The sequence below is a fragment of the Petromyzon marinus genome, chromosome 80 (genome assembly GCF_048934315.1).
Source record: "Petromyzon marinus isolate PM22_M1 ecotype Great Lakes invasive population chromosome 80, UKy_Petmar_22M1.pri1.0, whole genome shotgun sequence".
NCBI classification, from domain to species: Eukaryota; Metazoa; Chordata; class Hyperoartia; order Petromyzontiformes; family Petromyzontidae; genus Petromyzon; species Petromyzon marinus.
In genome coordinates this window covers 10,544,685-10,656,054 of record NC_133746.1, presented here as the reverse complement: position 1 = coordinate 10,656,054, position 111,370 = coordinate 10,544,685, and the positions used below count along the sequence as shown (strand labels likewise).

At 54.7% G+C, this 111,370-nt stretch overlaps 5 protein-coding genes across 12 annotated transcripts; 2 read left to right on the top strand and 3 right to left on the bottom strand.

Annotated features, from left to right (window-relative positions):
- The first annotated feature begins 3,322 nt into the window (after nt 1-3,322).
- On the top strand, nt 3,323-10,939 carry LOC142907680 (uncharacterized). 4 transcript variants are annotated; one of them, XM_076057335.1, is made up of 2 exons: nt 3,323-3,573; nt 5,987-10,939. In XM_076057335.1, the coding sequence occupies exons 1-2, from the start codon at nt 3,338-3,340 to the stop codon at nt 6,948-6,950; spliced, it is 1,200 nt and encodes a 399-aa protein (XP_075913450.1). In that variant the 5' UTR covers nt 3,323-3,337; the 3' UTR covers nt 6,951-10,939. The 4 variants fall into 4 exon arrangements, with proteins under 4 accessions (XP_075913450.1, XP_075913449.1, XP_075913451.1 ...); XM_076057334.1 differs by having other exon boundaries at nt 3,323-3,603; XM_076057336.1 differs by having other exon boundaries at nt 3,467-3,573; nt 5,881-10,939.
- A 542-nt stretch (nt 10,940-11,481) lies between these two features.
- LOC116958666 (uncharacterized) lies at nt 11,482-16,919 on the bottom strand. 2 transcript variants are annotated; one of them, XM_032981397.2, is made up of 2 exons: nt 16,842-16,919; nt 11,482-13,903 (listed from the first exon to the last, which is right to left on the bottom strand). In XM_032981397.2, exon 2 carries the CDS (start codon nt 13,829-13,831, stop codon nt 12,407-12,409), a length of 1,425 nt encoding a protein of 474 aa, XP_032837288.2. In that variant the 5' UTR covers nt 13,832-13,903; nt 16,842-16,919; the 3' UTR covers nt 11,482-12,406. The 2 variants fall into 2 exon arrangements, with proteins under 2 accessions (XP_032837288.2, XP_075913426.1); XM_076057311.1 differs by lacking the exon at nt 16,842-16,919 and adding an exon at nt 15,721-16,835.
- An 83-nt stretch (nt 16,920-17,002) lies between these two features.
- LOC116958670 (uncharacterized) lies at nt 17,003-29,449 on the top strand. Of its 2 annotated transcripts, none has more exons than XM_032981405.2 (2): nt 17,003-17,234; nt 26,956-29,449. In XM_032981405.2, exon 2 carries the CDS (start codon nt 26,992-26,994, stop codon nt 27,946-27,948), a length of 957 nt encoding a protein of 318 aa, XP_032837296.1. In that variant the 5' UTR covers nt 17,003-17,234; nt 26,956-26,991; the 3' UTR covers nt 27,949-29,449. The 2 variants fall into 2 exon arrangements, with proteins under 2 accessions (XP_032837296.1, XP_032837295.1); XM_032981404.2 differs by having other exon boundaries at nt 26,953-29,449.
- Nucleotides 29,450-35,053: 5,604 nt separating this feature from the next.
- On the bottom strand, nt 35,054-57,012 carry YEATS4 (YEATS domain containing 4). 2 transcript variants are annotated; one of them, XM_076057350.1, is made up of 7 exons: nt 56,577-57,012; nt 54,581-54,700; nt 53,466-53,532; nt 52,342-52,436; nt 50,866-50,964; nt 37,209-37,296; nt 35,055-35,281 (listed from the first exon to the last, which is right to left on the bottom strand). In XM_076057350.1, exons 1-7 carry the CDS (start codon nt 56,628-56,630, stop codon nt 35,103-35,105), a joined length of 702 nt encoding a protein of 233 aa, XP_075913465.1. In that variant the 5' UTR covers nt 56,631-57,012; the 3' UTR covers nt 35,055-35,102. The 2 variants fall into 2 exon arrangements, with proteins under 2 accessions (XP_075913466.1, XP_075913465.1); XM_076057351.1 differs by lacking the exons at nt 54,581-54,700; nt 56,577-57,012 and adding an exon at nt 54,441-54,539 and having other exon boundaries at nt 35,054-35,281.
- Nucleotides 57,013-67,168: 10,156 nt separating this feature from the next.
- LOC116938320 (uncharacterized) lies at nt 67,169-100,606 on the bottom strand. Of its 2 annotated transcripts, none has more exons than XM_076057299.1 (10): nt 100,485-100,606; nt 89,874-89,934; nt 87,894-87,976; nt 83,917-84,041; nt 79,258-79,471; nt 74,884-74,970; nt 73,398-73,496; nt 71,989-72,898; nt 70,368-71,561; nt 67,169-68,126 (listed from the first exon to the last, which is right to left on the bottom strand). In XM_076057299.1, the coding sequence occupies exons 1-10, from the start codon at nt 100,498-100,500 to the stop codon at nt 67,472-67,474; spliced, it is 3,444 nt and encodes a 1,147-aa protein (XP_075913414.1). In that variant the 5' UTR covers nt 100,501-100,606; the 3' UTR covers nt 67,169-67,471. The 2 variants fall into 2 exon arrangements, with proteins under 2 accessions (XP_075913414.1, XP_075913415.1); XM_076057300.1 differs by lacking the exon at nt 100,485-100,606 and adding an exon at nt 90,463-91,241.
- Between the last annotated feature and the right edge of the window lie 10,764 nt (nt 100,607-111,370).

The following is a 111,370-nucleotide window of genomic DNA, read 5'->3' as shown; positions in this document are numbered from 1 at the left end:
CTAACATCACCAATACCAGCTAACATCGTCAATACCAGCTAACATCACCAATACCAGCTAACATCAATACCAGCTAACATCAGCAATACCAGCTAACATCACCAATACCAGCTAACATCATCAATACCAGCTAACATCAATACCAGCTAACATCACCAATACCAGCTAAGATCACCAATACCAGCTAACATCACCAATACCAGCTCAGATCACCAATACCAGCTAACATCATCAATACCAGCTAACATCATCAATACCAGCTAGCATCACCAATACCAGCTAACATCATCAATACCAGCTGACATCAATACCAGCTAACATCACAAATACCAGCTAACATCACCAATACCAGCTAACATCACCAATACCTGCTAACATCATCAATACCAGCTAACATTAATACCAGCTAACATCACCAATACCAGCTAACATCGCCAATACCAGCTAAGATCACCAATACCAGCTAACATCATCAATACCAGCTAACATCATCAACACCAGCTAACATCATTAACACCAGCTAACATCAATGCTCCTCCCACCGAGCTTAAAAAGACGCTGCGAATCTTAGCAGCGTTCATTGAAGTGCTGTCGTCCCGACAGTTCTGTTCCTTCACCTGAAGAAGGCCACTTGTGTTGTGGCCGAAACGTCGTAATTTTTGTTTTATTTTTTATCAACGTGACTTTACCGAATAGAACCAAAGAGTAAAGTCCCGACTGCCTTTTGTGTCTCTCCTCGAGAGAAACATGTTGACTACCTCACCCGGTACGCAGGAGGTCGTGGGTTCGAACCCGGACCCTGACGATGCCTGCTGCTACTGCATATTTAGAGTCTGCGTCTCTCTCTCGCATTATCATCACGGTAGCTAGGAGATGTTAACCACCTCGCCTGGTGTGCAGGAGGTCGTGGGTTCTATCCCAGACCCTGACGCCTGCTGTACATTTGGAGTCTGCGTCCCTTTCTCATCATCATCATCACGGTGGCTAGGAGATGTTGACTACCTCGCCTGGTGTGCAGGAGGTCTTGGGTTCGAACCCGACCCTGATATCTTCTGCTGCTGCTGTAGATTTGGAGTCTGCGTCTCTCTCCGTGGTGGTCACTGCGTCAATTTGTCTCCGGATTTTCTCCTCCACATTCAGAATCAAAATCACCACGCGTTTAGAGTCTTTGGCTGCTGCTATAAATGTCCACGTGATGGTGATGATGATGGTGATGATGGTGGTGGTAGTGGTGATGATGATGATGGTGGTGGTGATGATGGTGATGATGATGGTGGTGATGATGGTGGTGGTGATGATGATGATGGTGGTGGTGCTGATGATGATGGTGATGATGACGGTGATGATGATGGTGGTTATGATGGTGATGATGGTGATGATGGTGGTGATGATGATGGTGATGATGGTGGTGATGATGATGGTGGTGATGGTGATGATGGTGGTGATGATGGTGGTGGTGATGATGATGGTGATGATGATGGTGGTGGTGATGGTGATGATGGTGGTGGTGATGATGGTGATGATGATGGTGGTGGTGGTGATGATGGTGGTGGTGATGGTGGTGATGATGATGATGGTGGTGATGATGGTGGTGGTGATGATGATGGTGATGATGATGGTGATGGTGGTGGTGATGATGATGATGGTGGTGATGATGGTGATGATGGTGGTGATGATGGTGATGATGGTGGTGATGGTGGTGATGATGGTGGTGGTGGTGGTGATGATGGTGGTGATGGTGGTGGTGATGATGATGGTGGTGGTGATGATGATGGTGATGATGGTGGTGGTGGTGATGATGATGGTGATGATGGTGGTGATGATGGCGATGATGGTGGTGATGATGGTGATGATGGTGGTGGTGGTGATGATGGTGGTGATGATGAAGATGATGGTGATGATGATGGTGATGATGATGGTGGTGATGATGATGGTGATGATGATGATGATGGTGGTGATGATGATGGTGGTGATGATGATGGTGGTGATGGTGGTGATGGTGATGATGGTGGTGATGATGATGGTGGTGGTGATGATGGTGATGATGGTGGTGATGATGGTGGTGATGATGGTGATGATGGTGGTGATGATGATGGTGATGCTGGTGATGATGGTGGTGATGATGATGATGGTGATGATGGTGGCGATGGTGATGATGATGGTGATGATGGTGGTGGTGATGATGATGGTGGTGGTGATGATGGTGATGATGGTGGTGATGATGGTGGTGATGATGGTGGTGATGGTGATGATGGTGGTGATGATGATGGTGGTGATGGTGATGATGGTGATGATGGTGGTGATGATGATGATGATGGTGGTGATGATGATGGTGGTGATGGTGGTGATGGTGGTGATGATGGTGGTGGTGATGATAGTGATGATGATGGTGGTGATGATGGTGATGATGGTGGTGATGATGATGGTGATGATGGTGGTGATGATGGTGATGATGGTGGTGATGGTGATGATGGTGGTGATGATGGTGGTGATGGTGATGATGATGGTGATGATGGTGGTGATGATGATGGTGATGATGGTGATGATGATGATATCAGCCACTCGGTTTGCGCTGCTAATATTTGTAATGGCCCAGGGTCGCTTCTGAACAAGGCCGTAATAATAATAAATATTGGGGGGACACCCCCCCCCACCCACCCAATATTAAAATATGCTCAAAATGTCCCCCCAAATATATTGCTATTAAAACGAATTGCTATGCTATGTAAATAAAAACAACAATATGCTAAACCTTGCCCACACTATATGGGACTTGTCTTCATATAAATCAATGCGTAGATTTCTGTTTGTCCGATTGTGGTCATGGTTGTACTTTATTAATCCCTAATCTCTGCCATTACATATACAATGAAACAAGTGAAGGTAAAAAAAATATTTTTTTTTAAACAGAGCAATTTTGTAATACAATACCACTATTAGACATTATTGTAAAAAATAAATATAAAGTCCATCCCACGTGTTAGTGAATTTGGTTTCCCCCAATGTTAACTCCATGGCTACGGTCTTACTTCTGAACAAGAGCTCCTATACGACAGCTCAGTGGGGGCCTTACACCTGGTAACAATACAAAATAATAGTTTAATTTAAAAAATGTATTACAGCCATCGGTGGACATTCCACGTTCCTATGGCGGGTTGTAACACTTTTCCAACAATGGATTTAAAATGGATTATTGTCATGATGACGTAGCGGTTGTTGTGGACGTGACGTCACGTAACCATTTTGTCAGTTAAAGGGCATCGGTGCGACTCGTCGCAACGTCACTCGCTCGCGGACGCGAGGCGCGGCGTCATAACGCTGTCTGCGTACGCGAGACATGACGTCAAACGCCTCCTTGCCGTCGGTCGGCATGCGTGACGTCACATTGCCGTCGGCGTACACGAGCCGTGACGTCAGAACGCTCGCCGTAGCGAGCCGTGACGTCAGAACGCTCGTCGTAGCGAGCAGTGACGTCACCGGCGTGCGCCGTTTCGCTGTGGCGCGAGGCGGGAGAGCGGTGGCGCAGCTGTTGCGGCACCGACCGAAGTCGCCTCGAGAGCTCCCCGGGACCCGGTTCGACTCCCCCCGCCCGCCTGCGTGCCCGTACGGGGCCTGCGGCTCACGGCCACCGTCACCGCCACGAGCCACCTCCTCCACCACCACCTCCTCCACTACCACTACCACCACCTCCTCCACAACCACCACCACCACCTCCTCCACCACCTCCTCCACTACCACCACCACCTCCTCCACTACCACTACCACCTCCTCCACTACCACCACCACCTCCTCCACCACCTCCTCCACTACCACCTCCACCACTACCACCTCCTCCACCACCACTACCTCCACTACCACCTCCTCCACCACCACTACCACCACCTCTCCACTACCACCACCTCCTCCACTACCACCTCCACCACCTCCTCCACTACCACCTCCTCCACTACCACCACTAACCACCACCTCCTCCACTACCTCCTCCACCACCACCTCCTCCACGACAACCACCACCTCCTCCACTACCACCACCACCACCTCCTCCACGACCACCACCACCTCCTCCACTACCACCACTAACCACCACCTCCTCCACTACCTCCTCCACCACCACCTCCACTACTACCACCACCTCCACGACCACCACCACCTCCTCCACTACCTCCTCCACCACCACCTCCTGTGTGTGGTCTGTGGTCTGTGTGTGTGTGCTGTGTGGTGTGTGTGTGCTGTGTGTGTGTGGTCTGTGTGTGCTGTGTGTGTGTGTGGTCTGTGTGTGTGCTGTGTGTGTGTGGTCTGTGTGTGTGTGGTCTGTGTGTGTGTGCTGTGTGTGTGGTCTGTGTGCTGTGTGTGTGTGCTGTGTATGTGTGGTCTGTGTGTGTGTGCTGTGTGTGTGTGGTCTGTGTGTGTGTGCTGTGTGTGTGTGCTGTGTGTGTGCTGTGTGTGTGTGGTCTGTGTGTGTGTGCTGTGTGTGTGTGGTGTGTGTGTGCTGTGTGTGTGGTCTGTGTGTGTGTGCTGTGTGTGTGTGTCTGTGTGTGTGTGGTCTGTGTGTGCATGTCTCTGTGTGTCTGTGCGTGTCTCTGTGTCTGTGCGCGTGTGGTCTGTGTGTCTGTGTGTGTGCCTCTGTGTGTGTGTCTCTGTGCCTGTCTGTCTGCGCATGTCTCTGTGGTGTCTGTGTGTGTGGGGAGCGGTAGTGTAGCGGTTAGTGTGCTACGAGCGAGTTTGTCAATATACAGTGGTACCTCGGTATACGTCGTTAATTCGTTCCAGAAGGGGAAGGACTTATACCGGAAATGACGAATACAAAACGAATTTTTCCCATAAGAAGTAAAGGGAAAGTAAATCATCAGTTCCAGAGTATAAGAAATTATATTTTACATGGCATATTATACATTAATGGAATTGTATAACATAATGTAGACACTACGTATTACTCAAATGCATACGTAAATTAAAATGACGTGGAAATTCACAGAGAGTTACAGCAAGAGGGTTTCATATTCTTGGTTCTTTCGGTAAAGTCACCACGTAGAAGGGAAACAATAAAATAATAAAGATATAAAACAATAAAATTATCACGACGTTTCGACTGCAACACAAGCAATCATCATCAGGCGTGAAAACCACAGCAAGAACATTTTCTTGTTTCCCTTCTACGTGGTAGTGACTTTACCGAAAGAACCAAGAATATGAATCCCTGCAGTCACGAAAGCTTTAAATCAGCAAGGGGGTTGTTCACTGAACGAGATCTACAGGTAGACTGAGGAACGGCGCTTTGTTTGAGTTGTGAACGGGGGTCTAGGCGGGCACGCGGTGACTCATCCCGACCCATACAAGTTCTAGCAAGCGCGGCGTATCCCAAGCAAGACGTCGTATCCCAAGACATTTTTTTTCTCGGCAAAACACGACGCGTACCCCAAATTCAACGTATTCCAAAGCGGTCGTATACCCGAGGTACGACTGTGGTTGATGATGTAAAAGTGCAACGTAGCTCCCAGTGGCTTCCTAATATCGGAAGGTAGAGCGTTCCAGACGGCCGCAGAAGCAGCAGCGCAGTGTGAAAGCGCCGCGCGATGATGCGGCGACCGCCGTCATTGTTCGTCGGCCGGCCAAAAGTCGCCGCCGCCGCCGACGCTGCTGCTGTGACGGTGGCCGGAGCTCGCGTGATGATGGTTCACGCTCCCTGACGAGATCAGCAGTGAGGTGTTGTGATACAATTTCCGGCGAGCACTCTGTGCGTGTAATGAGCGCGGCCTTATTAACGCATTCGTCATTAAGGCTGCTTTGGGGAATTGGCGACCGGAAGCTATTGGTGAGCCAAAAGCCGCCGCCGCCGCTGCGAGGATGAATGGATGCCCTTCTCGTGTCTGTGTTTTCTAGGTTCGTGCTGAACTGCGGTACTTTACACGACGGATTGAAGGGGAGGGAGGAGGATTCACTTTCGTCTCGTGCTCCACCCCCCTCCCCCCCGGCTCCATGTCCCCAGGCGCCAAGGGGCAGCCAAAATGAACGAAGACGAAGAGGAGGAAGACACGAAGATCTTCTGCCCGGTCTGCAACTGGGTGGTGGTCAGCCTGCCCGCGCTGGAGGACCACATGAAGCGCCACAAGGGCTGGACGGAGCCCGCGCTGTTCCGGTGCCCCCACTGCACGTACAGCACGGACAAGGCGGTCGCCCTCATCAACCACCAGAGGACGCACACGGGCGAGAAACCCTACGAGTGCAAGGTGTGCGGCGAGGCGTTCTCCGTGTTGGAGGACTTCCGCGTCCACCAGAGGGCGCACGCGGACGAGAAGCGCCACGTGTGCGCCGTGTGCGGCGACGCCTTCTCCTACGCGGAGGCGCTCGGCACGCACCAGCGGGTGCACGTCAGCGAGAAGCCCTACCAGTGCAGCGTGTGCGGCGCGGAGTTCACGCGCACCAACCACCTCCGCAGCCACAACCGGGTGCACACGAAGGAGAGGCCGTACCGGTGCTCGGCGTGCGGCAAGTCGTTCGCCCGCTCCGACAACCTCGTCACCCACCAGCGGGTGCACACGGGCGAGAGGCCCTACCGGTGCGGCGTTTGCGGCAAGGCGTTCACGCAGTCCGGCACGCTCGTCGTGCACGCCCGGATCCACGCGGGCGACGGCAGGCCGCGGAGGGGGGGCCTCGAGGGGGGCGGAGGCGCGAAGGTGAAGGCGGCGAAGGCGGAGGCAACCGCGTCCGTGGCGGATGGAGGAGGCCCCGACTCGGGGCCGAATGCGGAGCGCGACGGCCGGCCCACCGTGAAGGGGGAAGCTGAGGAGGAAGAGGATGAGGAGGAGGAGGAGGAAGAGGAGGAGGAGGAAGAGGAGGATGAGGAAGTCGTCAAAGCAGACGTTCCTGCACCAGTCCCGGCGCCAGTTCCGGCGCCTTCCGTCGCTCCGTCCGTCGTGAAGCAGGAAACCGAAGAGAGCCCTCGGCTGTGAGACACGGCCAGTAGTCAAGGCAGAATCGGAAGGCGCAAGGCCTTCCCATAGCCCCAATCCATCGTGAAGTGGGAACCTCAAAGAGAGCCCTCAGCTGAGACGAGGGCCGCTTCGAAGGTACAGCCATTCAACTACAAAACTCTGTTCATTGTTACCGGGCGTGAGACCTACGTAGCTCCTCTTCGGAAGGGACCCTGGCTATTGCGAATGACAGCAGCTCAACGAAGTGGACGATGTCATCGTCGTCGCGTGGAAATGTACAGTGGGGGCCGAAGACGTCGATTCTCAATGTGAAAAGGCAAAAAGTCTGGCGGACCTGGAGAAAAATCCACGGCCACCACGGGGAGAGAGAGACGCAGACTCCAAATATACAACAGGCGGCAGGGTTTGGGATCGAACCCACGGCCTCCTGTACATCCCGCCACTCTGAGATGTATCATCAGCCGCCTACCACCCCCCCGCCCCCATCACCATGCGTGGATTTTTCTCAGGTTTTTTTCCCCTCCACATTTAGAATCAACATCACTACGCGTGTACAGTATTTGGCTGCTGCTATACATTTTCACGTGCTGATATCAGCCACTTCGTTGAGCTGCTATCATTTGTAATGGCCAGGTCGCTGTGACAAAAACAGCTACATATCTCAGTGGTTGGCCTTACCTGATAAAATGTAAACAGTTTAGTCTTAGATATTTCCTGACCTATTGCTACCATTGCTTATATTTCGGAAAAGACTTAAGAACGGGCAATTAAGTAGAAATAAATAACGGCTATGCTTTTCTTTAAAAAAAAAGTACAAACAACAAACCCTCAACACCGCATCAATGGCTCTCATTCCGCCCATGACACGTTCATGGGAGGCCCGTGAGGTCGTCATCAATGTCAGATGATGTGCCCTGTAGCAGCATTGGGGGGGGGGGGGGCGGGGGGGGGACCTTCGTTGATGTGGAAGGCGTCTTAGCCAATCAAAGAAAGGGGAATAAGGGGGCGTGCCTCTCGACCACGACCTGACTGTCTCGATCCGCGCCCCGCTCTTGCCATTAAACAGAAAGTGGGTCCAATTAGCGATCCCCAACCACCGAAAGCATGCCCGCTTTGCCACCATGACACCACGTGTGGGCAACGACACGCCCACTTCTAAGTGTCCGCTTTTATTTCATGTCGGCTTTTTGTCGTATTACAGCGCCGGGAAGAACGGCGCCTTAGCCAATCAAAGGAGGGGAAATGAGGGGGCGTGCCACTCGACCACGACAAGACCATCTCGATCCACGCCCCGCTCTTGCTGTTGAACAGAAATAGGGTATTTATTTAGTGTAAATACTTACTTGATTTTAAACAGGTGTTAAAGTACTTGCTTTTTCACTTTCTCTGATGTCCGTTTATAGACTCAAAAGTGTGTCCAATTAGCAATCCCCATGTACCTAAAGGAGCACGGCCCCCTTTGCCGCCATGACACCACGTGTGGGAAAAGACGTGCCCACTTCCCAGTGTCCGCTTTTCATGTCGGCTTTTCATGTCGTATTACAGCGCCGTGGGTGTGGAGAATGCGGTCAACGCGCACGAAGAGGGGGGTGGAAGGACCCGATCGCGTGGGGGGGGGGGGTTCAAACGTTATGCTTCTCGGAGACGAGACGGCATGTTGATGAAGTTCAATGTAAGGAATTCTGCGAGGGCAGAGACGGCTGTCGCTGCTTCGTCGTCGCGCGGCGCTTTCGGATGCGCTGCTCCTGCGGCCATCTCGAATGCTTCTTCCGATATTAGGAAGCCACTGGGAGCTTCGCACTTTTAAACCATCATCTAGGTTGTGACAAAAACGCATTTCTCTAGGACTGCTTTTTGTGTGGTGTTAGTTTGTCATCCTTCCCACGCATCTCCAATTAGCGCGGTTGGCTAAGGTCCGGTAGTTGCGAAATACGTTCAACGTATATTCATACGTACAAAACAGGTCACTGCATGGAACCAGGATGAGACCGTGAAAGAGCTATGATTGTGAATCGAAATTATCGTGCAATTTCAATATACATCAAGTAATCTTGTGCTTAAAGAGCAAGATTTACGCTTGTATCGGGCGTTACTTTTTTCAGAATCTTGGGGACAAAACGTTGTTGATTGGGAGAGGCGGAAATTTTCCATGCATGTCGTCGGCAAGAGAAGCATTTTTGGTTGTACGCACGTTTTCCTCTGACCTACCGTGTGGGAGATACAGAGCGTGACGGACAGAGACTTGCACGTTGCACGGTGTTTCTCTCGTTATTCGCGAGGGGATGCGCCCCGGCGATGCTCGTGAATGGAAAATTTAGCGGATAATGATATTGGCTCTACGCAAAACTTCATTGTAATGGATTACCTTAAATAGGTAGGTAAGCTTTATCTCTCATCACTTCTCTATCTAATCACTTAATCACTTTCATAACTTTATCTCATCATCTTTCTTGGTTCTTTCGGTAAAGTCACGTAGAAGGGAAATAATAAAATAATAAAAATTAAACGTAATAAGATAAAATTCTCGCGACGTTTCGGCCACAACACAAGTAGCCTTCCTCAGGTGAAGGAACAGAACTGTCGGAAAGACAGCGCTCCAATGTTGTCTTTCCGACAGTTCTGTTTCTTCACCTGAGGAAGGCTACTTGTGTTGTGGCCGAAACGTCGTGACAATTTTATTTTATTATGTTTTATTTTATTATTTCCCTTCTACGTGGCTTTACCGAAAGAACCAAGAAGATGAATCCCTGCAGTCACGAAAGCTTTAAATCTAAATTTATCTCATCACTTTCTCGATGCAGCAGTCGTGTAGCGTTACAGATGCCATTCACGGGTCGCCAAAGTCGTGGATAGCAAGTTGTCGAACGACGAGGGAATCCTGTAATCGGCGGAAGTGATAAACCGGTGAGTCGGTAGCTTGCGGTTAAAGAGAGACATTTCTGTAAAATAATCCTGATTAATATTACATTTTCTACATCGAGTTTTGTATATGCATGCTAACATTTCAATGAGAATCCACTGATATACAGTGGAACACCCTCTTAACGACCACCCCTGTTAATGACAACGCTTTACAACGGGGCTCCATAGAAACCCAATTGTGTTCGCTTACCACCCATTCTCCTGTTAAAGTCAGGCTGTTGTAGGTACAGTAAATATTAATGCATTGCTTAATCGTGTTTCTTTTAATATTATGTGTTTATATTGTTAGTATCTTTACGTATGATTCTCCATTATTTAAATACCATGTACATTTTTGGGGTGAAAAGGGGCAACTTTCCATGCTGTCGGAATGAGTTAAGACTTTAACATGTATTTCCTACACTCGCTTAACGTCCAAATCACTTAACGGCCGGTTTTGTGGAACCAATTACCGTCGTTAAAGAGGGGTCCTACGGTAGAGCGGTAACGTGACATCACAAAATAGGTACTACTATTATGGAGCCGCTGTAGAGTGGCTGACATTTGCGAAGACGAAGAGAGGGAGGGGATTGGGCTGGCCACCCCACCCAAGTGGGTACCGCGAGCGGTGCTATCTGTTGTACTTTTATGTGTGGAGGGGAAGACGGGAGGAAGAACTTAAGTGAGAGGATTGAGGGAGCGGGAGGGGGACGGGCTGGTAAGGGCGGGGGGAGCAAGGTGGGGGAATGTTGTATATAATAGCCTGGTATGTGATCTTAACTGACAGGATAGAGGAAGCGGGTAGAATGAGGTGGGGGGGGGGATGTTGTATATAATAGCCTGGTATGTGACATTGCCAAATTTCAAAATTATAAAACTGATGGGCACGTATCATTAGCGAGGGGGTATGTCCAGTGTTTGATGGGGCTCGTGAAGGGGTGGGATGGGGGTGACGTGGTGAAACCCAACCCACAAACGCGCGTGCGTGTCGTTCCATAGTCATTTTATTGTTAACCACTCTAGAACGTGCCAGAATGTGTTTCCCTGCCTATGAAACTGTTGTCATTGTTAATTACCAATAAAGTTAGCCAAAAACTAAAAAAACAGCGATGCCTTGACATCATTTATTCTCACTGGATCTCAACTGGCTGCCCACTCGTATTTGAAAGCACAATTACTTTTCGTAAACGTGCGATGTCAAAACTCCTAGAAAACCAGCAAAGCCCATGACCAAGTTATTCGTCTTAACAGATATAGGTTACTGTGACTGACTAATCAACTGATTTAAATTCTAATATTCTAGAGGGGTGGGGGAACCTTTTTTCTGCCAAGGGCCATTTGGATATTTATAACATCATTTGCGGGCCATACAAAATTATCAACTTAAAAATTAGCCTGTTATATTTGGTCAAACATTTAATTAACTCACCCCTAATGTGATGGCTGGAACAGATCAAATGATTTTGCGGGCCTCATACGGCCTGCAGGTCGGACGTTCCCCTCCCCTGTTCTAGACAAAGCCTTTGCTTGTAACTATAATTTTTTTAAATTAACGTTTTAAAATATGCCCCCAGAACCCCCAAAACAAATCTGGAGATATTTCATAATGTTGATCATCGTGAGAAGAAGGACTCAGCTCACCACCGTGTTCAGCAATGGCCTCTTTATTTGATGACCCACAGGTAACATCTCCGGTCATACGGCAGGTAACACACCACGCTCCGTACGAAGAACTACCAGGCCCCCCTCCTCTTCCTCTCTTTTATCCCCTGGCGCTCGTTCCTTGCCAGTCATTGCCCACGAGCTTTTGTTCCAAACGATGACTCACTGACCAATCATCTCCGAGTCTCCTCCCTAATCTCTGCCCCCCAGGTTGATGATTAACTGGCCAGGCACCCGAGTGTCTGCGTTCCTTGCCCAATCACTCATAGCCCAGGGGCTTCTGTCCCAGAATAGGACTCACTGGCTAGCCGTCGCGAAGTCTCCAACAATAGTGTCGGTCGTTATACTTCTTAAGAAGGCAAATCCGTATCGAGTAGCCTTATCAATAACAACTCATTGGTGTAGCTTCAGTAGAAACCACACTATTTGAGAGGTACAATAACCGCCAAGAGCCAAGTCTACTTAACAGCTGCCACGCATCACGTCGCAATTCTTTACAGAGTTCCATGAGGTGTCACCTTTTATTTGTGTCATTACTTATGACTCCAGCGGTCCCACAGGTAGGCACAGGACTTATTTCTAATATCTTCCAACACTTCGTGATAGTTTCTCCATCCATTCTGTTCACTCGTGCAGACACGCTCGTGCTTTTGAATGGCCGATGTATCGCGCGGCATTTTCACAACATTTTTCTCTCTCGGTCGGCTTCTCAAGTGTTTAAATTTCCGCTCCACGAGACCTGCCCCCTCTGTGTAGTACACATCCTCTACCCGCGCCACCAAATTAACAAAGGTCCCAGTCGAGGACTCGCTCTCACTCGACATGCTTCCTTGTAGTCCCCTCCTACACCTTCCCACAGAGACCTCAACATCCGTTCCCAAAGCAGAGACTCGGCCTCCCGTGTGCCACCTTCACACCAGCCGTGTCTCGCAGCCGGGGCTTCCTTCCCGTTCTCGCTTCACGATCGAGCGGGGAAAATAAGCACTGTCACCTCCGCGTTCTACTTTCACCCCTGGCCACGTCTCGGAGCCGGGTCGTTCTTCACGCTCCTGCTTCACGATCGACGGCGAGATGGGAGGATCATCGCTACCTTCGCGTTCCACCTTCACCCTCGACCGTGCCTCAAAGCAGGCGCCTTCGTCACATTCCCGCTTTACAATTGACAGGGAGGTCGAAGGACCCTCGTGTCCACATTCCACCTTAACCCCCGGCCACGTCTCAAAATTGGGGTTTTCTTCGCGCCCCCGCTCCAATGCAGAGGGCTCCAACGCGGGACTCTCAACCTCAACGGTCACCTCCACCTCCCCGGAGGGAGGCGCGGTTTCATCCCCGGGGTCTTTTGACTCGGCGGACGCCCCCCTGCACGCAGCGCACTCGTGGCGCCTCCTGCTCCGGCACGTTCCCCTGGTAGCGCGGAGGCGAGCCGAAAATGTCAACGTGTCCCCGCACTTTGTGCACTTGCAGGGCTTCCCACCCGCGTGGATCTTCTGGTGGATGCGGAGGGCTCCCGAGTGCGTGAACGACTTCCCGCACGTGAGGCACCCGTAGGGCTTCTCCCCCGTGTGGATCCTCTTGTGGATGCCGAGGGTTCCCGACTCGGAGAACGCCTTCCCGCATGTGGGGCACGCGTAAGGCTTCTCCCCCGTGTGGATCCTCGTGTGTATGCACAGGGCTCCCGATTGGGCGAAGGCCTTTTTGCACACAGTGCACTTGTAGGGTTTCTCGCCCGTGTGAATCCTCTCATGTATGACGAGCCCTCCCGACTGTGTGAATTCCTTCCCGCACGTGGCGCACCTGTAGGGCTTCTTGCCCGTGTGGACCCTCTTGTGGGTGACGAGCGTGTCCGAGCGCGCGAACGCCTTGCCGCACACGGTGCACCTGTAGGGTTTCTCGCCCGTGTGGATCCTCTGGTGGCTGAGAAGGTGGTGCGACTGAGTGAAGTCCATTCCGCAGACGGTGCAGTGGTACGGCTTTTCGCCCGTGTGGATCCTCTCGTGTTCACGGAGGTCCTCCGACTGCGCGAACGCCTTTCCGCAGAAGGAGCACTTGTGCCGCTTTCGTTTGGCGTGAATCCTCTGGTGGGAGCAGAAGTCTCCCGAGTTGGCGAAAACTTCCCCGCACACCCTACACTTGTAGGGCTTCTCGTCGGCGTGGGTCCTCTGGTGGCCGATCAGCGTGGCCGCTTTGTCCGTGCTGTACGGGCAGTGGGGGCACTGGTACAGCACGGACTCGGTCCGGCCCCTGTGCCGCTTCATATGGTCCTCCAGGGCGGGCAGGCTGATCACCACCCAGTTGCAGATCGGGCAGTAGATCTTCATCTCTCCTCCCTCGTTCATTTTAATGTCTCGGGCGCTGGGATGCAGTGAGGCACGAGAAGGAAATTCATCCCCCTCCACCGAGCTGTGAACCTAGAAAAGGTGAAGATATTGTCCGTTGCTTACATTGAACTTCTTTCGCACCGTACGTAGACAACGGTGCTGACCGGCGGTACCTATTGCCGGATGGCATTCTCGCCTTATTTTAATGTATATGTAGCGCCTTGAGCAAGGTGCTCGACCAAGAATCGGATATTTTTACAGGCGAACAGGACAAAGACAACGCAAGTATCCAAGTATCCATAGCTCGGGTTGAGTAATTATATCTATCGCACAACAACCGCCATTCGCCACTAACTGATGGTGACATCACCACGACGCTTGTGCCAGGCTATGTGTACGTTAAGGCCACGTGAAGTGTCGAACGCCCGCTGGCAGGAGGCCACGGGACAGACCCAGATGCCATGGGTCGACTGACTGAGATGACTGGCTGATGCAGTCAACAACAACCGCCATTTGCCACTAAGTGGCGGTGACGTCACCACACATGGATAGACAGTCACAACAAGGGCACACAGACAGACACACACAGACAGACACACACAGACAGACAACAACCGCCATTCGCCACTAAGTGGCAGTGACGTCACCACGACGCTTGTGCCAGGCCATGTGCACCTTGAGGCCTCGTGAGGTGTTGAACGCCCGCTGGCAGGAGGTCACGGGGCAGACCCAAGTGCCACGGGTCGACTGACTAAGATGACTGAATGATGCATCACCTGTGCCCCCTACTGTGCCAACCTGCTGTGCTTTAGCCACCCGGCGCTCCGCTCGTTGTGAGCGTCGCTCCTCCGCCCTCCGTTGTTGTTGGAGGGCGACTGCCTCCAACTGCCCAGTAGCATCCTTCACGAGCCTCCTCCACAGAGGCTGATCTTGACACCACTGGTACCAGTCATCGGCAAGTCCACTCAGCTCCACGTCCTCCTGTACCACATCACTCCATCTCTTCTCTAGCCCGTGCCGCGCCCGCTTAGCCCCCTCAATCCGGCCGAACAAAAGCTGTTTCGGCATGCGGTGGCTGGGCATGCGGGCTACATGACCCAGCCATCGCAGCCTTGCCCGCCGGAGGAGCTCACCGATGGGACCTTGCCCAGATCTTTCAAGGATTTGTGAGCTCCTCACACAATCCAGTCTGGTTAAACCCAGGATGGATCGTAGGCAGGCCAGCCTAAATGTTTCTAACCGGCGAAGATGTTCCATTAGGGGGGTCCACGTTTCGCAAGTGTAGAGAAGGGAGGGAATGACCGTGGCCGAGAAGACCTAAAGCTTCGTGCGGAGCGACAGACCAGGTAGCTTCCACACAGCGTTACGCAACCGATGAAAAGATATTGCCGCTCGACTGATTCGGAGTGAGACCTCTGCTGTTAAACCGGAGCCAGTCATAAGCACACTGCCCAGGTATGGGAAACTCTCCACTCTCTCCACAACTGCCCCATCACCGATTGGGAGATGTGGGGGTGGAGTGTCCGATGGTACAAAATACCCAGGCAGGTGCTTAGTTTTGGTGGGGCTGATGGTAAGGCCCCACCTCTTAGTGGCACGCTCCAGTCTCAGCAGCAGCGTCTCCAACTTCTCCTTTGACTGAGCAGCTATTACCAAATCATCAGCATACATAACGTGGTTGAGCAATAGGGAGCCATCCCTTGACCGCAACCGGGCATCGATCAGCCTCCCATTATATCTGTACCATATGGAGATTCCCCTGGTACAGCTATTGAAGGCTTCACGAACAACGTGGTCAAAATAGATGTTAAATAATGTGGGAGCCAGACGACATCCCTGTCGCACCCCAAGGTGTACAGGGAGTGGCTCTGACTCCCGGCCACGTAGTTTTACCGGGGCCCGCTTACCATCATGAAGGTCCTTAATGATCGTGAGCAGAGGGTCAGGGACTCCAAAAGCACGAAGAACAACCCAGAGCCAAGGTCTACTGATGGTATCATAGGCCTTGACCAGGTCAATAAAGCAGAGATGTAGGTCTTGTTGGAATTCCCTACACCTCTGCTGTAGCAGACGGACAGAAAATATGGCATCTGTGCAGGACCGCCCTTTCCTGAAACCGCATTGGGGCTCCGCAAGCCTCTCCTCAGCGTGCCTGGCAAGGCAATGTTGAATAATACTTGCCAGGACCTTTCCCGGCACACTGAGGAGTGAGATGCCCCTGTAGTTGTTACAGTCTGTGCGGTCCCCCTTCTTAAAGAGGGGGACCACCAGGGCATCCTTCCAATCCTGCGGAACCCGTCCAGTGGTCCAGACTATTGTGATGATGTCATATAGGGCAGTCTGTGCACAAACGCCACCCTCCCTCAGCGGACACACAGACACACACAGACACACAGACAGACACACACAGACAAACACACAGACACACAGACAGACACACACACAGACACACACACAGACAGACACACAGAGACAGACACACACAGAAACACAGACAGACACACAGAAACACACAGACAGACACACAGACAGACAGACACACACACAGACACACACACAGACACACACAGACAGACACACAGAGACAGACACACACAGCCAGACACACACAGACACAGACAGACACACAGACAGATACACACAGACAGACACACACAGACAGACACACACAGACAGACACACACACAGAAACACACAGGCAGACACAGACAGACACACAGAGACAGACACACAGACAGACACACAGAGACAGACACACAGAAAGACAGACACACACGGACACACACAGACACACACAGACACACACACAGACACACAGACAGACACACACAGACACACACAGACACACAGACACACAAAGACAGACACACACAGGCAGACACACACAGACAGACACACAGAGACAGACACACAGACAGATACACAGACAGAAACACACAGAAACACACACACAGACACAGACAGATACACAGAAACACACAGACACACACACAGATATACACACACAGACACACACAGACAGACTCACCTCTCTCGCGCTCTGCGTTTATCCGTGACGTCACACCCCTAGCGTCACCAGCAGCCGCCACGGCGGCCGACGTGACGTCACGTACCCCCCCTCCCCCCGCGTGTGGATCCTCTCGTGGATGACGTCACTCGCGCGCCCTCCGTTTTGCGGAGATGACGTCACGTGATGGGGGCGTGCGTGTGGGGGGGACGGAAGTGACGTCACATACGAGAGCTGACCAGAGGAGGGAGCGGGCAAGCGGTCCGTGAGTTCGGCCGCCCCCTAGGTAGACTCGGCCTCAAACGAGTTACCTCGTGCGGCGTTGCGTGTAGCGAGTGGGGTAAATCGTCGTCACTGGCAGAGAGACAAAGGCGGCCGGGGCCCTTCGTAAAAGCGCTTGCCCCCGACATTCTGGTGAGGCTATACCCGGTTGTGGGGTGGGCACCTTCGTCTTTGTGTGAGTCCGGGGGGAGCGGTGGTGGTGGTGGTTGCGGTGGCGGTGTGTGGTGGTGTGGTGGTGGGGGTGGTGGTGGTGGTGTGGTGGTGGTGGGTGCTGTGGTGGTGGTGTGTGTGGTGGTGGTGGGTGGTGTGGTGGTGGTGGTGTGTGTGGTGGTGGTGTGTGTTGGTGGTGGCGGTGGTGGTGGTGTGTGGTGGGTGGTGTGGTGGTGGTGTGGTGGTGTGTGGTGGTGTGGTGGTGGTGTGTGGTGTGTGTGGTGGTGGTGGTGGGTGGTGTGGTGGTGGTGGTGTGGTGGGTGGTGTGGTGGTGGTGTGTGTGGTGGTGGTGTGGTGTGGTAGAGGTCGCCACTGGGGGAGAGACAAAGGCGGCCGGGCGTTGGTGGTGCTGGCCACCCACCCCTCTGTCACAGTGGCGGGCTTCATAGGCGCTGCTGCAGCAGCACCTGTGTATAGGTGCTGCTGCTACTCACTAATACTAACAGCACTTGCCCCTGCAGCCTGCTAGAGGCTACACGGGTGACCTTTGTCTGTGTATAGGTGCTGCTGCTACTCACTAATACTAACAGCACTTGCCCCTACAGCTTGCTAGAGGCTACACGGGTGACTTTTGTCTGTGTAAAGGTGCTGCTGCTACTCGCTACTAATAACAGCACTTGCCCCTACAGCCTGCTAGAGGCTACACGGGTGACCTTTGTCTGTGTATAGGTGCTGCTGCTACTCGCTACTACTAACAGCACTTGCCCCAACAGCCTGCTAGAGGCTATACGGGGGAGCTTTGTCTTTGTACTAAACAGGCCTCCAGAGATGAAGTGAAATTTTATTTCATTTGTGGACGCTGAATTTGATTTGTTGTTAGCCCTGTAAAAAAAAGTACAGGGTGTTTTTAAAAGGATGGACACAATTTCAAAGCAGTTTATTTCACGACGGCAACGTGTTGCAAGTGCACAAAAAAAGTTACAAACGGTTTTAATGAGTTATCAAGTTTTACTTATCTACATGTATATAAAAGGCAAAGTTGTGATTAAGTGCGTCTGTTCAAAATATTTAGCGTACTTCCCGACATGCAACAAACTTGGAATTTGCCATGCAGGTACTTTCCAGACTGTACACCATGCAAAAATTATACAAATACACCTTTTTTTTGGGGGGGGGGGGGGCTCAATAATGCTTTTTTTGCATGGCAAGTGAGCTGTGACGTCAAATCTGTCACGTGACCCGCGCATGTGGAAGCGTAACGCATTGTAGTGTAGTGGTTAGCACGCTGTGTATGTGTCTGTATGTGTGTGGAAGCGTAACGCATTGTAGTGTAGTGGTTCGCGCGATGTCTGTGTGTGTCTATGTGTGTGTGTGTCTATGTGCAAAACAACCCCCTACCTCCTCGCGGTGCCGGACAGGCAACTCTGTCGTGGACAGTGCTGTGGGGGGAGGTCCAATTTTGATTGGCTCCTCCCCTCATGGCAAATGTGTCCACCACAGGGGCTAAACGGGGGCTCTGGACGGGTGCGAGGGGCTGGTAACCCCTCCACCTTCAATTAATTACCACTAAACCACGAGTTAAACTGAAATATGTAACTAATAAGCTTGTGCCGGAGGCCCCGGGGGGCGAGGCGTCTATGACGTCTCCTGGCCAAACCCCAATTGGCGGAGCCAGGAGATTGAATATCTACCCTCGGGGCTCTTCCAGAAACAACGAAAAGCCACTACGGGTGGCCACGTGGAATGTTCGAACGCTCACTGCGGAGGAGAGGCTGCCACTCCTCTGTCGGGAGCTGGACCGGTACCGCCTGGATCTGTGTGGCATTCAGGAGGTCCGGTGGACCGGCTCTGGCTCCTGCCACCATGAGGGGTGGACAGTCCTCTACTCGGGGTAGCAGATTGCCAAACAACAGGGTGTGGCTCTTCTTTTGAACAAAAAAATGAAGGGGGCGTGGGAGCGTGGCGGTGAGGTGTGGGAAGCTCTAAGTCCCAGGCTACTTTGGGCTCGCCTTCCCATGAACCGGAGGCGAGGAATGGTGGTCGTGGTTACTTATGCCCCCACCGAAGATGAACATCCGTGGAGGGATGCAGGCAAAGCCGATGAGTCAGATGCCTTCTATGACCTCCTGTCACAGGTGCTGGCTAAAGTGGCCCCTCGGGATAGAGTCATCATGTTGGGTGACTTCAATGCCCGAGTTGGTCATGATACTGGCACCTGGTCTGGAGTGATTGGAGGGCATGGGCCAGATCAGCTCAATAACAACGGTAGGAGGCTGCTAGATTTTTGTGCAGCCCATGAGCTTGTAATTACCAACACGCTGTTTCGGCATCGGCGCATCCACACAACATCAAGGATGCATGCCGGGTCCAAGCAAGAACATCTGCTGGACTACATAGTGACGGACCAGCGGATGTGAGCCCATGTCCTTGACACCAGGACCTACCGTGGAGCTGATCTGCGCTCTGACCATCGACTAGTCATCTGTAAGATGCGCCTGCCATTCTTCCACTCCGGTGGTGGGTGTACACCCAGGACCCCATTCCAACCTAAAGTGGCCTGGTCTCAGTTATCTGATGAAAGTTGCAAGCGAGAATTTCATCATCGCTTGCGGCTGGGATTGCCATCGTCCCCAACTCCTGCTGATGTCGAGGGTAAATTGGCGAGGTTTAGGACTGTGACTCATGCAGCTGCAATGGCTGCTTTGGGTACGCGGTCCAGACCTCCCCAGAGACCCTGGCTGACAGAGGAGGTGTTCAGGATGGTTGAGAAAAAGCGACAGGCCCACTGTCATCGGCTACAGAATCCCACGTCAGAGAATGAGGAGGCTTACCGCAGCCTTCGCTCGGAGGTTCGGAGAGCCGTGAGGCGCTGCAAGGATGGGTGGTGGTCGGGGGTTGCTGAGGAGATGGAGTCTGCCTCAGTGGCCCGTGATCACAAATCTCTAGTTAACTCCATCAAAAAAGTAATCTGCAGTGCCACACCTATTACCATCATTAGGGGAAAAAACGGTGACCCAATCTCCGACCCCCAGGAACAGGTTTGCAGATTTGCTGAGCATTTCTGTGAGGTCGTGGGGGAGGGAAAATCCCTCAGCCAGGAAAACATCGTGGCACAAAGTGAGGATGACCCTGCTGAGGCTGCGGTGCCTCAAATATTGGAAGAAGTCACCCCCTGTGAGTCGCTTGCTGAGGTGCCATCTGTTGAGGAAGTACTAAAGGCGATCCGGAGTCTGAGACCAGGAAAGGCAGCGGGCAGAGGTGATCTCCCAAGCGAAATGCTGAGGGAGGGTGGCGTTTGTGCACAGACTGCCCTATATGACATCATAACAACAGTCTGGACCACTGGACGGGTTCCACAGGATTGGAAGGATGCCCTGGTGGTCCCCCTTTTTAAGAAGGGGGACCGCACAGACTGTAACAACTACAGGGGCATCTCACTCCTCAGTGTGCCGGGAAAGGTCCTGGCAAGGATTATTCAACATCGCCTTGCCAGGCACGCTGAGGAGAGGCTTGCGGAGCCCCAATGCGGTTTCAGGAAAGGGCGGTCCTGCACAGATGCCATATTTTCTGTCCGTCTGCTACAGCAGGGGTGTAGGGAATTCCAACAAGACCTACATCTCTGCTTTATTGACCCGGTCAAGGCCTATGATACCATCAGTAGGCCTGGGCTCTGGGTTGTTCTTCGTGCTTTTGGAGTACCTGACCCTCTGCTCACGATCATTAAGGACCTTCATGATGGTGAGCGGGCCCGGGTAAAACTAGGTGGCCGGGAGTCAGAGCCATTCCCTGTTAACCTTGGGGTGCGACAGGGATGTCCTCTGGCTCCCACATTATTTAACATCTATTTTGACCACGTAGTTCGTGAAGCCTTCAATAGCTGTACCGGGGGAATCTCCATATGGTACAGATATAATGGGAGGCTGATTGACTCCCGGGTGCGGTCAAGGGATGGCTCCCTATTGCTCAACCACGTTATGTATGCTGATGATTTGGAATAGCTGCTCATTCAGAGGAGGAGTTGGAGACGCTGCTGCTGAGACTGGAGCGTGCCACTAAGAGGTGGGGCCTTACCATCAGCCTCACCAAAACTAAGCACCTGCCTGGGTATTTTGTACCATCGGACACTCCACCCCCACAACTCCCAATCGGTGATGGGGCAGTTGTGGAGAGAGTGGAGAGTTTCCCATACCTGGGCAGTGTGCTTATGACTGGCTCCAGTTTAACAGCAGAGGTCTCACTCCGAATCAGTCGAGCGGCAATATCTTTTCATCGGTTGCGTAACGCTGTGTGGAAGCTACCTGGTCTGTCGCTCCGCACTAAGCTTCAGGTCTTCTCGGCCACGGTCATTCCCTCCCTTCTCTACGCTTGCGAAACGTGGACCCCCCTAATGGAACATCTTCGCCGGTTAGAAACATTTAGGCTGGCCTGCCTATGATCCCTCCTGGGTTTAACCAGACTGGATTGTGTGAGGAGCTCACAAATCCTTGAAAAATCTGGGCAAGGTCCCATCGGTGAGCTCCTCCGGCGGGGAAGGCTGCGATGGCTGGGTCATGTAACCCGCATGCCCAGCCACCGCATGCCAAAACAGCTTTTGTTCGGCCGGATTGAGGGGGCTAAGCGGGCGCGGCACGGGCTAGAGAAGAGCTGGAGTGATGTGGTACAGGAGGACGTGGAGCTGAGTGGACTTGCCGATGACTGGTACTAGCGGTGTCAAGATCGGCCTCTGTGGAGGAGGCTCGTGAAGGATGCTATTGGGCAGTTGGAGGTAGTCGCCCTCCAACAACAACGGAGGGTGGAGGAGCGACGCTCAGAACAACGAGCGGAGCGCCGGGTGGCTAAAGCACAGCAGGTTGGCACAGTAGGGGGCACAGGTGGTGCATCAGCCAGTCATCTCAGTCAGTCGACCCGTGGCACCTGGGTCTGCCCCGTGACCTGCCAGCGGGCGTTCGACACTTCACGTGGCCTCAGGGTGCACATAGCCTGGCACAAGCGTCGTGGTGACGTTACCGCCACTTAGTGGCGAATGGCGGTTGTTGTTGTCTAGGTGTGTCTGTGTGTGTGTGGAAGCGTAACGCATTGTAGTGTAGTGGTTAGCGCGATGTCTGTGTGTGTCTATGTGTGTGTGTGTGTCTATGTGTGTGTGTCTAGGTGTGTGTGTCTAGGTGTGTCTGTGTGTGTGTGTGGAAGCGTAACGCATTGTAGTGTAGCGGTGTAGCGCTACTCTGCGCTACGAACCCGGCAACCCGAGTTCGATTCCCGCTCACGGCCACCACCGGTGACGATTATTTGAACTGGTCCTGGGCCTCCCCTAGGTAGACTCGGCCTCAAACGAGTAACTGTTGTGGTGTGAACATCGCCACTGGGGAGACAAAGGCGGCCGGGCGTGGCGAAGCCGGATAGTAAAGCTAGTCATTTTGTAAATTCTCTGTGTGCCCTCCACCTGCTGTACGGACAACATCGAGACAATCTTTCAATTTAAAGCTTTCGTGACTGCAAGGATTCATCTTCTTTGGTTCTTTCGGTAAAGTCACCACCACGTACAATGAGAATAAAATAAATGTGTTATTTTATTTTATCGATTTATTATTTTATTCTCATTCTACGTGACTGTACCGAAAGAACCAAAGAAGATCGAGACGATCGTTGAATTCGTCCCAAACGCCTCTCAAAGCGTCTTCCCTTCCGCTGAAGTCGCCGCTGCCGTGATTCAAATTTTATTTCACGCGCTTTTATTTAACTCGCTGTCTGTTGGTGTTGTTGTTGTATCCTCAAATCTTGTAACTCAATTTTAACCCACTTGCCGATGTGGTATCAACTGCAAACCTGGTATACTTATGTTATAATGATGACAATACTATATTCTATCATTAAAAATATAAAAAAAATGTAACATTTTTAATTTTTTATGTTTCGGCTTGGGTATAATTGTCCACGGTCAACTGACATTGTGGCGAGCTTCGGGGCCACTTCCTGGAGTCGTGGAGTTCTGCCATTACTAGTAGGGTACATTTCATTAAAGCGTGTTTAAAAAAAAGTATTTTTTAAATATTACTTATTTGAGGTCATCCAGATTAGTCGCTAATGGTGGCACAAAAACACCACCGTCTTTGACGTATCCCCACAAGAAAAAGTCGCAGGGTGTGGCGATGTCTGGGGGGTGATCTTGGGGGCCAAGAGTGTAGCACCAAGTCTTGGGGTCCCGTGCGACCTGTCCAACGTTGAGGCGGTGTTGTCTGGCGAATGGCTGAGGCTAGGGGCTGTTTGTGCACTGGGGTCACCATCTAGAGAATGACTGAGGCTAGGGGCTGTTTGTGTGCTGGGGTCACCATATAGAGAATGACTGAGGCTAGGGGCTGTATGTGTTCACTGGGGTCACCATCTACAGAATGACTGAGGCTAGGGGCTGTTTGTTCACTGGGGTCACCATCTAGAGAATGACTGAGGCTAGGGGCTGTTTGTGTTCACTGGGGTCACCATCTAGAGAATGACTGAGACTAGGGGCTGTTTGTTCACTGGGGTCACCATCTAGAGAATGACTGAGGCTAGGGGCTGTTTGTGTTCCCTGGGGTCACCATCTAGAGAATGACTGAGGCTAGGGGCTGTTTGTGTTAACTGGGGTCACCATCTAGAGAATGACTGAGGCTAGGGGCTGTTTGTGCGCTGGGGTTACCATCTAGAGAATGACTGAGGCTAGGGGCTGTTTGTTAACTGGGGTCACCATCTAGAGAATGACTGAGGCTAGGGGCTGTTTGTTCACTAGGGTCACCATCTAGAGAATGGCTGAGACTAGGGGCTGTTTGTTCACTGGGGTCACCATCTAGAGCAGGGGTCGGGAACCTTTTTGACTAAGAGAGCCATGAAAGCAAAAAAATTGGAAATTTATTTCAGTGAGAGCCATATAATATATTTTAAAAGTGAATTCAACTAAATGTCAGTATAATAAGCCTCTGAATTTATTCTTTTAAATAATGTTGTTATAACACTCACCATTAATGCGACTTCTGGTGCTGCATGGATTTGCTGATGTCTTTGTAGTCGGGTTGGTACTTGGTGAGGTTAAGCTTCATGCAAGCGTTGAGGCTTTCATCCGATAAACGTGATCGTAGGTTGGACTTGATGTTTTTAAGATGTGAGAATGACTGCTCACATGCATACGTAGATCCAAACATGGTCAATACAGCAATACTCACACGCTGCAGTGTGTGGTATGTGACAGGAAGCGCGTTCCAAGTTTTGAGAATCAGCTGGTCTTCGGGTTGGAGTTTTTTCATTTCTGTCCACATGTGCTTGCTCGCCAACTCCGCTTTCTGTCGTGTGATTCTTTCCAAATCTTCATTCAGTGACTTGAACTTATTCACCCACATGTCTGAGGCCTTCAGGTCAGCCACTTCTGCTTCAAAATCTCTGACGGAGACACCAGGGATGTAATTCAGGTCGGCTGTGTTCAGTGAACACTCGTTTGGATGGGTGATGAACTTAAAAAGACGAGTGTGCTCACGAAATTCTCCAAAGCGTGCTTTGAAGGATTGTAGGAGACTGGATGTGCAGCCAGCTAGCTGGTGGAGATCAAGGTTTTGAATGGGCTCACTTGCTGTGCATGCATCGTTAAATTGGCTCAGTTTTTCAAAATGTAGTAAACGACCTGTTTCAAGATCCGTGATGAAAAGCTCCAGCTTGTTTTCAAAAGCAAATACAGCTTGTTGAAGGGATAACACTGTATTTCCAATGCCTTGCATTTTCACATTGAGCTGGTTCAGATGTTCAGTCAGATCTACGAGATAGTAAAACTTGAGGAGCCACTCGGTGTCGGCTAGCTCAGGATGCCCGACGCCTTTCATTTCAAGGAAAGTCCGGATTTCGTTCAGGCAAGCCGCAAAACGGCTAAGCACCTTCCCTCTTGACAACCAACGCACATTGCTGTGCAAAAGCAGACCAGGATAGTTATTTACAACTTCATCCAGCAGTGTTTTAAACTGGCGATCATTTAAGGCTCGGGCAACAATAAAGTTGATCACACGAATGACCAGCGACATCACTTCGCCAAACTGCCTGTCACACATCTGAGCACAAAGTGCCTCCTGGTGTATAATGCAATGGAAACTTAGGATGGGTCTATTTTCATGTTCACGGAGAAGCGCCACAAATCCTTTGTTTTTCCCCACCATACACGGAGCACCATCAGTACACACTGAGAGAAGTTTATCCATAGGTAGACTTTTTTCTTGAGCAAACTCCATGAAAGACTTGAATAAATCCTCACCTCTTGTGGACCCTTTTAATGGCAGAACAGCAAGACTTTCTTCGCGCAGTGTGTCACCAACAGCATATCTTGCAATCACGCTGAACTGCGACAAATGGCTCACGTCTGTTGACTCATCCAAAGCCAGAGAAAAGAACGGCGCTGCATTTATGTCCTTCACTTGCGTTTCCTCCACTTTGTTTGCCATCACGATGGTACGATCATGAACAGTTCTTGCCGACAGAGGCATGTCTTGTATCCGTTTGATTATCTTGTTTTTGTTCGGAAGATCATCAAAAAGTTCATTGGCTACATCCAGCATGAACGTTTTAGCATACTCGCCATCTGTGAATGGTTTTCCGTTCCTCACTATTGCTAAAGAACCAGCAAAGCTAGCCGAATTATAGTCACCTTGCCGGGTCCATACGCGGAGTTGCTGCTGGCTAGCTTGCACCCTGCTCAGAAGCTCTTAGCACGCTTTCTTTCTGCTGTCTCCCGCAGGGTATTTTGATGCAAAGGTAGCGTGGCGCGTGTCGAAGTGCCGCTTTACATTCGACCGTTTCAACGATGTAATTTTGTCATTGCAAATTAGACACACCGCAGAACCCGCTCTCTCCACAAAGGCGAATTCTTCGGTCCATTCGTCCTGAAATGTACGATACTCGTCGTCTTTTTTTCTTTTCGCCATCTTCTTCGTCGAAGGGTTAGCTTTGAGCTAATGACCGAGCAGACGCAGTCTCAGACTGATTCAAAAGGGGGCGTTTACCTGTTTTACCCAGCAACGGCAAACGTAGGCCAGTATCATCCAATTAAAATAATGGACAATTGCTCCTGCAGCCCTGAACAGGACATGCGCAGTGAAAAATCGATGGATGGATTAAAACAAGTGAGAATATTTTGTTTTATCTGCGAGCCATATGCAATCATCAAAAGAGCCACATCTGGCTCGCGAGCCATAGGTTCCCGACCCCTGATCTAGAGAATGACTGAGGCTAGGGGCTGTTTGTGTGTTGGGAGAGGCATGGAGCGGTCATCATTTGAAACTCTACGCCCCGCCCTCTCTGCGCCCTGCCCTCTGTATGCCCCGCCCTCTCTGCGCCCCGCCCTCTCTACGCCCCGCCCTCTCTACGCCCCGCCCTCTCTGCGCGCCGCCCTCTCTGCGCCCCGCCCTCTCTATGCCCCGCCCTTTCAAGTGGTAAGAGTTTTATTCATGGGCGGTTCGTGGTTGCAAAGATATAGCGATTTCAAATCGGGTCCATTTTTTCGAAACACCCTGTATAACAATTGTTGTTGTTTTCGTTTTTGTTGATGTTTTTTTTTAGTTTTTTTGTAGTTTCTCCCCCTGTGTATTCGCGGCCATTTGGCGGGCACTTTTTCGTTTTCCTAATCCTCCTCCTCTCGCGTGCCTCGCTCCGTGTGTGCCCCCCCCCACCCGCTCCACCGCTGCCCCCCCCCCCCCAGCAGCGTCCGCCAAAGCCGAGGCCCCGGACCCAAAAAAAAATGAACAAAGAGGTGAAGAGGATCTGCTGCCCGGTCTGCAACTGGGTGGTGGTCAGCCTGCCCGCCCTGGAGGACCACATGAAGCGCCACGCGGGCCGCACCGAGCCCGTCGTGTACCGGTGTCCCCACTGCCCGTACGGCGCGGACACGGTGAGCGTCCTCATCGGCCACCAGGCGACGCACGACGCGGCCGAGTCGCGCAAGTGCGCCGAGTGCGGCAAGGTGCTGGTCGACGCCGAGGCGCTGCGCCGCCACGAGGCGTCGCACGCCCGCGAGAGGCCCCACAAGTGCACCATGTGCGACATGGCGTTCGCGCAGGCCGAGGGCCTCGTCGCCCACCGGAGGATCCACGCGCGCGAGGTGCTCTTCCAGTGCGTCGACTGCGGCGCGGAGTTCGCCCGCGCCGACTACCTCCGAGGCCACCAGCGGACGCACACGGGCGAGCGCCCGCACGGCTGCGCCGAGTGCGGCAAGACGTTCGCCCGCTCGGGGAGCCTCCGCGCCCACGGCCGGACGCACACGGGCGAGCGGCCGTACGCGTGCGGCGAGTGCGGCAGGGCGTTCGCGCGCTCGGGGGCGCTGCTGACGCACCGGCGGACGCACACGGGGGAGCGGCCGTACGCGTGCGCCGAGTGCGGCAGGGCGTTCGCCCGCTCGGACAACCTCGTCGCGCACGGCCGGCTGCACTCGGGCGAGCGGCCGCACGCGTGCGCCGAGTGCGGCGAGGCGTTCGCCGACCGCGTTGGCCTGCGCGTTCACGAGAGGGCGCACACGGGCGAGAGGCCGTACGCGTGCGGCGTGTGCGGCGAGGCGTTCGCCCGCTCGGGGGCGCTGCACACGCACAAGATGGTGCACACTGGCGAGAGGCCGTACGCGTGCGGCGAGTGCGGCAAGGCGTTCGCACGCTCGGGGGCGCTGCACGCGCACAAGCGGAGCCACGCGGCGGAAACTCCGTGAGGCGGAATTGGTCCGGGCGTGCGTGTGCGCGTGTGTGCGCGGGTTTCGTGTTTTGGTGCGTGCGTGTGTGCGTGTGGGTTCGTGTTTGGGTGCGTGTGTGTGTGCGCGGGTTCGTGTTTGGGTGCGTGTGTGCGCGTGTGTGCGCGTGTGTGCGCGTGTGTGTGCGGGTTCGTATTTGGGTGCGTGCGTGCGTGCGTGTGTGTGCGGGTTCGTGTTTGGGTGCGTGTGTGTGTGCGTCACCCGCAGTCGGTCTCGTGTTTTGTGAGCGCCAGGTCTCTGTGTGTGGGTGTGTGCGTGTCTTTGTGTGTGGTTGCGTGCGTGCGTGCGTGGTGAGCGGTGGTGATGCGGTTAGAGATCTTCTCTATGAACCCGGCAGAGACCAGAGGTCTATTCCGGATCATGGCCAACACCAGGTGACAATTACCTAAACCGGTCCTGGGCCTCCTCTCCTAAGTCGACTCAGCCTCAAATGAGTACCTGGTGCGATGTGTAAGCATCGCCACTGGGGAGACAAAGGCGGCCGTGCGTGGTTTTGGCCACCCTACCCCTCGTGTGCCGTACCGGCCTTCACAGCTTGCTCGCCAACAGCACTTGCCCCTACAGTCTCGTTACTACAGCCTGTACGGGGGGGAGGGGGGGGCCTTCCGGGATCGAACCCACGACCTCCTGCATACCAGGCGAGGCAGTTCACATCTCGTCGCCACCGTGATGATGAGAGGAGGGAGAGACACGCAGACTCTACATTTACGGCAGGCGTCAGTCAGGGTCGGGATCGAACCTGTGACCTCCTGCGGAATCTCGCGTCACGGCTCGTGGTCCCATCTCGTGGTCCCATCTCGTGGTCCCATCTCGTGGTCCCATCTCGTGGTCCCATCTCGTGGTCCCATCTCGTGGTCCCATCTCGTGGTCACGGTTTACCCAGTGAGGTCTGTTTTCCGGGAACACAGCGGCGACGTTTCCAGGCTGTTTGTTTGTATACACGTGTCTGTCTGTGTGTGTACACCTGCTGGGTCTGCCCCGTGAACTCCGGGCCGGCGGGCGTTCGACACTTCACGTGGCCTGAACGTGCACCTAGCCTGGCACAAGCGCCGCGGTGGTTGTTGTTGTTGTGTATGTGTGTGTGTAGCAGTAGTGTAGAGGTTAGCGCTACGCCGCGCGACGAACCCAGCGACCCGGGTTCGATTCCCGCTCACGGCCAACACCACCGGTGACGATTATCTGAACCGGGCCTGGGCCTCCCCTAGGTCGGCTCAGCCTCAACTGAGCACCCGGTGCGGTGTGTAGTGAACATCGCCGCCGGGGAGACAAAGGCGGCCGGGCGTGGTGCTGGCCACCCACCCCCTCGTGTGCCGTGCCGGCCTTCGTAGGCGCTCGCTAACAGTCCGTTCCAAGCTATACGGGGGGGGGTCTTTTTTTTTCTCTGTATGTACTGTACGTCGAACTTTTTTCGCGCCGTACGTGAGCCGAGCGTCGCTAATCGGTGGTGCGGCGGGGGGGGGGGGGGAACAAACTTAACAAGCAGTTGTAGGTGTTTCAGTGTAGATGTAAAAGTGCATCGCAGCATCCCGGCGGCGACGATGCGGCGACCCATCCCCCGCCGCCGCCGCCTTCGGTCGGCGACTCGGCCGCAAGCCGCCACTGAACGCCGCGGCCGCCGTTGCAAGGACGCCGGCGCTTGCCGACGATCCGCAGTTCCTTGACGAGACTCGGCTCAACTCGACGCGTCAATTACGGCGCGCGGCGATTGTCCCGCGCGATCCCTGGAGCGAGGAGCGACTGAGACGGCGGAAGAGCGAACGCTCCACGCACCCGATTTGGTCGTGGCACGGCGGGGCCGAGCGGATTGGCCGGGGAGCGCTCAAGAGGGGAAAAAGAGCCCCGGGAGGGTTTGGCGAGCGTCAGGTGGGACGGTTAGGCCAGGTGAGGGCAAGAGGTGATGAGGTGCGCAGCCAGGAAGAGGGTAAAAGAGTGGGTGACGTGGGGTGAGTGGGTGGGTGAGATGGGTGGGTGAGATGGGTGGGTGAGATGGGTGGGTGAGATGGGTGGGTGAGGTGGGTGGGTGAGGTGGGTGGGTGAGTGAGGTGGGTGAGTGGGTGGGGTGGATGATTTAGGTGGGTGAGATGGGTGAGTGGGTGGGTGAGTGTGGTAGGTGAGGTGGGGTGGGTGAGGTGGGTGTGGTGGGTGTGGTGGGTGGGTATGGTGGGTGTGGTGGGTGGGTATGGTGGGTGTGGTGGGTGGGTATGGTGGGTGAGGTGGATGGGTGAGGGGGGTGTGTGAGGGGCGGGTGGGTGAGGTGGATGGGTGAGGGGGGTGGGTGAGGGGCGCGTGGGTGTGGGGGTGGATGAGTGGGGTAGGTGAGGTGGGTGGGTGAGTGAGCGTCAGGTGAGACGGTTAGGCCAGGTGAGGGCAAGAAATTATTGGTGGAGACGGAGTGTGATGAGGTGCGCAGCCAGGAAGAGGTTAGAGAGGCGGAGAGAGCGACAGAGCGGGGGCGAAGCTGTGGACCCGTGCCGTCAAATAAAGACCTTACCTCGGTAACAAACAAAAGTGCCAGAGTCTTCCTTCACAATGACAACACGTACGGGTGGAGTGACGCGCCTCTCGAAGCTGGGCTACTTTGAGAGGGCAGAGGCTTTCGGTGACCTTTCCACCACCTCCTGGTTATGACAGGCGGAGACTTTCAGTGACCTCCGTGGAGTCCCCTGCCAATTAAAACCCCACCACCTCCTGGCTACGACAGGTGGAGACTTTCAGTGACCTCTGTGGAGTCCCCTGCCAACTAAAACCCCACCACCTCGTGACTACGACAGGCGGAGACTTTCAGTGACCTCTGTGGAGTCCCCTACCAACTAGAACCCCACCACCTCCTGGCTACGACAGGCGGAGACTTTCAGTGACCTCCGTGGAGTCCCCTGCCAACTAAAACCCCACCACCTCCTGGCTACGACAGGCGGAGACTTTCAGTGACCTCTGTGGAGTCCCCTGCCAACTAAAACCCCACCACCTCCTGGCTACGACAGGCGGAGACTTTCAGTGACCTCTGTGGAGTCCCCTGCCAACTAAAACCCCACTACCTCCTGGCTACGACAGGCGGAGACTTTCAGTGACCTCTCTGTGGAGTCCCCTGCCAACTAAAACCCCACCACCTCGTGACTACGACAGGCGGAGACTTTCAGTGACCTCTGTGGAGTCCCCTGCCAACTAAAACCCCACCACCTCCTGGCTACGACAGGCGGAGACTTTCAGTGACCTCTGTGGAGTCCCCTGCCAACTAAAACCCCACCACCTCCTGGCTACGACAGGCGGAGACTTTCAGTGACCTCTGTGGAGTCCCCTGCCAACTAAAACCCCACCACCTCCTGGCTACGACAGGCGGAGACTTTCAGTGACCTCTGTGGAGTCCCCTGCCAACTAAAACCCCACTACCTCCTGGCTACGACAGGCGGAGACTTTCAGTGACCTCTCTGTGGAGTCCCCTGCCAACTAAAACCCCACCACCTCGTGACTACGACAGGCGGAGACTTTCAGTGACCTCTGTGGAGTCCCCTGCCAACTAAAACCCCACCACCTCCTGGCTACGACAGGCGGAGACTTTCAGTGACCTCTGTGGAGTCCCCTGCCAACTAAAACCCCACTACCTCCTGGCTACGACAGGCGGAGACTTTCAGTGACCTCTCTGTGGAGTCCCCTGCCAACTAAAACCCCACCACCTCGTGACTACGACAGGCGGAGACTTTCAGTGACCTCTGTGGAGTCCCCTGCCAACTAAAACCCCACCACCTCCTGGCTACGACAGGCGGAGACTTTCAGTGACCTCTGTGGAGTCCCCTGCCAACTAAAACCCCACCACCTCCTGGCTACGATCGGTGACCTCTGTGGAGTCCCCTACCAACTAAAACCCCACCACCTGCTGGCTACGACAGGCAGAGACTTTCAGTGACCTCTCTGTGGAGTCCCCTACCAACTAAAACCCCACCACCTCGTGGCTACGACAGGCAGAGACTTTCGGTGACCTCTGTGGAGTCCCCTGCCAACTAAAACCCCACAACCTGCTGGCTACGACAGGCAGAGACTTTCGGTGACCTCTGTGAAGTCCCCTACCAACTAAAACCCCACCACCTCCTGGCTACGACAGGCAGAGACTTTCAGTGACCTCTGTGGAGTCCCCTGCCAACTAAAACCCCACCACCTGGCTACGACAGGCGGAGACTTTCGGTGACCTCTGTGGAGTCCCCTACCAACTAAAACCCCACCACCTCCTGGCTACAACAGGCAGAGACTTTCAGTGACCTCTGTGGAGTCCCCTACCAACTAAAACCCCACCACCTCCTGGCTACGACAGGCAGAGACTTTCAGTGACCTCTGTGGAGTCCCCTGCCAACTAAAACCCCACCACCTCGTGACTACGACAGGCGGAGGCTTTCGGTGTACGCCTGATTGGGTATCGCAATCTGTATTCATCCGGGAGAAACAGATGTCCAGTAAGGGGCACGGACCGCGGGGTTAGACAGTTACACAAACAGCAAACAACCAAACGAATACAACAAACAAAATGCAAACCATAGAAAGGCTCTGCAAATCACGAAAAAAAATGTACTGAAACTAAACTAGTTGTGTTTCTTTACCAGGTAAGGCCACACGGAGCTGCTATGTTACTAGTGCTTTTTCAGAAGCGACCCTGGGCCATCACAAACAATAGGGGCTGTACCAAATGGCTGATATCGTCGTCGTGCGGAAATGCACAGCAGCAGACAAATACTCTAAAACGCGTGGTGATGTCGATTCTGAATGTGGAGGGGAGAAACCCAAGCAAACAACTCCAAATACACGGGCGTCGTCAGGGTCGGGATCGAACCCACGACCTCCTGCACACCAGGCGAGGCGGTTAACATCTCCCGGCCACACACAAATCATATACAGCAGCAGGCATCGTCAGGTCAGGATTGAACCCTCAACTTCCTGCGCACCAGGCGAGGGAGTTAACATTTCCTAGCCACCGTGATGATGATGATGATGATGAGAGAGACGCAGACTCCAAATATACAGCAGCAGGCATCGTCAGGGTAGCGATCAAACCCACGACATCCTGTACACCAGGCAAGGTAGTCAACATCTCCTAGCCACCGTGATGACGGGAGAGAGAGACGCAAACTCCAAATATACAGCAGCAGCAGGCATCGTCAGGGTAGCGATCAAACCCCACCTGTACACCATCTCCCCAGCCACCGGGATGTTTGAGATGCTCAAATCTCAGAAATCGACACCGGTTTGAAAGGCGGCGTCAATTCCGCATGACCCACAGGTCTGTGTGTCAAACAAAACCATGCAAACGCACGTGGCTCCGGCACAATAGACGCGTCGTCTTCGCACACCGGTAAGCCTACACCAGACGGTCACCACCACCGGTAACATTACCGATATACCCCAAGCCGGAAGCCCTCCCACATTGACCCACGCGACCGAATGTTGTCGCCCACGGGGACGCAAACAACGTGGCGAGAGCGAATGTCTTCTACGTAAATGAAGACCTTGATATGTACGTGGTCTCAAAAATATCTCGAGGGGGTTACCTGCCGACAAGGAAGGCCGCTGACATTTGGTACGCAGGTAGCGTTTAGGACACAAACAATAAAGACCTGAACGTGTCCGTGGTCTCAAAAATCTCGAGGGGGTTACTTGCTGACAAGGTAGGAAGCTGACATTTGGTACCCAGGTAGCTTTTAGAACACAAACAAACTCCAAGATTCGTCATTTTAATAGCCCCCAAAACTTGATTTTTTTAAGTGCCACACAAACACGTTTGTGTGATGTCATTCAGAAGCCGTTGGCGAAATCAGATTGCGGGGTTTTTCGTTCGACAAGGGAGCGCGAGACAAATAAAATCAAAGCGAGATCCACACCTGGGGTTCTATCCTTTGAGTTTTTTTTTAGACATTTCGGATGCAGGTGTTTTTTTGGTTTTTGAACGACGAAAAAAAAGATTCGCGCTTTATACGACGTTCACGTCTGAATAGTTTGAAAACGCTAAAAGGCAGGATACTATTAAGCTCGTAACCTTCTCGTTCTTTCTAAAAACAGCGACGTTTTAAACCGAGCGGCTTCCCGTAAGCGGGAGAAGCGGTAATCGCGGCCGTCAAACCATTTTTTGGTGGGATTTTAGCGACGAAAATTGCGTGGAGTTTGTTGTTAAAAGTGTGATCTGATCGCACCCTGTACACTACATTATACACTACACTATACACTACACTACTATACACAACACTCTACTGCTATACACTAGACCAGGGGTCCCCAACCCCTAGGCTGCGGACCGGTTCCGGTCCGTGGCCTGTTAGGAACCGGGCCGCACAGCAGGAGGTGAGAGCAGCGAGTCCACGCGTGGCCCGCCCATTATTTTATTATTTACCACTTCCATCCGCGCCTCTTTCCCGCACTGCGCACTCAGTCTCAGTCACGGTTTTGGTAACACCACAAGCTGACCCCCTAGTGGCCACAATGAGTAAAAAACAAACATCGTCGGAGAGCTTCTTTGAAAAGGGGGATGAGTCTGTGGGTCTCTGTGATGAGTCTGTGGGTCTCTCTGTGGTGAGTCTGTGGGTCTCTGTGATGAGTCTGTGGGTCTCTGTGATGAGTCTAAAGGGTCTCTGTAATGAGTCAGTGGGTCTCTGTGATGAGTCTGTGGGTCTCTGTGATGAGTCTGTGGGTCTCTGTGATGAGTCTGTGGGTCTCTGTGTGATGAGTCTGTGGGTCTCTGTGTAGTGAGTCTGTGGGTCTCTGTGTGGCGAGTCTGTGGGTCTCTGCGTAATGACTCTGTGGGTCTCTGTGTGGCGAGTCTGTGGGTCTCTGCGTAATGAGTCTGTGGGTCTCTGTGTGGTGAGTCTGTCTCTCTGTGTGGTGAGTCTGTGGGTCTCTGCGTAATGAGTCTGTGGATCTCTCCAGCTCTCCACCTAGCTCCCGTTAGCTCTCCCCTATCTCTCCCCCTTAGCTCTCCCCCTTATCTCTCCCCTATCTCTCCCCCTTAGCTCTCCCCCTTAGCTCTCCCCTATCTCTCCCCCTTAGCTCTCCCCTATCTCTCCCCCTATCTCTCCCCCTTAGCTCTCCCCCTTAGCTCTCCCCCTTAACTCTCCCCCTTAACTCTCCCCTATCTCTCCCCCTTAGCTCTCCTTGGCTCTCTCCGCGTGCTCGTGAGAGTCGAGCCTCCGTGCCGCGTCCCGGAAGTAGGCGATGGCCTCGCGCGACGTCTGCAGCCTCTCTTTGGCCTGGGCGATCTCCTCGCTGATCTTGCGGCGGGCAGCCTCCAGACGCTCCCTCGTGCGCAGCTCCAGCTCAACGACTTAGCGGGGGGAGGGGGGCGGGGGGCAGAGGGAGGGGGGGGAGAGAGGGGGGGGAGAGAGGGGAGAGAGGGGAGAGAGGGGGGGGAGTGAGAGGGGAGAGAGAGGGGGGAGGGAGAGGGGGGGAGAGAGGGGAGAAAGAGGGGGGAGGGAGGGGGGAGGGAGAGGGGGGGAGAGAGGGGAGAGAGGGGAAAGAGAGGGAGGGGAGAGAGAGGGGGTAGGGAGAGAGAGAGAGGGGGGAGAGAGGGGAGAGAGAGGGGGGGAGAGAGAGGGGGGGGAGAGAGAGGGGAGAGAGAAGGGGTAGGGAGAGAGGGGGGGGGAGAGAGGGGAGAGGAGGGGGTAGGGAGAGAGAGGGGAGAGAGAGGGGGGAGGGAGAGGGGGGAGGGGGGGGAGAGAGGGGGGGGGAGAGGGGAGAGAGAGGGGGGGGGAGAGAGAGGGGGTAGGGAGAGAGGGGGGGGGAGAGAGAGAGGGGGGGGGAGAGAGGGGAGGGGGTAGGGAGAGAGAGGGGAGAGAGAGGGGGGGGGAGAGAGAGGGGGGAGAGAGGGGGTAGGGAGAGAGAGGGGGTAGGGAGAGAGCGATCGACAGTGTAGAGGTCAACGCGCTGCACTATGAACCTGGCGACCCGAGATTCCCGTTCACGGCGAACACGATTATCTGACCCGGTGCTGGGCCTCCCCTAGGTCGACTCAGCCCCAAATTAATACCTGGTGCTGTGTGTGTAGTACACATCGCCACTGGGGAGGCAAAGGCGGCCGGGCGTGGTGCTGGCCACCCACCCCCTCGTGTGCCATTCTGGCCTTCGTAGGTGCTCGCTAACAGCACTTGCCCATACAGTCTATACGGGGGATCTTTGTCTTTGTTAGTGTGTAGGTGTGTAAGTGTGCGTGTGTGCGTGTGTGCGTGTGTGCGAGTGTTGGTGTGTGTGTGTTGGTGTGTGTGCGTGTGTTGGTGTGTGTGCGTGTGTGTGTGCGTGTGTGTGCGTGTGTTGGTGTGTGTGTGTGCGTGTGTAGGTATGTTATATATTTCAGTCGTAGTGGAGCCCCCTAATGGAACATCTTCGCCGGTTAGAAACATTTAGGCTGGCCTGCCTACGATCCATCCTGGGTTTAACCAGACTGGATTGTGTGAGGAGCTCACAAATCCTTGAAAGATCTGGGCAAGGTCCCATCGGTGAGCTCCTCCGGCGGGCAAGGCTGCGATGGCTGGGTCATGTAGCCCGCATGCCCAGCCACCGCATGCTGAAACAGCTTTTGTTCGGCTGGATTGAGGGGGCTAAGCGGGCGCAGCACGGGCTAGAGAAGAGATGGAGTGATGTGGTACAGGAGGACGTGGAGCTGAGTGGACTTGCCGATGACTGGTACCAGCGGTGTCAAGATCGGCCTCTGTGGAGGAGGCTCGTGAAGGATGCTACTGGACAGTTGGAGGTAATCGCCCTCCAACAACAACGGAGGGCGGAGGAGCGACGCTCAGAACAAGCGGAGCGCCGGGTGGCTAAAGCACAGGAGGTTGGCACAGTAGGGGGCACAGGTGGTGCATCAGCCAGTCATCTCAGTCAGTCGACCCGTGGCACCTGGGTCTGCCCCGTGACCTCCTGCCAGCGGGCGTTCGACACTTCACGTGGCCTCAGGGTGCACATAGCCTTGCACAAGCGTCGTGGTGACGTCTCCACCACTTAGTGGCGAATGGCGGTTGTTGTTGTTGTAGGTGCGTGTGTGTGCATGTGCGAGTGTGTGTGCGAGTGTGTGTGAGTGTGTAGGTGTGTGAGTATGCGTGTGTGTAAGTGTGTGAGTATGCGAGTGTGTGTGTGCGAGTGTGTGTGTGTAGGTGTGTGAGTGTGAGTATGCGAATGCGTGTGTGTGTGTGTGTACGTGTGCGCGTGTGCGCGTGTCCGAGTGCGTGTGTGTGTGTGAGTGTGCCTGCGTCACTCACAGTCCGTCTCGTGCTTATGAGCTCCGAGCGTGAGCTGCCGAGACGTCGTGAGGAGCTGCTGCATCATCGCCGTGGGGTCCTGAAAGATCTGAGAAGACGCGGAGACACGCAGACACGCAACTGATCCACGCACTCGTGTCTATTGTTGCCAGCTAAGGCCCTGTGTGGCCTGGCCATCACATCTGATAGCAGCTCGAACGAGCGGTGGCTTATCGCGTGCACATTTGTAGCAGGAGGCAAATACTCTCAACGTGTTTCTACAGACTCCTAGAGACCCACAGAGACCCAAAGAGACCCACGGAGACCCACAGAGACCCACAGAGAGACACAGAGAGACACAGAGACCCATAGAGACCCACAGAGATACACAGAGATACACAGAGACCCACGGAGACCCGCAGAGACCCACAGAGACCCAAGGAGACCGACGGAGATCCACGGAGACCCACAGAGACTCACAGAGACCCACGGAGACCCACAGAGACTCACAGAGACCCACGGAGACCCACAGAGACTCACAGAGACCCACAGAGATTCACAGAGACTCAGAGACTCACGGAGATTCACAGAGACCCACAGAGATACACAGATTCACAGAGACCCAAAGACCCTCAGAGACCCACAGAGACACACAGAGACCCACAGAGACCCACAGAGACACACAGAGACCCACAGAGACCCACAGAGACACACAGAGACCCACAGAGACCCACGGAGAGCCACAGAGACCCAAAGAGACCCACGGAGACCCACAGAGACCCACAGAGACCCACAGAGACCCACAGAGAGACACAGAGAGACACAGAGAGACACAGAGACCGATAGAGACCCACAGAGATACACAGAGACCCACGGAGACCCGCAGAGACCCACAGAGACCCAAGGAGACCGACGGAGATCCACGGAGACCCACAGAGACTCACAGAGACCCACAGAGATTCACAGAGACTCATAGTAGAGACTCACGGAGATTCACAGAGACCCACAGAGATACACAGATTCACAGAGACCCACAAAGACCCTCAGAGACCCACAGAGACACACAGAGACCCACAGAGATACACAGATTCACAGAGACCCACAAATACCCTCAGAGACCCACAGAGACACACAGAGACCCACAGAGACACACAGAGACCCACAGAGATCCACAGAGACCCACAGAGACCCACAGAGACACACAGAGACCCACAGAGACACACAGAGACCCACAGAGATCCACAGAGACCCACAGAGACTCACAGAGACCCACAGAGACTCACGGAGACCCACGGAGATTCACGGAGATCCACAGAGACCCACAGAGATACACAGAGATTCACAGAGACCCACAGAGACCCACAGAGACACACAGAGACCCACAGAGACACACAGAGACCCACAGAGACCCACAGAGACCCATAGAGACCCACACAGAGACCCACGGAGACCCACCGAGACCCACGGAGACACAGAGACCCACAGAGACCCACAGAGACAGAGAGAGGCACAGAGACCCACAGAGATCCACGGAGACCCACAGAGACCCACAGAGACCCACAGAGACCCACGGAGACTCACAGAGACCCACAGCTTGTGTGTCTGTCTGTGTGTCCCCGTGTCTGTGTTTCTTCTCTCTCTCTCTCTCAAATGTAGCCATCTTTGGAAGAACGTCATCAACCAGGTGGGGTGTTGACCGTCGTGTTAGCCGACTCTCCGTGCGTTGCATCGCATTGTATTTCTAAGTTCACTAGGTTTGTTTTCGCTTTCATTTCTACCTGATGACCATTGCTTGTGTTGCAACCGAAACGTCGTGTGCTATTATTTAACTTATTTTCTTTCGACGCGACTTCACCGAGAGAACCACAGAGCAGCCAAATCCTCTTGAGCGCGCGGCGATGTTGATTTTAAATGTGCAGGGATAAACCGGAGGACCCGGCAAACGATCCGCGCGACCACGGGGAGGAGAGAGAGAGAGACACGCAAACTCCACATGTACAGCAGCAGGCGTCAGGGTCAGGATCGAACCCACGACCTCCTGTATAGCAGGGGAGGTTGTTAACATCTCCTAGCCACGGCAGTGCCCCATGACACAGAGACACAGCTGGAGACCCGATCTCCCTGAGTCTCACCCTGACCCTGAGTCTGACTCTGACCCTGAGTCTCACTATGACCCTGAGTCTCACCCTGACCCTGAGTCTCACCCTGACCCTGAGTCTCACTCTGACCCGAGACCCAGTCTGCCTGAGTCTCACTCTGACCCCGAGACTCACTCTGACCCTGAGTCTCACTCTGACCCGAGACCCAGTCTCCCTGAGTCTCACCCTGACCCTGAGACTCACTCTGACCCTGAGTCTCGCCCTGATCTTGAGTCTCACTCTGACCCTGAGATCCAATCTCCTTGAGTCTCACCCTAACCCTCAGACCCGGTCTCCCTGAGTCTCACCCTGACCCTGAGTCTCACCCTGACCCTGAGTCTCCCTCTGACCCGAGACCCAGTCTCCCTGAGTCTCACTCTGACCCCGAGACTCACTCTGACCCTGAGTCTCACTCTGACCCAAGACCCAGTCTCCCTGAGTCTCACCCTGACCCTGAGACTCACTCTGATCCTGAGTCTCACCCTGACCCTGAGACTCACTCTGACCCTGAGTCTCATTCTGACCCTGAGACTCACTCTGATCCTGAGTCTCACTGTGACCCTGAGACCTGGTCTCCCTGTGTCTCACTCTGACCCTGAGTCTCACTCTGACCCTGAGTCTCACCCTGACCCTGAGTCTTACCCTGACCCTGACACTCACTCTCATCCTGAGTCTCACTCTGACACTCTGACCCTGAGTCTCACCCTGACCCTGAGTCTCACCCTGACCCTGAGACCCGATCTCCCTGAGTCTCACCCTGACTCTGAGTCTGACTCTGACCCTGAGTCTCACTCTGACCCTGAGACCCGATCTCCCTGAGTGTGACTCTGACCCTGAGTCTCACCCTGACCCTGAGTCTCACCCTGACCCTGAGTCTGACCCTGAGTCTCACTCTGACCCTGAGACCCAATCTCCTTGAGTCTCACCTTGACCCTGAGACCCGGTCTCCCTGAGTCTCACTCTTACCCTGAGTCTCACCCTGACCCTGAGTCTCACCCTGACCCCGAGTCTCACTCTGACCTGAGACCCAGTCTCCCTGAGTCTCACTCTGACCCCGAGACTCACTCTGACCCTGAGTCTCACTCTGACCCTGAGTCTAACCCTGACCCTGAGTCTCACCCTGACCCCGAGTCTCACTCTGACCTGAGACCCAGTCACCCTGAGTCTCACTCTGACCCCGAGACTCACTCTGACCCGAGACCCAGTCTCCCTGAGTCTCACCCTGACCCTGAGACTCACTCTGATCCTGAGTCTCACTCTGACCCTGAGTCTCACCCTGACCCTGAGTCTCACCCTGACCCTGACACTCACTCTCATCCTGAGTCTCACTCTGACCCTGAGACCTAGTCTCCCTGAGTCTAACTCTGACCCTGAGTCTCACTCTGACCCTGAGACCCGATCTCCCTGAGTGTGACTCTGACCCTGAGTCTCACCCTGACCCTGAGTCTCACCCTGACCCTGAGAGGGACTCTGACCCTGAGTCTCACTCTGACCCTGAGACCCAATCTCCTTGAGTCTCACCCTGGACCTGAGACTCACTCTGATCCTGAGTCTCACCCTGACCCTGAGACTCACTCTGATCCTGAGTCTCACTCTGACCCTGAGACCTGGTCTCCCTGAGCCTCACTCTGACCCTGAGTCTCACTCTGACCCTGAGTCTCACCCTGACCCTGAGTCTTACCCTGACACTCACTCTCATCCTGAGTCTCACTCTGACACTCTGACCCTGAGTCTCACTCTGAACCTGAGTCTCACCCTGACCCTGAGTCTTACCCTGACCCTGAGACCCGATCTCCCTGAGTCTCACCCTGACTCTGAGTCTGACTCTGACCCTGATTCTCACTCTGACCCTGAGACCCGATCTCCCTGAGTGTGACTCTGACCCTGAGTCTCACCCTGACCCTGAGTCTCACCCTGACCCTGAGTCTGACTCTGACCCTGAGTCTCACTCTGACCCTGAGACCCAATCTCCTTGAGTCTCACCTTGACCCTGAGACCCGGACTCCCTGAGTCTCACTCTTACCCTGAGTCTCACCCTGACCCTGAGTCTCACCCTGACCCCGAGTCTCACTCTGACCTGAGACCCAGTCTCCCTGAGCCTCACTCTGACCCCGAGACTCACTCTGACCCTGAGTCTCACTCTGACCCTGAGTCTAACCCTGACCCTGAGTCTCACCCTGACCCTGAGTCTTCCTCTGACCCGAGACCCAGTCTCCCTGAGTCTCACTCTGACCCGAGACCCAGTCTCCCTGAGTCTCACCCTGACGCTGAGACTCACTCTGACCCTGAGTCTCACTCTGACCCTGAGTCTTGCCCTGATCCTGAGTCTCACTCTGACCCTGAGATCCAATCTCCTTGAGTCTCACCCTGACCCTGAGTCTCCCTCTGACCTGAGACCCAGTCTCCCTGAGTCTCACTCTGACCCCGAGACTCACTCTGACCCTGAGTCTCACTCTGACCCGAGACCCAGTCTCCCTGAGTCTCACCCTGACCCTGAGACTCACTCTGATCCTGAGTCTCACCCTGACCCTGAGACTCACTCTGATCCTGAGTCTCACTCTGACCCTGAGTCTTGCCCTGATCCTGAGTCTCACTCTGACCCTGAGATCCAATCTCCTTGAGTCTCACCCTGACCCTGAGTCTCCCTCTGACCTGAGACCCAGTCACCCTGAGTCTCACTCTGACCCCGAGACTCACTCTGACCCGAGACCCAGTCTCCCTGAGCCTCACCCTGACCCTGAGTCTCACCCTGACCCTGAGTCTCACCCTGACCCTGACACTCACTCTCATCCTGAGTCTCACTCTGACCCTGAGACCCAGTCTCCCTGAGTCTCACTCTGACCCTGAGTCTCACTCTGACCCTGAGACCCGATCTCCCTGAGTGTGACTCTGACCCTGAGTCTCACCCTGACCCTGAGTCTCACCCTGACCCTGAGTCTGACTCTGACCCTGAGTCTCACTCTGACCTGAGACCCAGTCTCCTTGTGTCTCACCTTGACCCTGAGACCCGGCCTCCCTGAGTCTCACACTTACCCTGAGGCTCACCCTGACCCTGAGTCTCACCCTGACCCCGAGTCTCACTCTGACCTGAGACCCAGTCTCCCTGAGCCTCACTCTGACCCCGAGACTCACTCTGACCCTGAGTCTCACTCTGACCCTGAGTCTAACCCTGACCCTGAGTCTCACCCTGACCCTGAGTCTTCCTCTGACCCGAGACCCAGTCTCCCTGAGTCTCACTCTGACCCCGAGACTCACTCTGACCCTGAGTCTCACTCTGACCCGAAACCCAGTCTCCCTGAGTCTCACCCTGACCCTGAGACTCACTCTGATCCTGAGTCTCACCCTGACCCCGAGTCTCACTCTGACCTGAGACCCAGTCTCCCTGAGTCTCACTCTGACCCCGAGACTCACTCTGACCCTGAGGCTCACTCTGACCCTGAGTCTAACCCTGACCCTGAGTCTCACCCTGACCCTGAGTCTTCCTCTGACCCGAGACCCAGTCTCCCTGAGTCTCACTCTGACCCGAGACCCAGTCTCCCTGAGTCTTACCCTGAGACTCACTCTGACCCTGAGTCTCACTCTGACCCTGAGTCTTGCCCTGATCCTGAGTCTCACTCTGACCCTGAGATCCAATCTCTTTGAGTCTCACCCTGACCCTGAGTCTCACCCTGACCCTGAGTCTGACTCTGACCCTGAGTCTCACTCTGACCCTGAGACCCAATCTCCTTGAGGCTCACCTTGACCCTGAGACCCGGTCTCCCTGAGTCTCACTCTTACCCTGAGTCTCACCCTGACCCTGAGTCTCACCCTGACCCCGAGTCTCACTCTGACCTGAGACCCAGTCTCCCTGAGTCTCACTCTGACCCCGAGACTCACTCTGACCCTGAGTCTCACTCTGACCCTGAGTCTAACCCTGACCCTGAGTCTCACCCTGACCCTGAGTCTTCCTCTGACCCGAGACCCAGTCTCCCTGAGTCTCACTCTGACCCGAGACCCAGTCTCCCTGAGTGTCACCCTGACCCTGAGACTCACTCTGACCCTGAGACCCAGTCTCCCTGAGTCTCACTCTGACCCTGAGTCTCACTCTGACCCTGAGACCCGATCTCCCTGAGTGTGACTCTGACCCTGCGTCTCACCCTGACCCTGAGTCTCACCCTGACCCTGAGTCTGACTCTGACCCTGAGTCTCACTCTGACCCTGAGACCCAATCTCCTTGAGTCTCACCCTGACCCTGAGTCTCACTCTGACCCTGAGACTCACTCTGATCCTGAGTCTCACTCTGACGCTGAGACCTGGTCTCCCTGAGTCTCACTCTGACCCTGAGTCTCACTCTGACCCTGAGTCTCACCCTGACCCTGAGTCTTACCCTGACCCTGACACTCACTCTCATCCTGAGTCTCACTCTGACACTCTGACCCTGAGTCTCACTCTGACCCTGAGTCTCACCCTGACCCTGAGTCTTACCCTGACCCTGAGACCCGATCTCCCTGAGTCTCACCCTGACTCTGAGTCTCACTCTGACCCTGAGTCTCACTCTGACCTGAGACCCAGTCTCCCTGAGACTCACTCTTACCCTGAGTCTCACCCTGACCCTGAGTCTCACCCTGACCCCGAGTCTCACTCTGACCTGAGACCCAGTCTCCCTGAGTCTCACTCTGACCCCGAGACTCACTCTGACCCTGAGTCTCACTCTGACCCTGAGTCTAACCCTGACCCTGAGTCTCACCCTGACCCTGAGTCTTCCTCTGACCCGAGACCCAGTCTCCCTGAGTCTCACTCTGACCCGAGACCCAGTCTCCCTGAGTCTTACCCTGACCATGAGACTCACTCTGACCCTGAGTCTCACTCTGACCCTGAGTCTTGCCCTGATCCTGAGTCTCACTCTGACCCTGAGATCCAATCTCCTTGAGTCTCACCCTGACCCTGAGTCTCCCTCTGACCTGAGACCCAGTCTCCCTGAGTCTCACTCTGACCCCGAGACTCAATCTGACCCTGAGTCTCACTCTGACCCGAGACCCAGTCTCCCTGAGTCTCACCCTGACCCTGAGACTCACTCTGATCCTGAGTCTCACCCTGACCCTGAGACTCACTCTGATCCTGAGTCTCACTCTGACCCTGAGTCTTGCCCTGATCCTGAGTCTCACTCTGACCCTGAGATCCAATCTCCTTGTGTCTCACCCTGACCCTGAGGCTCCCTCTGACCTGAGACCCAGTCACCCTGAGTCTCACTCTGACCCCGAGACTCACTCTGACCCGAGACCCAGTCTCCCTGAGTCTCACCCTGACCCTGAGACTCACTCTGATCCTGAGACTCACTCTGACCCTGAGTCTCACCCTGACCCTGAGTCTCACCCTGACCCTGACACTCACTCTCATCCTGAGTCTCTCTCTGACCCTGAGATCCAGTCTCCCTGAGTCTCACTCTGACCCTGAGTCTCACTCTGACCCTGAGACCCGATCTCCCTGAGTGTGACTCTGACCATGAGACTCACTCTGACCCTGAGTCTCACTCTGACCCTGAGTCTTGCCCTGATCCTGAGTCTCACTCTGACCCTGAGATCCAATCTCCTTGAGTCTCACCCTGACCCTGAGTCTCCCTCTGACCTGAGACCCAGTCACCCTGAGTCTCACTCTGACCCCGAGACTCACTCTGACCCTGAGTCTCACTCTGACCCGAGACCCAGTCTCCCTGAGTCTCACCCTGACCCTGAGACTCACTCTGATCCTGAGTCTCACCCTGACCCTGAGACTCACTCTGATCCTGAGTCTCACTCTGACCCTGAGTCTTGCCCTGATCCTGAGTCTCACTCTGACCCTGAGATCCAATCTCCTTGAGTCTCACCCTGACCCTGAGTCTCCCTCTGACCTGAGACCCAGTCACCCTGAGTCTCACTCTGACCCCGAGACTCACTCTGACCCGAGACCCAGTCTCCCTGAGTCTCACCCTGACCCTGAGACTCACTCTGATCCTGAGTCTCACTCTGACCCTGAGTCTTGCCCTGATCCTGAGTCTCACTCTGACCCTGAGATCCAATCTCCTCGAGTCTCACCCTGACCCTGAGGCTCCCTCTGACCTGAGACCCAGTCACCCTGAGTCTCACTCTGATCCCGAGACTCACTCTGACCCGAGACCCAGTCTCCCTGAGTCTCACCCTGACCCTGAGACTCACTCTGATCCTGAGTCTCACTCTGACCCTGAGTCTCACCCTGACCCTGAGTCTCACCCTGACCCTGACACTCACTCTCATCCTGAGTCTCTCTCTGACCCTGAGACCCAGTCTCCCTGAGTCTCACTCTGACCCTGAGTCTCACTCTGACCCTGAGACCCGATCTCCCTGAGTGTGACTCTGACCATGAGACTCACTCTGACCCTGAGTCTCACTCTGACCCTGAGTCTTGCCCTGATCCTGAGTCTCACTCTGACCCTGAGATCCAATCTCCTTGAGTCTCACCCTGACCCTGAGTCTCCCTCTGACCTGAGACCCAGTCTCCCTGAGTCTCACTCTGACCCCGAGACTCACTCTGACCCTGAGTCTCACTCTGACCCGAGACCCAGTCTCCCTGAGTCTCACCCTGACCCTGAGTCTCACTCTGATCCTGAGTCTCACCCTGACCCTGAGTCTTACCCTGACCCTGAGACCCGATCTCAATGAGGCTCACTCTGACCCTGAGTCTCACTCTGACCCTGAGACCCGATCTCCCTGAGTGTGACTCTGACCCTGAGTCTCACCCTGACCCTGAGTCTCACCCTGACCCTGAGTCTGACTCTGACCCTGAGTCTCACTCTTACCCTGAGACCCAATCTCCTTGAGTCTCACCTTGACCCTGAGACCCGGTCTCCCTGAGCCTCACACTTACCCTGAGTCTCACCCTGACCCTGAGTCTCACCCTGACCCCGAGTCTCACTCTGACCTGAGACCCAGTCTCCCTGAGTCTCACTCTGACCCCGAGACTCACTCTGACCCTGAGTCTCACTCTGACCCTGAGTCTAACCCTGACCCTGAGTCTCACCCTCACCCTGAGTCTTCCTCTGACCCGAGACCCAGTCTCCCTGAGTCTCACTCTGACCCGAGACCCAGTCTCCCTGAGTCTCACCCTGATCTTGAGACTCACTCTGACCCTGAGTCTTGCCCTGATCCTGAGTCTCACTCTGACCCTGAGATCCAATCTCCTTGAGTCTCACCCTGACCCTGAGTCTCCCTCTGACCTGAGACCCAGTCTCCCTGAGTTTCACTCTGACCCCGAGACTCACTCTGACCCTGAGTCTCACTCTGACCCGAGACCCAGTCTCCCTGAGTCTCACTCTGACCCCGAGACTCACTCTGACCCGAGACCCAGTCACCCTGAGTCTCACTCTGACCCTGAGACTCACTCTGATCCTGAGTCTCACCCTGACCCTGAGACTCACTCTGATCCTGAGTCTCACTCTGACCCTGAGTCTTGCCCTGATCCTGAGTCTCACTCTGACCCTGAGATCCAATCTCCTTGAGTCTCACCCTGACCCTGAGTCTCCCTCTGACCTGAGACCCAGTCACCCTGAGTCTCACTCTGACCCCGAGACTCACTCTGACCCGAGACCCAGTCTCCCTGAGTCTCACCCTGACCCTGAGACTCACTCTGATCCTGAGTCTCACTCTGACCCTGAGTCTTGCCCTGATCCTGAGTCTCACTCTGACCCTGAGATCCAATCTCCTCGAGTCTCACCCTGACCCTGAGGCTCCCTCTGACCTGAGACACAGTCACCCTGAGTCTCACTCTGATCCCGAGACTCACTCTGACCCGAGACCCAGTCTCCCTGAGTCTCACCCTGACCCTGAGACTCACTCTGATCCTGAGTCTCACTCTGACCCTGAGTCTCACCCTGACCCTGAGTCTCACCCTGACCCTGACACTCACTCTCATCCTGAGTCTCTCTCTGACCCTGAGACCCAGTCTCCCTGAGTCTCACTCTGACCCTGAGTCTCACTCTGACCCTGAGACCCGATCTCCCTGAGTGTGACTCTGACCATGAGACTCACTCTGACCCTGAGTCTCACTCTGACCCTGAGTCTTGCCCTGATCCTGAGTCTCACTCTGACCCTGAGATCCAATCTCCTTGAGTCTCACCCTGACCCTGAGTCTCCCTCTGACCTGAGACCCAGTCTCCCTGAGTCTCACTCTGACCCCGAGACTCACTCTGACCCTGAGTCTCACTCTGACCCGAGACCCAGTCTCCCTGAGTCTCACCCTGACCCTGAGTCTCACTCTGATCCTGAGTCTCACCCTGACCCTGAGTCTTACCCTGACCCTGAGACCCGATCTCAATGAGGCTCACTCTGACCCTGAGTCTCACTCTGACCCTGAGACCCGATCTCCCTGAGTGTGACTCTGACCCTGAGTCTCACCCTGACCCTGAGTCTCACCCTGAGTCTGACTCTGACCCTGAGTCTCACTCTTACCCTGAGACCCAATCTCCTTGAGTCTCACCTTGACCCTGAGACCCGGTCTCCCTGAGCCTCACACTTACCCTGAGTCTCACCCTGACCCTGAGTCTCACCCTGACCCCGAGTCTCACTCTGACCTGAGACCCAGTCTCCCTGAGTCTCACTCTGACCCCGAGACTCACTCTGACCCTGAGTCTCACTCTGACCCTGAGTCTAACCCTGACCCTGAGTCTCACCCTCACCCTGAGTCTTCCTCTGACCCGAGACCCAGTCTCCCTGAGTCTCACTCTGACCCGAGACCCAGTCTCCCTGAGTCTCACCCTGATCTTGAGACTCACTCTGACCCTGAGTCTTGCCCTGATCCTGAGTCTCACTCTGACCCTGAGATCCAATCTCCTTGAGTCTCACCCTGACCCTGAGTCTCCCTCTGACCTGAGACCCAGTCTCCCTGAGTTTCACTCTGACCCCGAGACTCACTCTGACCCTGAGTCTCACTCTGACCCGAGACCCAGTCTCCCTGAGTCTCACTCTGACCCCGAGACTCACTCTGACCCGAGACCCAGTCACCCTGAGTCTCACTCTGACCCCGAGACTCACTCTGACCCTGAGTCTCACTCTGACCCGAGACCCAGTCTCCCTGAGTCTCACCCTGACCCTGAGACTCACTCTGATCCTGAGTCTCACCCTGACCCTGAGACTCACTCTGATCCTGAGTCTCACTCTGACCCTGAGTCTTGCCCTGATCCTGAGTCTCACTCTGACCCTGAGATCCAATCTCCTTGAGTCTCACCCTGACCCTGAGTCTCCCTCTGACCTGAGACCCAGTCACCCTGAGTCTCACTCTGACCCCGAGACTCACTCTGACCCGAGACCCAGTCTCCCTGAGCCTCACCCTGACCCTGAGACTCACTCTGATCCTGAGTCTCACTCTGACCCTGAGTCTTGCCCTGATCCTGAGTCTCACTCTGACTCTGAGATCCAATCTCCTCGAGTCTCACCCTGACCCTGAGACTCCCTCTGACCTGAGACCCAGTCACCCTGAGTCTCACTCTGACCCCGAGACTCACTCTGACCCGAGACCCAGTCTCCCTGAGTCTCACCCTGACCCTGAGACTCACTCTGATCCTGAGTCTCACTCTGACCCTGAGTCTCACCCTGACCCTGAGTCTCACCCTGACCCTGACACTCACTCTCATCCTGAGTCTCTCTCTGACCCTGAGACCCAGTCTCCCTGAGTCTCACTCTGACCCTGAGTCTCACTCTGACCCTGAGACCCGATCTCCCTGAGTGTGACTCTGACCATGAGACTCACTCTGACCCTGAGTCTCACTCTGACCCTGAGTCTTGCCCTGATCCTGAGTCTCACTCTGACCCTGAGATCCAATCTCCTTGAGTCTCACCCTGACCCTGAGTCTCCCTCTGACCTGAGACCCAGTCTCCCTGAGTCTCACTCTGACCCCGAGACTCACTCTGACCCTGAGTCTCACTCTGACCCGAGACCCAGTCTCCCTGAGTCTCACCCTGACCCTGAGTCTCACTCTGATCCTGAGTCTCACCCTGACCCTGAGTCTTACCCTGACCCTGAGACCCGATCTCCCTGAGGCTCACTCTGACCCTGAGTCTCACTCTGACCCTGAGACCCGATCTCCCTGAGTGTGACTCTGACCCTGAGTCTCACCCTGACCCTGAGTCTCACCCTGACCCTGAGTCTGACTCTGACCCTGAGTCTCACTCTGACCCTGAGACCCAATCTCCTTGAGTCTCACCTTGACCCTGAGACCCGGTCTCCCTGAGCCTCACACTTACCCTGAGTATCACCCTGACCCTGAGTCTCACCCTGACCCCGAGTCTCACTCTGACCTGAGACCCAGTCTCCCTGAGTCTCACTCTGACCCCGAGACTCACTCTGACCCTGAGTCTCACTCTGACCCTGAGTCTAACCCTGACCCTGAGTCTCACCCTGACCCTGAGTCTTCCTCTGACCCGAGACCCAGTCTCCCTGAGTCTCACTCTGACCCGAGACCCAGTCTCCCTGAGTCTCACCCTGATCCTGAGACTCACTCTGACCCTGAGTCTTGCCCTGATCCTGAGTCTCACTCTGACCCTGAGATCCAATCTCCTTGAGTCTCACCCTGACCCTGAGTCTCCCTCTGACCTGAGACCCAGTCTCCCTGAGTCTCACTCTGACCCCGAGACTCACTCTGACCCTGAGTCTCACTCTGACCCGAGACCCAGTCTCCCTGAGTCTCACTCTGACCCCGAGACTCACTCTGACCCGAGACCCAGTCTCCCTGAGTCTCACCCTGACCCTGAGACTCACTCTGATCCTGAGTCTCACCCTGACCCTGAGACTCACTCTGACCCTGAGTCTTACTCTGACCCTGAGACTCACTCTGATCCTGAGTCTCACTCTGACCCTGAGACCCGGTCTCCCTGAGTCTCACTCTGACCCTGAGTCTCACTCTGACCCTGAGTCTCACCCTGACCCGAGACCCAGTCTCCCTGAGTCTCACCCTGACCCTGAGACTCACTCTGACCCTGAGACCCAGTCTCCCTGAGTCTCACTCTGACCCTGAGTCTCACTCTGACCCTGAGTCTCACTCTGACCCTGAGACTCACTCTGATCCTGAGTCTCACTCTGACCCTGAGACCCGGTCTCCCTGAGTCTCACTCTGACCCTGAGTCTCACTCTGACCCTGAGTCTCACCCTGACCCTGAGTCTTACCCTGACCCTGAGACGCGATCTCCCTGAGTCTCACTCTGACCCTGAACCTCACTCTGACCCTGAGTCTTACCTTGACCCTGAGTCTGACCCTGAGACCCGGTCTCCCTGAGTCTCACCCTGACCCTGAGTCTCACTCTGACCCTGAGTCTTACCTTGACCTTGAGTCTGACCCTGAGACCCGGTCTCCCTGATTCTCACCCTGACCCTGAGTCTAACTTTGACCCTGAGTCTCACTCTGACCCTGAGTCTCACTCTGACCCTGAGTCTCACCCTGACCCTGAGTCTCACTCTGACCCTGAGACCCGATCTCCCTGAGTCTCACCCTGACCCCGAGATCCACTCGGTCTCCCTGAGTCTCACCCTGACCCCGAGATCCACTCGGTCTCTCTCACCATCTCATCGTAGAACTCTGACACGAGGCACTTCTTCCCCGTCACCACGTTGCTCGCGGTGTCCGACTGGAAGAGCTTGAGGAGGTGGTACAGCGTCACCTGAAGCACAGCGTCAAAACCGCAGAGGCTCACAATGGCCTAGTCGCAAGATGCCCAGACCCGGACTCCCCGAGTCTCTAGACCCCGAGTCTCTATACCCCGAGTATCTACATCCCGTGTCTCTACACCCCGAGTCTCTAGACCCCAAGTCTCTAGACCCCGAGTCTCTATACCCCGAGTATCTACGCCCCGAGTCTCTACACCCCGAGTCTCTACACTCCAGTCTCTACAACCCGAGTTTCTACACCCCGAGTATCTACACCCCGAGTATCTACGCCCCGAGTCTCTACGCCCAGAGTCTCTACACCCCGAGTCTCTACACCCCAAGTCTCTACACCCTGAGCCTCTACACCCCGAGTCTCTACACCCCGAGTCTCTACACCCCGAGTCTCTAGACCCCGAGTCTCTATGGCCCGAGTCTCTAGACCCCGAGTCTCTACACCCCGAGTCTCTAGACCCCGAGTCTCTAGACCCCGAGTCTCTACACCCCGAGTCTCTAGGCCCCGAGTCTCTACACCCCGAGTCTCTACACCCCGAGTCTCTAGACCCCGAGTCTCTACAGCCCGAGTCTCTAGACCCCGAGTCTCTACACCCCGAGTCTCTACACCCCGAGTCTCTAGACCCCGAGTCTCTAGACCCCGAGTATCTACACCCCGAGTCTCTACACCCCGAGTCTATAGGCCCCGAGTCTCTATACCCCGAGTATCTACGCCCCGAGTCTCTACGCCCCGAGTCTCTAGGCCCCGAGTCTCTATACCCCGAGTATCTACGCCCCGAGTCTCTACACCCCAAGTCTCTACACCCCGAGTCTCTACACCCCGAGTATCTACACCCCGAGTATCTACGCCCCGAGTCTCTACGCCCAGAGTCTCTACACCCCGAGTTCCTACACCCCGAGTCTCTAGACCCCGAGTCTCTACACCCCGAGTCTCTACACCCCGAGTCTCTACACCCCGAGTCTCTACACCCCGAGCCTCTACACCCCGAGTCTCTACACCCCGAGTCTCTACACCCCGAGTCTCTAGACCCCGAGTCTCTAGACCCCGAGTTTCTACGCCCCAAGTCTCTACACCCCGAGTCTCTACACCCCAAGTCTCTAGACCCCGAGTCTCTAGACCCCGAGTCTCTATGCCCCGAGTCTCTACGCCCCGAGTCTCTATACCCCGAGTCTCTACACCCCGAGTCTCTAGACCCCGAGTCTCTAGACCACGAGTCTCCAGACCCCGAGTCTCTACGCCACGAGTCTCTACACCCCGAGTCTCTACACCCCGAGTCTCTACACCCCGAGTCTCTACACCCCAAGTCTCTAGACGCCGTGATTGGGTCTCTGCGTGTCTCTGCGAGTCTCGGTGCACCACGTGAGGCTGTCTCTCTCACCGGCCTCTCGTTGGGGTCAATGAAGAATATTTTGATGATGACCTCAAACTCGCCCCAGCCTGTCTCTGTGATCTCATAGGGCGGCTTCGTCACCACTACACAGACACACGGAGACACACACAGAGACACACAGAGATACACGAAGAGAGAGATTATACATAGGGCCGTTTCGTCACCACTACACAGACACACAGAGACACAGACACACAGAGAGACAGAGCACACACAGAGAGACAGAGAGACACGGAGAGAGATACATAGGGTGGCTTCGTCACCACTACACAGACACAGAGACACACACAGAGACACACAGCCAGAGACACACAGCGAGACAGAGACACGAAGAGAGAGATATAAATAGGGGGCTTTGCCACCACTACACAGACACAGAGACACACACAGAGACACACAGAGAGAGACACAGAGATAGATAGAGAGAGACACAGAGACACAGAGAAACAGAAATATACATTTAGAGATATACAGTGAGTGATTGGTGAGTGAGTGGTGAGTGAATGGCGATTGAGTGAGTAGTGAGTAGGGAGTGGTGAGTGAGTGACGTGTGAGTGTGTAATGAGTGGTGGGTGAGTGAGTAGCTAGTAAGTAGTGAGTGAGTGAGTGGCGAGTGAGTGAGTGGTGGGTGAGTGAGTGGTGGGTGAGTGAGTGGTGGGTGAGTGTGTGTAATGAGTGAGTGAGTAGTGAGTGAGTGGTGGGTGAGTGGTGAGTGAGTGGTGGGTGAGTGACGAGTGAGTGGTGAGTGTGTAATGAGTGAGTGGTGCGTGAATGGTGAGTGTGTAACGAGTGAGTGGTGGGTGAGTGGCGAGTGAGTGTGTAATGAGTGAGTGGTGAGTGAGTGTGTAATGAGTGAGTGGCGAGTTAGTGTGTAATGAGTTGAGTGAGTGGTGAGTGAGTGGTGGGTGAGTGAGTAGTGAGTGGCGAGTGAGTGTGTAATGAGTTGAGTGAGTGGTGAGTGAGTAGTGGGTGAGTGAGTGGTGAGTGAGTGTGTAATGAGTGAGTGGTGAGTGAGTGGTGGGTGAGTGAGTAGTGAGTGAGTGGCGAGTGAGTGGTGAGTGTGTGTGTAATGAGTTGAGTGAGTGGTGTGCGAGTAGTGAGTGGTGAGTGACCTCTGAGTGGGTTAGCGTAGCTTTCATGCAGCTTGAACTGAATCTTTTTAATGTACGTTGACATATCCTGCAGACACAGACACAAAGACACAGACAAAGATCCCCTGTGTAGCCTGTAACAGACTGTAGGGGCAAGTGCTGTTAGCGAGTAGCAGCACCTATGAAGGCCGCCGCTATGGCATACACAGAGGGGGTGGGTGGCCAGCATCACCCACGCCCGGCCGCACTTGTCTCCCCAGTGACGATGTTTACTACACACCGCACCAGGTACTTGTTTTAGGCTGAGTCGACCTAGGGGAGGCCCAGGACCAGTTCAGATAATCGTCACTGACGTTGGCCGTGAGCGGGAATCGAACTCGGGTCGCCGGGTTCATAGCGCAGCACTAACCGCTACACCACCGCTCCCCAAAGACACACTCACTGATGCATGGGTCTCCCCACGTGTCCCCGTGTCTCCCCACGTGACCCCATGTCTCCATGTGTGTCCCCATGTCTCCACGCGTGTCCCCATGTCTCCCCACGTGACCCCATGTCTCCATGTGTGTCTCCACGCGTGTCCCCATGTCTCCCCACATGTCCCCGTGTCTCCCCACGTGTCCCTGTGTCTCCCCACGTGTCCCTGTGTCTCCCCACGTGTCCCCGTGTCTCCCCGTGTCTTCCAGCGTGTCCCCGTGTCTCTCCGTGTGTCCCCACGTGTCCCCCTGTCTCCCCGTGTCTCCCAGCGTGTCCCCGTGTCTCCCAGCGTGTCCCCGTGTCTCCGTGTCTCCCCGTGTCTCCCCGTGTGTGTGTGTCCCCGGCACCTCGTTCTTGAACGGCTTCACGTAGACTGTCCACTGATGTGTGTGTCCCTGTGTCTCCGTGTCTCCCAGCGTGTCCCCGTGTCTCCCCGTGTCTCTCCGCGTGTCCCCGTGTCTCCCCGTGTGTCTCTCCGCGTGTCCCTGTGTCTCCCCGTGTCTCCCCGTGTCTCCCCGGCACCTCGTTCTTGAACGGCTTCACGTAGACTGTCCACTGGTGAGTGTGTCCCCGTGTCTCCCCGTGTCTCCCAGCGTGTCCCAGCATGTCCCCGTGTCTCCCCGTGTCTCCCCGTGTCCCCCGTGTGTGTGTGTCCCCGGCACCTCGTTCTTGAACGGCTTCACGTAGACTGTCCACTGGTGAGTGTGTCCGTCCTCGTCACGCTTCTTGCCGAAGTAGCGCGCCGTGTTGCCGTACACCAGCGGTTTCACGATCGTCACGCCCTGGCAACCACCACGACCACCAACAACAACCACCATGCCCTGTTAGCCAACCACCAACAACAACAACAACCACCAACCCCACAGCAGCAGCGGCAGCAGCAGCCATCAAGTGGCCGTGATGTCACCACGGCGCTTGTGCCAGGCTGGGTGCAGGAGGTCACGGGACACTGATCCAGGTGCTATGAGTTTGGCTACTGTGCCAGGCTAGGTGCAGGAGGTCACGGGACACTGATCCAGGTGCTATGAGTTTGGCTGCTGTGCCAGGCTAGGTGCAGGAGGTCACGGGACACTGATCCAGGTGCTATGAGTTTGGCTGCTGTGCCAGGCTAGGTGCAGGAGGTCACGGGACACTGATACAGGTGCTATGAGTTTGGCTGCTGTGGCAGGCTAGGTGCAGGAGGTCTAGGGACACTGATCCAGGTGCTATGAGTTTGGCTGCTGTGCCAGGCTAGGTGCAGGAGGTCACGGGACACTGATACAGGTGCTATGAGTTTGGCTGCTGTGGCAGGCTAGGTGCAGGAGGTCTAGGGACACTGATCCAGGTGCTATGAGTTTGGCTGCTGTGCCAGGCTAGGTGCAGGAGGTCACGGGACACTGATCCAGGTGCTATGAGTTTGGCTGCTGTGCCAGGCTAGGTGCAGGAGGTCACGGGACACTGATACAGGTGCTATGAGTTTGGCTGCTGTGGCAGGCTAGGTGCAGGAGGTCTAGGGACACTGATCCAGGTGCTATGAGTTTGGCTGCTGTGCCAGGCTAGGTGCAGGAGGTCACGGGACACTGATCCAGGTGCTATGAGTTTGGCTGCTGTGCCAGGCTAGGTGCAGGAGGTCACGGGACACTGATCCAGGTGCTATGAGTTTGGCTGCTGTGCCAGGCTAGGTGCAGGAGGTCACGGGACACTGATACAGGTGCTATGAGTTTGGCTGCTGTGCCAGGCTAGGTGCAGGAGGTCACGGGACACTGATCCAGGTGCTATGAGTTTGGCTGCTGTGCCAGGCTAGGTGCAGGAGATCACGGGACACTTGATCCAGGTGCTATGAGTTTGGCTGCTGTGCCAGGCTAGGTGCAGGAGGTCACGGGACACTGATCCAGGTGCTACGAGTTTGGCTGCTGTGCCAGGCTAGGTGCAGGAGGTCACGGGACGGACCCAGGTGCTGTGGGTTTGACTGCTGTGTCAGGCTAGGTGCAGGAGGTCACGGGACTGACCCAGGTGAGTTTCACTGATGTGCCCACAAACTCACCCACTCACACACTCACCCACTCACACACTCACCCATCCACACACTCATCCACACACTCACCCACCCACTCACCCACACACTCACACACTCACCTACACACTCACCCACCCACATACTCACCCACCCACACTCACCCACCCACTACCCACCCACTCACCCACCCAAACACTCACACACTCACCCACACACTCACCCACCCACTCATCCACCCACCCACTCATCCACCCACCCACTCACCCACCCACCCACTCACCCACCCACTCACTCACCCACCCACTCACTCACCCACCCACCCACACACTCACCCACACACTCATCCACACACTCACCCATCAGTCCATCGCTTCTATGATCCATGCAAGTTGTATTGATGCTGATGCTGCTAATCAATGAATGTTGGTGATGCTGCCGATGACACTGCTGCTGATATGAACAATGTTGCTGATGATGATCCTGCTGATGCTGATGATGCTGATACTGATGATGCTGATACTGATGATGCTGATACTGATGATGCTGATACTGATGATGCTGATACTGATACTGATGATGCTGATACTGATGATACTGATGATGCTGCTGATGCTGCTGCTGCTGATGCTGCTGGCTCCGCGCGTCCCACCCCGCGCCCTCACCTTGACTCTCCCTCCGGAGTCTGGCCCGAACTCTGCCATTCGACTCTTGTACATGACTGACAGGGGGTGCCCCGGGAAAGAACAGGGGGGGGAGGCACTCGGGCCTCCTCTCCCTACCCGGGGAGGGCGCGAGGCGGCCCGCGGGGAAACTAGGCGAGGAGCCCCCCCTCCCCCACCCCCACCACCCCTCTCGCCTCTTCACTCAGGCGCGCGCGCGCGGTCGCTTCGTCCGCTCGACGATTGTAAGAAAATGAAAGAAAAAATCGATCGAGAGTCGATGGCTGTGGCCCCTTTTCTCCAAAGATTAATTATTTGTATATTTTAAATCAAAGATAATAAGATCCATGTAACGCATTGGAACTGTGTGTGTGTGGGTCGGATCGATTCTAACGTGCGTGTCGATTAGTAACGCGTGGGCAGTTGTTTGGGAATCGATTCCTTATGGGTTGGCGACGTGAATGAAGGTGGTTTAATCGCGATCCGAAATCGACCGTTTCGATTCTAGCGAACAGGGACAAACCGCACGGAGGTTATTTTGAAAAAAATAAGTAACTTTAAAAAACGTTTTTTTTTAAACACGCTTTAAAGTACCGTACTAGTAATGGAAGAACTCCACGACTCCAGGAAGTGGCCCCGAAGCTTGCCATAACGTAAGGGGGACCGTGGCCGATTTACAGTCAGAGACCCAAGCCGAAATATAACACGATACAAAAGAATACTCTTTGGTTCCATTCGGTAAAGTCACGTAGTAGGTAAAAAAAATAAAAACAGCAAAAATCACGACGTTTTGGCCACAACACAAGCGGCCTTCATCAGGTGAAGGGGACCAGACTGTCTCGAGGACAGCGCTGGAGTGAAACACAGCCACGCTCAGACCGCGACCTTTAAGCTGTGTGAGAGGAAACAAGGTGCCTTGACAAAGGAATTAGCATAAAAATTAGCATTTGATTGGCCGACTTAGCATGATGCACGGTGTAGAGGTGGTGTACATGCGGGTGAACATGCCGGTTGGCGAGGGGGGGAGTTTACCTATTGATGGTGTGAAAAGGGAATTTTTAAGAGCTGCGAAAGTTTGGGGTACCACTACTTGAAAAATATACTGTACCATTGAAAATTAGTTTAATGTTTGGTTCGATTTAGAACATCTTTCCAATGGTTGCTTAATTTGAAACCATCTTCTCGGGTGAAATTGTGTCTGCGTTTGTAGATCTGAATTGCCTCGTGAACAAATCTCTGATAAAAACCCATGGGTTTGCAAAGAACCTTGGTATCGGAGAAAATTATATCGTGATCACCCACAGTGTTGTAACAGTGATCAGCTACGGCAGAAGAATTCGTTCTGCCGTGTTTCAAATCTGATTTGTGCTCGCGAATTTGGTCAGAGACATGTCGCTTTGTCTCCCCGAATGACGAAAGTGTCATCTACATATCTCTTCCACAGGGAAGGTCTGAGGGTGGAAGTCTGGATGGCGTCTGATTCAAATTTCTCCATGAAAATATTGGCTATCACTGGTGACAAGGGGGATCCCATGGGGGTACCCTCATTTTGTTTGTAGAAGGAGCCATTCCAAATAAAGTAGGTATTGTTGAGGCAGTGCCTAACCAGTGCAGGTGTATCGGGGTCTAGTCCATGTTGGAACAAATTTTCAATTATTTCAATGGTATCAGGTACTGGGACCTTGGTGAACAAAGAGACCACATCGAAGCTGACAAGGATATCGTCAGGGGACAGTACAACGTCTTTGACCATAGAGACCAATTGGGCTGAATTAAGTACTGCTGAGGCGGTCTTGCCAGTGAAAGGCAGCAAAGTATTTGACAGAAAACGGGCTAGTCTATAGGTAGGGGAGTTGATCGTGGATACGATGGGTCGTAGTGGGGTGCCTTCTTTATGAATCTTGGGAAGACCATAGAATCTAGGGGGTCTTGCAGCAGAAGGTTTTAGGGAGGGACGTTTAGTTGGGTCGATTAGGGAGGCCGAACTTGTGATGATCTTGTTGGTTTTTATCGCTAGGCTATTGGTAGGGTCATTTTTAATTTTTGAGTAACTTCCATCGTTGAGCAGATTCTGGATTTTGTTGTTGTATGAATCTTTATCCATAATTACAGTAGCGTTGCCTTTATAGGTTGAGAGGATGACTATATCACTTCTGTATTTTTAATTCGCGAGTTCAGAGCGTTCATTTTTGCTCATGTTACTAATGGGTTTCTTAGCATTCTTAAGAATAGTGGCTATTTCAGCTCTCGCAACGTCTGCTTGGATGTGTCCTACGCCTTTGAGGGCTCCATCGACCTGAGAGATGATATCATCTACTGGTATGTGTTTTGGGGTGACAGCAAAATTCAGTCCCCTAGCCAGTACTGTTTTCAGATTGTCCGAAATCGGGGTGCTACTCTGATTAATGACGATTTTGTTGACGTCTAGTTTTGTTATATGTGGAACTGGGTTCTTCTTTGATAGGTGGTTGAATTTAGAAATCAGGTTAGCTTTACATTTGACTGACAGTGAATCAGCAGAAGAAGCAGTCATGTTGTCTACATGATTCCAATCAGAAGGTGACATTTTTTGTGTTAACATTAAATGAGCTTGTAGGAGAGTCCTGTCTAAAGTATCGAGTTCAAATCGGAGTAGCCTTATCCTCTCTGAGATTAAAGATAGGCTGGTCTTAAACAGAATCTGTTTAGAATTCGGAGAAGATACAGCAGCAGAAGTGAGTGTGAAAGCGATGGGTATTACCTTGTGATCGCGGCATCTTTTGAGGAAGGTCAGCGTCTCGCTGAGCTGTGACTTCTTGTCCCGTTGTCTGTTAAAAGCTCTAACAGATAGGTGAAAGCCCTCCCCGTAGAGGTTATCAATTCTAGATTTAAAGCTTTCGTGACTGCAAGGATCCATACTCTTTGGTTCTATTCGGTAAAGTCACGTAGGTAAAAAATAAAACAACAAAAATCACGACGTTTCGGCCACAACACAAGCGGCCTTCATCAGGTGAAGGGACCAGACTGTCTCGAGGACAGCGCTGGAGTGAAACACAGCCACGCTCAGAACGCGACCTTTAAGCTGTGTGCGAGGAAACAAGGTGCCTTGACAAAGGAATTAGCATAAAAATTAGCATTTGATTGGCCGACTTAGCATGATGAACGGTGTAGAGGTGGTGTACATGCGGGTGAACATGCCGGTTGGCGAGGGGGGGAGGGGGAGTTTACCTATTGATGGTGTGAAAAGGGAATTTTTAAGAGCTGCGAAAGTTTGGGGTACCACTACTTGGAAATATACTGTACCATTGAAAATTAGTTTAATGTTTGGTTCGTTTTAGAACATATTTCCAATGGTTGCTTAATTTGAAACCATCTTCTCGGTTGAAATTGTGTCCGCGTTTGTAGATCTGAATTGCCTCGTGAACAAATCTCTGATAAAAACCCGTGGGTTTGCAAAGAACCTTGGTATCGGAGAAAATTATATTGTGATCACCCACAGCGTTGTAACAGTGATCAGCTACGGCAGAAGAATTCGTTCTGCCGCGTTTCAAATCTGATTTGTGCTCGCGAATTCGGTCAGAGACATGTCGCTTTGTCTCCCCGAATGACGAAAGTGTCATCCACATATCTCTTCCACAGGGAAGGTCTGAGGGTGGAAGTCTGGATGAAATGCTTATTTTTATGCTAATTCCTTTGTCAAGGCACCTTGTTTCCTCGCACACAGCTTAAAGGTCCGCGGTCTGATCGTGGCTGTGTTTCACTCCAGCGCTGTCCTCGAGACAGTCTGGTCCCCTTCACCTGATGAAGGCCGCTTGTGTTGTGGCCGAAACGTCGTGATTTTTGTCGTTTTATTTTTTTACCTATGTGACTTTACCGAATTAGAACCATAGAGTATGGATCCTTGCAGTCACGAAAGCTTTAAATCTAGAATACAAAAGAATGTTTAAAAATAAATATATTATTTTGAATTATAAAATATAGTATTGCCATCAGTATGACAAAAGTATACCAAGTTTGCAATCGATACGACATTGGTAAGTGGGTTAAAATTGAGTTACACGATCTGTGGATACAACGACAAACAGAGTGAGTTACACATTCTCCTGCGGAGGGAGCTGGTAAGGAACGTTGGGTTGCTCGGTCAATGGCCAGGGTCAACAATGGCGGCACCACCACGTGGTGGATTCCGCACAATATGCCCGACTGTGAGGGCGGGCACAAGCCGACGTGAGTAGGTGAAACGTTGAGTTTTATAAGGGCACACCTGATGATGATGATTGCTTGTGTTGCAATCGAAACGTCGTGGTTTAAATTTTTTTTTTCACCTATGTGGTTTTGCCGAAATAACCAAAGAATATACGCGTTCGGAGTATTTAGCTGCTGCCGTAAATGTCCCCTTCGCTTAGCTGTTGTCATTTATTGATAGGCAGGGTCGCTTCTGAATGAGTCATATTTGAAACAACTTTAATAAAAACGCGCTTTTATTAGATATGTACCCTAATAGTAATGGCAGAACTCCACGACTCCAGGAAGTAGCCCCGAAGCTTGCCACGACGTAAGGGGACCCGTGGTGATTTACAGCCAACGTGAGTTGAGCGTGGACAATTATACCCAAGCCGAAACATAACATTTACATGTTTAAAAAAATTTAATTGTATTTTTAATGATAGAATATCGTATTGTCATCAGTGAGACATAAGTATACCAAGTTTGCAGTCGATACCACATCGGGAAGTGGGTTAAAATTTAGTTGCAAGATTTGAGGATACAACAACAAACAGAGCGAGTTAAATAAAAGCGTGTAATAATAAAATAAAAATAGTTAAACAGCAGCTAAGTGGGGGCCTTACACCTGGTAACAATAAGACGAGTTTAGTACCGTGTAGGAACCTCCTGGTTACACCACCAGCCCACAGGGGATTATTGTGTCCGTCCGTCCGTCGTGCATCCAAAAATGGGAGGGGTGGGGCTGGGTGGAGAGGGGAGGGTGGGGAGGGGCTGGGTGGGGAGGGGCTGGGTGGGGAGGGGAGGGGAGGGTGGGGAGGGGCTGGGTGGGGAGGGGCTTGGTGGGGAGGATGGGGAGGGGCTGGGTGGGGAGGGGAGGGTGGGGAGGGGCTGGGTGGGGAGGGTGGGGAGGGGCTCGGTGGGGAGGGGCTGGGTGGGGAGGGGAGGGTGGGGCTCGGTGGGGAGGGTGGGGAGGGGCTGGGTGGGGAGGGGCTTGGTGGGGAGGGGCTGGGTGAGGAGGGTGGGGCTGGGTGGGGGGAGGGAGGGGAGGGGCTGGGTGGGGAGGGGCTGGTCACCCCGTGGTGCCCTTATAAAACTCAACGTTTCACCAACTCACGCCGGCTTGTGCCCACCCTCACAGTCGGGCATATTGTGCGGAATCCACCACGTGGTGCCACCGTTGACCCTAGCCATTGACCGAGCAACCCAACGTTCCTACCAGCTCCCTCCGCAGGAGAATGTGTTTTAATCTATGGGTCTGTATGTGTCTCTATGCCTCTCTATAAGTATGTCTCGACGGGTCTCTATGTATCTCTGTCTATCTCGATGCGTTGAGAGTATTGGCTGCTGCTCTAAATATTCACGCGATAAGCCACTGATTGGTTGACCCGTGACCTCACGCCTGCTGTCGTGAGGTCACGGGACAGACCCAGCAGGTGCCATGGGTTGACTGCTGTGCCAGGCTAGGTGCAGGAGGTGGTCATGGGACAGACCCAGCAGGTACCACGGGTTGATTGCTGTGCCAGGCTAGGTGCAGGGGGAGGTCACGGAACAGACCCAGCAGGTGCCACGGGTTGACTGCTGTGCCAGGCTAGGTGCAGGATGAGGTCACGGGTCAAACCCAGCAGGTGCCACGGGTTGACTGCTGTGCCAGGCTATGTGCAGGATGAGGTCACGGGACAGACCCAGCAGGTGCCATGGGTTGACTGCTGTGCCAGGCTAGGTACAGGTCGTCACAGGTCAGACCCAGCAGGTGCCACGGATTGACTGCTGTGCCAGGCTAGGTGCAGGAGGTCACGGGTCAGACCCAGCAGGTGCCACGGGTTGACTGCTGTGCCAGGCTAGGTGCAGGAGGAGGTCACGGGTCAGACCCAGTAGGTGCCAAGGGTTGACTGCTGTGCCAGGCGAAAGTCACTCACAGCACTTGCCCCTCCAGCTTGTTGGAGGCTACACGGGGGATCTTTGTCCGTGTGTGTGTGGGTCTAGCTGCAAGTCACTAACAGCACTTACTCCTACAGCCTGTTCGAGGCTACACGGGGGAGCTTTGTCTGTTTGTGTGTGGGGTCTAGGTGCAAGTTACTAAAAGCACTTGCCCCTACAGCCTGTTGGAGGCTACACGGGGGAGGTTTGTCTGTGTGTGTGTGGGGTCTCGCTACAAGTCACTGACAGCACTTGCCCGTACAGCATGCTGGAGGCTACACGGGGGAGCTTTGTCTGTGTGTTGTTGCACAGAAACTGGACACGAGGGAGAAGCACGTCCCCATGGTAACTGGTTTATTGAAGGCGACTTTCAAGACATCTTGGCAAGCTTCCTTAGCGCGATAACCACCACCACCAGCAACGCGTTTGTGCAGAATCCGCCCTCAGTCCGCGCGCCTCCAGCCGAGAATGAGAAATTTCGCTCAGAACAAAGCCACTCGGCTAACAGAGCCGGCCTCCCAGAGTCTCACACCGACCCCGAGACTCACTCGGACCCTGAGACCCGGACTCCCCGAGTCTCACCCTGACCCCGACTCTCTCTCCGACCCTGAGACCCGGTCTCCCCGAGTCTCACCCTGACCCTGAGTCTCACCCTGGCCCTGAGTCTCTCTCCGACCCTGAGACCCAATCTCCCCGAGTCTCACCCTGACCATGAGTCTCTCTTCGACCCTGAGACCCGGTCTCCCCGAGTCTCACTCTGACCCCAAGACTCACTCTGACCTCGAGACCCGGTCTCCCCGAGTCTCTGTGACCCCAAGTCTCACTCTGACCCGGAGGCCCGGTCTCCTTGAGTCTCTCTCTGACCCAGTCTCCCTGAGTCTCACTCTGACCCCGAGACCCGGTCTCCTCGAGTCTCTCTCTGACCCAGCCTCCCTGAGTCTCACTCTGACCCCCGAGACCCGGTCCCCTTGAGTCTCTCTCTGACCCCGAGACGCGGTCTCCCTGAGACTCACTCTGACCCTCCCGACCGGGACACGCTCTCTCTCGACGGTAACCCACGTGTAAGCGAGCACGGTCTTCCCTCCAGATCCACTCAGCCAAACGACAACAATGAATTCGAAAAGCGAGTGCCAACCGCAACGTCAAGCCCAGCCCATTAGGGGCCAGTGCTAATGTCCTCGCGCGAGTCGTGATCTCGGCTAAACCCACACCCACAGTGAAACTGCCAGCAGCCAAAATATCCCCCACGCCAATGCTGGGATCTTAGAGCAACAGCAGCATTGCCACCGACTATGTGGCAGTCTTGAAACTCAGGGGTCGAGTGGCTCAGGGGGTGTAGAGACTCGGAGTCTAGGGGACTCGGGGTCTAGAGAGTTATCATTTTGATTCCGCGCGTTCACCCAGGACAGCGTCGCGAAGCCTCCAGGCTCTCTTTCAGGAGAGTACTGCCACTGCAGTTGCAGCAGGGGGAGAGATGCCGCTGCTGTGGAGGGGCGGTCCCTGAAATCGGAAACCGCAAAACCTCTGCAACTCACTCAACTCATTCACTCAATCAACCAGATACCCAGCGACTCATTCACTCACTCAACTCATTCACTCACTCAGCCAGACACACATCGACTCATTCACTCACTCAACTCATTCACTCACTCAACCAGACACCCAGTGATTCATTCACTCACCCAACCATTCACTCGCTCAACCAGACACTCATTCACTCACCCAACCATTCACTCACTCAACCAGACACCCATCCATTCACTCACCCAACCATTCACTCACTCAACCAGACACCCAGCGACTCATTTACTCACCCAACCATTCACTCACTCAACCAGACACACATCGACTCATTCACTCGCTCAACCAGACCCCCATCGACTCATTCACTCACCAAACCATTCTCACTCAACCAGACACCCAGCGACTCATTCACTCACCCAACCATTCACTCACTCAACCAGACACCCAGTGACTCATTCACTCACCCAACCATTCACTCGCTTAACCAGACACCCAGTGACTCATTCACTCACCCAACCACTCACTCAACCACTCATTCACCCAACCATTCACTCACTCAACCAGACACCCAGCGACTCATTCGCTCGTCCACTCATTCACAATCCTCATTCGCACACAAGGGAGAGCTGAGTGATTTCCCAGAAATGGATCGCCCGACAAAGCCCGTCACGTGCCTCGAGTCTACACAAAAATCCGATCCACATTCCACGTTCCCATGGCAAGAGCCAGGCCGCCCCGGCTTTTAGCGACGCCCATGTCCACGTTACTATGGCGGGGGCGGGGGAGGGGTGGCAGAGGACTGTCCCTAAACACGAAACAAAAAGCCTAGAAAATAAAATATATTTTTATATATTGTTTTTTTCCTTTAGCGACCGGTCACGCGGCGTCACATTCCACGTTCGCGTGACGGGGGCAAGTACGTCCACATGGTGCCCAGCTATGGTGCCCCCCCCCCATCCCGGGAGAGATGACGATTTAGCTGCTGATGATGATGATGCTGACGACGATTTAGCTGCTGATGATGCTGATGACGATTTAGCTGCTGCTGATGATGATGCTGACGACGATTTAGCTGCTGCTGCTGATGATGCCGATGACGATTTAGCTGCTGCTGATGATGATGCTGATGACGATTTAGCTGCTGATGATGATGATGCTGATGACGATTTAGCTGCTGCTGATGATGATGATGCTGACGACGATTTAGCTGCTGCTGCTGATGATGCTGATGACGATTTAGCTGCTGCTGATGATGATGCTGATGACGATTTAGCTGCTGCTGATGATGCTGATGACGATTTAGCTGCTGCTGATGATGATGCTGATAACGATTTAGCTGCTGATGATGATGATAATGCTGATGACGATTTAGCTGCTGCTGCTGATGACGATTTAGCTGCTGCTGATGATGATGCTGATGACGATTTAGCTGCTGATGATGCTGATGACGATTTAGCTGCTGATGATGCTGATGACGATTTAGCTGCTGCTGATGATGCTGATGACGATTTAGCTGCTGCTGCTGATGATGCTGCTGATGACGATTTAGCTGCTGCTGCTGATGATGCTGCTGATGACGATTTAGCTGCTGCTGATGATGCTGCCGATGACGATTTAGCTGCTGCTGATGATGCTGCTGATGACGATTTAGCTGCTGCTGATGATGATGCTGATGACGATTTAGCTGCTGCTGCTGATGATGCTGATGACGATTTAGCTGCTGCTGATGATGATGCTGATGACGATTTAGCTGCTGCTGATGATACTTGATGACGATTTAGCTGCTGCTGCTGCTGATGATGATGCTGATGACGATTTAGCTGCTGCTGCTGATGATACTGCCGATGCTTATGTGGCTGATGATGATTATAATACCGATTATTATTTAGCTGATGATGATTAAGCTGATGATGATGATGCTACCGATGATGTTGATACTAGCGATGATGATTTAGCTGATGATGATGATACTAACCGATGATGATTTAGCTGATGATGATACTACCGATGATGATACAGATGATACTGATGATGATACTACCGATGATGATGATACTACCGATGATGATGATGCTGATGAGGACGATACTACAGATGATGATTATTTAGCTGATGATGATACTGCTGATGATGATTGCCCATTTACAATTAAAATCGCACGTGACCCAGAGCTGCAACAGTGCTGTTCGGACGCGCGCGCACCCCCAGCCGGTTATTGTCGATTCCGAAACCGGTTTTGTATATATTCTGAAACCGGTTTTGTATAGATTCTGAAACCGGCTTTGTATAGATTGTGAAACCTGTTTTTAAAATCGATTCTGAAACCGTTTTGTTTATCGAATCTGAAACCGGTTCGTATCGATTCCGAAACCGGTTTTGTTTAGATTCGAAAAAAACGGCTTCGTATTATTCTTTTGACGTCAAAATGTAGAAGTTAAAAAAAACCGTTAAAACGACTTTAACAACAACATCATCATCCGAGAACCCCCAGAAAGAAAATTCTAAAACCTCTCCCCCCCGCGTCGACTAACAAAATAAACCAAAGCCACCACCACCACCACGGATGGCCACGTACGGTGGTGCGAAAGAAGTTCAGCGTACACGCGAACGCACGCGCACGTACGTACATACACGTGCGCGTGTGTGTACGTACATACATACACGTGCGCGCGTATGTACGTACACACATACACGTGCGCGTGTATGTACGTACATACGTACACACGTGCGCGTGTATGTACGTACATACGTACACACGTGCGCGTGTGTACATACGTACACACATTACGTACATACGCACGTAATGTGTGTACGTACATACACACGTACGTGTGCGTACCGGAGGGGAAAGATACAGGCGCAGCCCTGCAAACCGCTCCCCCCCCCACATGGAGAGTGCCCACCACCAATGTCGCCACCGGCGCCACACCAATGCAACCCCCCCGCCCCCCCCCCAGTCCCCCCCTCCCCACCAACGCAATCGTTGCAAACCAATGCAATGCAACCCCGCCAATGCAACAATGCAACCACTGCCACCAATGCAATCCCCACCGCCGCCACCAATGCATTCAACCGCTGCCACCGGTGCAATCCCCACCGCCGCCACCAACGTAACTACCCTCACCAACCCACCGCAGACACAGCCCCCCCACCACCCATCCCACAGCAGGGGGGGGTGGTGGTGGTGGGCGTGGGTGTGGGTGGGTGTGGGGTAACACGCGGGGGGGGGACGTGGGCGACGAGGTGGCCACTCAGCGCAGGAGGGCCTTGACGGCCTGCTCGATGTTCTTGCGGTGGCCGACGCGTGTCACCCCGAGGTCGGTGAAGTCCTCGCGGCTCAGCACGGGCAGGTGGGTGCCATCGATGTCGTTGGCCAGGAAGCGGGCGCGGTGCTCTGACAGGTTCAGCGAGTCGAGCCACGCCGCCACCTCGTACTTGCCCCACTGCTCCAGCGGCTTCTGCGACCACGACGCCACCGTCGTCGTCGCGGCGACGGTGGGGGCGGCGGGGGTCGTCGTCGCGGCGACGGCGGGGGCGGCGGGGGTCGTCGTCGCGGCGACGGCGGGGGCGGCGGGGGTCGTCGTCGCGGCGACGGCGGGGGTCGTCGTCGCGGCGACGGGGGCGGCGACGGGGGAAGGAGGAGGGGAGGGACCGGCGGCGGCGACCGGCTCGGGGTAGCGCTGCGTCTCCGCCGGAGACGGCGGCAGGAAGATGGCGGCGGCGGGTCTCGCGACCGCCGCCGCCGGGTTGCGGGGGACCGTCGGCGACGGTTGCCCGGCAACGGCGGCCGTGGCGGCGTCGGCGACGTCGGCGGGCCGTGCCACCGGAGGGCCGCCCGTCAGCTTCACCATGGGCCGCGGTGCGTTGGGCCGGATGGAGAAGGTGGCACCATAGCCATCACTACCCCTGTGGGGAGGGGGGAGGTGGCGGAGTGAGGGAGGGAGGAGGAGAAGAGAGGGAGGGATGAGAGGGAGGGAGGGATGAGAGGGAGGGAGGGATGAGAGGGAGGGAGGGATGAGAGGGAGTGTGGGAGGGAGTGAGGAGAAGAGAGGGAGGGAGGGATGAGAGGAAGGGAAGGATGAGAGAGAGTGGTTACACAGAGCTCCTGAACTCATCATTGTAATAACCTAGCACAATGGTGGGGTATACAGTGGAGGTCGTGGTGGTAGTGGTGGTGGTTGTGGTCGTGGTTGGCCAGGCTGTTGTTGTCTAGTCGGTCGACCCTTAGCACCTGCTGGGTCTGCCCCGTGACATCCTACCAGCTGGGCGTTCGACACTTCGCGCGGCCTCAACGTGCACATAGCCTGGCACAAGCGCCGTGGTCACTGCCACGTAGTGGCGAATGGCAGTTGTTGTTGTTTGTCTAGAGAGGCCCCATCGCAGAGCGGTCGGTCCGTCACCGTCGAGCCTCTGAGTAGCTCTGCCAGGGAGAGATGAAATTCCCCGCTCGCGAGCCGAGGCCAGGACACTGTGGGTTTGAGTGGGGTCCGAGATGGACACCCACCACCAGAGTGGAAGAATGGCAGGCGCATCTTACAGATGACTAGTCGATGGTCAGCAGGCAGATCAGCTCCACGGTAGGTCCTGGTGTCAACGACATGGGCCCGCATCCGCTGTTCCGTCACTATGTAGCCCAGCAGATGTTCTTGCCTGGACCCGGCATGCATCCACGATGTTGTATGGATGCGCCGATGCCGGAACAGCGTGTTGGTAATTACAGGCCCATGGGCTGCACAGAAGTCTAGCAGCCTCCTACCGTTGTTATTGAGCTGATCTGGCCCACGCCTTACAATCACTCCAGCCCAGGTGGCAGCATCATGACCAACTCGGGCATTCAAGTCACCCAACACGATGACTCTATCCCGAGCGGCCACTTTAGCCAGCACCTGTGACAGGAGGCCATAGATGACATCTGACTCATCGGCCTTGCCTGTGTAGTGCCGTAGATGGGCCACACTTACCGGCAGTGGTATACAGGGCCCATCAACAAGGGTACCTCGTACCGCTAGGGGAGGGGCTGATGTGCCAGCCCAAGCGGGGAGGGGCTGCTGGGGGCTCAGGCAGCTAAGCCCTCGGCGCCATCTACGATCCCACGCAACCCCACCCCCCGATGGGCAAGGGGGATAAAAGGGCACCTCCCCAGCTGATCTGGACAAGTCGCAGCCGAAGAACCAAGACACAAGCCAGCTTAGGACCCTGGACCCCCTCGCCCCGCTGTCCTCGTCAGGCCTGGGACGCTGTGCGGGCCTGCGGTGGGACTCTGGGACTCCCGGCTCCACGCCCTTGTAAGGGCTGGGACGCTGTGCGGGCCAGCGGTGGGACTCTGGGACTCCCGGCTCCACGCCCTTGTAAGGGCTGGGATGCTGTGCGGGCCGGCGGTGGGACTCTGGGACTCCCGGCTCCACGCCCTTGTAAGGGCTGGGACGCTGTCCGAGGAAGCCAGAGGTCGAAACCCACACCTTGGCTGGGTCGGGTCAGGGTAGCCTCCCCTAGGGTGATTATAGCCGGAGGACCCCAGGGCGTAGCCAGAGTCAGGCTCGCTAGAAGTAGGCTGTGTCCCTAGGCTGTAACAGCGTATCAGGACTGTTGTATTGTAATAAAGAAGTTACCTATGCAAAGTGTCTCCAGAACCCATTACACCTGCATCCCTCCACTGATGTTCATCTTCGGTGGAGATGTAGGTAACCACCACCACTCCGTTGATGGGGAGGTGAGCCCACAGTAGCCTGGGGCTTCCAGCTTCCCACACACCTCACCGACACGCTCCCACGTCCCCCCTTCATTATTTTGTTCAGGGGAAGAGCCACACCCTGTTGTTTGGCAGTCTCCTGCCCCGAGTAGAGGACTGTCCACCCGTCATGGTGACAGGAGCCAGAGCCGGTCCACCGGACCTCCTGAACGCCGCAGAGATCCAGGCGGTACCGGTCAAGCTCCCGACAGAGGAGTGGCAGCCTCTCGTCCGCAGCGAGCGCTCGAACATGACACCGCAACCACCGCAACCACCAATCACCACCACGACTGCAACCACCACAACCACTGTAACCACTGCAACCACAACCACTGCAAACCACCACCTAAACTACCACCCCACCACTGCAATCACCAAAACCACCACCACCACCTGCTTTCACGTCCATCGGCACTCACTTGGCGGCGGCCGTGGTGCCCGGCGCTGGTTCTCCCTGGACGCTGTCGCCGCCGCCGTCCTGCCGATGAACGCGTTGCGTCAGCTCGCTCAGCACCTCCCGCTTGGCCGCGTGGGCGCCACCGGCGCCCGCCGCCGCCGCCGGCACCGCGGCTGCCGACATGGCAAGCCCCGGCGGCTTGGGGGAGGTCGGGGGGCCGCGCTGGCGCCCGCCCCGCCAGGGAGCCGCGCTGTGGCCGTAGCGGTTGTTGCCGGAGAGCACGAAGTTGGGCGACGTCGTGGCGCCGCCCGGCGATGTCGGGGTGGGGGGGAAGGTGGCGGTGGCGGTGGTGGTGGTGGTGGGGGTGGCCTGGTGGAAGCCCGGGGAGGCCGGCGAGGAGGGGGTGATGCGCATCGTGGTGCGGCGGTCCGGATCCGGCAGCCTCGTCGCCCGCAGCCGGATCTTGTTCTCCGGGTTCTCCGGGTTGTCCGGGTCGTCGTCGTCGTCGTCACCGCCGCCGCCGTGGTGCGGGCGCTCCGTCTCCTCCGCTGCGGACGTACCCTGGCCGAGTTCCGTGGCCCCCCGGTACTTTCCGGCCTCCTCCTCCTCATCCTTCTCCTGCCCCCTCTCCACCTCCTCCACCTCCTCCACCTCCTCCACCTCCTTCACCTCGGCCGCGGTGCGGCCGGAGAACTGGGCGGGGGGCGGCAGCGGCTCATCGGACACGGCCTCCTCATCATCCTCCTCCTGCCCCCTCTCCACCTCCTCCACCTCCTCCATCTCCTTCACCTCCTCGACGGGCAGGGAGAGAGCCGGCGGTACCACCGGTGCCTCGCTCCTCGCCTCCTGCTGCTCCACCTCCTTCACCTCCTCCACCACCTCCACCTCCTCCACCTCCTCGACCACCTCGGCCACCTCCGCCGGCAAAGGCGGCGCCGCCTGCTGCTGACGCTGCTGCTGCGGTGGCGGTGGCGGTGGTTCCACCGCGGCACCACCGCCATCGTCATCCTTGCCCTTGGTGCGGTTCATGGAGCGTTGGCGCGCCGCCAGGATGAGCGCCATCGGGGAGCCGGGGTCCAGCGGCTGCCCCGTCACCGGGTGGAGGAAGCCGCGGCGATCGTTCACCGACAGCGCTGCGGCCGGGACCGTGACGGTCGGCGCCGCCGCCAGCGTCGCCGGCGCCGCCGCCGGAAGAGAAGGAGCGGAGGAGTCGTCCCTGCGCGGGGGCGGACCGCGCGGTGACGGTGATGGGGTTTAATGTGACGCTGGGGGTGGTGGTAGTGATGGTGGTGGTGGCGGTGGTTGTGGTGGTGGTGACGATGGTAGTGGTGATGAAGGTGGTGGTGGAGGTGGTGAAAATGATGGTGGTAGTGGTGGTGATGACAATGGTGGTAGTGGCGGTGGTGCTAGAGGTGACTGTGGTGGTGACGGTGGTGGTGGTGGTGGTGGTGACGGTCGTGGTGGATGTGGTGGTGGTAGTGGTGGTGGTGGATGTGGTGGTGGTGGTGACGATGGTGCTAAAGGTGTACATCAAAATGTATTATCTTATACCGACGTGACTTTACCGAAAGAACCCAAAGATTACGTGCTAGAGGTGGTGCCGGTGACAACGGTGGTGGCGGTGATGGTGGCTTCTCTCTCACCTCTGCTGCTGCTGCTTCTTGCGGTCGACCGAAGCACCGGCGACCGCCGATGCGAACGGCGCCGGCCGCGCCGCCCCAGCGCCGTCACTCGCCGGCCCGGCTCCGCTCGCCGGTGGCACCGCGGCAGCGGCGGCAGCGGCCAGATCCTCCTCCACCCCCCTGCCGCGCTGCTCCGCTGCCGCCGCCGCCGCAGCAGCCACCGCTGCCGCCGACTTGGCCGGCGCCGGCGGGGCCGGTGCCGGTGCCGGTGGCGGCGGCGGCGCCGGCGGCGGCGGTGCCGCCGCCACTGCCGGCTTCTCGGTGCGAGCACGGGGAAGAGAAGCAGTGGTAGCAGGAGGGGATTTCACCGGCGGTGGCGGCGGCGGAGTCGTCGGCGGTGGCGGTGGGGTCACCGCCGGCGGCGGCGGCGGCGACTCCACCTCTCCGGCGGTGAACACTCGGTACGTCGCCGTGGGGTTAAAGGTCGACAGAGGCCGCTGCTGCCGCTGCTGCTGCTGCTGCCGCTGCTGCAGGAGCAGCAGCTCCGGAGTGACGGCGGGCGGCACCAGCGGCGCCGCCGCGGCCGGAGGAGGCGGAGGAGCGAACTGCGGCGCGGGAGGCGGCTCGGCAAAAAACTCGAAGCCGTCGTCGGTGACGTCGGCGGGGCCCGTGGGCGTTGGCGGCGGCGCGTAGGCCGGCGGCGGCGGGGGCTGCACCTCCTCGTCGGTCATCGCCGTCACCTCGTCGTCGCCGTCGTCGTCGTGGCGACGGCGGCGGTCGTGGTCCGGCTGGGGAGGTGCCGGCGGCGGCGCGCTGGGAGGGGGAGGGATGTCTGTGGTGTCCACCAGGTCGAAGTAGGGGATCTCCTGCATGGACTGGGACACGCGGGCGGGGGGCTTGGACGACGACTTGTTGCTGAGGATCTGGAGGCCTGGGGAGGGGGAGGAGGGGGAGGAGGAGGGGGAGGAGGGGGAGGGAGAGGGGGGAGCAGGTGGAGTGTTCATCTGGGTTGACGAGTGCACAACTCAATGGGCGGTGTTGAGTGTATGGTGGGTGAGCGTGGTGAGCGTGGCGAGCGAGGCTGGTGGTGAGCGTGGTGAGCGAGGCTGGTGGTGAGCGTGGTGAGCGATACTGGTGGTGAGTGTGGTGAGCGTGGTGAGCGTGGTGAGCAAGGCAGGTGGTGAGCGTGACTGGTGGTGAGCGAGGTGAGCGATGCTGGTGGTGAGTGTGGTGAGCATGGTGAGGGTGACTGGTGGTGAGTGAGGCTGGTGGTGAGCGAGGCTGGTGGTGAGCGTGGTGAGCGTGACTGGTGGTGAGCGAGGCTAGTGGTGAGCGATGCTGGTGGTGAGTGTGGTGAGCGTGGTGAGCGTGACTGGTGGTGAGCGAGGCTAGTGGTGAGCGAGGCTGGTGGTGAGCGTGGTGAGCCTCACGCTGGCTGGGGGTGAGGTTGGTGTTCACCGTCGTTCCGCCCCTGGTGCCATCATCAGGGATGGGCCCTTCCTCATCGGCCAGCATCTCATCCAGTTTCTCTGCAACGCACCAGGTGTGTACAGGTGAGTGTCCAGGTGTGTACAGGTGAGTGTCCAGGTGTGTACAGGTGAGTGTCCAGGTGTGTACAGGTGAGTGTCCGGGTGTGTACAGGCGAGTGTCCGGGTGCGTAGAGGCGAGTGTCCGGGTGTGTACAGGTGAGTGTCCGGGTGTGTACAGGTGAGTGTCCGGGTGCGTACAGGTGAGTGTCCGGGTGCGTACAGGCGAGTGTCCGGGTGTGTACAGGTGAGTGCCCGGGTGTGTACAGGTGAGTGTCCAGGTGCGTACAGGTGAGTGTCCAGGTGCGTACAGGTGAGTGTCCAGGTGTGTACAGGTGAGTGTCCAGGTGTGTACAGGCGAGTGTCTAGGTGTGTACAGGTGAGTGTCCGGGTGTGTACAGGTGAGTGTCCGGGTGTGTACAGGCGAGTGTCCAGGTGTGTACAGGCGAGTGTCCAGATGTGTACAGGTGAGTGTCCAGGTGTGTACAGGTGAGTGTCCAGGTGTGTACAGGTGAGTGTCCAGGTGTGCACAGGTGAGTGTCTAGGTGTGTACAGGTGAGTGTCCAGGTGTGTACAGGCGAGTGTCTAGGTGTGTACAGGTGAGTGTCCAGGTGTGTACAGGCGAGTGTCTAGGTGTGTACAGGTGAGTGTCCAGGTGTGTACAGGTGAGTGTCCAGGTGTGTACAGGCGAGTGTCCGGGTGAGTGTCCAGGTGTGTACAGGTGAGTGTTCAGGTGAGTGTCTAGGTGTGTACAGGTGAGTGAGTGTATGTATCTAAAAGTATATATAGGTGTATGTATCTATAAGTATCTATAAGTATTTATGTGTATATATGTATAAGTGAGTGTATGTATAAGTGTATATATGTATAGGTGTATACATGTATAAATGTGTGAGTGTTTGTATCTATAAGTGTATATATGTATAGGTGTATACATGTATAAGTATGTGTTAGTGTATGTATCTATAAGTGTATATATGTATAGGTGTATACATGTATAAGTGAGTGTGAGTGTATGTATCTATAAGTGTATATATGTATAGGTGTATATATGTATAAGTGAGTGTATGTATAAGTGTATATATAGGTGTATATGAGTATGTGTGAGTGTATGTATCTATAAGTGTATATATGTATAGGTGTATATATGTATAAGTGAGTGTATGTATAAGTGTATATATGTATAGGTGTATATATGAGTATGTGTGAGTGTATGTATCTATAAGTGTATATATGTATAGGTGTATATATGTATAAGTGAGTGTATGTATAAGTGTATATATGTATAGGTGTATATATGAGTATGCGTGAGTGTATGTATCTATAAGTATATATGCACTGTATAGGTGTACGTATATATACGAGTAAGTATGTGCGAGTGTTCTCGTACCCAGTTCCGCAAGTTCATCCGCCACGGACTTTGACTTCTGGGTCAGCACCGTGCCGGGGGATCGCTTGGGGGGCGGTGGGGGGGGCGCTGCGAAAAACCATAGAGCGCATTGGCACGGCGCCACATATACAAAACGTAGAGCGCATTGGCATGGCGCGTTGCGATACAGCCCGACGCCGGTACCCGGCCATTCGCCGCCAACTCACAGCGACGTCACCCCCGGGCGCCCGTGCCAGGCCAGGTGCAACTTTGAGGCCGCCATGTGAAGTGTCGAAGGCTCGCTGACTGGCAGGAGGTCACAGGACAGACCCAGCAGGTGCCATAGGTTGTGGCTGACTGAGATGACTGGGGTAAGTGCACACCAGCCGTGGCCCCCCCCCACCCCACCCCCCTACTGTGCCAACTTGCTGCATTTTAGCCGCCCGGCGCCCCGCTCGTTGTCGTGAGCATCGCTCCTCTGCCCTCCTTTGTTGCTTAAGGGCGACTGCCTCCAACTGGCCAGTAGCAGCGTCCTTCACGAGCCTCCTCCTCGACAGAGAGCGATATTGACACCGCTGGTACCACTCATAGGTAAGTCCACTCAGCTCCACATCCTCCTGTACCACATCACTCCGTCTCTTCTCCAGCCCATGTCGAGCCCGTTTAGCCCCCTCTATGCGGCCAAACAGACGCTGCTTGGGTATGCGGTGACTGGGCATGCGGGTTACATGACCCAGCCATCGCAACCTTGCCTGCCGGAGGAGCTCACTGATTGGAATGTGTCGAGATCTTTCAAGGATTTGTGAGCTCCTCACACAGTCCAGCCTTGATTAAACCCAGGATGGAGCGTAGGGCAGGCCAGCCTGAATGTTTCTAACCAGCGCAGATGTTCCATTAGAGGGGTCCACGTTTCACAAGCATAAAGAAGGGAGGGAATGACCATGGCCGAGAAGACCCAAAGCTTCATGCGGAACGACAGATCAGGTAGCTTCCACACAGCGTTACGCAACAGATGAAAAGATAATGCCACTCGACTGATTCGGAGTGAGACCTCTGCTGTCAAACTGGAGCCGGTCATAAGCAAACTGCCCAGGTATGGGAAACTCTCCACTGATGGTAAGGCCCCACCTCTTAGTGACACTCCAGATTCAGAAGCAGCACCTCCAACTCCTCCTCTGAGTGAGCAGCAATTACCAGATCGTCCACATACAAAACATGGTTGACCAATAGGGAGCCGTCCCTCAACTGCACCTGGGTATCAAACAGCCTCCCGTTGTATCTGTACCAGATAGAAATTCCTCTGGTACAGTCATAGAAAGCTTCTTGAACTATGTAGTCAAAGTTGATGTTAAATAATGTGGGAGCCAGAGGACATCCCTGTCGCACCCCAAGGTGAACAGGGAATGGCTTCGACTCAGAGCCATGTAGTTTTACCCGGGCCAGCTCACCATCATGAAGGTCCTTAATGATCGTGAGCAGGGGGTCAGGGACTCCGAAAGCACGAAGAACAACCCAGAGCCCAGGCCTACTGGTGGTATCATAGGCCTTGACCAGGTCAATAAAGCAGAGATGTAGGTCTTGTTGAAATTCCCTACACCTCTGCTGTAGCAGACGGACAGAATATGGCATCCGTGCAGGACTGCCCTGGTCTGAAGCCGCATTGGGGCTCCGCAAGCCTCTCCTCAGCGTGCCTGGCAAGGCGATGTTGAACAATCCTTGCCCACTGAGAACAGAGATGCACCAGGGCATCCTTCCAATCCTGCGGAACCCGCCCTGTGGTCCAGACGGTTGGTAATGATTTCACGTGTGGGCTGTCTGCAGCACACAGACGCCACCCTCCCTCAGCATTTCGCTTGGGAGATCGTCTCTCTGCCCGGCGCTTTTCCTGGTCTCGGACTTTGCATCGCCCCTTGCACTTCCTCCGCAGACGGCACCTCAGCCAACCATTCAGAAGATGGGTGGCTACTTCCGCCAACATTGGAGGCACGGCAGCCCTAGCAGGGTCGTCCCCTAATTGGCCTCACGATGTTGTCTGGGATTGAGGGAATTCCCCTGCCCCCCCCCCACCCCCCCAAGACCTCACAAAAATGCTCCGCAAACCTGCCGGCCACTTCCTGGGTGTCGGAGATGGATGGTGCAAGTTACTTTTCTGATGGAATTAAATAGCGATTACAATACATAGAGCACATTGGTATGGCACGTTACAGTACACATAGCACATTAGCATGGTCCATTATTATACATAGCAGCGGCGAAAAACTCTCTAAACGTTTGGTGACGTTGGTTGATTCTAAATGTGGAGGGGAAACAACGGAGGAGGCCTGGGAGACAAGTCCATGCGCCCACGGGGAGAGAGAGAGAGATGCAAACTTGAAATATACCAGGCGAGGTAGTCAACATCTCCTAGCCACCGTGATGATGATGAGAGAGAGACGCAGACTCCAAATCTACAGCAGCAGCAACAGGCGTCGTCAGGGTTGGGATCGAACCCACGACCTCCAGTATACCGGGCGAGGTAGTCAACATCTCCTAGCCACCGTGATGATGATGAGAGAGAGAGAGACGCAGACTCCAAATCTACAGCAGCAGCAGGCGTCGTCAGGGTCGGGATCGAACCCACGACCTCCTGCGCACCAGGCGAGGTAGTCAACATCTCCTAGCCACCGTGATAATGATGATGATGAGAGAGAGAGACGCAGACTCCAAATCTACAGCAGCAGCAGGCATCGTCACGGTCGGGATCGAACCCACGACCTCCTGCACACCAGGCGAGGTAGTCAACATCTCCTAGCCACCGTGATGATGATGATGATGAGAGAGAGACGCAGACTCCAAATCTACAGCAGCAGCAGGCGTCGTCAGGGTCGGGATCGAACCCACGACCTCCTGCACACCGGGCGAGGTAGTCAACATCTCCTAGCCACCGTGATGATAAAGATGATGAGACAGAGAGACGCAGACTCCAAATATACAGCAGCAGCAGCAGGCGTCGTCAGGGTCGGGATCGAACCCACGACCTCCTGTGCACCAGGCGAGGTAGTCAACATCTCCTAGCCACCGTGATGATGATGATGATGAGAGAAAGAGCCGCAGACTCCAAATCTACAGCAGCAGCAGGCATCGTCACGGTCGGGATCGAACCCACGACCTCCTGCACACCAGGCGAGGTAGTCAACATCTCCTAGCCACCGTGATGATGATGATGATGAGAGAGAGACGCAGACTCCAAGTCTACAGCAGCAGCAGGCGTCGTCAGGGTCGGGATCGAACCCACGACCTCCTGCACACCGGGCGAGGTAGTCAACATCTCCTAGCCACCGTGATGATAATGATGATGATGAGAGAGAGAGACGCAGACTCCAAATCTACAGCAGCAGCAGGCGTCGTTAGGGTCGGGATCGAACCCACGACCTCCTGCACACCAGGCGAGGTAGTCAACATCTCCTAGCCACGGTGATGATGATGATGAGAGAGAGAGAGACACAGACTCCAAATCTACAGCAGCAGCAGGCATCGTCAGGGTCGGGATCGAATCCACGACCTCCTGCACACCAGGCGAGGTAGTCAACATCTCCTAGCCACCGTGATGATGATGATGAGAGAGAGAGACGCAGACTCCAAATCTACAGCAGCAGCAGGCGTCGTCAGGGTCGGGATCGAACCCACGACCTCCTGCACACCGGGCGAGGTAGTCAACATCTCCTAGCCACCGTGATGATGATGATGATGAGAGAGACGCAGACTCCAAATCTACAGCAGCAGCAGCAGGCGTCGTCAGGGTCGGGATCAAACCCACGACCTCCAGTATACCGGGCGAGGTAGTCAACATCTCCTAGCCACTGTGATGATGATGAGAGAGAGAGAGACGCAGACTCCAAATCTACAGCAGCAGCAGCAGGCGTCGTCAGGGTCGGGATCAAACCCACGACCTCCAGTATACCGGGCGAGGTAGTCAACATCTCCTAGCCACTGTGATGATGATGAGAGAGAGAGAGACGCAGACTCCAAATCTACAGCAGCAGCAGCAGGCGTCGTCAGGGTCGGGATCGAACCCACGACCTCCTGCACACCGGGCGAGGTAGTCAACATCTCCTAGCCACCGTGATGATGATGAGAGAGAGAGAGACGCAGACTCCAAATCTACAGCAGCAGTGGCAGGCATCGTCAGGGTCGGGATCGAACCCACGACCTCCAGTATACCAGGCGAAGTAGTCAACATCTCCTAGCCACCGTGATGATGATGATGAGAGAGAGAGAGACACAGACTCCAAATCTACAGCAGCAGCAGCAGGCATCGTCAGGGTCGGGATCGAACCCACGACCTCCAGTATACCAGGCGAGGTAGTCAACATCTCCTAGACCACCGTGGCGGAAACACCGGCCCCCCCCCCTAACCTTTCTTGCGGATGGTGTTGGGAGCCGCGCTGCCCGGATCGGACTCCGGCTCCGTGCTGGAGTCCGCCTCGGGCTCCGGCTCCGGCTCTGGCTCCGGCTCTGGCTTTTCTATCCGCGTGACCGTCACGGTCTTGATGGCCAGGCGGTTGCCGCTGTGCCGGATCACGTTCACCACGTCGCGGTGACCGCTCTTCACCACGTTTTTACCGTTCACCTGTGGCGGGGTGGAGGGAGGGGCATGGCAGAGTGGGGGGGTGGAGCGAGGGGCGATGGGCGGGGCAGGGGCGGGGCAATGGGTTGAGGGGCGGGTGAGGGTTGGGGCAGGGGGCGTGGCAAGGGGTGAGGACGAGGCAGGGGTGAGGGGTGGGGCAAGGGTAGTGGTAAGGGGTGAGAGGCGGGGCAGGGAGTGAGGGGAGGGGCACGGGGCGTGGCAAGGGACGGGGCAGGGGGTGAGGGGTGGGGCACGGGGCGTGGCAAGGGGTGAGGACGAGGCAGGGGTAAGGGGTGGGGCAAAGGGTAGTGGTAAGGGGTGAGAGGCGGGGCAAGGAGTGAGGGGAGGGGCAAGGGGCGTGGCAAGGGGTGAGTGACGGGGCAGGGGGTGGGGCAAGGGGCGTGACAATGGGGTTATGGGGCGGGGCAGGGCAGAACCAATCATATCATGGGACACCTTTTTTGGACAGAGTCGGTCTTCAACCGTTATTATTACGGCAATAAAACAGCAGGAGTTGTGCTCAGGTGTTCGAACGCCAAATAGATGACGGCTTTTGCAAGGTAATCAAGTTCCTGAATTAACCACACAAGGGTGCTTGGGGCTTCACATCCAGCAGTCGCTTCACACGGCTCTTGTCCCCCACTCCTTCTGACACTTGGGGGGGGGGGGGCGGCGTCCATAAATGACGTCACGCGATTTTGAACAATTTTTGACCCCCCTAAAATATGACGTCACAAAGTTCTGTCCCCCCCTCCCCCCTCCCACCAAAACCATATTTCCATTTTGAAAATAAAACCCGCTTTTCAAATCGCTTTCAACTGTCGTCATTGTAGCGTGCATTTAATGTCTTAGAACAATTGGCGTTGTTATAACAATTCTAGATTTATTTAAAGTCGCGCATTTTTACGTGACGTCACATTTCTCAAACACACCCCCCCCTCCCAGGTACGTGACGTCATTTATGGACCGCCCCTCGGTGCTACGCCCATTTTAAACCTTGATAAAACAGTTGCAGTGAGAGGCTTAACCCCACACTTTTTCTCTCCGCCTGATCACGACCACACATTACAACTAATTACTAATCTACAACTCATTACTAATCATAACCGTTGACTGATTACCGATCGATTATATAATCACTGCACCTGAATGAGTTAAATGATGACGTCACCCTGCTGCTCGATTTAAGACCGGGAGCAAGTGGAGAGGGCTTTACCATTCTAGAGCGAATTGCCCGACGATGCTGGATGTAATTACCAGCGAAACGTCTTACTCAAACTGTAAATGTTGTGGATTCACTCTTCAACAACACCACCGGCGTGGGGCTAAAGTAGTGAACTATTTTGTCTTTTGTCAACGTGACACTTTTTTGCTGATTGGCCGTGTCGGGTGGTGGAGGGTTACGACACATTTATAAAATTACGCGATCTCACCCAAAAACCTTTATTATGAATGATATTGGTCGCGAAAGCCTACGTGTTAAACCGCTCGTGTTGCGATCAAAAAGTCGTGAAAGTGTTTTATATATATTCTTGGTTCTTTCGGTAAAGTCACGTAGAAGGCCTGCTGAATCTCACTAGGCCTCACTAAGGCTCACCAAGGCCTACAAGGAGACTCACCACCAAGGCCTCACTAAGGCTCACCAAGGCCTACAGCGAGACTCACCACCAAGGCCTGCTGAATCTCACTAGGCCTCACTAAGGCTCACTAGGCCTCCGACGAGCCTCACTAAGGTTCACCAAGGCCTGCTGAATCTCACTAAGGCTCACAAGGCCTCCCACAAGGCTCACCAAGGCTTGCTGAATCTCACTAGGCCTCGCTAAGGCTCACTCGGCCTACCAGGAGCCTCACCAAGGCCTGCTGAATCTCACTAGGCCTAAGGCTCACTAGGCCTCCCACGAGGCTCGCCAAGGCCTGCTGAATTTCACTAGGCCTAAAGCTCACTAGCCCTCCCACGAGCCTCACCAAGGCCTGCTGAATTTCATTAGGCCTCACTAAGGCTCACTAGGCCTCCCACAAGCCTCAATAAGGCCTGCTGAATCTTACTAGGCCTAAGGCTCACTAGGCCTCCCACGAGCCTCACCAAGGCCTGCTGAATCTCACTAGGCCTAAGGCTCACTAGGCCTCCCACAAGCCTCAATAAGGCCTGCTGAATCTCATTAGGCCTAAGGCTCACTAGGCCTCCCACGAGCCTCACCAAGGCCTGCTGAATCTCACTAGGCCTAAGGCTCACTAGGCCTCCCACAAGCCTCAATAAGGCCTGCTGAATCTCACTAGGCCTAAGGCTCACTAGGCCTCCCACGAGCCTCACTAAGGCTCACCAAGACCTGCTGACGGCAGGGGGGGGAGGTCTCCCCTCGCCGGCGACCCTTCTCCCCCACAGTGAAAACTAAACAATGTTTTATTGTATTCTTGATTATTTCGGTAAAGTCACGTAGAAGGGAAACAATAAAATAATAAAGTATAAAACAATGTTTTATTGTTGACTCTTTCGGTAAAGCCACGTAGAAGGGAAACAATAAAATAATAAAAATAAAAAGCAATATTTTTATTTTATTTTATTGTTTCCCTTCTACGTGGTGACTTCACCGAAAGAACCAAGAATATGAATCCCTGCAGTCACGAAAGCTTCAAAGCAAAATTTTATGTTTTATTGCTACCAGGTAAGGCTCCCCCCACCCGCACTGCCCTGCTTTGTAGTAGCTCGATTTCAGAAGCGACCCTGGGCCATCGCAAAGTGACAGCAGCTCAACCACCAAGTGGCTCACGTCATCGTTACCGTGTGGATATTTACAGCTAAAGCAAAATACTCTAAAATCAGCGGTCCCCAAACCTTTTTGGCACCAGGGACCTCGTTTCGTGGTAGCAATTTTTTTTTCACGGACCGGGGTGGGGGGTGAGGTTGGTGTTCATCATTGGGGGTCTTTCCCACTTGTCAAAGAAGCTCTCTGATGACGTTTTTTTTAAAACTCATTGTGGCTACTAGGGGTCAGCTTGTGGTGTTACCAACACCGTGATTGAGACCGAGTGCGCTGTGTGTGAGCAAGGTCCCATCGGTGAGCTCCTCCGGCAGGCAAGGCTGCGTTGGCTGGGTCATGTAGTCCGCATGCCCAGCCACCCCATGCCTAAACAGCTTTTGTTCGGCCGGATCGAGGGGGCTAAACGGGCGCGGCATGGGGCTAGAGAAGAGATGGAGTGATGTGTTACAGGAGGCACGGGGCTAGAGAAGAGATGGAGTGATGTGGTACAGGAGGCACGGGGCTAGAGAAGAGATGGAGTGATGCGGTACAGGAGGCACGGGGCTAGAGAAGAGATGGAGTGATGCGGTACAGGAGGCACGGGGCTAGAGAAGAGATGGAGTGATGCGGTACAGGAGGCACGGGGCTAGAGAAGAGATGGAGTGATGCGGTACAGGAGGCACGGGGCTAGAGAAGAGATAGGGTGACGTGGTACAAGAGGCACGGGGCTAGAGAAGAGATGGAGTGATGTGGTACAGGAGGCACGGGGCTAGAGAAGAGATGGAGTGATGCGGAACAGGAGGCACGGAGCTAGAGAAGAGATAGAGTGACGTGGTACAAGAGGCACGGGGCTAGAGAAGAGATGGAGTGATGTGGTACAGGAGGCACGGGGCTAGAGAAGAGATGGAGTGATGTGGTACCGGAGGCACGGAGCTAGAGAAGAGATGGAGTGATGTTGTACCGGAGGCACGGGGCTAGAGAAGAGATGGAGTGATGCGGTACAGGAGGACGTGGAACTGAGTGGACTTGCCGATGACTGGTACCAGCGGTGTCAAGATCGGCCTCTGTGGAGGAGGCTCGTGAAGGACGCTGCTACTGGGCAGTTGGAGGCAGTCGCCCTCCAACAACGGAGGGCGGAGGAGCGACGCTCACAACAACGAGCGGAGCGCCGGGTGGCTAAAGCACAGCAGGTTGGCACAGTAGGGGGCACAGGTGGTGCGCATCAGCCAGTCATCTCAGTCAGTCGACCCGTGGCACCTGCTGGGTCTGCCCCGTGACCTCCTGCCAGCGGGCGTTCGACACTTCACGTGGTAGCCTCAAGGTGCACATGGCCTGGCACAAGCGTCGTGGTGACGTCACCGCCACTTAGTGGCGAATGGCGGTTGTTGTTGTTGTGCGGGAAAGAGTCTTGAAGTTGTGAATAATAAAATAATGGGGGCGGGCCACGTGCGGACTTCACCGCTCTCACCTCCTGCAGCCCGGTTCCCAACAGGCCACAGACCGGTACCGGTCACGCGGCCCTAAATGCTTGGCGATGTCCATTCTAAATGCGTGAGAAAAATCCGCGCGACCACCAGCACGGAGAGCGAGGAGGAGAGGAGAGGAGGAGGAGGAGGACGCAGACTCCCAATATACAGCGGCAGTAGCAGCAGGCATCGTCAAGGGTCGGGATCGAACCCACGAAAACTTTCGAGGTAGTCAACACTTCACCTCCACAATGAAGGCCCCGGTGGTGAGGCCGGCTCGGGCCGCCACCCCGCCCTCGTCGACCTTCTCCAGGTACTGCAGCGCCGGGAAGGCCGCGGTCGGCTCAAACTCTGAGACCGGCACGTCCGCTGGGGGGGGGGGGGGGGGGGGGGGAGACACGGGGTGAGACACGGGTGTGGAGAGAGACACGGGTGGGGAGAGAGACACAGTGAGAGAGACACGGGTGGGGAGAGAGACACAGTGAGAGAGACACGGGTGGGGAGAGAGACACAGTGAGCGACACAGTGAGAGAGACACGGGTGGGGAGAGAGACACGGGTGGGGAGAGAGACACGGGTGGGGAGAGAGACACGGGTGGGGAGAGAGACACGGGTGGGGAGAGAGACACGGGTGTGGAGAGAGACACGGGTGGGGAGAGAGACACAGGGTGAGACACGGGTGGGGAGAGAGACACGGATGGAGAGAGAGAGACACAGTGAGCGACACAGTGAGAGAGACACGGGTGGGGAGAGAGACACAGTGAGCGACACAGTGAGAGAGACACGGGTGGGGAGAGAGACACAGTGAGAGAGACACGGGTGGGGAGAGAGACACGGGTGGGGAGAGAGACACAGTGAGAGAGACACGGGTGGGGAGAGAGACACGGATGGAGAGAGAGACAGAGTGAGCGACACAGTGAGAGAGACACGGGTGGGGAGAGAGACACAGTGAGCGACACTGAGAGAGACACGGGTGGGGAGAGAGACACGGGTGGGGAGAGAGACACGGGTGGCGAGAGAGACACGGGTGGGGAGAGAGAAACGGGTGGGGAGAGAGACACGGGTGGGGAGAGAGACACGGGTGGGGAGAGAGACACGGGTGTGGAGAGAGACACGGGTGTGGAGAGAGACACGGGTGGGGAGAGAGACACGGGTGGGGAGAGAGACACGGGTGGGGAGAGAGAGACGGGTGGGGAGAGAGACACGGGTGTGGAGAGAGACACGGGTGGGGAGAGAGACACGGGTGGGGAGAGAGACACGGGTGTGGAGAGAGACACGGGTGTGGAGAGAGACACGGGTGGGGAGAGAGACACGGGTGGGGAGAGAGACACGGGTGGGGAGAGAGACACGGGTGGGGAGAGAGACACGGGTGGGGAGAGAGACACGGGTGGGGAGAGAGACACGGGTGGGGAGAGAGACACGGGTGGGGAGAGAGACACAGTGAGCGACACAGTGAGAGAGACACAGGTGGGGAGAGAGACACGGGTGGGGAGAGAGACACGGGTGGGGAGAGAGACACGGGGTGAGACACGGGTGGGGAGAGAGACACGGGTGGGGAGAGAGACACGGGGTGAGACACGGGTGGGGAGAGAGACACGGGTGGGGAGAGAGACACGGGTGGGGAGAGAGACACGGGTGGGGAGAGAGACACGGGTGGGGAGAGAGACACGGGGTGAGACACGGGTGGGGAGAGAGACACGGGTGGGGAGAGACACACGGGGTGAGACACGGGTGGGGAGAGAGACACGGGTGGGGAGAGAGACACGGGTGGGGAGAGAGACACAGTGAGCGACACAGTGAGAGAGACACAGGTGGGGAGAGAGACACGGGTGGGGAGAGAGACACAGGTGGGGAGAGAGACACGGGGTGAGACACGGGTGTGGAGAGACACACGGGGTGAGACACGGGTGGGGAGAGAGACACGGGTGTGGAGAGAGACACGGGTGGGGAGAGAGACGCGGGGTGAGACACGGGTGGGGAGAGAGACACGGATGGAGAGAGACACACAGTGAGTGACACAGTGAGAGAGACACGGGTGGGGAGAGAGAAACAGTGAGAGAGACACGGGTGGGGAGACATGGAGAGAGAGAGAGACACCACGGGAAGAGACATGGGTGAGGAAAGACGCGGGGGAGAGAGAGACACAGGTGGGGAGAGAGACACGGGTGGGGAGAGAGACACGGGTGGGGAGAGAGACACGGGGTGAGGCACGGACAACGGGCCAGATGATACGAGGAGATATGGGCATACACGGGGAGACACTGCAATACACTGGAGACACGGGGTGAGACAGGGAGATGGCGGGAGAGACACCGGTGGGGAGACATGGAGAGAGAGACGCACCACGGGGAGAGACACGGGTGGGGAAAGACGCGGGGGAGAGAGAGACACGGGTGGGGAGAGAGACACGGGTGGGGAGAAATGGAGAGAGAGACACACCACGGGGAGAGACACGGTGAGAGAGACACGGGAGAAGAGAGACACAGGTGGGGAGAGAGACACAACCATGGGAAGAGACACGGTGAGAGAGACACGGGGGAAGAGAGACACGGGGGAGAGACACGGTGAGAGAGACACAGTGAGAGAGACACAGGTGGGGCGACAGACACAGGTGGGGAGAGACACGGTGAGAGAGACACGGGGAGAGAGACACACCATGGGGAGAGAGACACGGTGAGAGAGACACGGGTGGGGAGAGACACACCATGGAGAGAGACACGGTGAGAGAGACACGGGTGGGGAGAGAGACACGGGTGGAGAGACACGGTGAGAGAGACACGGGTGGAGTGACACACCATGGGGAGAGACACGGTGAGAGAGACACGGTGAGAGAGACACGGTGAGAGAGACACACCATGGAGAGAGAGACACGGGTGGAGAGACACACCATGGGGAGAGAGACACGGGTGGAGTGACACACCATGTGGAGAGACACGGTGAGAGAGACACGGGTGGGGAGAGACACGAGTGGAGTGACACAGTGAGAGAGACACACCATGGTGAGAGAGACACGGGTGGAGTGACACACCATGGGGAGAGAGACACGGGTGGAGTGACACACCATGGGGAGAGACACGGTGAGAGAGACACGGGTGGGGAGAGACACGGGTGGAGTGACACGGTGAGAGAGACACACCATGGTGAGAGAGACACGGGTGGAGTGACACACCATGGGGAGAGATACACGGGTGGAGTGACACACCATGGGGAGAGACACGGTGAGAGAGACACGGGTGGGGAGAGACACGGGTGGGGAGAGACACGGTGAGAGAGACACGGGTGGGGAGAGAGACACACCATGGGGAGAGACACGGTGAGAGAGACACACCATGGTGAGAGAGACACAATGGGGAGAGAGACACGGGTGGAGTGACACACCATGGTGAGAGAGACACGGTGAGAGAGACACAGTGAGAGAGACACGGGGGGGGGGCGACAGACACAGGTGGGGAGAGAGACACGGTGAGAGAGACACGGGTGGGGAGAGAGACACGGGTGGAGAGACATGGTGAGAGAGACACGGGTGAGGAGAGACACGGTGAAAGAGACACACCATGGGGACAGAGACACGGGTGGAGTGACACACCATGGGGAGAGACACGGTGAGAGAGACACGGGTGGGGAGAGAGACACGGTGAGAGAGACACGGGTGGAGTGACACACCATTGTGAGAGAGACACACCATGGGGAGAGAGACACGGGTGGAGTGACACACCATTGTGAGAGAGACACACCATGGTGAGAGAGACACGGTGAGAGAGACACGGGTGGAGTGACACACCATGGGGAGAGAGACACACCATGGGGAGAGAGACACGGGTGGGGAGAGACACGGGTGGGGAGTGACACGGGTGGGGAGAGACACGGGTGGGGAGAGACACGGGTGGGGAGTGACACGGGTGGGGAGAGACACGGGTGGGGAGAGACACGGGTGGGGAGAGACACGGGTGGGGAGTGACACGGGTGGGGAGAGACACGGGTGGGGAGAGACACGGGTGGGGAGTGACACGGGTGGGGAGAGACACGGGTGGGGAGTGACACGGGTGGGGAGTGACACGGGTGGGGAGAGACACGGGTGGGGAGTGACACGGGTGGGGAGAGACACGGGTGGGGAGTGACACGGGTGGGGAGTGACACGGGTGGGGAGAGACACGGGTGGGGAGTGACACGGGTGGGGAGTGACACGGGTGGGGAGTGACACGGGTCGAGTTGTCCTCCTTACCTTTGGCCCCGCGGAGGACGAAGCCGAAGCCCTCGTTGTCCTGCTTCTGGAGGACCACACAACGCTCGCGGACGGACACCTCCCTGCGCAACAAAGACAAAGTTCCCCCGTGTAGCCTCCCGCGGACTGTCGGGGCAAGTGCCGATAGAGCAGCAAGCAGCAGCAGCAGCGGGAAGGACGCGGAGCTGGGGGCACGCGGCCTGACACCATGCACGCTCGGCCGTCTTTGTCCATCCCCCCACCTCCCCCCACCCCAGTGACAACGTTTGCTACAAACACCACAGCAGGTACTCATTTGAGGCCGAGTCTACCTAGGGGAGAAGGCTCAGGTCCGGTGAGTGGTAGGGGTAGAGGCAGGGTGAGTGGTAGGGGTAGAGGCAGGGTGAGTGGTAGGTGTAGTGGTAGGTGTGAGTGGTAGGTGTAGAGTGGTAGGTGTAGAGTGGTAGGTGTAGAGGTAGGTGTAGTGGTAGGTGTCGAGTGGTAGGTGTAGTGGTAGGTGTAGTGGTAGGTGTAGAATGGTAGGTGGAGTGGTAGGTGTGAGTGGTAGGTGTGAGTGGTAGGTGTGAGTGGTAGGGGTAGAGTGGTAGGTGTGAGTGGTAGGTGTAGTGGTAGGTGTAGAGTGGTAGGTGTAGAGTGGTAGGTGTAGTGGTAGGTGTAGAGTGGTAGTGGTAGGTGTAGAGTGGTAGGTGTAGTGGTAGGTGTAGAGTGGTAGTGGTAGGTGTAGAGTGGTAGGTGTAGAGTGGTAGGTGTAGTGGTAGGTGTAGTGGTAGGTGTGAGTGGTAGGTGTAGAGTGGTAGTGGTAGGTGTAGAGTGGTAAGTGTAGAGTGGTAGGTGTAGTGGTAGGTGTAGAGTGGTAGTGGTAGGTGTAGAGTGGTAGGTGTAGTGGTAGGTGTAGAGTGGTAGGTGTAGTGATAGGTGTGAGTGGTAGGTGTAGTGATAGGTGTGAGTGGTAGGTGTAGAGTGTTAGGTGTAGAGGTAGGTGTAGAGTGGTAGGTGTAGTGGTAGGTGTAGAGTGGTAGGTATAGAGTGGTAGGTGTAGAGTGGTAGGTGTAGTGGTAGGTGTAGAGTGGTAGGTGTGAGTGGTAGGTGTAGAGTGGTAGGTGTAGTGGTAGGTGTAGAGTGGTAGGTGTGAGTGGTAGGTGTAAATAGTAGGTGTAGAGTGGTAGGTGTAGAGGTAGGTGTAGTGGTAGATGTGAGTGGTAGGTGTAGAGTGGTAGGTGTGTGTGGTAGGTGTGAGTGGTAGGTGTAGAGTGGTAGGTGTAGTGGTAGATGTAAGTGGTAGGTGTAGTGGTAGGTGTGAGTGGTAGGTGTAGTGGTAGGTGTAAGTGGTAGATGTGAGTGGTGTGAGTGGTAGGTGTAAGTGATAGGTGTTAGTGGTAGGTGGTAGATGTAGTGGTAGGTGTAAGTGGTAGGTGTGAGTGGTAGGTGTAGTGGTAGGTGTGAGTGGTAGGTGTGAGTGGTAGGTGTGAGTGGAAGGTGTAAGTGGTAGATGTAAATGGTAGATGTGAGTGGTGTGAGTGGTAGGTGTAAAGGATAGGTGTTAGTGGTAGGTGTAGTGGTAGGTGTGAGTGGTAGGTGTGAGTGGTGTGAGTGGTAGGTGTGAGTGGTAGATGTGAGTGGTGTGAGTGGTAGGTGTAGTGGTAGGTGTAGTGGTAGTTGTAAGTGGTAGGCGTGAGTGGTAGGTGTGGTAGGTGTGAGTGGTAGGTGTGAGTGGTGTGAGTGGTAGGTGTGAGTGGTGTGAGTGGTAGGTGTGAGTGGTAGGTGTAGTGGTAGGTGGTAGGTGTGAGTGGTGTGAGTGGTAGGTGTAGTGGTAGGTGGTAGGTGTAGTGGTAGGTGTGAGTGGTGTGAGTGGTAGGTGTGAGTGGTAGGTGTAAGTGGTAGGTGTGAGTGGTGTGAGTGGTAGGTGTGAGTGGTGTGAGTGGTAGGTGTGAGTGGTGTGAGTGGTAGGTGCGAGTGGTGTGAGTGGTAGGTGAAAGTCACCCAGCGTCAACGTTGGCCATCCCATACGGCCCTTGGTGCCGTGCAGACTGCGGCGGAGATTCTGACGAAAAAGACAAAGGCGGCGTGAGAGACACAGAGACAGAGAGACAGAGACACACAGATACAGAGAGAGACACACAGAGACACAGAGAGAGAGACACAGAGAGAGAGACAGAGACACAGAGACAGAAACACAGAGACAGAGAGAGACAGAGACAGAGAGAGAGACACACAGAGACAGAGAGAGACACACACAGAGACAGAGAGAGAGACAGAGAGAGACAGAGAGAGAGACACACAGACAGAGAGAGAGACACACAGAGACACAGAGAGACACACAGAGACAGAGAGAGAGACAGAGAGAGACACACAGACAGAGAGAGACACACAGAGACAGAGAGACACACAGAGACAGAGACACAGATACAGAAACACAGAGACAGAGAGAGACAGAGACAGAGAGAGATACACACAGAGACAGAGAGAGACACACACAGAGACAGAGAGAGAGACAGAGAGAGACACACACAGAGAGACACAGAGAGACACACACAGAGACAGAGAGAGACACAGAGACAGAGGCACACACCCAGGACCCAGAGAGTGGTGGGGGTGCTTGGAACCCATGAGTTGTCGTCTTGGCTAACTGCGCATCTCCAAACACCGGGCAGGGGTCCGATCGTGAAACTTCCCAATAAGCCGTGGTGGTGGTGGTGAAACGGAGAAGATTACAATGAGAAATGCAGGCGATGGATCCCTCCCTGGGTTAATGATTTGCACAAAGCCGCCTCTCCGAGCCAGCCGTGTGGTTGTGGCGAGGAATTTGTTGAGATTCCGAAGGGGGATAATCAGCCCCCCTCCGACTCTGTTTGTACAGATAGCGTGGGTGAGTCAGTGAGTGGGTGGGTGAGTCAGTGAGTGGGTGAGTCAGTGAGTGGGTGAGTGAGTCAGTGAGTGGGTGAGTGGATGAGTCAGTGAGTGGGTGGGTGGGTGAGTCAGTGAGTGGGTGGGTGGGTGAGTCAGTGAGTGGGTGGGTGGGTGAGTCAGTGAGTGGGTGGGTGAGTCAGTGAGTGGGTGAGTCAGTGAGTGGGTCAGTGAGTCGGTGAGTCAGTGAGTGGGTGAGTGGGTGAGTCAGTGAGTGGGTGGGTGAGTCAGTGAGTGGGTGGATGAGTCAGTGAGTGGGTGGGTGAGTCAGTGAGTGGGTGAGTCAGTGAGTGGGTGAGTGGGTGAGTCAGTGAGTGGGTTAGTGAGTCAGTGAGTGGGTGAGTCAGTGAGTGGGTGAGTCAGTGGGTGAGTGGGTGAGTCAGTGAGTGGGTAGGCGGGTGAGTCGGTGAATGAGTGGGTGAGTGAGTGGGTGAGTGAGTCAGTGAGTGGGTGAGTCAGTGGGTGGGTGGGTGAATCTGAGTGGGTGGGCGAGTCAGTGAGTGGGTGGGTGGGAGAGGGACTTAGTGGGTGGGTGGGAGAGGGACTGAGTGGGTGGGTGGGAGAGGGACTGAGTGGGTGGGTGAGTGGGAGAGGGACTTAGTGGGTGAGTTCGTGAGCCAGTGCGTGGATGAACGGGTGAGTGGGCGAGAGAGTTACTGGGTGAGTTAGTGAGTGGATGGGTGTGTGGGTGGGTGAGTGGGTGGGTGTGTGGGTGAGTCAGTGGGTGAGTTAGTGAGCGAGTGAGTGGATGAACAGGTGAGTGGGTGGGTGAGTCAGTGAGTGGGTGGGTGGGTGAGTCAGTGAGTGGGTGGGTGAGTCAGTGAGTGGGTGAGTCAGTGAGTGGGTGAGTCAGTGAGTGGGTCAGTGAGTCGGTGAGTCAGTGAGTGGGTGAGTCAGTGAGTGGGTGGGTGAGTCAGTGAGTGGGTGGGTGAGTCAGTGAGTGGGTGGGTGAGTCAGTGAGTGGGTGAGTCAGTGAGTGGGTGAGTGGGTGAGTCAGTGAGTGGGTTAGTGAGTCAGTGAGTGGGTGAGTCAGTGAGTGGGTGAGTCAGTGGGTGAGTGGGTGAGTCAGTGAGTGGGTGGGCGGGTGAGTCGGTGAATGAGTGGGTGAGTGAGTGGGTGAGTGGGTGAGTGAGTCAGTGAGTGGGTGAGTCAGTGGGTGGGTGGGTGGGTGAATCTGAGTGGGTGGGCGAGTCAGTGAGTGGGAGGGTGGGAGAGGGACTTAGTGGGTGGGTGGGAGAGGGACTGAGTGGGTGGGTGGGAGAGGGACTGAGTGGGTGGGTGAGTGGGAGAGGGACTTAGTGGGTGAGTTCGTGAGCCAGTGCGTGGATGAACGGGTGAGTGGGCGAGAGAGTTACTGGGTGAGTTAGTGAGTGGATGGGTGTGTGGGTGGGTGAGTGGGTGGGTGTGTGGGTGAGTCAGTGGGTGAGTTAGTGAGCGAGTGAGTGGATAAACAGGTGAGTGGGTGAGTAGGCGAGAGAGTCAGTGGGTGAATTAGTGAGTGGATGAACGGGTGAGTGGCTGTGTGGGTGGGTGGGAGAAATAGTCAGTGGCTGAGTGAGTGAATGGGTGAGTGAGCGGGTGAGCATGTGGGTGGGTGAGTGAGTGATCCCCCCCGTATATCCTTAACAGATTATTTGGGCAAGTGCTGTTAGCAAGAAGCACCTATGAAGGCCGGCACGGGTACAGACAAAGATCCCCCGTGTAGTCTTGAGCAGGCTGTTGTGGCAAGTGCTGTTAGCGAGTAGCACCTATGAAGGCCACACAGAGATTAAGATCCCCCGTGTAGCCTCTAGCAGCCTGTAGGGGTAAGTGCTGTTCCACACACACAAAGCTCCCCCCCGTGTAGCCTCTAGCAGCCTGTAGGGGCAAGTGCTGTTCCACACACACACACGAAGACAAAGCTCCCCCGTGTAGCCTCTAGCAGCCTGTAGGGGCAAGTGCTGTTCCACACACACACGAAGACAAAGCTCCCCCATGTAGCCTCTAACAGCCTGTAGGGGCAAGTGCTGTTCCACACACACACACGAAGACAGAGCTCCCCCGTGTAGCCTCTAGCAGGCTGTAGGGGCTAAGTGCAGCAGCGACCCAACCGCTGCGCCACCACTCCCCAAGCGCCGTGTGCAAACAGCACACGTGGGGTGGCGCGCGAATTGCGTCAACAAGGAACGCGGAGCGGTCTCGCCGGGCAGGTTTGGCGAGTGACCCCAGTAAGTAGCGGGGGGAGGGGGGCGGTCCATAAATGACGTCACGCGATTTTGGACGATTTTTGACCCCCCCCTCCATTCGTCACACGACGTCACAAAAAGCCAGCCACCTCCCCCTCAAATATGACGTCACAAAGCTCTGACCCCCCCCAAAAACAAAAAAATATTTCCATTTTTAAAATAAAAACGTGCTTCAAATCGCTTTAAACTATTGTCACTGCGGTGCGTATTTAATGTGGCGCTGCACCCTGATGTTGATGGAGTGTTGTTTTAACAATTCTAGATTTATTTAAAAGTTGCGCATTTTGATGTGACGTCACATTTCTCAAACAGCCCCCCCCCCACCTCGTCACAAATGTCTGAACCCCACCCCCTTGGTGCGTGACGTCATTTAGTCATTTATGGACGGCCCCTTGATGTGCTGACAGCACTTGCCCCTACAGCCTGTCACAGGCTACACGGGGGAGCTTTGTCTGTGTGTGTGTGTGGAACAGCACTTGCCCCTACAGCCTGTCACAGGCTACACGGGGGAGCTTTGTCTGTGTGTGTGTGTGGAACAGCACTTGCCCCTACAGCCTGTCACAGGCTACACGGGGGAGCTTTGTGTGTGTGTGTGGAACAGCACTTGCCCCAACAGCCTGTCACAGGCTACACGGGGAAGCTTTGTCTGTGTGTGTGTGGAACAGCACTTGCCCCTACAGCCTGTCACAGGTTACACGGGGGAGCTTTGTCTGTGTGTGTGTGTGTGTGTGGAACAGCACTTGCCCCTACAGCCTGTCACAGGCTACACGGGGGAGCTTTGTCTGTGTGTGTGTGTGTGGAACAGCACTTGCCCCAACAGCCTGTCACAGGCTACACGGGGGAGCTTTGTCTTTGTGTGTGTGGAACAGCACTTGCCCCTACAGCCTGTCACAGGCTACACGGAGGAGCTTTGTCTGTGTGTGTGTGTGGAACAACACTTGCCCCTACAGCCTGTCACAGGCTACACGGGGGAGCTTTGTCTGTGTGTGTGTGTGGAACAGCACTTGCCCCTACAGCCTGTCACAGGCTACACGGGGGAGCTTTGTCTGTGTGTGTGTGTGTGGAACAGCACTTGCCCTAACAGCCTGTCACAGGCTACACGGGGGAGCTTTGTCTTTGTGTGTGTGGAACAGCACTTGCCCCTACAGCCTGTCACAGGCTACACGGAGGAGCTTTGTCTGTGTGTGTTTGTGTGTGTGGAACAGCACTTGCCCCTACAGCCGGCTACACGGGGGAGCTTTGTCTGTGTGTGTGTGTGGAACAGCACTTGCCCCTACAGCCTGCTCAAGGCTACACGGGGGATCTTTGTCTTTGTGAGCAGAGTTGCTGATGAGGATCCATCGGTTGAACGCTTTCTCAGCAGCAACACCCGCACCGTGGCGATCCACACGCAACAAAAACAAGCAAAGCTCCCCCAGGTAGCCTCTGACAGGGCTGTAAGGGTGGGAGGCTGGCAGGGCAGGGCAAGTGCTGTTCGCAGCGAGTAGCAGCAGCGAGTAGCAGCAGCGCCTACGAAGTCAGACCCAGCTGGAGCAAGTGCTGGTGAACTTCTCCAGATGTTGACAGGCAATGGACCGGCTTCCACATTCGGTGTCTCATCATCATCAAAGCCAGGGACAGGTTTCCACATTCGATGTCTCATCATCATCAAACCCAGGGACCGGCTTCCACATTCGGTGTCTCATCATCATCAAAGCCAGGGACCGGCTTCCACATTCGGTGTCTCATCATCATCAGAGGCCAGGGACAGGTTTCCACATTCGGTGTCTCATCATCATCAAGGCCAGGGACCGGCTTCCACATTCGATGTCTCATCATCATCAAAGCCAGGGACCGGCTTCCACATTCGATGTCTCATCATCAAAGCCAGGGGACCGGCTTCCACATTCGTTGTCTCATCATCATCAGAGGCCAGGGACCGGCTTCCACATTCGATGTCTCTTCATCATCAAAGCCAGGGACAGGTTTCTACATTCGATGTCTCATCATCATCAGAGGCCAGGGACAGGTTTCCACATTCGATGTCTCATCATCATCAAAGCCAGGGACCGGTTTCCACATTCGATGTCTCATCATCATCAAAGCCAGGGACAGGTTTCCACATTCGGTGTCTCATCATCATCAGAGGCCAGGGACAGGTTTCCACATTCGATGTCTCATCATCATCAAAGCCAGGGACAGGTTTCCACATTCGATGTCTCATCATCATCAGAGGCCACGGACTGGCTTCCACATTCGATGTCTCATCATCATCAAAGCCAGGGACCGGCTTCCACATTCGATGTCTCATCATCATCAGCACTCGCACGAGACGGTGGGGGTATCACTGTGGTGATGGTGGTGGTGCCTCAACTGGTTAAACAAAATCAATCGTCATCAGCCGAGACAACCACGAACTTGGGCAATTTCTTCCTCTGCTGCTGGTTTCACCAAACCTGATGAAGCTTTATGAGACCTCCTTTGCCAGTAACAAGATATAGGAATAGGTTTTTACCCTTTTAACTGGCACAAAAAAACTGACACCTTTATTCAAGACATCATGTTTGCAATGACCACAACACAAGCAGTCAAAATGCAAACAAAAAGACAACTCTGATAATGATATTGGCACTGTCCTTGAATTTGATTGGTCCACACCCGAGACGGCTTTTCTTAGAGCCCTTAGTCTCACACTGGTGTTGGACCAGAAGACCCCAAAAGGCGTACAACTCAAAAACAGCGCACTATCAGAGTACTGAGTTGTACGCCTTTTGGCGTCTTCTGGTCCAACACCAGTGGAGACTTAAGGGCTCTAAGAAAAGCGGTCTCGGGTGTGGACCAATCAAATTCAAGGACAGTGCCAATATTATTATTATCAGAGTTGTCTCTTTTGTTTGCATTTGTGACTGCTTGTGTTGTGGTTATTGCAAACATGATGCCTTGAATAAAGGTGTCAGTTTTTGTGCCAGTTAAAAGGGTAAAACCTATTACTATATCTTGTTACTAGCAAAGGTCTCATAATGTAAATGCTCACCCCGAGCCCTCAATACTCTGATGGTGCGCTGTTTTTGAGTTGTACGCCTTTTGGCGTCTTCTGGTCCAACACCAGTGGAGACTAAAGGGCTCTAAGAAAAGCCGTCTCGGGTGTGGACCAATCAAATTCAAGGACAGTGCCAATATTTCGATTTAAAGCTTTCGTGACTGCAAGGAATTCATCTTCTTTGGTTCTTTCGCTAAAGTCACCAACACGTAGAATGAGAATAAAATAATAAATTGATAAAATAAAATAAAACAATTAAATTCTCACGACGTTTCGGCCACAACGCCTGCGGAGGCCGCTTGTGTTGTGGCCGAAACGTCGTGAGAATTTAATCGCGTTATTTTATTTTATCGATTTCTTATTTTATTCTCATTCTGCGTGGTGGTGACTTTACCGAAAGAACCAAAGAAGACGGTGCCAATATTGTTACCATCAAAGTTGTCTCGTTTTGTTTGCATTTGTGACCGCTTGCGTCGTGGTCATTGCAAACATGATGCCTTTGAATAAGGGTGCCCGGTTTTTTTTGTGTGCCAGTTAAAAGGGGGGGGGGGGGAAAACAACCTATTACTGATGAAGCTTGCTCCTTGTTTTTTTTTGCGATCCAAATGTCCGTCCATCCATCACGTCCCTCCCTTACCTCCGCGCGACTTCGCGTAAAGAAACCACAGAGCACGCGGGGGGGGGGGGGGATTCTCAGCTGGGGGTGGGGGCCACGACAGCTTCAAGTCTAGATGTTGCTTCAAAGCAGTGGACGCACACCCAAGCTGCTTTTAGATTGCAAATTCGAAATTGTGTTCCCCGTCGCTGCAAGTCCGGGCACAGAACGCCTCTGCGGCATGCGCACAGACAAAGTCGCCCCAGCGGAGAACACGGAGGGGCCTCGCCGCTGGGGCGAGTGGCTTTGCCCGCCGGCGGCACGAGGGCTTGCCCAGCGACCACGCCCGGCCGCCTTCGTCTCCCCGGCGGCGATGTTTATGCTCCGCTACACCGGGCAGTCATTTGAGGCCGAGCCGACCTAGGTGAGAGGTGGGGTGGGGGTGGGGGGAGGGCTCACAGGGCCGGTTGAGACGATCGTCATTGCTGCTGGTGGTGCTGGTGGCGGAGGCGGTGGTGGTGGCCGTGAGCGGGAATCGGAACTCGGGTGGGCCCGGTTCGTAGCGCAGCGTAGCGCTAACCGCTGCGCCACCGCTCCTCACGTGCGAACGACGCAAACACACACTGACACATACTGACACACACTACACACACACCACACACTCACACCACACACTGACACACACTGTCGTACACACACACCACACACTGACACACACACTCACACACTGACACACACAGGCACACACTACACACACACCACACACTGACACACACACTCACACACAGACACACACTGACACACGCTGACGTACACACACACTGACACACGCTGACGTACACACACACTGACACACGCTGATACACACCGACATACACACACACTGACACACACTGACATACCCACACACCACACACACACACACCACACACACACACACCACACACTCACCACACACTGACGTACACACACACTGACACACACTACACACACCCCACACACTGACACACACCGACATACACACACACTGACACACTCACACACACACATCACACACACTAACAAAGATAAAGATCCCCCGTATAGCCTTAACAGACTGTAGGGGCAAGTGCTGTTAGCGAGCACCTATGAAGGCCGGAACGGTACACGAGGGGGTGGGTGGCCAGCAACCACGCCCGACCGCCTTTGTCTCCCCAGTGGCGATGTTTACACACCGCACCAGGTACTCATTTGAGGCCGAGTCGACCTAGGAGAGGCCCAGGACCGGTTCGGATAATCGTCACCGGTGTTGGCCGTGAGCGGGAATCGAACTCGGGTCGCCAGGTTCATAGCGCAGCGTAGCGCTAACCGCTACCACCACCGCACCCCACACTAACACACTGACACACACACACATCACACACACAAAGACGACTCCACACACACACCACACACTGACACACACACCACACACACTGACACTGACACACACACAGACACACACACAGACACATCACACACACAAAGACGACTCCACACACACCACACACTGACACACACACCACACACACTGACACACACACTGACACACACACAGACACACACACAGACACATCACACACACAAAGACAACTCCACACACACACCACACACTGACACACACACCACACACACTGACACTGACACACACACAGACACACACACAGACACATCACACACACAAAGACAACTCCACACACACACCACACACTGACACACACACTGACACTGATACTGACACACACACAGACACACACACATACACATCACACACACAAAGACAACTCCACACACTGACACACACACTGACACACACACACCGACACTGATACTGACACACACATACACATCACACACACAAAGACAACTCCACACACACACCACACACTGACACACACACATCACACACAAAGACGACTCCACACACACCACACACTGATACACACACCACACACACTGACACTGATACTGACACACACACAGACACACACGCGCGCTCTCTCCATCTCTCACCATCACTCATCCACACTCCTCCCTAACCCTATCGGGTTCTCTCCCCCCTCCTCCCCTCTCTCCCTCTCTCCATCTCACCCTCTCCTCCTCTCTCTCCCCCTCTCCATCTCCCCCTCTCCTCCTCTCTCTCCCCCTCTCCTCCTCTCTCTCCCCCTCTCCATCCCTCCCCTCTCTCCATCTCCCCCTCTCCATCCCCCCTATCTCTCTCCCTCTCTCTCCCCCCCTCTCCCCCCCTCTCCCCCCCCACGCGCACTGTATTAGATGCGTCTCCACGTGTCATGCGTGGCTAGGAGATGTTGACTACCTCGCCTGGTGTGCAGGAGGTCGTGGGTTCTATCCCAGACCCTGACCCCTGCTGCTGTATATTTGGAGTCTGCGTCTCTTTCTCATCATCATCACGGTGGCTAGGAGATGTTGACTACCTCGCCCGGTGTGCAGGAGGTCGTGGGTTATATCCCAGACCCTGACGATGCCTGCTGCTGCTGATTATTGGACATCTGTTGCTACTGCACACCTGTGACGAAAAAAAGCTTCATAGCTCATCGGATTTCTGCTTCTGATATTTTGAGAGTTTTTAGAATCGACATCAGCGCGCGCTCAGAATATTTGGCTGTAAATGTCCACACGGCGATGGTGATGATGGTGGTGGTGGTGATGATGGTGATGATGGTGGTGGTGGTGATGATGATGGTGATGATGGTGATGATGGTGGTGGTGATGATGATGATGGTGGTGATGATGATGGTGATGATGGTGGTGGTGATGGTGATGATGGTGGTGGTGATGATGATGGTGATGATGGTGGTGGTGATGATGATGGTGATGATGGTGGTGGTGATGATGATGGTGATGATGGTGGTGATGATGATGATGGTGATGATGGTGGTGATAATAAGGGTGGGTGGGTAGTGGTGATAAGGGTGGGTAGGTGGTGGTGATGATGGTGGTGGTGGTGGTGATGATGGTGGTGGTGATGATGATGGTGGTGATGATGGTGGTGATGATAATGATGGTGGTGATGATGATGAGGGTGGTGGTGGTGATATCAGCAACTTAGTTAAGCTGCGAACGCTTGTGATGGCCCAGGGTCGTTTCAGCGCCACCGCTCCCCACACACATCACAGACTTACCACACACCACACATCACACACACACACCATACACTCACCACATACACTCACCACACACACACACCATACACTCACACCATACACTCACCACATACACTCACCACACACCACACACACACCATACACTCACCACACACATCCCAGAATTACCACACATCACACACACACCATACACTCACCACACACATCACAGACTTACCACACATCACACACACACCATACAATCACCACACACATCACACACACCATACACTCACCACACACATCACACACACACCATACACTCACCACACACATCACACACACACACCATACACTCACCACACACATCATAGACTTACCTCACATCATACACACACACCATACACTCACCACACACATCACACACACACACCATACACTCACCACACACATCACACACACCATACACTCACCACACACATCACACACTCACCACATACACTCACCACACACATCAGAGTTACCACACACCACACATCACACACACACCATACACTCACCACATACACACCACACACACACCACAGACATCACAAACTCACCACACACACACTCACCACACTCACCACACTCACCACACACACACTCACCACACTCACCACACTCACCACACACACACTCACCACACTCACCACACTCACCACACACTCACCACTCACCACTCACCTATCACAGTGCTCATCTTGGCCGATGGCGGAGGTGGTGGCAGTCACTCCCAGAGACCCCAGGTGAGTGACCCCTGGTGAGTGACCCCCAGGTGAGTGCGACCCCTGGTGAGTGAGACCCAGGTGAGTGACCCCCTGGTGAGTGAGACCCCTGGTGAGTGAGACCCAGGTGAGTGACCCCCAGGTGAGTGACCCCTGGTGAGTGAGACCCAGGTGAGTGACCCCTGGTGAGTGAGACCCAGGTGAGTGACCCCAGGTGAGTGACCCCAGGTGAGTGAGACCCAGGTGAGTGAGACCCCTGGTGAGTAAGACCCTGGTGAGTGACCCCCAAGTGAGTGACCCCCAGGTGAGTGACCCCCAGGTGAGACCCCTGTTGAGAGACCCTGGTGAGTGACCCCCAGGTGAGTGACCCCCAGGTGAGTGATCCCCAGGTGAGACTGGTGAGTGAGTGTTGAACCGGCCAGCTCCCGCACTGAGGAAAGAGACAGAGGTGATATGAGACACCTACACAGATAAAGCTCCCCCGTGTAGCCCACACGGGGCTACTGGGGCAAGTGCCCCCCCCCCCTCGCCGCTCCGTCACGGCCGCCTTTGTCTTCCCGAGTAACCCGCGAGCGGGAATCGAACTCGGATATTTTGCCCTTCACCGGGGGGCGTTTCGGGGGCCCAGCTCCCTAACCGCTGCGCCACCGCTCCTCGCGTTGTTGTGCCCACAAAGACAAAGACTCCAACCCCCACCTTGACGGGCTGTTGGGGCAAGTGCTGTTAGCCTATACACACAGACACACACGCCACACTCACAGACACACACTACAACACTACAACACACAGACACACACTACACGGACACACAGACTCACACACTACAAACAAAGATAAAGATCCCCCGTATGGCCTTAACAGACTGTAGGGGCAAGTGCTGTTCGCGAGCGCCTATACACACAGACACACACGACACACTACAACACTACACCACACAGACACACAGACCACACCACACAGACACACACACTACACCGACACACACACTACACCACACAGACACACACACTACACCACACAGACACGCAGTACAACACAGACTCACACACTACACACACTGCACTACACGGACAGACTCACACACTACAAACAAAGATAAAGATCCCCCGTATAGCCTTAACAGACTGTAGGGGCACCTATGAAGGACGGAACGGTATACGAGGGGGTGGGTGGCCAGCATCACGCCCGACCGCCTTTGTCTCCCCAGCGGCAATGTTTTTATCCAGGTACTCATTTGAGGCTGAGTCTACCTAGGGGAGGCCCAGGACCGGTTCAAATAATCGTCACCGGTTTCGGCCGTGAGCGGGAATCGAACCCGGGTCGCCAGGTTCATAGCGCAGCGCGCTAACCGCTACACTAACACTCACTCACACACACCAACACTACACTCACACACACACAACACTACACTCACTCACACACACACAAACACTACACTCACTCACACACACACAAACACTACACTCACACACACAAACAAACACTACACTCACTCACACACAGACACAAACACTACACTCACTCACACGCACACACAAACACTACACTCACTCACAAACACACAAACACTACACTCACTCACAAACACACACAAACACTACACTCACTCACAAACACACACAAACACTACACTCACTCACAAACACACACAAACACTACACACACAGACACAAACACTACACACACAGACACAAACACTACACTCACACACAGACACAAACACTACACTCACAGACACAAACACTACACTCACACACACAAACACTACACTCACACACACAAACAAACACTACACTCACTCACACACAGACACAAACACTACACTCACTCACACGCACACACAAACACTACACTCACACACACAAACAAACACTACACTCACTCACACACAGACACAAACACTACACTCACTCACACGCACACACAAACACTACACTCACTCACAAACACACAAACACTACACTCACTCACAAACACACACAAACACTACACTCACTCACAAACACACACAAACACTACACTCACTCACAAACACACACAAACACTACACACACAGACACAAACACTACACACACAGACACAAACACTACACTCACACACAGACACAAACACTACACTCACAGACACAAACACTACACTCACTCACAGACACAAACAATACACACACACACAGACACAAACACTACACTCACACACACACAGACACAAACACTACACTCACACAAACACTACACTCACTCACACACAGACACAAACACTACAACAACCGCCATTCGCCACTAAGTGGCGGTGACGTCACCACGACGCTTGTGCCAGGCCATGTGCACCTTGAGGCCACGTGAAGTGTCGAACGCCCGCTGGCAGGAGGTCACGGGGCAGACCCAGGTGCCACGGGTCGACTGACTAGACTGACTAAGATGACTGAGATGACTGGCTGATGCACCACCTGTGCCCCCTACTGTGCCAACCTGTTGTGCTTTAGCCACCCGGCGCTCCGCTCGTTGTTGTGAGCGTCGCTCCTCCGCCCTCCGTTGTTGTTGGAGGGCGACTGCCTCCAACTGCCCAGTAGCGTCCTTCACGAGCCTCCTCCACAGAGGCCGATCTTGACACCGCTGGTACCAGTCATCGGCAAGTCCACTCAGCTCCACGTCCTCCTGTACCACATCACTCCATCTCTTATCTAGCCACGTGCCTCCTGTACCACGTCACTCCATCTCTTCACTAGCCCCGTGCCTCCTGTACCACATCACTCCATCTCTTCTCTAGCCCCGTGCCGCGCCCGATTAGCCCCCTCGATCCGGCCGAACAAAAGCTGTTTCAGCATGCGGTGGCTGGGCATGCGGGCTACATGACCCAGCCAACGCAGCCTTGCCTGCCGGAGGAGCTCACCGATGGGACCTTGCCCAGACCTTTCAAGGATGTTTGAGCTCATCACACAATCCAGCCTGGTTAAACCCAGGATGGAACGTAGGCAGGCCAGCTTAAATGTTTCCAACCGGCGAAGATTTAGGCTGGCCATCCTACGTTCCATCCTGGGTTTAACCAGGCTGGATTGTGTGAGGAGCTTACTCACACACACACAGACACAAACACTACACTCACTCACACACAGACACAAACACTACACTCACTCACACACAGACAGAAACACTACACTCACTCACACAGACACAAACACTACACTCACTCACACACAGACACAAACACTACACTCACTCGCACACAGACAGAAACACTACACTCACTCACACAGACACAAACACTACACTCACTCACACACAGACACAAACACTACACTCACTCGCACACAGACAAACACTACACTCACACTCGCACACAGACAAACACTACACTCACTCACACTCGCACACAGACACAAACACTACACTCACACACACTCGCACACAGACACAAACACTACACTCACACAGACACAAACACTACATTAACTCACTCACACAGACACAAACACTACAAAGGCAAAGATCCCCCATATAGCCTTAACAGACTGTAGGGGCAAGTGCTGTTAGCGAGCACCTATGAAGGTCGGTAACGGTACACTCACTCAGACACAAACACTACACTCACACAGACACAAACACTACACTCACTGACACACTACACTCACTCAGACACACTACACTCACACACACACAGACAAACACTACACACACACAGACACAAACACTACTCACTCAGACATAAACACTACACTACACACAGACACACTACACTACACACAGACACACACACACTAGACTCACACACAGACACACCACACTACACACAGACACTACACACACACACTACACTCTACACTACACACTGACACACACACACACAGACACACAGACACACACACACTACACACAGACTACACATAGACACACTACACTACACACAGACACACTACACTACACACAGACACACTCCACTACACACAGACACACACACTACACACAGACACACACACTACACACAGACACACTCACTACACACAGACACACTCACTACACACAGACACACTACACAACACACTGACACTACACAACACACAGACACTACACAACACACAGACACACACACACTACACACAGACACACTACCCACAGACACACACACTACACTCACTGACACACCACACTACACACAGACACACCACACTACACAGACACACCACACTACACACAGACACACTACACTACACACCGACACACACACACTCACACACAGACTACACACAGACACACTACACTCACACAGACACAGACACACACTCTACACTCACACACACTACACTCACACACAGACTACACACAGACACACTACACTCTACACTCACACACAGACACAGACACGGTACACTCACACACAAACACGGTACACTCACACACACTACACTCACTCACACACACAGACACAAACACTACACTCACACACACAGACACTACACAGACACACACTACACTACACACCGACACACACACTACACTCCACTCACACACAGACACACACACACACTACACTCAGACACACACACACACTACACTCAGACACACACACACACTACACTGACACACAGACACACACACACTACACACAGACACACACACACTACACTGACACACAGACACACACACACTACACACAGACACACACACACTGACAAACACTACACACACACTCACTGACAAACACTACACACAGACACACACACACTACACACAGACACACACACTCACTGACAAACACTACACACAGACACACACACTCACTGACAAACACCACACAGACACTACACACAGACACACTACACACACTACACTACACACAGACACACACACTACACATACTACACTACACACAGACACACACACTACACATACTACACTACACACAGACACACTACACTACACATACTACACTACACACAGACACTACACTACACACAGACACACACACACTACACACAGACACACACACACTACACACAGACACACACACACTACACACAGACACACACACACTACACACAGACACACACACGCTACACATAGACGCACACACACTACACACAGACACACATTACACTCCACACAGACACACATTACACTCAGACACACACACTACACACACACTACACAGACACAAACACTACACTACACACAGACACAAACACTACACTACACACAGACACAAACACTACACTACACACAGACACAAACACTACACTACACACAGACACAAACACTACACTACACACAGACACAAACACTACACTACACACAGACACAAACACTACACTACACACAGACACACTACACTCTACACTACACACAGACACACACTACACTCTACACTACACACAGACACACACTACACAGACAAACACTACACTACACACAAACACTACACACAGACACACACTACACTCTACACTACACACAGACACACACACTACACTACACACAGACCAACTAAACACTACACTACACACACTAAACACTACACTACACACACTAAACACTACACTACACACAGACACTACACACAGACACACACACTACACACAGACACTACACACAACACTACTCACACACTACACTCGACACTCACACTACACTCTACACTACACACACTACACACAGACACACAGACACTACACACAACACTACTCACACACTAAACACTACACTACACACAGACACTAGACTCACACTACACACACACTACACTACTCACACGCTACACTCGACACTCACGCAGAGATGCAAGGCAAAGATCCCCCGGTATCGCCTGAACACGCGGACACGCCCATGAACTCACCCACCTCGTTACACTGAAACTCACACACACAGACACACCACACACACACACTCTGCTACACACAGACACACACCACACACACTCTGCTACACACACAGACACTCAGACACACACGCCACACACACTCTGCTACACACACACACACAGACACTCAGACACACACACCACACACACTCTGCTACACACACACAGACACTCAGACACACACACACACACTCTGCTACACACACACAGACACTCAGACACACACACACACCACACACTCTGCTACACACACACACCACACACACCCTGCTACACCACACACACACAGACACACCACACACACCCTGCTACACCACACACACACAGACACACCACACACACCCTGCTACACCACACACATACAGACACACCACACACACTCTGCTACACACAGACACTCAAACACACACACACCACACACACAGACACTCTGCTACACACACAGACACACACTCTGCTACACACACAGACACTCAGACACACACACCACCTACTCACAAACACACACACACCCACCCACACACCCATCCACTGTTCACCTACACACGAACACTCACCCACTCACCTGCTCACCGTCTATATACTCTCCACTCACCCACCCACTGACCCTCTCACCCACCATCTATAGACTCACTCCACTCACCCACTCACTCACCCACCCACCTACTCACCCACCCACTCCCCCACTCAATCACCCACTCACTCACCCACCATCTATAGACTCTATCCACTCACCCACTCACTCACCCACCCACTCCCCCACCCATTCACTCACCCACTCACCCACCCACCCACCATTTATAGACTCTCTCCACTCACCCACTCACCCACCCACTCACTCACTCACCCACCCACCATCTATAGACTCTCTCCACTCACCCACTCACTCACCCACCCACTCCCCCACTCACTCACCCACCCACCCACCATCTATAGACTCTCTCCACTCACCCACTCACTCACCCACCCACCCACCATCTATAGACTCTCTCCACTCACCCACCCACTCACTCACCCACCCACCATCTATAGACTCTCTCCACTCACCCACCCACCCACTCACTCACTCACCCACTCACTCACTCACTCACCCACTCACTCACCCACCCACCCACCCACTCACCCACCCACCCACCCACTCACCCACCCACCCACTCACTCACCCACCCACCCACCCACTCACCCACCCACTCACCCACCCACCCACCCACTCACCCACCCACCCACTCACTCACCCACCCACCCTCCCACTCACCCACCCACCATCTATAGACTCTCTCCACTCACCCACCCACTCACTTACCCACCCACTCACCCACCCTCCCACTCACCCACCCACCCACCAACCTACCAACTCACCCACTCACTCACCCACCCACCCACTCACTCACCCACCCACTCACCATCTATAGACGATTCTCCACTCACCCACTCACTCACCCACTCACCACCTATAGACTCTCTACCCACCCACTCACCACCTATAGACTCTCTCCACTCACTCACCCACTCATTCACCCACTCACCATCTATAGACTCTCCACCCACTCACCCACCCACTCACCCACCCACTCACCATCTATAGACTCACTCCCCCCCCCCACCACGTCCCACACATGTGGTGGTGGTGATGGTGGGGGTGATCGTGGTGGTGGTGGTGGTCGCGGTGTTTGTTTGGTTGTCAGATCCGCCCCCGCGTGCATTATTCACGCGCGCGGGGGAGGGATCGGGCGGGGTTTTTTTTATTTTTTTTCAACCGCGAATTTTTTAATTAAAATTTTAAAAACTCGCCCCCCCCCCCCACGCCGTCTCGTGTGGGAGTGTGGCGGTCGGGGAACCTTGACAAAAAATTTTTTAATTTCAAATCAACGTTAATTTATTTTTACCGGGTTCGTTCCTTTTGTCGTGATAACCGGTAACCGTTTGAAGAAAAAAAACCGAGGGAGAAATGTCGATGGGGAGGGGGTGGGGGGTTTTCTGCGGTTCAAAATAGAAAAACCCGTTACCGGTTTTCCGACCTCGGGAAACCGGTTACCGACTCTCTGGCTCCGCTGCTGCTGAGACACTAAATGTGGAAACCCAGAGTGGTTGGGTAGGTGAGTGGGTGGGTGAGTGGGTGGGTGAGTGAGTGGGTGGGTGAGTGGGTGAGTGGGTAGGTGAGTGGGTAGGCGAGTGGGTGAGTGGGTAGGTGAGTGGGAGGGTGGGTAGGTGAGTGGGTAGGCGAGTGGGTAGGCGAGTGGGAGGGTGGGTAGGTGAGTGGGTAGGTGAGTGGGTGGGTGAGTGGGTGGGTAGGTGAGTGGGTGGATGGGCTGAGTGTCTGTGGGTGGGTGAGTGGATAAGTGAGTGAGTGGGTGAGTGGGTGGGTGGGTGAGTGGATAGGTGAGTGAGTGGGTGAGTGGGTAGGTGAGTGAGTGGATGGGCTGAGTGTGTGAGTGGGGAGCGGTGGGTGTAGTGGTCAGCACTACGCTGCGCTGTGGAACCTGGCGACCCGAGTTCGATTCCCGCTCACCACCGCTACACGAGCTACTCATTTGAGGTTGGGCCGGCTTTTTTCTGCAAATCGTCACCGGTGTTGGCCGTGAGCGGAAATCGAAGTCGGGTGGCCCGGTTCGTAACGCAGCGTAGCCCCTAACCACTACACCCACCGCTCCCCACTCACCCACAGAGACCCACGGAGACCCATACAGTCTCACAAAGACCCACAGATACCCATAGAGTTCCACAAAGACCCACAGAGATCCACAGAGACCCACAGAGACTCACAGATATCCAGAGACTCACAGAGACTCACAGAGACCCACAGAGACCCACAGAGACTCACAGAGATCCAGAGACCCACAGAGACCGACCCACAGAGACCCACCCATAGAGTCCCACAAAGACCCACAAAGTCCCACAGAGATCCATAAAGACCAACAGAGATCCACAGAGACTCACAGAGATCCAGAGACCCACAGATATCAAGAGACTCACAGAGATCCAGAGACCCACAGATATCAAGAGACTCAGAGACTCACAGAGACCCACAGAGACCCAGACTCAGGCTCCAAGCAGTTTTATTGTTGCCAGGTAAGGCCCCACTGAGCTACTTGCGTAGCGTTTTTTTTCAGAAGCGACCCCTAGGGTTATCGCGAATGATAACAGCTCAAGCACGTGACTATTATCATCATCATCAGCAGCGTCACCATCATCAGCATCACCATCGTGTGGAAATGTCCAGCAGCAGCAGCAAACTACGCAGAGACCCAGAGACACCCCTCCCCCTCCCCCCATATAGACGCATAGAGCTTCATAGATACACACGGAGACACAGAGAGAGAGATACACGGATAGAGAGAGACCCATAAAATGAACTATAAACTAGTTTAGGGTCACCAGGTGTAAGGTCCCCAGCAGAGCTCAAGTGTGGTCGCTCTTATTTCAGAAGCGACCCCTGGGGCACATCACACGACCGACGACGATCGCAACGCGTTGCGATCCCGAATCGTCTTGGCGGTTGTTGTTGTTGTTATTTTCTTTCAACCCATCGGACCCGAAAGTCCCCAAAGAAGAGGGGGAATTAATGATCGCGGCTGAGCCCAGTGGCTGCAAACATCACCGTCATCGCGACCATCATCATCATCATTGCCATCATCATCGCCATCATCATCATCATCGCCATCATCACCATCATCATCATCGCCATCATCATCGCCATCATCACCATCATCGCCATCATCATCGTGTGGGAATGTCTAGCAGCAGCCAAATACTTTAAACGTTTGCTTCTACAGACCCCCATAGAGGCCCACAGACACCCATAGAGACCCACAGACACGCATAGAGACCCACAGACACCCATAGAGACCCACAGACACCCATAGAGACCCACAGACACCCATAGAGACCCACAGACCCCCATAGAGACCCACAGACACCCATAGAGACCCACAGACACCCATAGAGGCCCACAGACACCCATAGAGGCCCACAGACACGCATAGAGACCCACAGACACCCATAGAGGCCCACAGACACGCATAGAGACCCACAGACACCCATAGAGACCCACAGACACGCATAGAGACCCACAGACACGCATAGACACCCACAGCCACCCATAGAGACCCACAGACACCCATAGAGACCTAAAGAGACCCACAGAGATAAACAGAGATAGAGAGACCCACAGAAACCCACAGAGATACAGAGACCCACAGAGATACAGAGACCCACAGAGATACAGAGACCCAAAGAGATACAGAGACCCACAGAGACCCACAGAGACCCAAAGAAATACAGAGACCCACAGAGATAGAGACCCACAGAGATCCACAGAGATACAGACCCACAGAGATAGAGACCCATAGACATAGACCTACAGAGATACATACAGACCCATAGACATAGAGACCCATAGACATAGAGACAGAGATCCAGAGACTCTCAATATACAGCAGCAGGCATCGTCAGGGGTCGGGGTCGAACCCACGACCTCCTGCACACCAGGCGAGGTAGTCAACATCTCATAGCCACCGTAGGGCCCCACACACATTGAGTATCTCATCAGCAGCAAAGCTATGGACCGGTTTCCACATCGAGTGTCTCATCAGCAGCAAAGCCAGGGACCGGTTTCCACATCCAGTGTCTCATCAGCAGCAAAGCCAGGGATCGTTTCCACATTCAGTCTCTCATCAGCAGCAAAGCCAGGGATCGGTTTCCACATTCAGTCTCTCATCAGCAGCCAAGCCAGGGACCGGTTTCCACATCCAGTGTCTCATCAGCAGCCAAGCCAGGGACCGGTTTCCACATTCAGTCTCTCATCAGCAGCCATGCCATGGACCGATTTCCACATTCAGTCTCTCATCAGCAGCAGCAGCAGCCATGCCATGGACCGGTTTCCACATCCAGTCTCATCAGCAGCAGAGCCAGGATCTGCTTGAACAACCGCTGGTAGCCAACAGAAATCTGGGAACCCACAGATTTATTTTTCACGGAGTGAGAAGCCACGGGGAG

What these genes read in the sequence shown, in the direction of transcription:
- LOC142907680 (XM_076057334.1), top strand. Translation starts at nt 3,338, where the DNA reads ATGACGTCAAACGCCTCCTTGCCGTCGGTCGGCATGCGTGACGTCACA. An exon ending in CCCCGCCCGCCTGCGTGCCC is followed by an intron (nt 3,604 to 5,986) that starts GTACGGGGCCTG and finishes CCATGTCCCCAG; the next exon opens with GCGCCAAGGGGCAGCCAAAA.
- YEATS4 (XM_076057350.1), bottom strand. Translation starts at nt 56,630, where the DNA reads ATGTACAAGAGTCGAATGGCAGAGTTCGGGCCAGACTCCGGAGGGAGA. An exon ending in TTGACCCCAACGAGAGGCCG is followed by an intron (nt 50,965 to 52,341) that starts GTGAGAGAGACA and finishes GCTGTGCTTCAG; the next exon opens with GTGACGCTGTACCACCTCCT. An exon ending in CAGAGTTCTACGATGAGATG is followed by an intron (nt 37,297 to 50,865) that starts GTGAGAGAGACC and finishes GCGTCTTCTCAG; the next exon opens with ATCTTTCAGGACCCCACGGC.
- LOC116958666 (XM_076057311.1), bottom strand. Translation starts at nt 16,089, where the DNA reads ATGCCCTGGTGGTCCCCCTCTTTAAGAAGGGGGACCGCACAGACTGTA. An exon ending in CATTAAGGACCTTCATGATG is followed by an intron (nt 13,904 to 15,720) that starts GTAAGCGGGCCC and finishes CACCTTTTCTAG; the next exon opens with GTTCACAGCTCGGTGGAGGG.
- LOC116958670 (XM_032981405.2), top strand. Translation starts at nt 26,992, where the DNA reads ATGAACAAAGAGGTGAAGAGGATCTGCTGCCCGGTCTGCAACTGGGTG.
- LOC116938320 (XM_076057299.1), bottom strand. An exon ending in CGTCCTCCGCGGGGCCAAAG is followed by an intron (nt 84,042 to 87,893) that starts GTAAGGAGGACA and finishes CCCCCCCCCCAG; the next exon opens with CGGACGTGCCGGTCTCAGAG. An exon ending in GGATGAACTTGCGGAACTGG is followed by an intron (nt 73,497 to 74,883) that starts GTACGAGAACAC and finishes GGTGCGTTGCAG; the next exon opens with AGAAACTGGATGAGATGCTG.